At 38.7% G+C, this 126263-nt stretch overlaps 6 protein-coding genes across 11 annotated transcripts; 2 read left to right on the forward strand and 4 right to left on the reverse strand.

Annotated features, from left to right (window-relative positions):
- Positions 1-288: 288 nt before the first annotated feature.
- On the reverse strand, positions 289-45107 carry LOC129727909 (ras-related protein Rap1). 2 transcript variants are annotated; one of them, XM_055686187.1, is made up of 6 exons: positions 44543-45107; positions 38088-38604; positions 9487-9594; positions 9288-9416; positions 9067-9219; positions 289-2859 (listed from the first exon to the last, which is right to left on the reverse strand). In XM_055686187.1, the coding sequence occupies exons 2-6, from the start codon at positions 38160-38162 to the stop codon at positions 2770-2772; spliced, it is 555 nt and encodes a 184-aa protein (XP_055542162.1). In that variant the 5' UTR covers positions 38163-38604; positions 44543-45107; the 3' UTR covers positions 289-2769. The 2 variants fall into 2 exon arrangements, with proteins under 2 accessions (XP_055542162.1, XP_055542161.1); XM_055686186.1 differs by having other exon boundaries at positions 38088-38607.
- A 7185-nt stretch (positions 45108-52292) lies between these two features.
- Positions 52293-86212, reverse strand: LOC129727080 (mucin-2-like). 5 transcript variants are annotated; one of them, XM_055684508.1, is made up of 11 exons: positions 86020-86212; positions 78309-82338; positions 77212-77303; positions 76865-77145; positions 61219-61529; positions 56423-56884; positions 56188-56364; positions 55906-56122; positions 55607-55847; positions 54600-54809; positions 52293-54534 (listed from the first exon to the last, which is right to left on the reverse strand). In XM_055684508.1, the coding sequence occupies exons 2-11, from the start codon at positions 82115-82117 to the stop codon at positions 54035-54037; spliced, it is 6300 nt and encodes a 2099-aa protein (XP_055540483.1). In that variant the 5' UTR covers positions 82118-82338; positions 86020-86212; the 3' UTR covers positions 52293-54034. The 5 variants fall into 5 exon arrangements, with proteins under 5 accessions (XP_055540483.1, XP_055540484.1, XP_055540485.1 ...); XM_055684509.1 differs by having other exon boundaries at positions 85999-86212; XM_055684510.1 differs by lacking the exon at positions 86020-86212 and adding an exon at positions 85561-85966.
- Positions 86213-93146: 6934 nt separating this feature from the next.
- Positions 93147-93560, forward strand: LOC129729110 (uncharacterized). Its single transcript, XM_055687593.1, has one exon. It carries the CDS (start codon positions 93147-93149, stop codon positions 93558-93560), a length of 414 nt encoding a protein of 137 aa, XP_055543568.1.
- A 4580-nt stretch (positions 93561-98140) lies between these two features.
- LOC129727288 (N-alpha-acetyltransferase 20) lies at positions 98141-98948 on the forward strand. The gene is made up of 2 exons (XM_055684966.1): positions 98141-98343; positions 98400-98948. Exons 1-2 carry the CDS (start codon positions 98291-98293, stop codon positions 98866-98868), a joined length of 522 nt encoding a protein of 173 aa, XP_055540941.1. The 5' UTR covers positions 98141-98290; the 3' UTR covers positions 98869-98948.
- LOC129727287 (protein crooked neck) lies at positions 98937-101286 on the reverse strand. Its single transcript, XM_055684965.1, has 2 exons — positions 101135-101286; positions 98937-101071 (listed from the first exon to the last, which is right to left on the reverse strand). The coding sequence occupies exons 1-2, from the start codon at positions 101168-101170 to the stop codon at positions 99008-99010; spliced, it is 2100 nt and encodes a 699-aa protein (XP_055540940.1). The 5' UTR covers positions 101171-101286; the 3' UTR covers positions 98937-99007.
- Positions 101287-115038: 13752 nt separating this feature from the next.
- Positions 115039-116707, reverse strand: LOC129727335 (protein giant). The gene is made up of 2 exons (XM_055685076.1): positions 116513-116707; positions 115039-116417 (listed from the first exon to the last, which is right to left on the reverse strand). Exons 1-2 carry the CDS (start codon positions 116544-116546, stop codon positions 115207-115209), a joined length of 1245 nt encoding a protein of 414 aa, XP_055541051.1. The 5' UTR covers positions 116547-116707; the 3' UTR covers positions 115039-115206.
- Positions 116708-126263: the final 9556 nt, after the last annotated feature.

Raw genomic sequence — 126263 nt, forward strand, 5'->3', positions numbered from 1 at the left:
TGCAGTTTCGCCTACACTTCCAAGAAACAACTGATTTTCGGACAAAAAATGACACACTTTCAATATCTTGTATATATATACTTTTTATTCATTAGAAAATAGATTGTTTTGCATGGTTATATCTTGTTTCATTCATTTCTTCATGTTCCGTATATGAGAGAAGATCGCTTGTATGCGCGTGTAGTTGTTTTGAGAGACTGTATGAGTGTGTGATTGTTTGTTTATGTGTTTCTGTTCCCATGTGAGAGTGTAGATACAACTATCTGGTGGTTTATTCCCCCCTCCTCCTTTTATGTTCTCTCGTTTTTTTTTTGCTTTTTTTGGAGTGGTCACAACTGAATCGCGTAGTTCAGCGATTATGGAAACATTTGGTAATTCCATGGCATTTCAAAGGAGTTTGTTATATTGCGGCTAGGCCGCAGCCAAGAGGAGTTTTTTTTTGTTTTAAGTGACGATAACAATCTAAACTAACTATTGTAACAGCCGTAGGCATCAGCCTACGGCTGTTACAATAAACAGTGTCATCTTTCCGTTCAGTTTTCAAATGCAGTTTTTTTCCATCACCTGATAAGACAGATACACTCAAATTTAGAGCGCAAATCAATTTAAGTTTTCGTGTGGATGTTACTGCGATCACACGCTGTCGAAGGGGACCGGCGTGTGTGTGTGTTCGTGTGTATTGGTGTGTTCGACACATGTCTGCTTTATTTAATTTGAACATCTCCTGTGTGTGCGTGAGTACGTGCGTGGATGTGTAAAGGAAATTTAACGACAATCACATCAGCTTGCAATGTTTTTTTTTTTACGTATTAAACTTTATTTCGTTCTAGGGGGTTTGTTCGTTAAATGTTTACGAGTCACTGTGATTTCATACTGCACCAGTTTTGATTTACCTCTTCATTTTTTCTCTTTTTTCTGCTATAAAGTCGAATGGCTTGTGCTGAATTGGAAGGACTATCTATCTACTATTATTCTAGTTCCCAAGAACAGTTGCAGGATAGCACACAACGGAAAGGAAAGACAGGAGTGAGGATTGGTGCATTAATCTTCTACAACTATTGGATCTATTTTTTCATTTTTCTTTACTTTTTTCTTGTAGTTTGCAGCACATTTTGGGTCATTGACTCAGCTGCTGTAACTTTTCGTTTGTGTAAGGTTTTTTTTTCTTTTGTGTAACGACGACAACTACGACGATGACGATTTCATGTTTGATTACGTTTCATTTTCTCTATATACGGTCTAAAACTCGAACAAAAGGCGAACTGTTATTATTTTTTGCTTTATGAATATAATTTCAATTTGTTAGTTTTATTTACTTCGATTGCGTTTGTTTTTATTTTTATGTTAAAAGTATTTGTTTAGCAAAAGACAATACCGGAAAATGGGATTTTTAATTAGAATCATTTAAAAATCAACGATAGGAAAGTTAATGGTAGGAAGAAGCAATCGAGAAAAGTCTTAGTTTTGCAGGTCCTTTTTTAGTTCTAGACCCTAGAAGTATGTGATTGTATGTGTGATAGAGTAGAAAACACATGTGTGTATGTGGATGTATGTTTAAGTGTCAAAGTGGGAGAGTTAATGCATTGTTTGGCACTTCAAAATTTGATTTTCGGTTTCAAACTTCGGTTTGGTATATTTTTATTAAAGAAGCATCCAACTTTTGCTAATCCTGCCCCTATGATCCCCCTTCCCGTTTCCCCTGTAGGGGTATTCAATCTTCGTTCTTCCTGCGATAGGATCTGTCTAAACCGAGGTCTAAACAGTAGGAAATGTAGTAAACCGCTTTAAAAAACAGTACAAAATCTAGTTGGATTTCTAGTGGGTTTCAAGTGTTCTACATTTTCAATAATACTTCAAGTTGCAAGGTATTACTTTTTTCATGGACTGAACGAACTTTTTTTTCATGTCAATGTGTCTGTATACTGTGAATGTGTGTGTTTGGAAGTGTGTTACAACTGTGTATTCCACCTATTCTAAGAAAGTCTCTTGAAGTTTTTATATTTTTTATTAGCTCAAAGCGTCCGCGCAAAAGTTCTAGTCCTTGATTTCGCTTATATTGTTCTTATTTTTTTTGTTTCATCTATCGTTACCGAAGCAAAAAGCTTCAGGTTTTCAGTATTGTTGTGTTGGTGTGAGTGTAGAATTGGAAGCCAAAAATCACGGTTAGAAAAAGAGTAATCACACACGTGTTTGAAAAGGAAACACATCAATGATAGTCGTGTGTTTCTAGCGTGTATCGGAAAGATGCTACAACGAACGTCCATTTCTATATTTGATTATGTGTGTGCGAGAAATGAGTGAACAAATCACAATTAACAATGATGGCGGTGGCAACGCATGTTTTTCTTTTGTATCTCGTCTATTTTTCACTTAAGATTCATAGTTTAATTTTTGTAGTTCTCTGTGCAGCGTCAGATTTTTCTTTTTTTTTTGACTTGAAATTATCAAGTAAGTAGTGCTTTTATTTCCACTGAAATGATGTCTGGTTTGCTGATACAACTATTACAAACGATCATGCTCTGTCGAATCTTTCCCACATTCGGTTGCACAATTTTTGTCAATTCCCTTGCGGCGCTTGTTACATCTGTATCTTCTTTTCACCGTAACATGGTTTTCCCGTTTTACTTTTAATTAATATTAATATAATGTTCATAACTTTTTTTATCTCTTAACTCTGAACGATTTATGTTTCGTTACTGTTTACCTTTGTTTGTAGGTTTCCCTCCGATTCCTTCATTAGTAGTAATAGTAGTAGTAGTAATAGCGTACTTAGAGCAACACACACAGCGATTTCTTCTTTTTGTTGGGCTTTCTTTCTGGCGATTTCTTGTTAATTTGTTGGACTAAGTCGTAGAAAATCTGCAATGATAGAAAAAAAAAACAAATTCATAAACAACAAGGCAGTGTTTACAGCAAATGAGTTTTTCGTGGAAAGCGATTGGCGAAACAATTGAGCGATTTTCTTGACCATTCTGACAAATGTTTCTTAATAACGTTGTCAATTTGAATGAGCTCGTGAATATTTTTTCAAAGCTGGCACGGGCCGACAAAATTGTTTCTGTCAGTAGCAAAAGCAACACTTTTTGTTTTTGTACTCAGTTTATTGCTTTTTAACTGTCAATCTCGAATGCTACGTCATTTATAAATGTTCCCTTACTTAGCAGCAGCAGCAGCAGTGGCAGCTGAGACAATTGCAGCGAGCATCACCATTGATAGTGGCTGGGCCAGCTGGTGCATCGGTACTTCCTTTAGCAAACAGCTGTTTTTGTGCGATAGCGGGCACCATCAGTAGTAGATATATCAGCCGGTATTTTCTTTAAATAAAAGTTACCTCATTTTGACAACACACTACCGTTCTGGAATCCTGGTATTCAAAATATATGAGCAGTCAAATTTTCAGTGCGGAAACAGCTTTTCCACTGTGTTATCAGAAGGAATGCCATTTTTGCACTGTCAATGATATGGCAAAGATGCGATCAGCATCATACCGATGTTGAATTAAACAACAAACTAACCTTCAGAGGACAAATTAAACACTTATTTGAAGAGTAATATCTTCGGGTACCAATAGCAGTAGTGGTAGAACAGGCTCAGCGGTAGGTGCAGCCGGCACTTCCCTTAGGCCGATGTTATACAGAAAGCGAATGGAAGCGTTAACGTGCCGAAACAGTTTAGGATGTGTTTCGACGCACGTCATAAAAATATCCGATGTAAAATTGAACAACAATTGTCCCTATAAGAACAACAAAAAAATTATTGAAGATTCAATATTTCCTCATTTTGCGTTACAGGTCGGACTTGATTATCCGGAGACTCGATTATCCGGAAACTCGGTTATCCGGCATTTTAGACTCGATTGTCCGGAAGTTTATTTTTTTGGTGTCCGTTTTCAATTTTTATTCCGAAATTTTGCCTTTACCATCTCTTCTGTCATATTTGTTACCATTCAAGTCACTTCCTGCATGTTTGGGACAAGTTCGAATTGAGTGAAAATAATCAATGTCCAATTTATTTTTTTTTTTGCTTCCTAAGATTTTACCCCCTTTCACCTCAGAAGTAACTTCTGGTTACGCCACTGCATCATACAAGTAAAATAAAGAAAACAAATATTTATTTTATGTTCGTTAATCGCAAAATTTCAGTATTTTTTGTGTGATTCGATTATCCGGAAAACTCGATTATACGGAATGAAAAAATTTTTGATGTTCCGGATAATCGAGTCCGACCTGTATAATCAAAAGTTAATTATCTCTATCTGCACAATCTTGTTTGCCCCTAATATTTGTTCCGTTCCTATTCAGTGATGTTGTATGTATATGTGCAAATGAAATTCGGTAGTATTTTAACTCCTCTTTTGCACAAAAGTTTAAACACATCCAACACAAGTAATTTAACAAAACAAACTTGTGTAGTTCTACGTCAACCTTGCGGTCGTGGCTATGCACACAACCCTTGTGATTTTTTGCAGCAGGTTTGGGAATACATTCGATTGTGGTGAAGCGGTTAACTGAAGTTATAATTCTCTTTCAAATCTCTTTTTCATTAATTGATTGGTAACCTTGAAGAGAAGCGTTGATTTTGAATTGCCAAATCCCGATTACACGGAATGATTCTAGTTCTCTTGTTATTCTTCGCTCACACTGCAAGTAAACATAACATAAACATAACGATCATACACGCACGCTACCGGAACAGTCACAGCTATTATGGCCAAATGGCTGAAGGCTAACGTGACGCGACAGATCCGGACGAAATTACTAACATGTTCGTACAACTTCAGCAATGCTGTGCAGTGCTGCGGTTGGACCAACCGGTAGTCCGTCTGCTGTGGAACTCGCCTGCTCAGTCTTGCTAAATTTTTGCATGCTAGCTTTTATACCTAACTACCAAGTCTTAAACTTTTGGTAGGCGTTTCTTTGTGGGTAAGAGTGGCTAAAATAACAACAACAACATATTGGTTATAAAGTCAAACCGTTTGAATACTTCAGTGTCGCGTGTGCTAAGGGAAGAAGACCTTGTTTCAGCTCTCATTGGTCGATGCGTATTTGAATTGTTTATTCTACGGTGCTACAAGCAGAAAAAATGCAAGAGGCTCTGATGGGATCTTGTGATGGTTGTTTCACGTGAAATAAACAGTCAAAATAATTGTGCGATGAAAGTTAAAAATTCTGTTTTTTTTCTCAGAAAAATATAACTCAGCTTCTATTCTATTCGTAATTGAATATAGTTTCAAAGTGCTAGTGTATTTTGGTAGTTTTCTTACAAAAATAACCGGTAAATTTCAAGATAAGTTGAAAGAGAAGTAAAAAAAAAGTTCAGGCTCTGGTTGAAAAATAACTGAGATAAAAATAAACTTTATGCGCCGAAGTCCAAAAAAAGGTAATTTAACCATAACTTCAAATTTTAGCGGAGTTTGGATAATTTCTAGTATAAACGAAAGTTACACTCGACTAAACCTATACTTTCATTACGTCACTTCAGCAGGTCTTGCATTTTTTTTCCATTTCTAGCACCGTACTATCCTTTCGGTAGTTAGACGCTTCGCTGTCATAACACTTTTTAAAGAAAAAAAAAGTTGTTCGAAAGCTCATTATCATTTTCCTGAGGGTTCCAAACGAAAAGTAAAAAACTATATTTTCACATGGTGGAGAGTCCAGCCTTCTGAAAAGTACTCTTTTTTCCAGAGTCCAGCCTTCTGAAAAGTACTCTTTTTTCATGACAGCACATTTTAAACTAATTCGCCTCTCATTGTATTGCTTATTTCTCCTAGTGTCGTACGGCGCTACTTTTCGGAAGCCTGGGGAAGACTGCAGCGATGCTCATTCTTTCAAAATAAAGTAATCCTCCATACACAACGCGCAATTTGAATATTTTCGAAATCAGCATGATGCCTTGACTAACCGTTTTGAAATTAAAGAAGGTCACTTACGGTTTCTGAAAAACAGAGTAAAATGACCTAATACCACCCAATAGGGGTATTTTCGTAGTCGGGATGACACACAGAGGCTGAAAATCGAGTTCAGATGCCATTTAGAAGTCAAAGATGGTGACTTGCGGGTTTCGAAAACCGAATATTACCTAACAGGAGTATTTCTGGAAAAGGGATGATATTCAGAGGCCACAAATCGTCCCGAAATCTTTCCAGGGCCACCACATTATTTCCACAGAGTGTTTTTTTATTGGCTTTAGATAAAAACGATCATACACGCACGCTACCGGAACAGTCACAGCTATTATGGCCAAATGGCTGAAGGCTAACGTGACGCGACAGATCCGGACGAAATTACTAACATGTTCGTACAACTTCAGCAATGCTGTGCAGTGCTGCGGTTGGACCAACCTGTAGTCCGTCTGCTGTGGAACTCGCCTGCTCAGTCTTGCTAAATTTTTGCATGCTAGCTTTTATACCTAACTACCAAGTCTTAAACTTTTGGTAGGCGTTTCTTTGTGGGTAAGAGTGGCTAAAATAACAACAACAACATATTGGTTATAAAGTCAAACCGTTTGAATACTTCAGTGTCGCGTGTGCTAAGGGAAGAAGACCTTGTTTCAGCTCTCATTGGTCGATGCGTATTTGAATTGTTTATTCTACGGTGCTACAAGCAGAAAAAATGCAAGAGGCTCTGATGGGATCTTGTGATGGTTGTTTCACGTGAAATAAACAGTCAAAATAATTGTGCGATGAAAGTTAAAAATTCTGTTTTTTTTCTCAGAAAAATATAACTCAGCTTCTATTCTATTCGTAATTGAATATAGTTTCAAAGTGCTAGTGTATTTTGGTAGTTTTCTTACAAAAATAACCGGTAAATTTCAAGATAAGTTGAAAGAGAAGTAAAAAAAAAGTTCAGGCTCTGGTTGAAAAATAACTGAGATAAAAATAAACTTTATGCGCCGAAGTCCAAAAAAAGGTAATTTAACCATAACTTCAAATTTTAGCGGAGTTTGGATAATTTCTAGTATAAACGAAAGTTACACTCGACTAAACCTATACTTTCATTACGTCACTTCAGCAGGTCTTGCATTTTTTTTCCATTTCTAGCACCGTACTATCCTTTCGGTAGTTAGACGCTTCGCTGTCATAACACTTTTTAAAGAAAAAAAAAGTTGTTCGAAAGCTCATTATCATTTTCCTGAGGGTTCCAAACGAAAAGTAAAAAACTATATTTTCACATGGTGGAGAGTCCAGCCTTCTGAAAAGTACTCTTTTTTCCAGAGTCCAGCCTTCTGAAAAGTACTCTTTTTTCATGACAGCACATTTTAAACTAATTCGCCTCTCATTGTATTGCTTATTTCTCCTAGTGTCGTACGGCGCTACTTTTCGGAAGCCTGGGGAAGACTGCAGCGATGCTCATTCTTTCAAAATAAAGTAATCCTCCATACACAACGCGCAATTTGAATATTTTCGAAATCAACATGATGCCTTGACTAACCGTTTTGAAATTAAAGAAGGTCACTTACGGTTTCTGAAAAACAGAGTAAAATGACCTAATACCACCCAATAGGGGTATTTTCGTAGTCGGGATGACACACAGAGGCTGAAAATCGAGTTCAGATGCCATTTAGAAGTCAAAGATGGTGACTTGCGGGTTTCGAAAACCGAATATTACCTAACAGGAGTATTTCTGGAAAAGGGATGATATTCAGAGGCCACAAATCGTCCCGAAATCTTTCCAGGGCCACCACATTATTTCCACAGAGTGTTTTTTTATTGGCTTTAGATAAAAACATAAACATCATTGTGCCAATGGAAATAGAAATTTTCTAGCTTGGGCCAATGGAATATATGGAAAAAATGGCCCTCTAATTTCGTTTGGCATAAGGGGTCGAAAATCCACAGGAAAAATTTGAGGTTAATCGGTCTTCGGAGTGGTACCTTAGAGCGGCCAAAGTTGCGGATTTGACCGATAGAAAAATTGATGTAGTTATCAAAACCGATTTTTTAATGCCCTAAGTCTTAGAAATGCGGTTAATGTCGAGAATTGGTGTCATCTACAAAAAATTATATAGGATTTCATATAGGAAAATCCACTTGTTCAAATCTTGTTTTTCGGAGATGTTCACTTGGTTCCCAAAAAATATTGATACCTGATATTGTAGGAAATTTTCCTGGGAAAAACTCTTCTTCACTACGATGCCTGTAGAGAAAGTTATTGACCTCAAACTTATTGAATATCAATTGTTATAGGATTCATAAAAAACACGAAAAGTGCATAACAAATAATTAATGAGAATTGGCGCAAATTGCTAGTATAGTTAGGCATCGAGAAACATAAAAACAATTATCGGGATATTTAACAAATCTAAATAATGATAAAAATTACTTAAAATAATTCAGGTGTTTTGGAATTTAACTAGCATTAACTAATTAACCATCCTCCTGTAATTCATCAAATGTTCGAAAACCCGAAAAGGCTTTAATTCAAGGTGCTTGCAGTGATTAGAAGTCCCTCAAATTTAGATAAAAAAATGTGTTATTAATATTTACCATTGCCTTTTCGGGAGATACTGTAAGTGTCAGTAGGATCGTAGCCACACAATTGTCATATACACTGCAGTTCGCCGTAAAGTCTGTGTCTAATAAACAACACAAGGTCAAGCAGCGATAGCGGAATATAGCACTAAGGATTTATTTTTATATTAAAATTTATTAGCTTAAGTTTTATAAGATCCTAATGTATGTAATTAGCATTAAGCATTACATTAAATCTGGTAATCAAATCAATGTGCGGAAATTATTTTTTTAAATCCAGTAATGACCAGTAGTTTAAAGGCAGTATAAAGTAAGATTGTTCATGCTGCTGCTACGATTATTACTATTTTCATGGAAATGCAACAATGGAGTGCAAAACCCGAAACAAGTTATCGTAATGTTAAAATGCAAAATTTTTCGAGCAGGAATCTCAATCAAGTGCAGAATTGCCCCTCTCCATTCTCTGACTGCACGCAAATTCAACAATAAAATACTACAGAATATATATACACGAACGAACTCGAAGAAAGAACAACGTCTCCAAAATAATTCATTTCATGCAAAGCAAACACAGCAGCAGTGTGCCCATTACTCACGTCGTTAACATTAATTTTGGCTTTGGCTGACGTTTCCATAAATGCACAGTTGAACTGATTGGCGAGACTTTTGCCCAGCTCCTTTCCGACTACTCGCTCGTCCTCCAGATCGCACTTATTGCCGACCAACACCATTGGAACATCGTCAGTATCCTAAAATAAGCCAACATTTGAGCTGTATATCAACACCCTACTTCGATTATTGTTCAAGTCTTGTATACCTTCACCCTTAAAATTTGTTCCCGTAGGTCCTGCAGGTCATTGAACGTAGACTGTGCTGTGATTGAATACACTAGCACGAAACCCTGTCCGTTCTTCATGTACAGATCTCGCATCGCAGTGAATTGTTCCTATATATAGAAAGAGAAAAGTTTGTTTTATTAATGAAAATATCTCTTGTAACAACAATGGCATGCTTACCGTCCCGGCAGTGTCCAAAATTTCCAGCATACATTGCTGTCCGTCTACTTCGACCTGCTTCCGGTAACTGTCCTCTATCGTTGGATCGTACTTTTCCACGAATATGCCCTACAAATGAAAAAGCAGAAGAAATATGAAGTTATTTTTTTTAGCATGTGAATAGCAATCAGTGCAGTGCTGATATGGAATGTCATTGATAAATCTGCAAAAAAAACTTGCACAAAATATTGATTTTACCCTCAAGCAGCTATTGCCCAATTAGTCACGTACCTTCCTGCCCTCTCCACTTCCTCTCACTCTCTCTCTCTCTCTCACTCTGTGGAAATGAGAGCTAGTATAATGCGAATTCAATTCTGAAATGTACGGATGTAGATTTGGGTATTGTTCTGGCACTTAATATTTTCGTCCAAACAAAAAAAGTAAATAAAGGAATATCAAAACGCTCATTTCAAGATGGCTTGACAAAGTTTTTTTTTTTAATTCTTTTAGCACCAATATTTAGTGGTTAATTTGTGGTTTCGAAATCCAATTTGTGGTTGAGTAATTTCGGAGAAATTTTCAGAAAACTGAGTCAAGCCATCTCTGAAAATGATTTCGCTAATTTGTGGTTCACGAAAATTTAGTTTTTGTAGGCATAGTTCATATTAAAATAAGTAAAAAACTATTATTTAAATTTTTGAACATTGTTTACCTCTTGTTGTCTACACCGACCGTACGCGGCGTTGGATGAGCATAGTACTGGCACCTGCCGATGTTAGTGCTAGTGGGTTATCTAGAAAATTTCGACAATCGTTCATATACATAAAGGTCGTTTTTTACGCGGGGGATGCGTTCCAAATTTGTATGGGTCCGCGTAAAAAACGACTTTTCTGAGTTGCAAATATAACAAAGAAAACCGTCCTAAAACATTAAAACCACGTTTGAATATGATAGTGGCCAATCTAGAGACCAAAATTCAATATTTTAAATTTTGAGTGTTTACACCAAAAATTGTGATTTTTTTAAAAACTGATATATGATCACTCGTGGCCTAAAACGGAAAACGTGATTGAAATGAGGTCGATATCTTGTACCGTTTTTGAGTAATGGAGGAAAGCAACCCGCGTAAAAAAAACCGCGTAAAAAGCGACCTTACTGTATACGACATACAGTTGTCGCTGCCGTTGAAAGCTTTTTTTTTATAGGGGGAAGTTTGTAATGATTTATTTATGTACTAAAATATCTATTGAGAATTAGTATTGTGTGTTCTGCCACAAATGGTGACATTTCAACACTTTTATATATATTTGTACGCTTTTTAGTATTATTGAATGTTATTAGCTTTCGCAGTTAAGATAATGTAATTGTAGGAAAATTATTAAACCTACTGGTCAAGAAAAAAAAGGAATATAAGGAATAAAACGAAACTTAAAATAAACTTAAAACTATCTTACTGACTATAAAGTGAGCTAATCGTTGCAATTGAGGATTGCAACGATTTTTGTCGGAATTTGTTGATAATTTGGCTTGATATATTTTCTAATGTTTCTACATTAGTGAGCCTATGTAGCTCGTTCGTGCTAAACCAGAAGGACGCTTCAAAATCATTTTCAAAAGTTTATTCTGAATCCTTTGAAGTGTCTTCTTCCTGGTTGCACAACAACTTGTCCAGATGGGAACTGCATATAACATTGTTGGTCTAAATATTTGTTTGTAAATTAACAGTTTATTCTTGAGACAAAGTCTAGAATTCCTTTTGATAAGAGGATATAAACATTTGATATACTTATTGCACTTTGACTGGATATTTTCAATGTGCTCCTTGAAAGTAAGATTCTTATCATAAATTAGCCCTAAGTATTTAACTTGATCAGACCAATTTAAGACCACACCGTTCATCTTAATAACGTTGTTATGGGTGGGTTTGAGAAATGAAACTCTTGGCTTATGAGGAAAAATAATTAACTGTGTTTTTGAAGCATTAGGGGAAATCTTCCATTTTTGTAAGTATGAAGAAAATATATCTAAACTTTTTTGAAGCCGACTGCATATAACACGAAGGCTTTTTCCTTTTGCGGAAATGCTTGTATCGTCACAAAACAGAGATTTCTCACAACCTTATGGTAAATCAGGAAGATCAGAAGTAAAAATGTTTTATAAGATTGGGCCCAAGATACTCCCCTGAGGCACACCAGCTCTAACAGGCAATCTATTAGATTTACCATTTAGATAGTTAACCTGGAGAGTGCGGTCAGTTAAATAACTTTGTATCATTTTTGTTGAATACGAGTAACCTTAGCGGAGATCGGGTAACCAACCCCGGTGGAAACTATGGTCGTTTGCTGAATGGGAAGGGGGTCGTACGCGGCTGTATCCCCATAAGGGCGGCGTACAACAGCGTCTGACCCGGAGCGGGCGGCTGAATTATGGAATGCTGTATCCCGCCAGCTACACCTAAGATGGCAGCCCCATCAGCAGGATGTAGGTATCGCGACCCTGGTAAGGTAGCATACCGAAACCTTTCATCAACCACGAACAACGAATTTAGAAATACGGAACGGATCAATCGGCAAAGACCTAGGCTACGAACACGGAAAAAGATTAAGGTAAACGATTGGAAATTGGGTACTTGGAACGTCCGATCTCTCAATGAACCGGCGCGGGCTGGCTTGCTTGCTCGAGAATTACAGCGGCAGGTAGTCGAAATCGCAGCGATTCAGGAGGTTCGGTGGCCAAATTCCGGAGAAAGGGAGTTCCGTGCAGTAGACCCTATTGCACGCACTTCTTTCAAGTACCACATCTACTACAGTGGCGGCAAAGCAGCGGAACGGGGCGTCGGTTTCGTAGTGCTGGGAAATCAGAAAACAAGAGTCATCCGGTGGAGGCCCGTAGATGACCGTATATGCGTGTTGAGGATTAAGGGCAAATTATTCAACTACAGTTTAATCAACACCTACGCACCGACAAACGACAAATCCGATGAAGTCAAAGATGAGTTCTATGACAAGCTTGAGCGAATCTATGACGAGTGCCCAAAACACAACGTAAAAGTCGTCATCGGAGACGCAAACGCACAGGTTGGGAGGGAGGAATTTTTCCGTCCGGTCATTGGAAGGCATAGCCTCCACTCGTCAACCAATGAAAACGGCCTGAGGCTGATAAACTTTGCCGCGGCCAGAGGAATGGCCATATGTAGCTCCTATTTTCCACGTTTGAATATTCGGAAACACACCTGGAGGCATCCAAATGGAGAAGCCTGCTCCCAGATCGATCACGTACTGATTGACGGTCGGCACTTTTCGGATGTTACTGATGTTAGGTCTTTTCGGGGACCAAACATTGACTCTGACCATTATCTCGTCGTTTGTAAGATCCGCGCACGGTTGTCGAACGTGCTGAAATCTCGTACAGAGAGGACGACGCGTTTCAACATTCAGCGGTTGAAAGCTGATGGCGTGGCAGCAGAATACGCCAGAGAGCTGGATCAACGGATCGCAGAACAGCAGGAGGAAGGAGTAGAAGACATAAATGGGCTGTGGAGCAGTATTCACGGCGCCATCGAAACGACTGCGAGGAGCAGGTGCTCGCCAGCGCAGAGGACAGCTATGCTGAAAACGACGTGCGGAGATTCTATAGAACTGTCAACAGAGTCAGAAGCAGGAATTTCCCTGTGCCGGTCATGTGTAATGACAAGGACGGCAACCTGCTTACTGATAAACCGACGGTTGCAGCCAGGCGGAAGGAGCATTTTCAGGCGCTATTGAACGGTGAGGAGCCGGATGAGCAGAGCAGGAACAGGATGACGATTATGAGTGACGAACAAGCTGTGGAGCCACCGACACAGGAGGAGGTGAAAAAGGCGATTAGTGAGCTGAAAAACGGCAAGGCCGCTGGGAAGGACGGTATCCCGGCCGAACTTCTAAAAGCGGGAAGCGAGCGGCTGTACTATGCGATCCACCAGATAAGACTAAAAATCTGGGCGGCCGAACAAATGCCGAACGACTGGTTGGAAGGCCTCATATGCCCTATCTATAAGAAGGGCCATCGATTGGATTGTGGCAACTATCGAGGGATAACGTTGCTCAACTCCGCATATAAAGTGCTCTCCCGTATCCTGTTCTTCAGATTGAGACCGCTAACGGAATCCTTTGTTGGCGAATACCAGGCTGGTTTTCGACAAGGGCGTTCCACGACGGATCAAATTTTCACCCTGCGACAGATCCTCGATAAGTTCCGGGAGTACAACTTATCGACTCACCATCTGTTTGTGGACTTCAGGGCGGCATACGACTCAGTGAAAAGAAATGAGCTGTGGCAGATCATGCTGGAACACGGTTTCCCTGCGAAACTAATAAAGCTGAGTCGTATGACACTGGAGGGATCAAAATCGTGCGTGCGGATAGCTGGCGAGACATCAGCCTCGTTCGTAACGTTGGATGGACTGAAGCAGGGGGATGCGCTCTCAACCTACTGTTTAACATCGCTCTTGAGGGTGCAGTATGAAGAGCAAACGTCGAAAGAAACGGTACGATCATCACGAAATCTCACATGCTTCTTGGTTTTGCGGAGGACGTCGATATCATCGGTATCAACCGTAAGGCCGTGGAGGAGGCTTTCGTACCTTTTAAGAGAGAAGCAGCGAGATTGGGACTTGTCATTAACTCTGCCAAAACGAAGTACATGGTAGCTGGCAGAGAGCGTGGGAGTCCCCGTGGTGTTGGTGCTGAGGTGGAGATAGATGGGGAACGATTTGAAGGGTTGACGAATTCGTTTATCTTGGTACACTTGTGACATGTGACAACGATATGAGCCGTGAAGTGAAACGACGAGTTGCAGCTGCGAACAGGGCTTTCTACGGACTGCGTAACCAGCTAAGGTCCCGTAGTTTGCAAACTCGCACAAAACTAGCGCTGTATAGGACGCTGATACTCCCGGTGGCCCTTTACGGACATGAAGCATGGACGCTGAAGGAAGCTGATCGACGAGTGCTCGGAGTTTTTGAGCGTAAAGTTCTGCGATCGATACTTGGCGGTAAATTGGAAGGTGGAGTGTAGCGCAGACGCATGAATCACGAGTTGTACCAGGTATACAAACATGCTGATATAGTGAAGGTAATACAGCGGGGCAGGCTTCAGTGGGCTGGACACGTAGCTAGGATGCCTGACGAGAGAGCCGCCAAAACTATCTTCAGTAGAGAACCAGGAAGAGGCCGTCGACTCCGTGGTAGGCCTCGCACGCGGTGGATGTGCGCGGTGGAAGAAGATGCACGATCTGCTGGTGTACGGGGAGACTGGAGAACGGCTGCCCAAGACAGAAGAAGCTGGACATCTCTAATTCGTTCGGCCCTAGACCGGTGAACGGTCCGCTAGCCAAAAAAGTAAAGTAAGTAAGTAATCATTTTTGTGAGGTAAAGCGGAAAACTGAAATTTGACATTTTAGCTATTAAACCTTTATGCCAAACACAGTCGAATGCCTTTTCTATATCTAGAAGAGCAGCTCCAGTCGAATAGCCTTCAGATTTATTAGTTCGAATCATATTTGTTACTTTAAGTAACTGATGAGTAGTGGAATGCCCATGGCGAAAACCAAACTGCTCATTTGCAAAAATTGAGTTCTCATTAATATGTGTTATCATTCTTTTAAGAATTATTCTTTCAAAAAGTTTGCTAATAGAGGAAAGTAAACTAATTGGTCGATAACTTGATGCCTCAGCTGGATTCTTTTCGGGTTTTAAAATTGGAGTGACTTTGGAATTTTTACATTTCGTAGGAAAATGTGCTAGTGCAAAGCATCTGTTAAAAATTTTTACCAAGAAATTTAAAGAGTTTTCGGGAAGTCTTTTGATGAGGATATAGAAAATCCCATCATCTCCTGGTGCTTTCATGTTTTTGAATTTTTTGAGAATGGTTCGCACCTCATTCAAGTTTGTCTCCAATACCTCTTCGGAAAGAAATTCTTTGGTGGTGATCTGAACATACTTTTGGTTTACTTAATTTTCAATAGGACTTACTACGTTCAAATTGGATTTATGAACACTCTCAAACTGCTGAGCAAGTTTTTAAGATTTTTGTTCATTCGTTAGAAAAATGCAATCACCATCTTTAAGGACTGGAATGGGCTTCGAGGGTTTCTTAAGAACCTTCGAAAGCTTCCAGAAAGGTTTTGAATAAGGTTTTAGTTGTTTAACTTCTCTCATGAAATTCTCAATTCGCAAGAGAGTGAATCTATGTTTAATTTCCTTTTGTAATTCTTGAAAAATAATTTTCAAAGCAGGATCACGAGATCTTTGGTATGGACGTCTCCGTATGTTCTTCAAACGTATAAGAAGTTGAAGTTCACTGTCAATAATTGGTGCATTAAATTTTACTCTTGCCTTAGGAACTGATAAATTCCGGGCATTGAGTATTAAGCTGCTAAAATTTTCTAATGCTCTGTCAATGTTAGCACTATTTTGTAAAATAATATCATCATTCAAATTTTCCTCGATCGTAGAACGATATAGTTTCATGGGAAATAGCAAATGTTATGGGAAGATGATCAGAATCAAAGTCAGCATGAGTTAATAAATCACTGCATGAATGGCTTTGATTTGTTAGTACCAAATCAATTGTAGATGGATTCCTAATAGAAGAATAACATGTAGGACCATTTGGAAATAAAACTGAATAAAATCCAGCCGAGCAATCATTAAACAATATTTTTTCCATTGGAATTGCTTTGAGCATTATTCCAAGATCGATGTTTCGCATTAAAATCACCGATGATTAAAAATTTAGATTTATTTCTTGTGAGTTTTTGCAAATCTCCCTTGAAATAATTTTTTCGCTCACCAGTGCATTGAAAAGGCAAATACACTGCGGCTATAAATAAAATGCCAATACTTGTTTCAATTTCAATTCCCAAACTCTCGATAACTTTGGTTTCAAGAAGGGGTAAAACACGATGTTTTATTCGACGGTGGATAACTATTGCAACTCCACCACCGGCAACATCAATTCTATCAAACCTATGAACTATATAATTTGGGTTCTTTTTTAGTTTAATATTTGGCTTTAAAAGCGTTTCAGTCACAACTGCAATATGCACATCGTGGACTGTTAAAAAATTGAAAAATTCATCCTCTTTCGCTTTTAAAGAGCGAGCATTCCAATTTAGAAAATTTACAGCATTATTTAAAATCATTGCTGAATATCAATTTCATAACAATATTAGTTGTAAATTTTATACCTTCTTGAGCAGCCTCGTACATCAAGTTACAGTTCAACAAAACGGACATTAGCTGCAGCATGGATTGTTGTAGGTATTCAATCTTATCGGGAGTTGGATTACCTAAATCAATACTGGCTGACTTTTCAGCACCAAACACGAATGGTTTGTTACTGTTTGAATTTGAAATATTACCTGAAAGGACACTGGCATATGAACAGCCTGGTGTTGCCTGAACAGGATTATTTTTCTGAAATTTGTTATCTGAATTTAAATTATTACCTACAGACACACCTGCTAATGAAAGTGCTGGTGATGCCTGAAAAGTACTGAAAGTCTTTTGATTACCCACATTGACAACAGGTTGTTTAGAATTCCTACGTTGTCTAGAAGCAATAATTTTTGACCTTACAGGACAATTAATGAAATTAGATTTGTGATTTCCCCCACAATTTACACATTTGAAACTATTAGTGATCTCTTTCACGGGGCAGATATCTTTCGTGTGACTAGTGTCACCACAAATCATACATTTTGCAGCCATATGGCAGTTTCGAGTTCCATGACCATAGGCTTGACAATTTCGACATTGCGTAAGATTATGGATTCCTCCATGTCTCTTGAAATTTTCCCACTTTATTCGCACGTTGAATAAAACACGTGCTTTTTCTAAACATTTCAAATTATGTACTTTGGTACGATCAAAATGTACTAAGTAATTTTCCTGGTGTATTCCAGTTTGAAAAATTTTGGCATTTGCCTTTCGTTTCATCAAAATTACTTGGTTGGGGGCAAAACCAAGTGATTCTGACAAACAATCTTTGATTTCATCAATACTTTGATCATTTGAGAGACCTTTCAACACAGCCTTAAACGGTCTCTCGTCTTTGGCATCAAAAGAGTAAAATTTATACATCTTTTCAGTCAAATACTGTAAAAGATGTTTATGGCCATCAAAAGATTCGGCCAAAATACGAATTTCGCCTTGGCAACCAATTTGAAAATTAACTTTCACATTCGATAGAAATGATGAAAGTTCTGATCGAAATGCTTTAAAGTTTGCTACAAATACCACAATAGGTGGAACTTTAACCTTCTTCATAACGGCTTTATGCTCAGTATGAGAAGTTTGGAATTCTAGATCCCCAACAGAAGAAAGAATATCATACCTGTTAGTCGAAATTTCAGTGTCACTTGGAGGAGATGTCTCACGTTTCCTTGATGCCGCATCAAAGCGAGCTTTTTTATTTTTTCCAGGCATAACTGGACAACTTCACTACACTTTCACTTCACTATAGAATTTGAGTAGAAATATCTCAAACCAAATTAATTCACTAAACACTCGTTAACTTAAAAAACAAATTTATTACTTTGCCTTTCAACAGGTAGTCTTTTAAAAAGATTGCCTGTTGAAAGCGAAAAACAAAATTTTAATATCTCTCGGTAGTCTAAGACTTAGCCTCGAGCTGTTGGTAAAATGCGACCGTACTGTAGGACAGTTCAAGTCGATCTGCCGTTGAAAGCTTTTTTGTTTTATTATTCAGAGGGTAGTTGTAGTAGCATATTCCTGAGACGAGAAAATATCGAATTTTAATTCTAGGCAGGACTCACACCTTTGGGCATTTACCATGCGTTTCAACCGTTCCCTACAGTTCTAAGGCCCATTCCCGATCTTCAGGCATCATTCCGGTTTCTAAAATACCCAACAGTCGAATACAGTTGCGTGGTTGGTTACCAAAATATTATTATATTAATCGAAACAAAAAATTGTTTATTATTATTATCAGGCTGTAATTTATTCCAAGAGTTAAAACTTATGTGCTAATAGATTTTAACATATAATAGGTTTTGTATGAGAAAGACCAGATCACACCCCTAGATGTATTAATTTAGGTTTTTTTTTTTTCAAACAATCGGTAAACGGCAAAACTACATTTCCGGAAATGATTCGACCGAAGATCGAGAAAATTACGCTCGCATGTCTACGTAAAACTTCACTTATTTTGAGGAAATTTACGTAAAACACACGAAGGCTTGTCAACTACAAATATCTGCTAATTGATCAACATTTGCATTTCGCAGCAAATCTGCACATATAGTATCCCTGCTGTTTACATCAGGGGGGATTCACCGCTGTCAAATTTCATATATGTGTGCGTTATCGCAGATCAACTCTGGTCCATGAAGTTTGTTGGTCCATGACGTTTGATAAGTTACCAATGTGACGATAAAACATCACCAATTTTCGTTTAAAACTTGTTGCTGTCCCAAAATTTCACTACGGAACGTATTATTAATAAAAGTTTTCCGCGATTTCTTGAGTTTTGTTAAAAGAGAACGTTACATTTTACTTCGATCAAAACGACAAAAACCAACACATACAGACGCCTTGTTGCCAAATGTGTTGGTCACGGTTTCACGATATTTGACAGATAGATTCCCCCTGGTTTACATACTGTTTCACCTAGAAATACTCAGAGGAAGAGATTCGCGGTGAAAAAAATCGCCAATTCGGTAACTGGGTTTCATATGTCAGAGGTGCCAGATCTCTTCTCAAAGCGCAATGTTGACTAACATTCGACTTGTATAATCGGTGGTGACGGTGAAAGTCCTTAAGAATAGTGAAGTGCTTCGCAAAAACTGTTAAGGTGATATATTTTATGCTTATGTTAAATTTTATACACCTTCACTTATTTTGTTACCTATACACAAGGTTTGTTGAACTCCGGGTAAAAATCACTCATTCATTGGCAATAGAACAAAAAATCGAATAGAAATGAACACGTTCTTTTTTGTACCTGATTGCAATACCTCTCAATGTGGTGTTACCTTTCTTGTTCGTTTGGCTCCAATTTTGACGGTTCGTTTGGCTCACCGCATATCTCTCCCTCTGAGTATCTCTAGTTTCACCATACTCATCGCTACACGAAAGCTTTCTGAGAAAAAATCATCTTGATGGTCTACCAGCGCCGCGTACGGTCGGTGTTGACAACAAGAGGTAAACAATGTTCAAAAATTTAAATAATAGTTTTTTAATTATTTTATTATGAAGTATGCCTACAAAAACTACATTTTCGTGAACCACAAATTAAGAGCTTTCGATTGATGTATATATCATCGTTGTCCGATTCATTTGAAGCGAAATCATTTTCAGAGATGGCTTGACTCAGTTTTCTGAAAATTCCTCAGAAATTACTCAACCACAAATTACCACAAATTGGATTTCGAAACCACAAATTAACCACTAAATATTGGTGCTAAAAGAATTAAAAAAAATACTTTGTCAAGACATCTTGAAATGAGCTATCAAAATGATAAAAAAACTCATGCTGGGAAAAGGTTACGGTAGGAAAACTCCGGACATTTATTTGATAGCCATCTATCGCATTGCCTCAATTTTCATTTGCGAGAAAAACCACCTGAACAATCCAATCCAAGTCAATCTACTCTTTCTGCCCGCCCACACAAAGGTGCTGCTACAAGAAGAACCAGCTGTACAATCTCCCGGAGGACGGATGTCTTCATCAATTTCGAGCACAGCATTTGGTGCAGCAACAGGTTCGTCAGTTATGTATGTGTAGAGCTACTATAAAGGAAAGCATCGAACGGGTGGAGAATGTCAGTGATAGGCCTTTTGCATTAGACCCAAACCATCATCGGAAGCAAGGAATGATAAATTACACGAGGCATGACACCAATCGTGGTCGTTCTGGTGAGAGCCTGGCCACGAATGATGTGCTACCGAAAGGGGGGACCTGGAAGATGCTGATGATTTATGGAAGCAGCCTAAGGTTTACTTTGGGTAACGGAAGTGCCAGGAATGGTGTGGTGAATATTAGCATGAACCTGCCCTGCTGGTGCTGACGGAGCTTGTAGAAAACGCAGAAAAGCGATACGAAGAATACATTTACATAGCAGACACCAGGATGAGGCGAAGCTTTGCGTGCGCTCTTCGGGTGTGTTTACAGTGCTTGTGATTAGAGAATTTTCACAACACGGTTCTCGCTTTCCTTTGGCTGCACAAAAACCTGTGGGCTCTGGGAGCAGGATGTGTGTGAACCGCAGCTATTATGACACGTTTTTCTGTTGACGTGAAACAACAGAGAGACACAGAGAGAGAGAAAATAAAGTCAGTGTGAAATTCTAATCAGGACGATTGAATAGATGAGGTGTCAATTTTTGCGGAAAAATAGGAACATAGCAAAATTGTCGTGCCATCGGAAAGTACTGATTTCGAATCCGCTTTTAAAGACCCCGATGCTTCCAATATTCAATTTAAAATGTTGAAGTAATTTACCGTGAACTTACTAGCTCACATTTCAAAATATCACTTTCCTTTGTAGCATGACAACCTAGAGTGATTACGTCAATCGAAACAACCACGATTTCGCCAGTGTCACTGCGATGAAGGTTTGATTTGTTTGAGCAACTAGTTGAAATAGCGCCCTACCAGTGGGAAATTGATTCGGGTTTAAGTTGGCCCTAATTAGTTAGGACGAACCCCTGTCAATCATTGCAGCTTTTCTACTAGCACGCTGCGCTTTTAAGTTGAGAGGAATTTTCCTGGAAAAAATGTTTAGTGTAAAACTTTCAACACATATTAATCAGCTGAAGAAAAAAACAGTTTTTCCGCTCAAACGTTTAGAATGATTCCCTGTTAAAGCATTTAAAACTTGAATTTATAAATCAATGAGTATATGTAGAATGTTGCAAACCACATATATAGAATAGGAGTTCCCCTTGACAGTATTTTGAGATATTTATTCTTCAAACTGTTCGCAAAATATATAAAATTACAGTTTCAGGATATGTAACATCCTACGGTTTGTTAGTTTTTTCATTATATGTAGTAATACTGTAAGCTATAAGGCAACATCCATAAATTACGTAACGCAAAAACCCAATTTTCGGACTCCCATCCCCCCATATGTATCGAAACGTAACGCCAACACTTACTCCCTATAAAAATTACGTAACGCTGCAGAAGGATTTCCTTGATAAAAATGCTCGGTTTTGGAGTCTCTCCAGAGATTTTTCGTTACGTGACGCTGAACTCACCTCCCCCCTCCCCTGTGTAACAAATCGTAACGCTCAAGGATACCCCCTCCCTCCTATGAACGTTACGTAATTTATGGATGCCGCCTAATGTATATTTTGACAGACAGTTTACAGGAAAAATGACTTGAATTTTGCTTTTTGACGTAGAATCACGTCTTACTGCAACATACCGGAAGTATAACTCTCAGTAGTCATGTACAAAAGCCAACATGCAGAAATTTAGTCTTCATTGTCTATCCGATCACTGTTGCATGAGGATTCACAGGGAACTGGGGTGATCTACAGCGCTAGATTTTGGATCTCCCACCTGTGTGGAAAGCATCGTCATGCAGGCATGTCCTTAGCTTTTAACAACTAAAACCAACATGAGACGACCGTATATTTTTAATTCAGGTACTAAAAATGATTTTTCTACATATCACTACTACACTGCCCCTGTTTACATAGTTGACGTAACAACCAACACTATCATTGCGAGAAAAACGCGTTTTTGTCATTTCAACCCAAATCATTATATTGAGATACAATTTCAACAAAATAGTCTGTCAATTTTACGAAGATTGATGTTTGAATATAGGCCCCATTGATTATATGAGTCTGCCCGTGGTAATTGATCCAGAAAAACTGCTACGCCAGTTTATGCGAAAGAACATGAATTTTTCTCGTAGATTGCTCGCATAGCTTGGCGTAAAAGTCGACTACTTCCTAATCGGCCTCGCAGTTTATTCAGTTTTATCAATCGTGTTTCGGTCAAACGTCAGTTATTGTCCATGGGCAGTTTAAATTAGACAAACACGCAAAAACACACATACAAACACATGCATAAAGACTTACATTTACGCAAGGTGGGTAATCGTTGCATGGAAAAATGCAAACTTGACAGCACAGAGCCAGGATAATGTTTTGCATGTTATGCATGTACATGAATTAGTATGAAAATTAGTATAGGAAAACTTTTTCGCATGTTTCTTCCTAGAGAGCTATCGATCAATCCACTTTCGGTAGTGTCAGGATCAGGAAGAACCATAAAAACCTTCTGGTAAATCTATTAAGATTACCCACCGTAATATACATATACGTTTTAATTATTTCGTCTGATGCAAATATCCACTGGTAGGGGGAAAAGTTAAAATATTAATATACAATACAAGAACTCAATCCCCCTTTCCCCTTTTCCCCTTTCCATAGAATATTTGTCGAATTAACCGACTTAACTAAGACAAACAGACAGTAGTTAGACAGTCGCATAAAACGACTTGACATAGATAATTGCACCTTGTATGGAGTGACGCCAGTTTTGCAACCAAATGGCAGTTACGCAAAAACGTTTTTCCAATATTTCTCAAAAGTTTCAGAATAAAATAGTTTTCTTTTCGTTTGTAGTGTATGTATCTTAGGGAATCGACGAAAAAGTGCATTTTGGTCATTTTGGCTCTTATGTCAACTATGTAGACAAGGGCAGTACAGTAATCGTAGGTTTACTATTTAGAAATGAAATGCTACTAATGCTACTAATGTGTGCTACTAATTGTTAGAAACTGAATAGAAATGAAGTTAAAATTTCGCTTTGCTACCTTTTGTATCTTTGGAGAGAAACTCTGAGAGAAGGAAGAGCCTCGTAGACAACAGAATGAAAGAGAAAACGAAACATTTGTTTCGTAAAATCTCAAAAGTTTAATTTTACTTCGAGAAGGAACCGGAGCGAAGTGTTCAGCTTCGGAAAAAATTATATTCGGCAGTTTTTCAGCTTAAAAAAAATCACTCATAAATAGTACAACATAATGTCAAAATAATATGAGAATATGCTATGAAAAATTCTCAACAATTTCGCGGTGGAAGAAGAATCGGGAATATAACCTCAAGATGAATGAAACATTATATACACGGCGCTGGTGAAACCGAAACTCGTCGTATTTTGACCTTGATTTATCTCACGACTCTGACCTTCTAGAATGTTGCGGTTTCAGCAAATTTGTTCAGGAGTTTAGAAGTTACTCTAGTACGGAATTCCGCCGCAACGTGGTGCCAGTGTGCACGCTATTCTTAGTATTTTAACCTTAACTTATCCTGTGATTTTTACCTTGACTACGAAAATTTTCGATTTTGATGGGTTTACCTTTACACGCACTGATCAATCATAGTAACCCATGAGTCAGCAGAATAAAATTGACAGCTCTATGAGTCAAACTCTAACCGTGGTGGCGAAAACAGTGAACAGCTGTTCCGTTCAGAAATATGCGCGTTTGAAGAAGGGGTCGCGTCGAAAACGGACATTGTGCGGAACTTGGTGGACGCCGGATACGCCCGTTTCGACATCTACAATATCTTGGTACTATTGGACAACAATCAGAGCATCGAAAGAAAGCCCGGTTCCGGACGCAGGGCGGCCACTCAAAACTCGAAATTAAATTCCCGGTTTTTTCCCGGTTCGTTCAAATATTTTTCCCGGTTATTTGTACTTCAGAATTCTGCATTTTTTCATACAGTTAAGGATTAAAAAAGCGTGACGGTCGATTTACATCCCATTATCGATTTACATTCTAATATGGTCACTTTTTAAGCATGTTCAGGCTTATTATAATTCAGAGATATTGTTGCAGAAACTCGAAAAATGTGACGGACGTCATCTTTTCCAAGAGGATAATGTTTGCGGTAAAAAAATGATACCCCGCCACGTCAAAAACGGACATCGTGCGGCACTTTGTAGACGCCGGGTATGCCCGTTCGGCATCTACAATATCTTGACACAATTGGACAACGATCAAAGCATCGAAAGAAAGCCCAGTTCCGGACGGCCAACGACTCTGAACGACACGAAGCTTCAAAGGATGCTGAAGAGGAAGACCGAGGGAAAAGTGGCTAAATCGCTGCGTGCACTTGGCCGGGAGGTTGGTGCATGCGGTAAAACAGTGAAAAAGTATCTGGAAAACATGGGCATACATGTCAGGAAGCGGCAGTCCCGTCCACTGGTGCTAGTCTCGCAGCTGCAGACAATGACGCAGCGACAGCGGTTTAAGATGGTCAAGTCGATTTCCCCGGCAAATCGCGATGTGGCAGTGGTGATGGACGACGAGACCTATCTCACCCTAGATGACAACGATTAGCAGGGCATTTCGTATTTTACCTCCCTTACGAAGAAAGTGAGCACCGAGGTGAAGTATATTTCCCCAAGAAGGTGCGGCTGTGGCTGACAATCAGCGTGAAAGGGATGTCAAAGTTGCTCTTCTTTTGCTCCGGGCTGCCCGTGAACGGGAAAACTTACAGTACGAAGTGCCTGCCGGAAGTTGAGTCGTTTATCAAGAAATACCATAAGGGCGAAGACACGGTGTTCTGGTCAAATTTGGCGTCGGCCCATTACTCGGAGCGATCGTTGGAGGAGATGGAGCGGCTAAATATCGATGTGGTACCGAAGTCGGCGAATCCGCCCAACGTCCCCCAGCTGCGTCCCATCGAGAATTTCTAGGCAAACTTGAAGCGCAAGATCTATTCCAACAATTTTGTCGCGAAAACGGAGGAGGAATTAATAAAAAAAACCCAGAAAAAGCTTGAAAACATGCCTGCACGCATGTTTTCGTCCGCCATGGCGAATGTTCCGGTTAACTGCCTGGAGGCCGCTCGCAAGGGCGTAGAATTTTTAGAACTTATAAACAACGCATATAATACTCATTACCGGGGACTCCTAGGCCAAGTTAAGTTTGTAGGAACCGTTTTTACCTCAACCACCTAAGATTCAATATATAAAAGTATTATCGGCTATGGGAAATGCGGGCGTAATGGATTAACGACTTGGTGATATCAATTTCGTCTTCACCACCGGCATCCTGTACTGCATCGTACACCAACCGCTGGATCAAAATCTCCTAAATAAACACGGTCAAGTTAGGATGTTTCTTGCCTAAACCAGCTATCAGATCTCTACAGAAAGTATCAAGGCGTTTCACGCTACGTCGGTAGGAAGTCAGCAATGTATTCGTCGAATGCGTACTCAACAGTTGTGAGTATTCTTGGCGAAATCTCTCAACTACAGTCCCCGCGAGATTATCTTAGTGAACCATTTGCTCTAGGCAAAATTCAAGCCGTTTGACAGCTGGGAGCTTACCGTGGTCAAGTTAGCCTCCAAGAGAAAGATCAATAAAAACAAAACTTATATAAGCACTGTGAGAAATGAGTTGAATATACTGGCAGCCGGGGTGAGATTGTGCCATCCAGCCCGTGACCTGTCAGCCATTTCTTCCGGGTCAGAAGACCAGTCTTTCTTGGTCAAGTTTTCGAGAAAACTTATTCAAGAAATTTTAGTGATTGCCATGAGATAGCTGACAATCTCACCCCGGCTTGTAATATTCAGTGAAATTCCCGTTTTTTTTCCCGGTTCCAAACAATTCCAGGTTTTTTCCCGGTTCTCCCGGTTTTCCCGGTTGGGTGACCACCCTGCGGACGGCAAACGACCCTGAGCGACAAGAAGCTCTCGAGGATGCTGAAAAAGAAGACCGAGAATGGCTACATCGCTGCGTGAGTTTGGTCGGGAGGTCGGTGGCATCGGCCAAACAGTGAAAAAGTACCGGTAGCGGCTGAATGAGATACTCAAGTCGATTTTCCCGGCGAATCACAACGAAGCTGTGGTATTGGACGACGAAATCTAACTCACCCTGGTTGGCAACGACTGGCAGGGCACCTCGTATTTTACTTCCCCTACGAAGGAAATAAGCACCGAGATGAAGTTCATTTCACACACCAAGTTCCTCATGATGGTGTTGCTGTGATTAACACTCAGCGAGAAGGGGATCTCAAAGCCGATCTTCTTTCGCTTCAAACTGGCCGTGAACGAGAAAATTTATAGTATTAGGTGCCTGCCGGAAGTTGCGTCGTTTATCAAGAAATACCATAAGGGCGAAGACGCGGTGCTCAGGGCGGAGGCCCATTACTCGAAGCGATCGTTGGAGGAGATGGAGCGGTTGAATATCGATGTGGTACCCAAGCTTATTCGAGGTCCTGGTGGTGTGGTTCCTGTGGGCTGGTGTGGAGACAACTTGACGAATCTTCTGGATAAAATTGAATGGCCGCCATGAAAATATTGTTTATTTTTAATTGTGATGATTATTTTGTGTGAATTGAGAACGAATTTAACATTTCAAATCGTTGCTTTTAATCTCCATCGATTGAATTGGTTTTTAATGTGTTTCATAAGTTTTCGGATTAGAAATACCTCTCGTTTGCAAATTATTCTAGGGCTTCCTAGCCAGTACAAAGAACAAACCCAGGTATGTTTAATTTTATCTTCGAAACTTTATATAAATTAGTAAATTAAATTAAGTGAAAGTGAGTAACAATCACTCAGTTTTGTTTTCAATTATGCGTATTTACGGAGTTACTCAGTTTATGAGTTGTTCCACTTTTTACGAAAGTGCGTCGAATCTTACTCATTTTAGAGTTATTTTTCCCGAGGGTGTAAAGCTTTCTTCCTACAACCGTTTAAAGTTGCATGGAATTTTTGGTGGGCTTTTTTAATATATATGCCAGAAGAACGATGTTGGGTACTCTTTAAATATATGAGATTTGCCAGCGATAGCATAGTTCTGTAGAAATCAGGCCTTAGATGCGCCTTTGCTGTTGCATTGATTTTGTGTATGTGACGTATATTATGCGATTTTGCTTCCATTAGCATTTTTGGATGACAACAAATATTTACTTAAATACATCTAATCAGCGCAGCTCATACTGTGAATTTTCGAGATATCAAAATATCATTATGAAATTTTTAAATTGTATCCTAATTTATTGAACACGGTGTAATAGGCATTCGGTTCGGAAAATACTCCCAGAGTTAGATTTCCCGTCAACACAACGAACTTCGTGTAGACATAGGGTATCGAACGTCTTCGTCAGTGGTTTTCTTCGGCAGGTTTCTCCATAAGATTGCTGCAGAAAAGCTGCTGAAGAAAACCACTGACGAAGACGTTCGATACCCTATAAGTAAAATTTACTGAATCGAGTGCCTAGTATTTTCTTTAAAAATAAGATTTTGAAAAAAATGAGACGTCACACGGATCAAACAAAGTCCATATGAGCAGAAATAGTTGATTAAAATGGTTGCCCTATGTTGCGTGGAATTGTACATTTATAAATAAAAAACTCGTTGGTTAAGTTGAAAAGAAATTATATGCAATAAATTTTCTCGGTGCACACATCTAACGTTGAAAAAAATGTTAAGGGATAATGCAAGCGTCCATGAAACGGAACCCAAAGTTGCAATCGACATGCATTGCCCCAGTTTTCGGTAAAAATCGCAACATCACTCAATATGATGGTATGTTTGGAATGCACGTTTTGATTGACTTCGGGGGTCGATCGAAGGGCACCGACCACTGAGCACGGTACTTACGTACGCATCGTTGACAAACTGTGTTGAACACATATTTCCGGTAAAAAATGACCGATTTTCCAATGAAAGCACAGGCATCGAGCTGGCCCCACACAGCTTCCCTGGAGCGCCCTTTTCATACAATTGTCAGCCTTTCCTCCAAAGGTCCTTCCACTGGGGCAAAAGAGCATGGGAATACATTTGTTCGGTGAAGCAAACAGAATCGGTACACGTTTAAACGGGTTATAGCTTCAACAGCACACATTCTCTGCGTCATTCTATGGTTCGAGCGAGTATGTAGAGACGTCATGCTATAACTTGCAACATATACTTGATTTACATTTTCCGAAGAACTGTTGTGTTGTGCCTGCCTGGCTGACTGGCGTGCTGACACGATCAGACACGGCATGTCACTATGTATGTACAAACATGCGAACGTATACTGTCTGCCTACAGCAAATAGAGTGTGCAAAACTATGCACAAGCACACACATTCTTCCCTCCGACGAGACTCTTTTAATGAACTCATTTTATGTTGTCTCTAAATCATGACAAATGTTAAAAAGGATTTTATGTATGATTCGGGTATATTTTGTCTGAATCCTATTAAATTAAATTATATCGAAAATGTTGATATCAAGTACCTACACACGAAAAAATAACATTCGCTTAAAATTTTTACACAGTCTGCTTCGCAGAACATTTCAACATTTTATGTTACCCTAATGAAAATCCACTACACGTAATTACTAATCACTTATCGAGTAGAACCAGGCAGCAAGCAGGTTTCATTTATTACTCACATGTGTGTACATTTTTAACCTTCCCGGCATTAGTTGACATAAAACACATCTTTGTGTTAATCGAGGTTGGTGTATGCAGTCTAGACTAATAAGTTTCTGAAGTATTTTATGCTCAAAGTTAATCGAATTTAAGTACCCTTGTAATTCCGTTGAGCTTTCTTTTTCTCTCGAAATTATTACATCCTAATGATGACAGCGATAACAGTTTAGTATAAACAAACAACCCTAACGTGCCTAACATCACACCCACTTTGCAAAGCAAAAGCATAATTAATCACCAAAAGCGTTAAATAAAAAGTAAAAACACAAACGTCTCTAGCGGCAGCACAATGAAAAGGGGGCGGAGTGGGATCTCCCTTAAGAGCCCTGAAGCGCGCACCTTTTCAATTCTTCCAAGCCTTTCAATGTATTCCCATGAAGACGACGGACGGAGCTTCCGACCCGTTCGGTAGGTGCTTCAACAAATCGGGTGCGTTCCAACATGAAAGAAAATAATGGGTGCGCGCTGTGGCACCACCGCATCTCCTGTATCACAATCAAACAGCCAGCAGCAAACGATGTTGGAGGCATGTAAATTCAGTGGTTCTGGTTTCGTAATCCATTAGCATCTGCCGCCGCTTCAAAAACCGATAGTTTAAATACCAATCCGGCAGTTCGGCGTTCCACCATACGTACGTGCAACTTTGGCTATTAATTTTGAAAGCGGAATCGCACCACCAACCTTGACGAGAAAGTGTTGGAAAGATAGAGGCAGAAAAGTCCATATTTGCACAATTTGAGGCCCCGGCGTATGCATCGAATGGTAGCGCCAGCAGCAGGCAGTAGTTTATCGGGTTATTATACGGTTTGATTACATGCAAAGTACACAAATGTGGCACACTCCAGTGATCCGGTGCAAAAGTCGAAGGCCACGTTCACATTAGCTGTACTCTGCTAGGATACATTAATATCGCTACTAGAATGACACTAATCGAATCGTACCGTGCCTTGTGACATTGAAACGGATAAGCTCCAAATATATGTATTACAACTAAAATCTGCGTTCCGAGAGGTGAATTAGAGAAAGGCCTGATCTATAGTCTAACAGTGTAGCCTTTTCCGGTTGCTTTACATATTTATCGATTGACAGTCACGATTTACTAGTAAATAGAATTAATGAAATAATACGAATGCGAATAGTATACAATTTGTCACTCGACGAAAGGCTAGGAATAGTGAAGGCTGTAAGTAAATCCGTCAACTAAAGGTCCATTTTCGTTGTGCTTTATTGATTGCTTTATGACTTGGTTAGTTTTCAACAGATGTCCTTTGTTCCTGCAGATTGATTGGAAAATCAGCAACGCTCCAAGTGTAATCTTAGGGTGTCAGGTATTTGACAATTAAAAAAAGCCTTACCTAACGCAGATTTCGACCAATAAGAACTGAGTGAAAAGACCAATGCTACTCAATATGGATTTCCGAAATCATGATCATACCTAGAGCCTTACGGTTTCTAGAACCTAACATGGGTATTTCTACAACCGTGATAATTACCAGGGGCCATTCTGAATTCCAAGATGCTAATGGACGGCTTCTAGAAACAGTTTTAAATTTTTCGAAACATAATTACACTTGCATAGCTTCGAATTTTCAAAATCTTTTCGTCTGAAAACGTACAGAAAATGCTTTCATACGTAGGTCGTTATATAAACTAGGTGCATTTTCCATTAAATACTTTTTTTAAATGCTCATTTCTAAGTAAAGAAAATAGCAGAACAGCGGACAAAAACATGTTCCTACAAATTTATTACTACTTTGAAACAATTTTTGCGTGTCCGGTCTCGATAAGAAACTTGTTTTGTTTTTGTTTTTACCCTGCTTTCAAAATTTCTGAATTTTTTTTTACAAAAATTTGTTTTTATTACTTTTGGTATATACCTTCTTTTAAAGTTTCCGATCTAAAAAAGTTTTTGCTACAAAAACCATATTTGCTATTTCTGAGCTCAAATAAAATTCTAAATCCTGCTGATTCCCGTTATCGGAACATTCAGTCTCTAGTTTGATGGCAATTATGAGCTGAATTATGAACAATTGTGTGCCTTTCTGTTATCAGTTTTTGCCTTTCTCCTAGGAAGGTATAGCAATCACTGGAAAAACCAAAGGTATAAAAGTGCTCCAAAGAGTCGAATCTCGTATATCAATCGACTTAGTTTGACGAGCTGAGCATTTTCTGATGTGTGTGTGTGTATGTGTGCGTATGTGTGTGTGTATGTAACGCTCTCCTAATCTCACTCGATTTTCTCAGAGATGGCTGGACCGATTTCAATGAAATTAATTGCAAATGAAAGGTCTAGTTGCCCCATAAGACCCTATTGAATTTTATTGTAATCGGATTTTTAGTTTCGAGGTTATGTATAAAAATATGAAAATCACAAATCTTCAGTATCTCAAAAAGTACACAACCGATTTAAACAAAATAAATTTCAAATGAACGGGCTACCAAAAAAACCCTCAACTTTTGAGTTTCATGAAGATTAAACGTGTGGTTCAGAAGTTATTTAAAGAAACGTGTTTTGGAGAGTGTTTAATCTCACTCATGTTTCTCAGAGATGGCTGAACCGATTTCCACAAAATTAGTGTCATTTGGAAGGTCTAATTACCCCTTAAGACCCTATTGATTTTTTTTGCAATCGGACTATTACTTTACCTGTTATGTTTAAAAATGTGAAATCCAGCTTTGAAAAGAAACATATTCCGAAGACTACTTAAACTCACTCACTTTTCTCAGAGATGGCTGAACCGAATTCCACGAAATTAGTGTCAAATGAAAGGTCTAGCTGCCTCATAACACCCATTTGAATTTCAATGTAATCGGTCTGTTACTTTGTCTGTAATGTATCAAAATATGAAAATCACGAAACTTCATTATCTCAGAAAGTACACAACCGATTTGAACAATATTGGTATCAAATGAACGGACAAGTTAAAGGTTAATTGATGAATTTTATAGTGATTAAACACGTGGTTCAAAAATTGTGAAAAGAAACATGTTCCGGTGACTTTTCAAATTTACTCGTTTTCCCAAAAATGGCTGGACTAAATTCAACAATCTTAGTGTCAAATGAAAAGTTTGGCTTTCTTATAGGTTCCCATTTTATTTGACTATAATCGTATTTTTATTCCAACCGTTATGTAATAAATTATAAAAACAACGAAAGTCTATTATCTCAGAGATCACGATGAGCGGGGGCCTAGTGTGGTTGGTAACGTCTCCGCAAACCACGCTCGACGCCTGGGTTCGTATCCCACCGCCGACATAGGTGTCGATGGTTGTGAGGTGGCGTGATCCACTCACAACCAACCCAACTGGTCTAGATTAAATCCTAGCCGACACCGGGAGATTTTCTGAGGCGAAAAATCTCTGGGATCACGCCTTCCATCGCATGAGGAAGTAAAGCCGTTGGCGCCGGTCCGTTAATAAACGGGTCGTGAGTTAGGGTCCTGGGTGTGGAGTCGCCTCCCTGGGCGTCGGTGATTGGCCACAACAGTGGCGGAACTAGACCGACGGAAAATAAGCAAGGAAAAAAAATCTCAAAGATCACAATGTTGTCATTTGCATTTGTCATTTGAACGGGTTGTCTCTCAAACTCACCAGTAAGAAAATTCATAGCAATTTGATATGTGGTTCAAAAGTTATGAAAAGAAACGAAATTCAAAGACTATTTAAAACTGTAACTGCTTTGATCAAAACATATGGCCTAAATAAAATTTGAATTTTGTATTGTGCTATTCGTACGTTCCCGGTATTGCTCGTGATTGAAGTGAACGAAATTCAAAGTCATTTCCTTTATTTCGCTATTTCTTCAGCACGAATATTTTACACCAAATTAATAATTTTTTTAACTTTTTACCTTTCTCCTAGAAAGGTATAGCAAGCACTTGCAAAACCGAAGATATGAAAGTGCTTTAAAGGGCCGAATGACATATATCACTCGACTCAGTTCGACGAGCTGAGCATTTTCTGTATGTATGTGTGTGTGTGTGTATGTGCAGATTTTTATTTTCACTCACTTTTCTCAGAGATGGCAGAACCGATTTCAATGAAATTATATGCAAATGAAAGTTCTAGTTGCCCCATAAGACCCTATTAAATTTCATTCTAATTGGTTTTTATGTTAGAGGTTATGTTTAAAAATGTAAAAATCACGAAACATCAATATCTCAGAAACCACACTGTTTTCAATAAATCTAGTTGAAGGTTTTTAGATTTAACACTCTTTTCCATAAAAATACCCACTGGGACAATAATGCCGAGAAATTTGCCTTCCAATAGGTAATTTCTACACATATCAGTCCCACCACGTGCATTCGATGTTTCTAAATACAAAGTTCGTTCTAGGAATATAAGGCTGTTTAATCTTTCACGAAAATGATCACGCTAATCTTGTTGTCTTTATACAGCAGTGATGATAGTCGAGATGAAAGTTAGGTTAATTGAATAAGTATCAGATGACTTACCATTACAAAGGGGAATTGTTATTTTCAGATTACCCATTCCTATCATATTTGAACGTTGCTGGGCTTTCACCAAAAGACAGTTCTACACACAAAAGACAGTTCTTACAACTTTCAATTAGTATGAATCTAATGTGTTTATCTTCTTATATGCTCGAAAAGGAAAAGCATTCAGGTTACAAACCAGCAAACAAGGTTTAGGTATCCCTAACAAATAAATGAACGTACCGTATTTGAATAATCAAGCAAAATGATTTTCGATACCGAATTTTTGAAACCCGTGATGTAACCAAACGTTGTTAGGAATAGTCTTTAGTGCTCTGTTGCACTTCCCAAGTTGTAAATATGGGAATTAGTGGTTAGTGGGATGAATTAGAATAGAAAAAATCTAGTGGGACAAATATGTGTAGAAAATCATCGATGAGACAAACAGATTTGGTATGGTTTTCCAAGATTTTCGGAACAAACAATGTTATTTTTAAAAGTTTTTCAAAAATATACATGAAAATAGACTCATTGCTGATAAAAAACGAAAATCGACCAAAAGTAGCATGGGACAACTATGCGTAGAACGGCAGTTTAGGTCTTAACCTTTCCTGGGCCTTGCTAGTTTTTGTCAGTGATTTATAACCTAAGCTTCAAATTTTGCTTTTCAAGAATATTTTTACAGCAATTATCAATAATTCGGTAGATAAGTTTGAAATACACAGACAAGAATCCCATCAGACGTAGGAAGTTGTAATTGTTTTGACGTTTGATCGGCACTCACTATTGAAGCGCTGATGAGAGAAGGAAGACAAATCAGACAAAACAAAACATCCAGAGAAGCATAGAAATCATACCGGGTCGAATAAAAAAATTATTCAACATTGCACTTTGAGAAAAGATCTAGAATCTCTGACTTGTGAAATCCAGAACTGACATTATAGAATGACCTCTTTATCAAAAAGGAACTATGTACTGAACAAAGTTTCAGCGAAATCGGTAATAACTGAATTTCGAAGTAGCGTGGACTTACTCTAATGTGAAACCCTTCCAGTAACTCTTCTGAAAAGAATTCTCCAAAATTGATTAAATGCATCGCAGAAATTCAAAGTTCCATTCATGTACTAAATGGTGTAACATGTATTAAAAAAATTATTTTTTGTGAATATTTCTGTAAAATCACATTTTGCGGGTATGTCGGATACAGTTGCTGTTGAAACACATTTTGCGGGTATAAGGGTAGGTACATGAAAAGTTTCATCACCACGCAAAAAAGATTAAATGCAAAATTCCGGACTTCGGGAAAAAAACTATCAAAGGAAAAATAAAGGTTTTCGAAAGAAAAACATAACAATGACAAAAGTTTTAAAAATGTGTGAAACGCAGAAATCTGGTTTATCTTATCCTTTTTTTTTTCCTTTTTATCCTCATAGGACCGCAGTGGTCGCGGTTTGTCTGGAAAACATTCCAGTGATTATGCTGGACGGAGGCAGGTCAGAGGTGAATCGAATAAACACTGGGATGAAATCAGCTGTCAGATCCAAGTATGTTTAGTCTCTTTAAATAGTGTTGTGATTTTAAATATGTATCATAATCACTATTCAACTGATTGCTTATTCGATTGTTCATAAAAATATAATAATGGTTCCACTTGTTCAATGTTATATTTTCTGGGTGCTGAAAAAACCTCTGCAAAACAGAAGCAAACAGGCCTAAAATACCTTCGAGGGGAGATTCATTCGTTTTCTTTGGTTGGGAACATTAATTGATTATTGTAAAACTTGGCCAAATCTGTTTCATGATCTGAAGATAAGTCATGAAAGAGAAACAGATAGTAAACAAATTTATATACTTTCAATGTATTTCACCTTACACATTTCGAGTAATTCATTCAGTTGCACAGGAGGTTGCAGAGGCTGCCTAAAACTGCTTCCTTAGCCTGAAAGAAATTTTTTTTACGATTCTTCAAAAGTTGCTTCAGCACAAGAGCATTGTCTTCACTTTTTATTGTAGTTCCTCGCAGAACGCATTCAGTTGATGGTCGGAGGAGAGCGCCAGAAAAGATCTCGGAAGCTAGGTTAGTGACTATATCATGATCAGGAAATTACATATTATGAAGCTTTTTTTTGTAAATTCGATGTCGAATGTTACAATGTTTATATTTTCAAAATAACAAAAAATAATTATAGGCACATTGTAAAGCAAACGTTAATTAAACTCCGAACAAGTTTCATGCTTCAGATGCGAAATGCGAATATCTGGTCGTAGAACGAGCTTCTGGATGCTGCTACATACCATATATAAGCACAGTTGTGTGGGATAACAAACTTACACGTTCACTCACCTATCGGAAAGGATACTGACAGTGCCGTTGGTAGCAGATACGGGCACCTCTCGTGTCGACGTCGTTCATTTAGCACACATGACAAATTCTGTTGGAATTAACCTGCCGGAAGTGACTGCAGTTGGCATCCGTCGTTGGGATGGTTGCAAGCCTTTCGGGTGGGTGTGGGATGTGTTTAAAATAGACTCATGATATTTCGCAACCAGCCATGTAGTGTTGCCATATGTTGGCACAGAGGGCTTCGGAAAAACACGTCATGACACAATTACGGGCAGGACGAATGCCTTAAATCCGTTTTCGAATCACCTGCGGAAGCTGTTGTTATATACAATTATTTATGGCAAAACCGATTTTATTTTACAGCGCATCCAATTAATTTTCATCCGGAGGATGAAAGAATAAATGTTTTGTTGTTTATAAATGTTTTAAAGAATAAATGTTTTTTAAACTTAATAGATTTAGAAAAATGGTCTAATAAATTAAATATCTGGAAGTAAATTTGCCACTGGGAAGAAGACAAATATATTCGCTGCCAGAGAGCAAACATGCATAAAAATTCGCTGTTTTTTTTAAAAAAGTTTTTTTACTTGAAGGCGAAAATAAAAACGCTTGCCATAGCAGTGCATACCAGCGGAAATTCGCCGACATCACTGACGCCGGAATGAAGTAACTTTCCAAGAGTAGGCAGACGCAGAAATGTCAAATACCCACGTTAGATTAATTTGCTGCCCATTCTGTTCAATCAATGCAAATATTCAAACCGTACGGAATTCAGCTAGACACGATTTAAAACATGCACAAACCGTTCTCCACGGTACTGTGGTTATAAGCATATGCTAAAACTTTACGTGAGAGCATTGCCGTCCGTAGGGGGGTGGAGAGGGAGATCAGAGCGAATTTGTAAGTTCAAAGCCTACTAATGTCTATTTTATCACAATCCCGGTTCTAGTAATGCATCATCCGATTGACTGGGCTAACTTCCATGTGCATAACTCCGGAAATTTTACGACTACGACTACTAATGCATACTGGAAAAAATGAACCTAAATTCCCACTAAATAAACGAGGAAAAAATCCGGATCTGCTGAACACTCATGTGCTATATGTATGTTCAGTTGCTCCAGTTAATCATTTGAACAAACCGAACACCGTACGATCGCCGGATACAAATGAATCTTCTCACGCAATACCAAAAGTAATAAAAATTGGCTCAATGTCACTAGTTCGGTAGACCACCACTCGGTGTATTGTCCCAGTGTTTCCGGTTTGATAGATCACGTGAAAGTCCGGCGAAGCATACTAGATGAACGGTTAATAGTGGGCATCGATGGCGGCCAAGGATCACTCAAATTTATCCTTATGGTTGAGAATAAACAAAAGGATTCTGATCAATCGATGTCAAAGGATTTCGGAGTTAAGCGCTGTTTTATCGTTGTGGTTGTAGATAGTGTTCAGGAGAAATACGAGAATGTTAGCAAGCTTTGGTCGGAGTTAAAATTTGGCAGGGAAGTGGTGATTCTGGGAAAAAGGGGGGTTTAGGGTCTCTTTCATGGGAGTAACGAAACTTTGATTTTGAACATTTGTTCCCCTCCGTCGCTACTTCGCCTGTTGGGCATGGTGCATTCGATATAAAATACGATTGAAGAATATAACCCAGATGTCGCACAACCATGGACAGCGCCTCAAGTGCAACTCGACATGCCCTGTTTAAGTTTACGTCTCTTAAAAATGAATATTCTCGATCCTTGAATCTGCGAAAAAATCAAGGGTACATGAATATTCGATAATGGTCGAAATTTTGACATCGTGCCCTGTAAAGATCCTAAGCAGTTTCCGTATAGATTGCAACACTTTGTCAGACTGCTCCCCTTCATTTCCTTAAAGCGTTACGTATTTTAGGGACGTTCCCTTACGACATTTCTGCTTTAGGTAAGTCATACCCGAAACTGAGTATTAGTATTTTTAATGAAGAAAATCTTGCTAATTCGTTAAATGATTAGGCTCAAGAGGAACCCCTCTCAAATGAAAATCCTACCCACGGCTAAACATCGAATACTGCGGAGCGCAGCAACGGTTAGTTTGTTTTCAATAGTTTACGGTTCGTTTTCATGGTTCAATGCCTCAATACGCACCCATGTTCTTGGGAATCTGAATGATTCAGTTCGGGGTTGCTGTAGGTTCGATGTTGTAAATTGTCTGTAACCTGTAAATGGCTCTACGGCAAACATTCGAATTCCGATTCAATGATATTTATCAAACAAACTTCGAGCGTCGGTAGTAGAGCCAAACCAATCAAACAAAAAGCTGATATCAATGACATTAACCACGTACTAATCGCGAAAATATGTTTAGGCGGTAATCAAACTCCACTTACCTGAACAAACTGCACTGTTAGGGCTGATTTGCCCACACCACCGCTGCCGAGCACGACGATTTTGTACTCACGCATTGTGCACACGACCGACCTGTTGCTATGGTTTCACTACACTTTTTTATTTATTCTTGTTGTTGCAGCGGATCTTGTTGTTATGCGTTGTTTTGTCAAACTCTGGGGGCGTAAGTGTTTTAGCTAACTGCCAACACTTCGGGCGCCAGATCTAGCAGCCCCAAACTTCACCTCCACCGGAGGAGCCTGCACACAAGAGGGTTTCACCGTTTGGAACAAATTACTTTCTGTGTCGGGCACCCACACGTAGCACAGATTCTGAATGCCAGGCTTTGTGCGGGTGGAATCGGAAGTATGCGCACACGTGGGCTTCTTCTACTGGAAGCTGTTGAGCTTCTAACTTTTCGAACAACTTTTCTTCTTATTGCCGTGATTCACTTTTGTTTGAAAGGATTTGCACTAATTACGTACGAACGGTGTATGATATTGCTTCTGCGAATTCTGGCTGCTGAGGTAAAGGGGAGAAAAAAAAAACAAAAATTAATAACACCATAGAGAAGCGGTGAGGTGTTCTGTTGATCACATGTGCCGGGATTGACAAATATAGGTGTGTGGGTTTTTGCGCTCGGAAGCTGTAGGCGGTGGAACGTTGAAACGATGACCAGATGACGAAAGCGAAGAAAGGCAGTAACATATTCGGCGATGATGTCGAGGACGCATACAAGCGTCAACTGACCTTGGCCGCCGCGCTAGCACATGCAATTGTTGACGTGCTCTCGCTCTCTATCATTCTGCGTCACACGTTGATTTGATACTATTTTGAACCACAAATGCACTCGTTTATTATCAACGTGACCGATGAAGGATGTTGTTTCCTCTGCCTATGATTGTACAACGACAAGAGGCTGCTACTACTACTACTACTAATGATAATGATGATGATGATGATGATGATGATGGTGATTCATCGTCCAACTATGATGATAGCGATAAATGTAGAGCACCATATTTGCCAGCATATGGGAACTGTTGAGTTGAGTTTACTGCACAACTAACAAGCACGATTACAGTAATGCGGGTCCGTCAGCATGGATCAATATCAGTAGCAGCTTTCACACGATTGCCGTTGTACGGAACGTAGTCCCAATTGCAGTAAGGTCACATGAACTTCCCTACTTGATTGAGAGATAAAACGAAAATTGGAACGAAATTTACCAATTTTAACCTATTGTTTGTGCACTCTAGCTTTACAAAAGATGGTCAATTACTTTTTTCGAAAAGCAATTACATCACAGAAAAAAGGCAACAGATTCATCCCAATATAAAGTTCATTGCCTATTATTTTATCAGTATTGTACTGATTCAAACTTGAAAAAAGAAACACTTGAAAATGATTCCGAGAGTAAGTCCAAGTTTTCCAGCCCCTCGACACATTGAAGACTTGTACTGACAGTGTTGACTAGTTTGATTCTGCAAAGTTTGCAATTAACAGACTTTGTAGCATAGCTTAAGTCTGTTTTTCTATAGCTGTTGACACTGGCCATTATTAAGTGGCTCTAGAGTGTTGATAGAAATGAATGGCGCTATTGTAACGCTTAAGTGTCTTTCTTAACATCATTTATTCCATTTCTCTTTCATCTGTTTATATACCATTTGCTAGAGAAACATCTATGAAAATTTGGATTCTCATCAAACGCCGTTAACATGGAGAATGATCAAACTGCAGAGTTGCACTCATATAAACATGATTTAGATGTAAGGTAAAATATCCAAGTAAAATTCAATAAATTTGTGTAAGTAATGGCTTATTTTGTTTGACAGGGTATTTGTTCAGGTTTACTTTCAAGTGCTGTATCAAAGCTGCTCAGTAATGCTGCTTAACAACTTTGCCGAAGATACTAAAGAGCTAGGATGTCCCTAAAAAAGCTATAGCTATTACAGTTGTGTATGTCGAATTGAATGCTGAAACTGTTTTTTTTTTTCTGCCAACACTATTAGTGTACCGGCGTAAGCAGGAGTTCCATCAGAAGTAACCTGTTGTATCGAGTTTATACACTCAGCTGGATCAAGCAATCAAATGTAAGTCAATATTATAGGCCTAGGTAAGGTTGCGAGAATTATTTCTGACGGAAATCTGACTGACGCCGGTACACTAATAGTGTTGGCAGAAAAAAACTGATTTTCAGCATTCAATTCGACATGCTCAACTTTGAACATCTACCACATTTTTTGAGGACATCCTAACTGTTTAATGTCTTCGGCAAAGTTGTTGAGCATAAAAATTCCTACCTTTTGAAGTCATGAAACGTATGGTTCAGGCCATTCTAAGCTCTCTAAAAAGGGAAATGTAAAAAAGTTTTTTTTTCTTATAGCGAATTTCTTTATTCCACTGCGTCACGGCAAAACTGCTGAGAAATAAAGTAACGACATCGCGATTTACGACGCAAGTAAGAAAGAGATGCCAGATAATTGTTTACGAACTTAGCACGTGTGGTGGTGGGTTGAAGCTGACAAATATTACAGTGCGCTTCGGGCAGCACGGCAGGTCAGAACTAGGTCAAAACCGGGGGAATAAAGAAAGGTTTTGACAGCAGTTAGGTTGCTTCCAGGTCAAAACAAGGTGAGCTGGCATGCTTGTCGTTCTCCTCAGTATGTGAAAGGAGAGAAGAAAAAATTCACCGCGCACTTCCCCTCCAGTATGTGCCTGCGTGTAGCAAAGTGTCTCAACCAGCTTACAGAGAGACAAACACACTTCCAGCTCACCCCACATCTGATAGAAATAAGAGGGGTGAATCACTCTACAGAGAAAACGCAGAAGTACACAACAGTGTGCACTGGCGAGTAGTCCGGAAGGTGAAAAAAAAGCTACCGGGCAAAAATGTAGTCCTCGTGTAGCTACACTGCGAAAACGAATTCCACCAGAGTAAATTCGACCGGCACGAGCAACGCAGTCTATTTTTTTTCTCCCAATCTCTTTCCCTCTTCTGCCATGCTCAAGAAACCAACTGTGAAACGCACCGCAGATAGCTCTGCAGTGTAATTACTGTGCGTAATGTCCACACGTGTGAGAAAGTACACCATAGTTCACTGTCTCGCAAGAGAGAGATTTCAGATTTCACCGCAATGCGTTCGAGAAGCTCAGCAGATAAAAATCGTTTGTCGCTCTCTTCTAGCATGAGCGTTGATTTGCTCATTAGTGTGATGGCAGTTGTTTTCGCAGTGCAAGATGTTCTCCTGCACTCTAGAGGTTTTCTGAGGAGAAAAGACAAGCATGTGAGCTGGTGGAATAAAGAAATTCGCTAATAAACAAATTTACGATTGTTTGAGGTCCCGAAAAGAACAAAAAAAAATACTTGGCTCTGGCTGTGTGCTATCAATTTTTATTTTTTGTATAACGACACCCCACTCTAATGCATTACTTGATCATGACGATTTTGATCTCTCTGTTACGGTTAACTTTCTTTGCTTCCTTCCTTTCCTTGCCTTCCTTTACGGTAAACATTCCTTTGTAGAGTGTGGGACTACTTCAGTAGGGGATTTTTTCGGTAGATGTTTTGGTTTAGAGTACTGAGGATTTTTTAAAGAGAGATCCCAAATTATTAGTATGAAGGACGTTCTAAAGCTTGCTTATAGTGCTTTATCATTTTTATCATGGTCAAACAAAAATTGAATAGGGCGAAATGATAGAAATCTGTATTATTTTTCGTTGAATACCACTGAAATTCATAATATTTTTAGTAGAATAGCGCACTTAAATAGTTCAATATATTAGCGATTAAACTATTAAAGTGCGTTATTGGTGAGTTTAAGATACATTAAATTAAAAAAAATAGTTTATATTATTTTTCTCCATAGTCTTTTCACGAACTTTCCTCAATGCTATTCAATGTCAATTTGATTCTGTTCTACCCATTTTACAGTATAATTAAGAGAATTTAATGTTTGTTTATGTGAAACTGTGGAACCGCAATATTCACTAGCGTAATTGACATAATTTCAACTGATTTCAATTGGCGCCAGCAGCATCATCATCTGCAAATTCGTTGCTTGATAATTTCACTCCTTACACTATTCTCACGATTTCGCTATCCGTCAATCTCTTATTGCAGAGCCTGTTAAAAAAATTTAGTTTATTTTATCTTCTGGTAAGATTCTAAATTTTGTAATAAGAATGCAACAAAATATACGATATTTTTTCAGTTTTATTTGTCTCTGTTTTTAGCGAGCAACTCAACATAGGATCGATGCGAAGAAAGCTCTAAAGTGATGAATTCTACAAGAATGGAATGTTTCAATTATTATAAACGATGTTCAGTTTCATGACAATTTTCTCCTATCCAGGAAAATGAGCAATTGAATTGAGTTCATAAAACTATACACATGCACTGAGGATACAAGGCACAAGTGAAAATTATGTTTCAAATACACTTTCTACAACTGAAAACAGGAATTAATCGAGTAGTGATAGCATCGAAAGAGCCACTGGTTAGCTTTTGTAATGCAATATTAATCTTCACGCTACACCCTGTAATAAACATAATACATATAAGATTTTTGCCGAAGCAAACATCTTTCTTGAAGCCAACCTGGCAAAACTAGAAAATAAAATGAAAGTCATTCACATGCGAACGTACAAATTTTCTCTATTTTTCGATTTTGATTCCTAACAGCAGCTTACTATTTATAAACCAACAATGAATGAATAACACACCGCTAATAAACCCGACTCACTTTGGTGTTGGTTTGATTGCTTGCTTAAGTTTGGCTGATTTGACGCCAATATAAACGTTGCTGCTCAATTTCTTCACTCTACTCAATGCTCAACTCGACGCTGATCGGAATTTTTAATCGGATAATCTAACGCCTTCTTCTTTTGTTTGCTTTCAAGCGGAATTATGCGTTAAAATTCTGCCCGGCAAAAAAACGTCTTCAAGAAAACGCTATGGCTTATCTAGCTGGCAAAACGTGTGCTGCCTTTGACTGTGCAGCAGACGTGTGAATGAATTGAAGTGTTGTGGGTTAAGGTGAACTACCTACAGGAACTTCCGATGGCTCTTCACACCGGCTTTTAGCATAATTGATAGCTTGTGATATTGCTTCCATCGTCTGCCGCGCGAAAGTTGATTGGTTAATGAAAGGTTCCCAAATTGAATTGGAAAGCGAATGTGTCGGTCTGATGGATCGATCAATTTTGAATGTTGAGCAATAAAATTGTATTATTTTTTTTCAAATTTTAAATGCAATGCGCTCTGGACGTTTTACTTATATTTGCAAATTTATATTGAATATCATTTTACGCTACTGCCTGAATCTCGCCGGACGGGTATTTTTAATTAGGCTTTAAGTTTGCTTTAACATTGCTTGCTTAAAAGGGATTGTTGAAAAATAACACTAAGAAACACAATAGACATTTATTGCAATAATAGCGAGTTTGATTCTGGTCGCTAATTTTTTTTAAATATAAAAACCTATGGTTAAATGAAGCTAATTCATATACTTTTAAATAATTCATTAATAATGAAAACACTCCTGAGTAATGCGTCAATAATGAAGAAATGCGAAAAAAATTTCAATGTCACAATTGTCAATGTATGTTTTTCTTTTAAACATCATTTCTAAACAAATTCAAAGAGCAAATCATAATTGATTTACAACCAAGAGATGAATTACTCTTCAGGTTAAAGGCAGAGATTTAAAATCAAATTAAATCTGAAGGATTTAGAATTATTGCGTTTGTAACAAACTTCTGGGATCGTGGAAGCAAACAATAGTTGACATATTGGGACGATAAAATTCTGTCCATTTTTTTCTGTGACACAGAAATACAGGATATCACAGTATTACCAATGTCGTTTGATTCATTCTATTGAACTGAAATTGAAATTTACGCGCACTGCTCAAAAGACTTGTCAAGTCCAATAATTTTTACAAATTTCAAACGATATGGAATTTAAAACCAAATCACCACTGAAAGTCTGAGAAGGATCAAACATTTAATAATCCTTTTGCATGAACATAAGCAGCAGACATTCTTTTCGAATTACCCCCTTCGCAGGACAGTTAGCAACCTTTCCTGGCAACACTTCGACAATTTGACGTTTACCACTTCGTGGCCTTCTTTTAGGGTTATGACTAATGCATCGATCGCGTCAGAATCAATCCTCCGCTGTGCCAAACCCTTTTGGAAAGTGCTTCCTGTCCATTTCCTCCCGAAAGAAACATCCTGTACTCGTTGATTTCGTCTGCCTTTCATTCGCTTTAGTCATCCTGTGTACTCATCGATCACTTTAATAGTCACTCCATGGCATCTTGTTCTTGTTATGTGTAGCACCAACACAAAGGCAAATTCCTGCACCAAACGGCATATTTTCCAGCGCTTTTTTTGCTGTTCGTACGTTCACACACCATTATTTTCTACGTTTTCTTCCCGAGTTAAAACTTACATGAGAATGAGCACTCCAGCGGCTGCAAAAGAAAAACTTAACGAATATGCTTCTTTATCTTCCTTGAAATTGAACACACAAAAAACGAGGCAGAGATCACAATTTGAAAACAACGGTTTACATTACGAAGAAGCAAAATTTTGCCGAAAAGCACATGAACGAGCGCTGTAACTACGAGTAATTCCTCCAGAGGCGAAAACTTTCCTCTCGTTATCGCCAAAGTATTTTCCCGTTCCACATACACGCACACTGGTCGGCAAAAGCAAAAGGGCAATCCTGCAAGTTTTTGGCTGGCTACTCGCGTTCGAAAGAAAAACGACGCGTCTTCAACGGGACTGTACGCACCGTTCGCGAAACAATAGGCATATAAACTGGAAATCGTTCTTGCGAAACGATGAATACACGAAAACGTTAGCTGAAAAACTATGCCTACCGCGGCGGAATAATGTTTGTTAACTGAGTGATATTCACTCACCACCTCACTCTCGCTCGTTATTCGCACAACTGTGGGCTGCCTGCACTGCCCAAAGATTGACTTTTCGCCGCGGTGTCACATCGCACGCACACAGCCGAACGAATCAAACCAAACGCAACGCACGCAGCCTACGTTCATACAGACCGTTTCCTTGTTCTTCCTTCAGTGCGGAGCGAAGCCGTCTGTTGCTTCTTCGTATGCCTGCAGGGGTATTCGTGTGATGTGAATTTCGCCTACCTTCAAAGTGGAAAAACCTTGCTGCAAACCGACATTTTTTCTTTTGACCAATTGTTTTAGACCAGTTTTGGACGTTTTGCTTAAACAAGGGGTCTTTGTTCAATAAGCAAAAAAGTTTTCGCTCGGAAAGTCGAAAATGGATAAGGGTATCTTATTAGCGAATTTTTTATTCCGCTAGGTCCGGGCAAAACTGCCGAGGAATAATAAAATGACACCGCAATTTACGACGCAAGTGAGAAAGAGATGCCAGATAATTATTTACGAACTTAGCACGTGCGGTGGTGGGTTGAAGCTGACAAATTTTACAGTGCGTTTCGGGCAGCACGGTAGGTCAAAACTGGGTCAAAATCGAGCGAATAAATAAGGGTTATGACAGCAGTTTGTGCACTTCCAGGTCAAAACAAGGTGAGCTGGTGGAATAAAGAAATTCGCTATTACTACTAGCAATACTCAGGCCTCTGCCAGGCTAAACGCGAAAAGCGGCACGAACCGAATCGCCCGGCTGTAGGTCAATGCACAGCTCTACTCACGGCTCGCGCCGCTTTTCGCGTTTAGCCTGACAGAGGCCTCAGACGAGGAGATATGTGAAGAGAATGTTGTGAGCCGAACGAACATGTCAAAATTTGAGCCAAACGAACAAGAAAGGTAACACATTGAAAGGTATTGCAATTAGGTACAGTCGCCGTTCGATAACTGCAAGACTTTTAACTGCAACAACTTGCAGTTATCGGACCGCAATCCGTCAACTCTGATGTCACAGTCATATTTGACATTGAAATGACAGATCTCGCGGGGGATCCTAAATGCATTCGAAAATGGAAATTGTTGAATCTCTAAACATTTCAAAAGGACTCTCATTTCTCTCATTTTTTTTTTCGATTTCGTTCACTTGTTGATTCTTCATTGTATCCAGCATTCCATGAGCGGTTATGGCGGACAGTGCACGCAGCCTATTTGACGTTTTCTGTAGGTCAGGTAATTTTCAATCGCAGTAACGGAGTAAAAAACATAAAATTTTTGCAACGTAGCATAGTAACTTTAATAAACAGTTTTGTTTATTATGATCCGCGCATGCGCACGACGAAATCTAAATAACAAAACGCCCATTGTTTGTTGAAGTTGCTACGCTACGTTACGATGTTGTTATATTTTCTACTCCGTTACTGCGATTGATAATTCCCTGACCTACAGAAAACGTCAAAAAGGGCTGCGTGCACTATCCGCCATTACCGCTCGTGGAAAGCTGGTTGTTACAGAGAATGTACGTAACCAAAAGATGAAAATAAGGTTCATATTTTCTTCTAATTTTGTGTGCAAGCAAAAAAAAAACAAAAAAAAACAATAAATTTGTAATTATGGGAAGAAAAACGTATCCAGCTTTTCACGAGCGGTAATGGCGGACCCATTCCGACGTTTTAGGTCAAGGAATTTTCAACCGTAGAAACGGAGTAGAAAATATAACAACGTCGTAACGTAGCATAGCAACTTCAACAAACAATGGGCGTTTTGTTATTTAAATCTCGTCGGGCGCTACGTCGTTGCTATGCTACGTTGCAAAATTTTTATGTTTTCACTCGGTTACTGCGATTGAAAATTACGTGACCTACAGAAAACGTCAAAAAGGGCTGCATACACTGTCCGCCATTCCCACTCGTAGAAAGCTGGATTTGATTTTCGATCGCAGCCTAGTTGACCTAATTTCGAATGACTTTTTGGAAGAAATTTTATTTAAGCTAAAGCAGTTCTAACGTACGTCATTTATGGATGTCTCTTACTGCGATTGAAAATTACCCGACGAGCGGAAATGGCGGACAATGCACGCAGCTCATTTTGACGTCTTCGGTAGGTCAGGAACTAAGACAAGACGCGACAGCTGGCTTCTTATTTTTCTTTTCGTAACGGCCGGCATCCCCGTCGAAATTTTTTTGAAAGTTCCACACCGTTGATGCCAGAATGATTATTTTTAACAACTTTTGCAGGTCAATGAAAATGAAACAAATTTAAAATGTAATATATATATAGGCGAATAATACTCAATTTTTATTTATTACTAGCTGAACGTTCCCGGCGATACTCGGGATCAAAAGTTTCAAAATTAGAAATCATTTTTTATGATTCATTGCATTATTAGCACAGCTCACTTCAAAAATATTTCACATCTCATACGTCCATCATCTTTTTAAATATTTTAACATTCTGAGAACGCACAGAACGGAAATACGGATTTGGGGATGTTTTACAGAAACTGTAAGTCGCCGTTTCGGGTTTCAAAATGACATATGTAGTTTGGAAGTTTCGGAAGTATTGAACTGGTTGGCCAAATACCACTTTAGATTATTTTCCTGAAACCAGAAGTCATTATTTTGGAAAATGTTGTGTGGAGTTTCACAGTTCCGAATATACCACACTTGGGTGATAACCGGATATTCGTCAATCGTTCACAGTAAAACCTCTTTTTATGTAACTTTCAGAAGAAAGAAATCAAAGTAAGAAGAATTTAGCGTAACCATTCATGCTTAGTTCTCCTCTATAATCATATCTAAAGAGATAACATTTGAATTCTTGTAACGAAAATATTTGTTGGTGTCCAAGGAACACGTCTGAGAAGAAGTTAACGTTTTGATCCACATAACTACGTAGAAATTAAAAAAAAAAGATTAAACCAATGAAATGGGGCCTTTCTTCCAGCCAAATGTCTCAAAATCTAGTTTTAGAAAAAGCAAAAAAGTATTTCGAATCCCGTAATGTGATACTATTCACAAAACTACGAAAACATCAGAAATTGTAATTGTGTAAATTAAAACATAAATTCTTCTGCAAAAAACTATTTGCAGATGTTGAAGGAACGACGAACATTTTATTGAAAAAAAAAATTACAGGCGAACTAAGCTCATGCTAAAAAGTCAAAATTTTGCATGTATTATTTGTATAATATTTATAAATTTCAAAAAGAGTAATTCAATGTGTTTTTCTGTATGCAGAAAATCATCTTCAAACATATGTAGTTTTTAAAGTAATATCTTAACTTTTAGCAATAAGATACCTATTATTTTTCCTCAAATGTCTTTCCTGAACATTAACAAACATTTCAATGAAGAACAATTACATATTATAGCTTTGAATTTCGATTTAGAGGCAAATTGAGTTCAAATATTCATGAATTTGCTCGTTCAACGTAGTGTTGTGAATAATATCTCAATTTTCAGTAATCAAAAATCTGTTATTTTTACTCAAAAGTCTTTCCTCACCAAAAACAAACATTTTAAAGGAACAAAATCATATATCATAGCTTTGAATTTGGATTTAAAGACAAATTGAGCCAAAATATTCATGATATTGCATGTTCTACTTAGTTTTGTGAATAATATCTCTATTTTTGGTTATCAGATAACTATTATTTCTTCTCGAATGTCATTCCTGAATATCAACGAACATTTTATTGAAAAAAATCACATGTCATCACCTTGAATTCTGATTTAGAGACAAATTGAGCCTAAAAAATAATCAGACAAATAATCAGATACCTATTATTTTTCCCAAGAATATGTTTCCTTAACACAATGAACATTTTATTATAGTAAAAATCACAGATTACTGTTTCGATTGATTTAGAGGCAAATTCAGCATAAAAGTCATGATTTTGCATGTTTCACGTAGTTTTGTGAAGTATATCTCGAGTTTGATTACCAGACAGATACCTGTTATTTTTCCTCAAATGTCTTTCTTAAACATCAACGAACACTTTAATGAAAAAATAATCACATATCATCGCATTGAATTTTGATTTGGAGACCAATTAAGTGAAAAAAACATAATTTCGCATGTTTTACGTAGTTTTGTGAATAATATCGCAAGTTTTAGTGATCAGATACTTGTTATTTTTCCTCAAATGGCTCTCCTGAACATTAACAAACATTTAAGTGAAAAAAGAATCATATGTCATCGCTTTGTATTTTGATTTAGAGGCAAATTTAGCACATAAAGTCATAATTTTGCATGTTTTACGTAGTTTCGTGAATAATATCTCAAGTTTTAGTAATTAGAGAACTATTTTTTTCTCGAATGCCTTTCTTAAACATCAATGAACATTTCAATGAAAAGAGAATCACATGTCATCGCTTTGAATTTTGATTTGGAGACGAATTAAGTATAAAAAGTCACAATTTTGCATGTTTTACGTAGTTTCGTGAATAATATCTCAAGTTTTAGTAATTAGATACCTGTTATTTTTTCTCAAATGTCTTTCTTAAACATCAACGAACATTTTAATGGAAGAAGAATCACATGTCATCGCTTCGAATTTTGATTTGGAGACGAATTAAGCATCAGACGAAAAAAGTTATATTTTTGCACGATTTACGTAGTTTTGTGAATAATGTCTCAAGTTTTGATAATCAGATACCAGTTATTTTTCCTCGAATGTCTTCCCTGAACATCAACAAACATTTTAGTGGAAAAAGAATCATATGTCATTGCTTTGAATTTTGGTTTAGAGGCAAATTTAGCACAGAAAGCCATAATTTTGCATGTTTACGTAGTTTTGTGAATAATATCTCAAGTTTTAGTGATTAGATACCTATTATTTTTTCTCAAATGTCTTTCCTGAACATCAGCGAACATTTTCATGTTAAAAAACCTTCATGTCATCGCTTATTATTTTTGATTTAGAACGATTCAAAATGATGATGAGTACTGTACACCTTAGAGACTGAGGGAATAATATCAATAAGATCAAGCGTTACGGAATTCCATTTTTATATAGTAGATTTTATGTTTAATAAAGCATACTTCTACTATCAATTTTTTTCTTCCTAAGTTTCTTGGTACCCAAATTTTTTCTTCCTAAGTTTCTTGGACTTCAACCGAAATAGTAAAGAACGATTAATCAATGCATTTTTAAAGTTATAACAGTGAAATACATGATTCGGTAATATCATGTACCTTGCATTCTTTTGCATCATTATTTATGAACAATTATAACAGCTAAATTATGACTCTCCAGCAACACTGCTTTACAGTGAAAAATAACCTCGTTGTATTTTCTACGTGACGATTGCGTTATCGGATTCAGCCAATCAGCAGCCGGTTCAAATTGGTTGAATGTAACGGTGACCAGCTGTCACGTCTTGTCTTAGGTCAGGAAGTTTTCAATCGCAGTAACGGAGTGAAAAACATAAAAATGTTGCAACGTACACGCTCCTTTAATTTTACTCTAAATTGAGCAACTTTGACTCAGTTTTACATTGTCTATTAAAACGTCAGAAATTGAGTAAGTTTCGTTTTCCGAACTAAGTAACATTTACTCAGATTGTCATAATTTTCTGCTTTTCTCTTTTTTTGAGTGGTATTAAAAACATTTAAAAACGTTTCGCTAAAAATAAGTTGTTGTGTGGAAAAACGTGTTGTATTGTTGTTTGAAAAAAGTGTTTTTTATTTGTGTATTAGAGTTCCTCCAGATATAAGAATGGTTATGGATTTTTTGGCATGCGTACTATTTAAAACCTCAAGTCACAGCTCCCGGGTAACAGTGAACCGTATTGCTGCGGTTTTAAATGAAACTGCTAAGGCAGAAGATACACTAATGCTTTAATAAGGTTTGTTTTTTTTATTACATATATGTATATGCAAAATACAAAGATTTGAAAAAAAAAAATTGTGATTTTGTTATAATTTTATGCAACAATCCTCTGGCAGTTTCATTCATCTAAGGGATCACAAGTCAAAGCGAGCAAACTGAGTCAGTTTCATTTCAAAGCGGTTTTTTAAGAAGATGGTAATTCCTACTCAATTTCTGACACATGGTGACTCTACCCGTAAATGAGTAATATCATAAAAACTCTATTCAGAGTAGGTTCACTTTTAACGAAAGTGAGTGACATCTCACTCAGTTTAGAGTTAAATTTCACGAGCGTGTACAGTATTATATTTATTTTGGGAGGTTCCAATCGTTTTAAAAGGAACTGTGCATTATGCATTAGAATCAATTTCTGGGTCCATGAAGATCTTTTGAGCTTAAAAATGAAAATGTAAGTGTGACATCGCTCATGACGACGTAGTCAAAGGTGAACAATTTCATGATGATTTTGATGCGGTTCGCATACACTTTCTGCAAAGAAAAACAGATGTATCGTCCAGAATAATAACGATTAATTTGGGATTTTTTTAGTAGGTAGTAATGCAGCTGGTGTCCCTTTCCAGCTTTCCACGAGCGGTAATGGCGAACAGTGCACGCAGCCCAATTTGACGTTTTCTGTGGGTCAGGTCGCAGTAGCGCAAAGTATTTTGAAGTTAAAAGGTATGATCGACCGTACAGTATTTCACTAACACCACCCTAGTAACATTATTGGTTTTATCAAAGTTTTATAGGGCTTAGTAAAGCCAAAACAGCGCTATAAAGCTTTCATAAAACCAGTTTTGTTACTTGGGCAATGAAATAGTTTCGCCAAGCCATTCAATTTTCTATGGAAACTATTTTTTGCTCCCTTTAGAATACATACATCATGACCCTGTAATCATACCTTCTAACTTCAAAATACTTTGGCAGTAGCGGAGCATGAACTATAGAGATAAGTGACTTTTCACATACGCACACTAGTGAACGTGTAAACCCGTGTAGAGTTGCTTTTGTTTCCTCAAAACTGTAAATCATCGCATTTCGTTGCTTCGACTTTTTATCACTTTTCACCATTTTTGGTCGGTTATGTTTAGCAGCTTCTTCCGATTCATGATCACGAATGAAAAAATTCATTCAGAAATAAGTTTAAAACATATAATGAGTGTTTAACTGAACCCATTTTTTGTCAGAAATTAGTTAGTATGCAGTAAGCTCACATGGCGGCGCATAAGTGTAACGCTTCAAACAAGGACGAAGATTTTCCTTCGAAGATTAATGTCTGTTTGTCAGGTTATAATGTCACTTCTATCAGCAGATTTAAAAACGTGCGATTGATCAAACCAATGAACTTCTACTCGGTGATCAGTAATCGAAGTCTACGGCCCCTACAATGGTATTTTCCTTCAAAATTAAAGCACCGAGGATAATATTTTATAAAAATGTATTTGTTAAAAGTATAGTCAATTTAATAAATTACAAGCTACTGCTTTATTAATGTTATTCCTTTGTTAAATCTGTCTAGATCGCGTTTGCGCTTGCGCCATTGTTTTATCAAGAGAACATCCGAAAGAAATATGAAATAAAACACTTCTGCCTCCCAGATTGCGCTGCTGCTCCTAAATAGATAAGTAGGCTATGGTTGTCTTGTGTATGTGTGATTTTGTGTTACCGCTTATCCTGTAGATCTTGTATCAGAGTTGGTTATGATTTATAAAATTATAACTCCTAGGATCCCGAGCAAGCGAAAGAGAGAAAAGTTTCCTAAAATAACGACTATTTTTTGCTACAAAAATGCTGCTTTGTTCGCTCGTTCTTCTTACGCCTTCTTTCCTCATTCTCATAGTTTATTGGTTTACACTAAGTAGCGTTCGAAAGTCTGCCTCTCACCGAAAAAAAAAAAGTTTAATACTTGTTAGAAGTAGTATTCTTTCATTTTATGCTTACTAGCTCTTTTGTAGGATATTTTAATTTATAACCTAGCGTATTATTTTTCTTTGCGATAGTATATTTACAATGCGCACATTCTTGTTTATGTTACATTATCATGTCAGTGTTAACAATATATACTTACCGTAGAATAATGTTTTTCTTTGCAATTTTACAGTAATAAAAATATGTATTAGACCGGCTACACGTTCGCCCATTCCTACATGAAATATGAAAAAAAACATACTTTTTCTCTTAAACATGCTACTATTTTCAAACCAGCACATACTCTTCTGAAAAGCGGCATTAACTACAAATTAAAAATTAACTTGTTGCTCGTTACTGTACGACTCTATACATAGGTGGCTGGCAAATCAATTGTTACTTCCGTAAATCGTGGTTTTATCGACACAAAAACAGATTCGATGAGATTTTTTCCCATAGACACTACATTTTTCATAGACAATAAATTTCTCTCCGGCGCTACAACTAAAGTTAAATTCTTATTCTACGGGTAAAGTTCTGTACATCAGTTTCTCCATTCTCTATTCTTAGGAAAATACTCCCGACGTGATCATTGAACTCATCAGTTGGTAGGTGAAAGATGCTCGCCTGTGCTCTGTGTTTAACAAAATTTGGTTGGCAATGATACTATCAAATATATACTACTGTACTCTGGGCAAAATGTTTACCTTTCTAAACTTCAATAACTGGACAAAACGCAGTTTCTAATTAATAAATTAGCAAATCCGATACGATAATAAACAAACATCTGGTTGTGTTGATGTAAATATTTCTTTTGAATGATTAACACAATCCAGAAATCACAACGAAAAACGCTGTCATTTTACATCAAAAAGAAAACACCATCTTTGTAACCATGATATTGGAAATGCCTACAGTATGCCCAAAGCTGCAACGCTCTATGAGTACCTTAGCTTCAGGAGCGCGCTAAATGCACCGTCCGAAGTTGAAATTCCACATTGCAACCAAATAATCGACTGTAGATCAGATAGTGCTTTTGCTGTGCACACGGCAAAGAAAACTATAAACAACGTAACGAATCTGTGTGTCTTACCTATGTTTAATTTTTTGTACAAAATGATTCGGTTTAAAATCTACACTAAACGAATTGTTTCCGAACTTCCCACCACAAGGAAAACTAGAACGAGTCTTCAGATTCTTACCGATTTGAATGATCACTATTAAAATAAAAACTAAAACGAGAACATGATTACTCTCATCCCTTTGCCGCTGTAGAAGGCGTTTTCGCTGGCGCACTAGTTATCCTCACCGGTGCTTTCATCGTCGTCGTCGTTCCTACGACTATATTGTTATTGTTGTTATTGCCACTGCTGATGTTGTTTTTACTGCTACTTGCACTACCGCTACAACCGATAGTTGCATCTTTCCCACTACCAGAGTTACTACTATTGTTGCTAGGGTCACTACTGTCGCTGCTGCCGTTGCTGATTTGGGGCTGCTGTTTCTGCTCCTGAGCTTGCAACCGCTGCCGCTGTTCGTCTTCTTGCTGCTTCCGTAACCGCACGCAAGGCACACATAACGTTACTATGTGCTCACGTATTCGTGTCAGCTCATTAACGGCATACTCATGCGTCCAGTTAGCAACCATTGCCAGATTTTCCCGCTGCTGCAGTGTCAAGTACGGATTAGGGTGTCCCTCCGGACTTCTCGCTCCACAGCGGTTGCATATCATGCACACCGTGCAGTGCCATCGATCTAAAAAAAAAACCGTAATTATTAGTTTCCTGGAAGTGACTGGCAGGTAAATAACAGACACTTACCGTTGGGTACATTGCGCAACCCTAGGCAGGACAGGTGAAAACCTCGATCACACTGATCGCAGAATACCATCTTCCGGTTTCCGTCCGTCGCTGGTGAAGCGTTCTGCCGGCGGTGGCACTTTTGGCAGGATTTACACTCGGAGCACTGCCACGGATACTCGAGAGCACGTTTGAACATCTTGGCCGACATCTCAATGCAGGACGGGTGGGCTGTGAAGGGAAAATGTAAAAATTATGACGCATTAAGTTTTATCGTTTTGCGAAATTTCGTCGAAGGGTCATTCCGCTTTCGGGATAGTTGAAATTTACCAATTTAGTCATCAAACATTGTCCATTGTCTCACAGGTTAGGATTCTTAATACTTGATCCTGATTTTTAGTGTACGAAATTTGAGTAGAATTGTTTAACAAATCGGAAAATACATAATATAATCTTAAACCGTAATGTTGAAAGGTTACTACTAGTGTAATTTGAACCATCGCCGACAGGCACAGCCAATCTATACTTTTTTGCTTCTGCTAACGCTTAAAAACTATTTTCTCATATGAATACTAAATCATATCAGATAGTTTAGATTCAGGATTAGCGGGAGAATTGTTCCTGTTTTCTACAGACCAAAATAATAACTATCATCACCCAATGAATATGTTACAACTCTAGAAAACGAATTAAAATGCTGCTCGAACTATCTGAGCAGACGTCACCTTAAAGAGGTCTAATTAGCAAACAGGTGATGAAGATAAATGATGATTACGCTTTCACGCAGGCCACCCTTCACTGGTAATGGGGGGTGTAAAATAAGTTGCTTACATTTGCTGCACCGTCTATGCCACACAAGTGCATGAGTTTGGTGAAAATTATAACTGTACAATATTTGATCCTTCACTCCGAAGTCTTTCATCAAATGTACTATCGAGAAACTGAGCCTGGTTTTTGTTACGTAGAATTATGTTGAAAAAATGGGTCTTAAATAAGGAATTTACAACTTTTCAAAAGCATTCACTTACCTCTTCGCCGGCAAATCGAACACCGAATAAATCGTTCCGGTTTGTTCAGTTGATTTTTGTTCTGCGGTCCCTGACAGACTGCACAGAGGTACGGATTCAATTGCGGTTTGCACTTGTCCTTCGGTTTGGGCACCGGTGTCGTCGTTGCAGCAACTGGTGCTTTGAGCAGCGAACCTTGCAGCCTACTGCTCACCGGCGGTGGCCTCCTGAGCGGTGTCCGCTTTAATGGAACATCTGAATCCTGAAAAAAAAACAAAAATTGTATCTCTTCCTCTCTGACTGTTGTAACCTGCACAAACCTCGGAAGATTCGGAACCACTGCTGGAATCATCGTCAGAATCGGAGCTTCCGCTGCTGCTATCGCTATCGCTGTCAGAATCATCACTACTGCTGCTACTGCTGCTGTAACTATCACTTTCCGTTGTCATCTCCGCCAGAAGCTGTTTGTACCGATCCGAACGCAGAATTTCTTGCAAATGGGATGGCTCCAAAAGTGCCGTATTGATCGGGTAGCACCTACAACAACAAAATTATTGATTATTTCCAATCACACATTGAAATGATGATAATTGAAAACGTACGCTAATTCTTCCGGTGTGTAAGTCCTATAGTATTCCGAAAATTGTCCCGGAACGAGGGCCACTGGATAGTGGCCGGCCTGCTCAACAGGCCTGTCCAGCTGTAAATTTTGCTGTCCTCGAGGCACCTGCACCACATACGTTTGAAGATCCATACACGATTGTCGCAACTCTTTGCGCCTATAAGAAAGGATAACCATATTTTCAGAGTTACAACACGGACATCCAAGTGACTTACTCTTTGTTCATCATGGTATTCCAGTTGGACGCCGATCGAATCGCTCGTTCCTTCTGGAGTTGGCTCCGATCAACGCCTTCTGCAGCAATGGCAGCCGCCGCAGTTCGCAGGTATTTCTGTCGATCACGATATAATTTTTCTCGCTGATATCGTTTATACTCTTCGTACTTATCCGGATAGTCGTTGCTCATGATATCTAGAATTTCTGAAGCGTATACGGCAGTCAACCCTAAATCACACATCTTTTCCGAAGCCATGCCCTGCTCCATGATGTAGTTGCGTTCCTCCATATCAACCGGCCTTCGCATCAGGTCAGGATATTTTCGCTTGAAGCTCTTTACCCCGAGATACTCAGCAATCTGCTCTTGAATCATGAAGGCATCGCCGTGACAACGGGGATTGGCAGCCGTTGGACGAGGCCATTCGTACTCGGCAATCATTTCCACCGAGAATTCCGTTTGACTGCAAGAAGAAGCGAAATGATTAACCAGCCAATTAGTAACTACAGAGCTGGTAGCGACTGAGTGACTCAAAAATAGGAACTTTAGAGACCAAATGACTGAAAAAAGAGACCAAAAAGGAACCGAAAAGAGACCAAATAGTGACCATAAAGAAAATTTATAAAGATGAAATTCAGACTAAAAAGCAAAAAAAAAAAATCTTTTGATATGTGAAAGAGGTTTTTAAATTTTAGAATATAAAATGATTGCATTAAAAAGGCAATACAAACGTATAACAGGATGACCACTCAAAATCAAGTTTTTATTTCTAGCCTTTTCCTGGTTTTCCCTACAATATTTCTTAAATTTTCCCGTTGTTTTGTTTTTGAAAATAAGGAAAAGACAGTGCTAGAAAACTATGAAAACTATATTCAGCTGTTCGTCGACTCTGACAAGTTTGTACATAAAGTCCAGCACAATTTTCGCATTTTTATCTCCAAATCGTTCGCAAACTTCGCCTTATGGCGCTTTCTTGTTTCTTTCACTTTTTTGTTGTTGTTAACTTGCCGTTGAGCTTCCAATGCTTCTGTTATGGGAAAATTCTGACCCTCGAATTTCAAGTTTCAAAGTATGCAATGTATGTGATTTTTTAGAGGATGCGAATAATGAACACGGACTGAGGATGTGATTTGGACATAGAAAAAATTTCCCTCGTCCAAACGGAACGCGGTAGGACTCATAAGCTTTGTCTTCTCGAAAATAAAATCTCCTTGCAAAATTTGACCTCAATCAGATTTTGGGAAGAAGGCACCGAACAGTGGTCCAATTTTTACCTACTTGTTTAACCGATGAAAAAATAATGTTTTAAAAATGCTGAAATACATGAATTGTCGAGATCTTTTGTTATCTTGAAAATTTTTTTTTTTCGAAAAACTTCGATATCTTGAACATACAAAATTTTCGAGCTGAGGGCAATAGAATGTATTAGCAATTTATTCAAGGTCCTTAAATTTAGTTAAACCGACACTTCAAATAAATGATCAACAAAAAATATTGTTCTAAATAATCCGAGTAAAACACGAAGTCGCTCAAAAACACGGTAAAAATTTCATAAAAAGCAAACGGTTTTTCAAGAATTCGATAAAGATGAGAAGGTTTCGCTCCAACTTGACTGAGGGGTTGGTAGCAGCTTTTCAGAATTCAATGGAATTTTACGGGTGTTTAGGCCTTAGTACCCTAAGTAACTTTACATTTTTTTAAAATTTATATGTATTAACATTTGAAAAGGGCTTCAGTTATTTTAATAAATCGATATATCTGAATAAAAAACCGGGATAGAGGAAAGTTGCGAAGGGATGACTTTCGAAGAAGTTTAAAATATTAAGATACATGAATTTGAGATTCTATACTAAAAAAAACAAGAATTGATATTCATAAAAACCGATTTTCTCAGATGTTATCTAAATAAATTTTTTCAGACAGGCAATTCAGTTGCCCAAAGTTCTTCTGAAGAAATGGGTCCTTTTAAAGGAGAAAAGTTTTTCTAACAAAAAACTTTTTTTTTCTATAAGGACCCCTTCTTTCAGAATCATTTTGCAACAAAATGAAACAAGAGCCACCATTTCGGTCGTTGGTGATGTACTGCTATTATTATTTTTCAATAGTGAATATCAATCAACGTATCTTTCAACTGTCAAAACCAAAACCTTGGAGTTACTATGCACAAGCTGTACTTTTGTTTCATGCCCGCTTTTCTTCAATTCAGAGTAATTTTAGTTTCATAGTTTCATCATTTAGTCATCATTTAGTTTCATCATTAGAGTAATTTGTTTCATAAATTTTTACAGATTGTAAATTGTACATTTTGTGTTGATAAAGTGTAATAATTTTGAAAAAGACACAGTAAGTCTCTATTTCGGCAAGAATTTATATCTTATTAGTTTGATTCTTACATTTTCGCCCCTGGGACAACTTTAAACGAGGATTTGCATCGAATATTTGTACATTGGAATTGGTTATTGTCATATAGAATTCATCATGGACCGAATTTGTGTTAGAACGACTCCTACACGTTCAAAAGAAGCAGGAGGCAACAAATACCCGTACATTCACCAATATTATATGGGTGCATGTGTCGTTATGCAAGAGCAGGGCCTCCCCGATATAAAATTTTGGCCTCAGTTTTGGCACAGACGAGCCATTCGAAGACAATTTCTTTGTCCCGAAAAATAACGATTGTTTTAAAGTTTTGTTTATTAAGTAGTAATGCCACTGATGTTGCTAAAAACAAGCGTACACACTTATTAGCAAAAACAAAAGCCGTTTTTACGAAAATTGGTTGCACGGTTGTGTCTGTGGCTTTAGTATATGATGCACAATTGGGTAAGTCAACTCGAACCAATCGAAAATTTGAAGTAACAGAAGCGTGAACGAACATTTAACGCTTCAAAATTTAGTGCTTAAACCTGTTCCACCTTAAAAGGCAAGTTGAAATGAGTCGTAGTCAAAAAAAATCAAAATGATTGACGGGGGACCTTATTTCGATAACCAAAAAGCTCAGTTAAAGTTTAGACAAATATTATAAAAAGTGCTTAGTCCCCCTAATCCCCGCCGATGCTTATAGCTGTTAAGAAACAGCAAAAGATGCTTATCCGGCTAATTAAATTTCTTTATTCCACCAGCTCACCTCGTTTTGACCTGGAGTCGCTCGAACTGCTGTCAAAACCTTTCTTTATTCGCTTGAATTTGACTCAGAATTGACCTGGAAGCGGCTGCAAAACAGACAGGTTCGCACTGTAATTTTTGTCAGTTTTGCGAGTGGATTCGCCGATACTATTACATCGTATCTGTCAAAACGGTCATAACACGCGGGGGATGCTGAAAACTACCAGTAAAGCACGACATGTACTTAAAAGAACAAGCAAAACATATTTTCCACTTCGTAAAATATTTGAACCCAACGGTTTGCATTTGTGGTCCCCATGGCTCTGTGGTTAGCGATGTCGGTCGGCTAGCTCTCCCACACGGTTGTGATATCGGGTTCGATTCCCGATCGAGTCGAGGATTTTCTCAAGCTGGAAATTTTCCCGACTCAGCACTGGGGCACGGTGTATCGTTGTACTTCCGTTGTACTTTGTATGTATCCTACACATACAAAATGTGCCAAAAAAATATCGATAACGAATTCTCTCAACTAATCTAGTTGATCGAGACCGCCATTAGCCCCAAGGCTAAGCGTGCGATATTGTTATTGGTTTGAATTTTTCATAAACTCTGTTACTGAAGCTTTACCAGAAAAATTTTCAACGAGTTAGACGAAACGGCAAAAAGACGGGACGGTTGAAAATTGTTGAAAAACGATACCATCCCGTTCAAAATGGTGCGTCTGGTCAGCATAGACAAAATGCTTACTCGATTGGTTATAGAGCAGCACGCTCCCTTCACCATGCCATGCGATGCTGCTAAATTCATACAGAACCATATCATATTCCTGGAGATTGATAGTTGATGACCCTTCCATTTGGCAGAACAGAAAATTTTCCAAATACACCAGAATTTCAGAAAAACGAAAAAAAAAATTGTGCCCGAACAAAAGAGCGAAAAAAAGCAAAAACCGATGTGAACAACGCTTATTTTTTATTGTCGATACCAGGGTGCAGAGAAGGCGGGACACAGAGAACAGACGTTCATCTTCTTTTCAAAAGATGTGTAAAACCTTGCAACCGTCATTTACCACTAAGTGGTAATGCTCCCGCTATGTGGCGCATTTGTCACTTACAAACCAAGCACTGATATCGATAAAATATCAATTCAGCAATATTTATGCAGTGTAACTGGGGTACCACGAGACAGATGTCAAAGATTCAAATTTTTACACACGATTTTCAACCGCGCAATTGTATTGTACAATATAACGGTGGGCAGCGAAAGCTGTGTCAAATCAAAACACAAGGTTAAATTTCGAAACGGATGTAGCTGGGATTTGCTTCCGCATCACATAAAAGCAACGTACTTTTAGCACACTGACAACTACTTTTTTGGTCGCTTCGAAAAAGTAGCTTGGGATGAAAAAGCCTTTCTTTTCAGGATATTTTCTTGAAGTCTGTCGGGCGTACTTATTTGTGATGTCATTTCCTGTAGCACAACAGATACTCCTCCCAACCTCGTCTGATAATTTGAACGAAAAATCAAAAAAGAGACTTTTAGGTGAAAAAGAGACCATTTTAGAAGAAAAAAGAGACTTTAGAGACCTTTCGTTGAAAAAATAGACTTTTTAGAGACTAGCTTTAAAATAGAGACCAAGTCTCTAAAAAGAGGCCTGCTACCAGCCCTGTAACTAGAACTAACGAATTTTACCCATTGATATCTACGACTTCCATTTTCGCTTTCGGCTTCCGCACGCTGCTCATGGTAGTAGAAAGAATCGTCTGCAGTGTAGCACTAGTGTTGTCTAGCGTTACGCTAGCACTGCTCAAGAAGGAACTCTGCGACTCCTCGTTCGGTCCACCGCCGGAGCTAATCAGCCGCGTCGGTGTGGTAAAGTTGAAATCTCCGCTCATTCGAGTGTCCTCTTCGAACATTTGCAACACGGTGGATGTGTTGTTGCTGCCACCGGTAGCCACCGCCGGGAAGGCCGCCTGCAGCTGAAGCTTTCGTCGGTGGATGTCCTACAAATGGAGAAAGAATTGAAATGACGTTAATAGATACAGTAACAGTACATCTATAAAACGTTGAACAGAGTTGGGAAAAATGCCGAAGGAAGCCAAGAATAATGTACTGAATAAAAAGGTTCGACGTTAAAATCTCAATACCGTTGAATGCTCAAAAATTATTCCAGAAAATGTTTTGTTTTGGAAAATGAAAGTTACTTCCCTCTTTCAAAATCGTACATCCCCGGAAATGACGGATACTACTCCAGTGATATTTCTACTACAACATCGTATGTAAAATGCGAATTTAAACATAAGTTTGAACGGAAAGTGATGCTGTACATTGCCATTTGTAAGAGCAGTATTCCTAAACCATGATTCAAGTGGTTTGGTTATCAGCCAAGATGTGTACCAGAACAGATGTTCTAAAAAAATTTCGATTTCTTTTCTTCAAAACCATCGTGCGGATGGAAGGTATGTGTTTTGGGCATCATCATACTTACATACTTTTGGGCAGCATCATCTTACTTTACTTTACTTTTATGGCGACAGATCGTTAAGATCCTATGCCGAATCCAGAATACGTCTCCACTGCTCTGGCATCCTCGTCGACAGCACACATCCAGCGCGTGCGAGGTCTGCCTCGAAGTCGTCGGCCTCTCTCCGGTTCTCTGCTAAATATTATCTTTGCCGGTCGCTCATCGGCCATCCGTGCTACATGGCCAGCCCACTGTAACCTGCCGTGTTTCATCAGCTTGACAATATCAGCGTGTTTGTATACTTCGTACAGCTCGTAATTCATGCGCCTGCGCCACACCCCGTTCTCTAGTTTGCCTCCGAGTATTGATCGCCGGATTCTACGCTCGAAGACCCCAAGCGCTCGTCGATCGGCCTCCTTCCACGTCCACGATTCATGTCCGTAGACGCAATCCGTAATAAGCCCTATTCGCCGCCGCCATCCGCCTCTTCACCTCGCGGCTTGCCTTGTTGTCACATGTCACGAGAGTACCAAGATAAACAAATTCGTCGACCACTTCGAAAGTATCCCCATCCATCTCCACCGCAGCACCAACACCCGCAGAACTACCACGCTCTCTGCCAGCCACCATGTACTTCGTTTTGGCAGTGTTTATGGTGAGTCCAATTCTCGCAGCTTCCCTTTTAAGAGCCATAAAGGCCTCCTAAACTGCTCTACGGTTAACACCAATTATATCAATGTCGTCCGCAAAGCCCAGAAGCATGTGAGACTTAGTGATGATGGTGCCGCTCCTCTGCACACCTGCCCTTCGTATTGCACCTTCCAAAGCTATGTTGAACAGCAAGTTCGAGAGCTTGTCACCTTGCTTCAGACCATCTAACGTCACAAACGCGTCCGATAATTCGCCCGCTGTCCTGACGCACGATGTGAAACCGTCGAGCGCCGCACGTATCAGTTTAATCAGTTTAGTTGGGAAACCATGTTCTAGCATTATTTGCCACAGCTCGTTGCGTTTCACTGTATCGTACGCCGCCCGAAAGTCTATAAACAGATGATGTCTGCAGGTTGTGTTCTCGAAACTTGCCGAGGATCTGTCTCAAGGTGAACATCTGGTCCGTTGTAGATCGCCCCACTCGAAACCCGCATTGGTATTCTCCAACAAAGGCTTCCTGCAACGGCCTCAGTCGCTGGAACAGGATACGGGAGAGAATTTTGTAAGCGGAATTGAGGAGGGTTATGCCTCGATAATTACTACACTCGAGTCTATGTCTCTTCTTGTAGATAGGGCATATGAGTCCTTCCAACCAGTCCGTAGGCAGTTGTTCCTCAGACCATACCCTTAGGATAATCTGGTGAATTGCACTACACATAAAGCATCATCACAGTACGCTACATGTTCCTGAACAACCACTCGACCCCATCGAATCTGCCTCAGTGTCGTGCAATCGAAGATTTTTTTTTTGAGATTTTGAGTTCCTTGATGTACAAAAAAAAAAAAAAAAACTGGAGAGCAACGTCGATTGGTAGAATCAAGAGAAGCATTACAAAAGTCGACGTGAGGTCGTACACCGGTCTTGTTCTGACATCATGAATAAATTTCGTAGAAAAATCGATTGTAAACTTTTCTGGAATATACATTTTTTTTTCTTGACAATAAATGTATCTTTGAGAGAAATAAAAGAAATGTTCCCACAGTATATCCACTTTTTTTAGAGCAGTAGATAAAAAATCAAAGTTTTTAGTTGTCACCCGTTAATCCAATTTTCGTCGACCTTTTACAGTAAAACTATTTTTATCGTGACTACAGAATTGATTGAACATGCAGACAAAAATAAAGAACTTAATACGAATTTACTAAAAAAACGAGAAAGTTACAGATAGTTTATCTGATCTTTAAATTGTTGGATCGAGTACAAGCTTTGTTGTATCCGGCGGAAACAAAACGCCCAATTTAATAATTCCAAACTAAAACTGACGTTTTGGAGACTGATTAGATCATCCGTATTCCAGGCCTACATATGTATGTATTGTATTTCACGCCAGAGTCAATTAAAATCAACGTTTGAATGGGCCAAAAAAACTACTGAATCATAGACAACTAAATAGAATTATTTTGGTATAGAATTGATATAGTGGATTTTTTTTACCAGAGTTCGATTGTAAAATTCAAATCTAAACATAATTTAGGGTATCGATCGTCTTAGCCAGTGGTTTTCTTCGGCCCCCTTTTGCATAAGATTACTGCAGAAAAACTGCCGAAGAAAACCACTGACGAAGACGTTCGATACCCTATATTTGAGTTTATTATATTGATCAAACCTGAGATGATAAAAATGATAAAGCATTGGAACCAATAACTAACATGTCTTAACAAAAAAAACTACAACACAGTTGTATAACTGGCTGTCACCGTCTGTCATAACATGGTGCCATGTGTTCAACGAAATAACAAAGAGATAGAATAACCATAAGTGAAGTTGCAACAGACGCCCCGAGTGTCATAGAGCGGTGGATTTTATGTTTCATTTTGTTTGTCAGCTGTATCTACCGCGAAATTTGATATGTTATAGCGGTGAGAGTTAATAAGCGCGATCCGGAAAAAAAATTCGATCGGTAAAACTTACTTCCTTCTGGAGGAAACTTCAGTGCGAGGGACTTCATTTCAGGCTAGGGGATTGCGGCGATTAATAGGGGTTCTGTATGTTTGTCGTAAGCATGTATTTAATTCTCTTTATAGTCTCATTTAGAATCGAATGGAAGACCTAAATGGTCGGTTGTTTTTACATTGTCGTCATCACTCAAACTGGCAACCATCAGTCACACAGTAGATCAAGCAGGCATTTGGCTGTAGTAGGCCCTGGGAGATATGAAACATAAGAGAGTTAAAACAGAGTAGCTCGAAAGTATTTGTACTTTTGCCTTTCAGAGCAGGCTGACTTGAAAATGTTGAATCCATGCTCCCTACAATGTAGCATAAATGGCGTTATGACATGTCGAGAAAAAGCTTATTCTCGGAATGGTATGCTGTACAAGTGTTATGATATTGTTTCGGTTTTTCTTAGTTCATCTTCGTTTGACTGCACTCACATCAGGGAAAAGGAGAACCTGGGGTTCCTAAGAGTGGAACATAGACTTTCAAACGCCTCAGAGATTAAAAAAATCTCTCAGTGATTAATTACAGAAGGAATAATTACATCGAATCACATCCACATCTGGGCAATTATTCTCCCACCTTTAGACATTGGCTTATTACGCCGACTGTGTCCACCTATTCAACCCTCACTGCCCTTTGCAAAATGCACAGCGAAGTACGCAATCAAGCCGGAGCGTGAGAGTGAAGTATGTATTCCACCCAAATGCACACACCCACAGCAAGAGCGCACAGTGCTACTTTGTATCCGTACTCGGAACTCGAACACACTCTCGAGCATATTACGAAGGTTCATCATTGTGTCTGCGGCTTGATTTCTTGAATCTCTTCACACACAACTCAGACTGACACCATACAGGGTGGGGGGAGGGGGGTCTTTGGGGCAACCTCATCGGAAACCATACGTCTATGGTGTTAGTGCTCAGCAAATTATGACGATTTGCACAGAATAATCGTAAAAAAATCATAGAGCGCTGCGATTGATATGTTCCATACCTATCTATAGCACTTGGTGTCTACCATATTATTAGATTTTAAACGATAATTCATGAGACGGATAAATGAAGCTGAATATATCCCAACAGCTTGCGAGAGCGCTTGATTCAACTGCAACAAAGTATGGAAATCGATGGTCGATCAAAACCATAAGTCTGCCACCGGAAGAAAGTCGTGATTCTCGCCACTTTTTCAGAGTATCATCCCTCATGTTCTTATTGAAACAATCGGGTATTCTAGTAGCCCACCGAAATTTACTAACTAGAAGCAAAGTAAATCAACCATACCCACAACTGATTGATTTTGTCCAGAATTAAGCTTCTGAATAAATTTATAGCATATTTGTAGTGAAATGCTATCTTGCTCGCGGCTGCTGAGTGACGGGAGGAGAAAATAAGAAATTCCAACGAGTATTAATTGCCATCATACCGATGCGGTAACAGTTCAAACAGAATCGGGACAAATTTATTGGTTCGCCCTGAGGAGAAGTTGGGTGTCAGGGTTGCCACCTGTACAAATTTATTCCGGAAGAGTATCAATTTTTTGACAGATTCTCTATGATCCTGAACCAACCAAGTCGATGTCCTGAAGGTAGAGCTTATTTGAAAGGTTCGTGGTAATGTCCTTTTTCTCTGTCAGTTTATTGATTTACTGTACGAATTCACTTGAAAATTTTTTCTTGAAGAAAACTGTGTCATATTAAATCTCATTTTACGTTAACGTACTTCTAAAAACCTTTTGCTAGCTCCACTGGTGGCAACACTGTGCGTGTCGCTCGCAATGCCCGGTTAATTCTCCAGATTGCGCTCTCGTTTCGGATTCCTTCTCTCCCGGCGACGTTCGATTCTCGCCTTTGCCGTTCGTTCCCGTTAGTGCCATTTCGGGAAAACCTGTTTGCCCTCTACCATCTGACATACGGCTGCTGCTGTTCAGTAGAGATGGTCGGGTTTGATGTTTTTCAAACCCGTACCCGACCCGAACCCGCATTTTTTTCGGTCAAAACCCGAACCCGAAACTTTTTTATTCGTTCAAACCCGAACCCGAAAATTTTATTTCATTGAAACCCGAACCCGACCCGAACCCGAGATTTCATAGATTTTATAATCGGGTTTCGGGTTTTAATACCCAAACCCGACCTGAACCCGACATTTTCAAACCCGAACCCGAAAATATTTTTTTCACAAAACCCGAACCCGACCCGTACCCGACACTTTTAAAAATTTTCAAACCCGAACCCGACCCGAACCCGTCGGGTTCGGGTTTCGGGTTTGAAAACCCGAAACCCGACCATCTCTACTGTTCAGCTGAGGAAAGCGGAGAAGAGAGAGGGAGGATGGGTGGAGCAGGTGATTTTTCGAGAGCGACGGAATCGATGTTATGTGACTTCTGATGTGAAAGCAGCATAAGTTAGTTCATGTGACATTAAGAACGACCGACGATCAGGGAGGGGGTGGATGTTGTTTTAAATATGCGTTACCATAAAGGGTTCCATAAATTTGTTTAGGAGAAAAATAAGTAGTTTTCAATTATAAACTGTAGGGATAAAAACTATGTTGTCAGGTTACTGTTGCCTGCATGTTTAGCAGCGTATGCTTCTGCGGTTGTGCAGATATTTTTTATACTGTCTCTCTCACTTACATGAATAAGCATTTCTCCAGCCAGTAACGTCTGGAGAAAGGTACATTTGTATATTCATCTTTGCGCTTGGAGTGCTTTTAATTGGGAAAGCCAGAATTAAGGGGTTTGCAATTTTGTATCAATAAGGATAGAAACGAGGTGAACTTTATGACGCGCGGTCTGTGTGCAATAATTTGGCTGTTTTTTTCTCGCCACACTAATGTATGAAAGGGCGTGAGAAATATTTTCAACAGATATCGCAGGATGGATATCTTTGGATTAATTATTTGAGGAACGAATCTCGATTGCGTAGTTGTCGTATGGAAGCATGAAAATTTAATGTTGAGAATACATCAAATGAAAATCAGTGTTGCAAAACGCAGAAATTTGCTTAAAAAAAATCAAATTCTTTTGTTTTAATTACGTGCTTCATATGATGGGAGATGAAAAACTGTTCTTTTGTCAAGGTTGTAAACAATCACACACGCTCATTGTTTTCGCATGCTGATAGCTCATTTAAAAAGCACAGTTCTGTACAACTTTGTATGACAAATTTATAGTACTTAGGTGGTATTACAACTATGCCGAAGAGAGTATTATTTATTGAGCCTAGCGCGAAATATAAGAAAAAGTTTGACCTTCGAGTTTCGCTTGGAAGTAGGGCTCAAAAGCTTCGTCTTCTCGGAAAAAGTACCCATGCAAAATTTCAGGTCAATCGGACTTTGAGAAAACGTGCCTTGAAGCGTTGCTTTTTTGACCGCTTGGAAGCAAGACTGCAACTGTTGCGTGTTGCTGTTTACCGATGTGCGTCTGGGAAAAAATTCTGTTCGTGCTAGCGTTAACTGGTGGCAGACATAAGTATGAAGTTCAGAATTCTGCTGTGACATCGAACTATAATCGTCTTGAGCAATTGCACAAAAAAAAAAAGGGCAACCAATTTAATCGACCATTCTGCATTTGGCTGAAACTTTGCATAGACGTTTCTATAGGCAAAAGATGCCATTTTGTGCAATAGATTTAATTTTTCGGAACACGACTCATTTTTGAGAAGCTATTGAAAAACGTGTTTAGGGCCAAAACGGTCCGTTTGATCGGTGGGACGTCTTCGGCAAAGTTGTGGATAATAATCTCAAACCGTTGTGGCTCTAAAAATATGTATAATCATCAACACTTTCCCAAAATAACATTTTTCAATAGCTTCTCGAGAATGAGTCGTGTTCCAAAATATTAAACCAAATTTTAAAACTGGGACATTTTTTGTCGAACTGCTCTCTTTTTAAACCGTGAAACCGTTTAACATATGAATTTTCTAAAACAGATTCAGCATTGTAGGCAGATCGTTCTGAGCAGGCATGGGGAAAACACAGCACTCCAAAGCACGGGTGGCCCATCTGCCAACAAACACACCACGCAGGGCAATTCGTATTACTCTCCGCCCTGAGCTCAAGACAAAACACGAAGAGCCATTCGTTAACACGCTAGCCAAGGGTTTTTGGCTTAGTCACCGAGGGCTTCATGTTTCGGGAAGCACACAAGCATTAGTCGCCACGATGAGATCCTAATATAATGAGAATTGTATAAGAACACTGGATAGCTTGATGATAGTCATCGCATAACCAGCTGTAATATTTTTTTCATATGTACTTTTGTTGAACTAGATGACGGCCTTCACGTCTATATTTTTAATGCATCTCTTGATTCTACCAATCAACTATTTGCAGTTCGTTGATCCCCAGTTGTTTTTGAACCAAAAGAACTCAAAATACCAAATATGTCTTTGATTGGACCATGATGAGTAGAATATGGTACAACGATTTGACCAAAAAGTAGGCACGGGGTGGGGAAGCGTTTTTTCACTTTGGAGGGTTGGAGACGAAGCATCACTATGCAACAGCGAATAACTTTTTCGTGTTTGTTGATATATCCTTACTAACTAGGCAATTGAATACCGCAAATTCGGGTGTTTTATGTTGGAAATTGTTTCTTAAATTAATAAATATTGGTAGCAAGGTATGTAGCATTGCCATACATACTGTAGTGATTTTTTTGCCAAAATTGTTGCTCATTTCATAGCAAACTGTGCTTGCGGAACGCTCCTTTTTTGGACACAATTTTGAACAAAACTGGGCATGCATAAATAAAACAAAAAATACTGACATAAAGAGGAGAGAGAGAGAGAGCTTTTATATATATACTCTCATTTGTCTTTGAGCGTGTTTGTTGTGGAGGGAGCAGGCATGTTTTAATTGAAAAAGTCAGAAAAAAATGTGAGGTCAAATTGTACCATCTTAAAAATAATCGCATATCAGTCCCACCAAATATTTTTCCTGAGTATAGCCAAATTTTTTCTTCAATTCAATTCAACGAATAGTTGGGGCTATTTTCCAAGCTTTTTCCTATTAAAAAACATCAAATAATCGATGAATGCAAGGTTGTTTTAAATAAATACCACACAAAAGGTAATTTTAAGTAGACACTGAAACTGCATCTTTTTCTGAAAGTTCGTTCCCGAAAGGTTATTGGTTTTGTCAATCAGTGGGACGATAGCCTTCAGCAATGCTGCTTTCTGTAAGCGATCAATTTCCTGTAGATGATCTGCTGACTTCAAATGATCTTTCAAGTTGGAATTGTCAGAACTCAGAAGAAATCATTTTTAGTTGTTTAGCTGAAAACAGCGTTTACCTCTTTTCATCGCCGTCGTCTTCCGTCAAGTCACTCTTGTAATAAAATTGGAAACTTTCCTTTCTCAATACCACTTATCAAAAATGCTAAATGTACGGGCTAATACGGAATATTTTTTTCGGTACGTTTTGCAAAACACTGGAGACGTAAGAAAGAAAATTATTCAGTAGCATATCCAAGACTTTAACCTCATATTTTGCTTTTTCAACGACGACCTGTTGGGGTTGAGTAATAGGTGAATGTCTCCGCCATTCTTTATGCAGCAAGCAATGAAGCTGTCTGCGGCTATAAATGTCTGCCCATATTCAAAATGCTCGAGGAAAATATGACTACTCCTAAACCGAGCGGTTGAAAGTGAGACTGTAATGCGATAATTTTGCTACTCGATGGCCTAAACAATCGCTTATAAGTCTCTTCCTTATTTTTTATTGTAGTTTTCACGAAAAAGGCAATTCTTTAATGAAAAAGTTATGATTAGGGTCTATTTCATTGCATTATATCGAAAAAATGAGAATAACCCACCCCAAACAGATGTAATACCCAAAACAGGAAAAATATCTTCAAGCGCTGTTTTCTCAACTCGATGATTTTCTCGATGGGACTGATATGCGATTATAGGCAGTATAGTGCTGTCAGTCCGAGAATCACATTGATAACGTATTGGCAACAGCGCATCACAAAAGGAAACGAAAAATGTACTCCGTGTTTCGATTCAGCATTATTTGAAGGATATGTTCGGGATTGCGAATGTAGAAAAAAAAGAAGCTGTTTTTTATACAGAGAGGTGACTGCTCAGCACCTTACCGACAGGCTTCGTGCAAAGAAAAGCAAACTCGGCAATAGAGCGGCTGTGCACTGAAGGATGTGTGTATCGCATACCGAATGTTATATACAACCACACATGCTATCGTCGACATGGGAATAAGGTGAACAACAAAGAAAAAAAAAAACTCGTGTATGGGAAACTAGACGGCAACGTTATGCCGTGAGGTGCCCTAATTCTGCGCGGCTCCTAACGCTGCGCACTTAGTATCAAAATGTTGATGCTGTTTAGTAAAAAAGGAAACATAAGCAGAAAGTCAACAGTTATATAGGAAATCACTTCCAAACATCATTTCGAAAATCTGCTTTTAATCGATATGTTTTTAACATTTTAATATGAAGTGCGCAGAATTAAGAACCGCGCATAAATAGTGCGTCTTACGGTCAGTGCTGATAAAAGTCATTTTCCCCAGCAAAATTCTCCGAAAATTACAACCAATCATTTTCAATTTTCACTTCCAATGATCGCAGCATTCTTTCAGATACACTAGATTTTTGTCCTAGTAACGTGCTGTTATACTCAGATGAAATAGATCGTGCGCATCGTTCACGGTTACGGAATCAAATTTAACGACAAATCCAACCAAATGATCTTCACTTCAAAGCGAAAAAAAACAGTCCACTCAAACAAAACGAACCTCACCGAAACACTTTTTCACTGACACTGACCGATGCCTTGACAATCTTCGTTAACTGATAAACTGATTTTGTTGTCTTGCTTCCATCGCATGAAATATAATGAGGTGTTTTGACAGTTCACTTCCATGCAAAAAGCGGGAAGGGAGAACTCTGAAAGGATTGTAAAAAAATAACGTCCATGGATGCTTTTTTTCACTTTCACTCAAGAGTGTCAACAAATATCAACCCTGTACGGTAGTCGCAGTATATTTTATCTGTCGGCTGTCTTTATTTTGCCAATATCAACACTGCCATAGAGGGTCGCTCTCGGATGTCATCAAAAAAGTGTCATCGCTCAGTACATTTTGAAGTAGAATACTTCTCTCAGGAAGTTCGGCTACATAGGGATGTGAAATGAAAATCTAAAATCTTCCCAAAAGAAGATAATTGTAGTTTTATTATTCACACTATTGTACTATTGAAAATAGTCAAGCCTTGTCGAAACGAAAAATTCGACCTCTGATTGGTCGTTATATGATTGCTTCCCAAGCACGGTCGACAGAATCATATACCTTGCAATTTAAAACATACCATTTGGCCTATATAAGAGCCTGTTTCAGCCGAAGCCGCTCATAATAGTTCTAGACAGCGACAACAACAGTCGTCCTCCCTTAGCAGCAGCACTAGCAGTGCAGTGGATACCAGCGATGGTGGAAAGCGGCCACAGTTGTGGCGTAGCAATGGATAGCGCACTAGTTGCAGCGGATTCCAGCAACGATAGCAGCTGGGCCAGCTGATGCAGAAACAGTGGATACCAATGGCAGCGTATAGCGGCCACAACTGTGGCATGGCTATGGATAGCGAACTAGTTGCAGCGGATCCCAGCATCGATAGCGGCTGATGCAGTGAGGCACTTTAGTGAAATGCAGTCTCTGTGCGATAGTGGGCACTAGTAAATGCATTCAATGAAAAGTTGACTCATTTTGACAACACGTTAGCCGTCTAGTTTTGAGTGTTATATCAGTATTTCATTGTTTACTTTATCACAAGGAATATTTTTTTCGCCCTGTCAGTGATAACGCAAAGATGTGATCGGCATCTTATCCGATACTAAATTGAACAACAAAATGTCCTTTTCAGGATGAAATAAAAACTTGATTCAAGAGTTAATATTTTCTAATGAGTTAAATCACATTTTTAATTTGTACAAGTTATAAATTTTACTTCATCTCCGTGTCTCAAAACGTACTGAATTATATTTTCCTTCAGTCATGAGCACGACATCCGAAAAAATTTCATCTCAAAATTTAAAAATTGTCAAGCTTCAACCATGACAAGCAACTTACTATGTTATTGAAAATGGTCAATCCTTGTTGAAGCGCAAAATTCGATTGATCTAATTAGTCAACGTTTATTTACTAAAAAAAAAATGACTGACACGCAAGCAGCCGGGTTATCTTTCTTGTAAAAGTATTCTACTTCAATCTTGCGGTCGTGGCTTTGCACACAACCCTCCTGTTATTTTTCCCCTGGGAGTGAGAGAGCCTCAAAAAAATTCTAAATTTTTAGTTGTCACCCGTTAAGCATTGAAGGGTAATAAAAACACTCTCCGTGACCTAGCTTGAAACACACACGCGGTGGTGTGGCGGGTTGAGACATGCCTGGTGTCGAGCTTTTCTGTTTATAAACGAATTAGTTTCATATATACTGCTAGTTATGCACAGTGTCAAAGAATTGTGGTGAACATCACACTACCGCGCATTTGCAGCAGCTTCTAATCACAGTTGGGGTTTAATAAAAACACATAGAAAAAAGGGGTTTTCAAATATGTGATTTTGCGTAGTTTTTGTCATCATCAACAAAGTTTTGGCGAGTGGTAGAAAAAATTCAACTACATACAAGTAGACTGATAAAAATCTGTAACAACAATGAAAAAAAAATTGGACAATTGTCAAACGCTTTCGATGTTTTCGATTTTTGAAATTGGATCCCTATTTAGGTTACCGCAAGACGTAATTCTACGTCGAAAAATTGGTGTAATGTTTAAAGGTGTTCAACCCTAAAAATAATTAACTTTTCTGAGGATATGTGACAATGTATCAACCGTGGCAATCGACAGTCGGTTGTGTGGACTGGACCTAATGAATGCAAAGGGTTGCATGAAATAAAATTTATCGATTATTTCATAGAACAACAACAATCACCAACTTTTACTACACTTTATTGATGACGCGATTGAAGGATGACAGATGACATCTCAAATTTTGTCAGGTTTGAAAATCATTTTTTTTTAATTTTGAAAATCATTGTTGGGATGTGATTTGTGCATTTACATGTTTGCCTGCTTCTGTACTGCCGCTCCAAGCATAACTGTCCCAGCGTCCAAAAGGTTTGCACAGAATATGGGACAGTTATGCTTGGAGCGGCCATGTAATACTTCGAGTATTTATTTCATTAATACTGTTTTCGATTGTTCATGGGGTTATAAATAAAAATAAAATCCAATAACCTGTATGATATAAGATAGAAGTGTTTTTTAGAAAACAACTTGGTCCGTGCCCTTATTAGCGAACCACTCCCGATCTAGTTGCCTGACATGGAATAATTTAGAAAATGGGAAGCTTAAAGGCTAGTTGTGAAATATGCCTTTTCTACGGTCTACCAGTTTCGAAAATTGTCCTATTTTACGGTTATTCCGTATTTTCCGAAGGGCCATCCACCGGTTGCCGTTTTGGGCCAAAACCTGGTCAGGGAAGCATTTTTCAAGTTGAACATCAAGGAACGATTTAGGAAAAAAAAACCGAGACGCTCTAGAACAAGTTTTTAATATTGTCCTTTTTCGGTGACAGTGATCACTTTAGATCGCGTTAATTTCGGAAATCCGCGTAAAAACCGCGGTAATTCAAAAGTCCATGTAGAAAAAAACTTGTAAAAAAGTCCTCGTAAAAACCTGAGTGTACAACTCTTTGATAACTTTTTTCCAAATTTGCAAAGCGATTTGAACAATAGGTAGGAAGTTACAGCGTTACAAAGTGCACCCCGTTAAAGCAGCATAAACCAAACTCGAAACTTCTGACGTAATTACTTCGAAACGGGTTTTCAAAAAAAATCTTGTCGTGATTGCGAAAAACTACCTGAGCGATTTCCTTCTTTTTTTCTTTTTAATGAACGATTATTTGTTATGCAGGTACATAATTATTTTGCGAGAAAAAAATAATACAGTTGCTAGTGTTCAACAGTTTTTTTTTGGAAAAAACACAATTGTAGTTAAAACTTTTAGGTTACTTTACTTTCTCTGTACATTGACGATTCGTCATAGATCAAAAGTACATTTATGATCGCATCACTTATCAAGGTGAATCCTGATCCAATTTACCCTTCTCAACTAGAAAAACCTTGTGGAGATGCAGAGGTTAACACGGTCTTCGAATAGCAAAGGTTACGCCTGCATCCTTTCCCTCTTCCCACCAGATTGCAAGGACATGGCTGGCGTCGAGTATTGAGTAACTAAAACTTGTACAATGAGAATGGTCGGTCACTCCCAGCCCCAATCAGTTGATTCACTGTGCTATTTTACTGATCCCGATCAATCACCGAGTGCAACCATTGATATGTGCAGTTAGTCAAGCTAAGCTAAGCTAACAATTATGATTTGTCATAGATTTCTTCACTACGGACGGACTCTGCGCTAATATACCTAATATATAGATTTCAAAATTCAACGAAACTTTGTAGATGTTTTAACTCTATCTAATAAAGCAATTTTACTTGAACAAATCCAACAATGCTCGTACTGCTGTGCAGGAATAATTAAATGCTTTGCTGTTGTTTGTGTTACAAAAGAACCAGAGTGTCAGTATGAAATTGACGACAAAGAAAAGTTTTGCCTACTAACCATAAATCATCAACTAGCTATGCAAGTGCGAAAGCTTTTGTGGATTTCTCATCTTGATCAAGGAGTTTAAACAGTAGCAAAGTTAGAAGAGGAGCTCCGAATCATCGAAAAAATCAAAGATTTAATTTCGCAAGATCATCATACTGTTAAAGGCTTTAAGGTAGTCGCCCCGTTCAATTAGGCGAATATAAATAATTTGCTCTAGAATATGATTTCTCAGCACAGCAAATATGTGAAATTCACATACTACTAGCTGATGAGCAACAATTGGACTTCAAAATACTTTTCAAAGAAAATAAAGGGGTGGATGATAGAGTGTGGCAGGTTTTCGAAAGTTGATGTCACGTAACATAGAAGGTACCGAGAAGCGCTGGAAACAAAGCCTTTGATAAATTGTGTTGTCAGTTCAGACCTCCTAAGATAGATGAGGGCATTTGCATGAGTATCATAAGATGGAAACATTTGCATTGGTAGTATAAAATTTGCAAATGCTTTATGTTACCCATGCAAATGTTACCCTTAATCTCTCGACCTGGATTCTATTTGCTTTAGTTGAACTTTTTCTAGTATTAAAAAAACTCTTCTAATCCAAATTCAAAACGCCTCAATCAAGCAAACCAATGTTTTTCTATTTTTAATTAGCTGTTGATTATTTTGAATTTTGCTCACATCGTGCAAAATATCACAAATGAAAATTATTTTTATGTCCACCTTTTCTTACAAGAGATATCATAGCTTAACTGTAACAATACCGTTGATGAAATGTAATAAACAATATAAAATAAATATTCCTAAGCACATGCAACGCATAATCCCACACCCACCGCCCATACTGCTGCATTTGCGCTACTCGTCGATCAACCAGTTTATTTTAGAAGCTCTTTATCACCGGTCCGATAGAATCTTTTGCAAGGACTTTTGCATCCCATCCGTGTGCACTGAGTAGCAACAGCCGCCACCGCTGGAGGATAGAAGATCGAACACCGGCACCGACTAAAAAAAACAGCGAATAGAGAGAGAGGAAACGTGGACGCGCGGAGCGGAATACCCGGAGCAAAACAAAAAGGCAATGACGTATCCTATAGAAAAAAATGCCTTCGCCGGTTTCCTCTCTCCTCCGTACACGGGTTTATAAACTACACGGGCGGACGCTACAGATGCTCGGGAGCAGCTATTGGGCGGCCCAAAAGTGATGCGCTCGACGACGACGACGACCAGAATCCAAGAATCGAGCAGTTTGCGACCAGTTTCAGTTTCTACCCGGTGAATGGCGATTGAGCGAAAGAGCGAACGTACGAGAGCGGTTGGGTGGCTAGGTGGAACAGTTCGTCCGACGTGTATGAAGTAGAATGGAACAGAAGACCGCCCACCAAAGTGTGAAATGGGATCCAACCTCGCGCACTAGCTGCTTGTTACGTTATCCCTACGCAATGAAAACGTTGATTTGCTTACTAGAAAAAATGCAAGTTTAGGCAAATCGTACCTTCTAGTTTAGGAGTTCATTGAACTTTGTGTAAACAAAGAATTACACAATAGAAAGGAGTGGCGTATTTTTGTTTTAACAGGTAGCAAAAATATTTACAATCGTTACTTACCGTGTCGTCCGGTGTCATAAAGGCGTTAAAATCTTGAGGAACAGTTTTGACTGGACTGCAAGCTTTTTGCGGGCTGGCTGACTTAGAACGCCAATTGCCACGTCCACGGCCACGTCCCATACCGCGACCACGTCCCACTCCACGTCCTGCTCCACGTCCCACACCACGACCCCGACCGCGACCACGGCCGCCACCTCGACCACGGCCACCACCACGTCCTCGACGAACGGGTGTTGCCATGGGAGAATCCGTCGGCGGTGGCATAATAGTACCGTCCTCATCTGAGAAGAAAAAAAAACAACAATACATAAGTTTTCAAATACTGAAAAGTCTCAATAGCTACTCACTGATAATAGGTGCTGGTGCTGATTTTGCCCCTCTGGCCAATGCGGAATTTCGCCCCCGGCCACGACCTCGACCACGGCCTCTCCCTCGGGGTCTGTAACGAATTAAACCGGAAAATTAATACCTGCTAATAGTTAACGTTTAAACTAAAAGTGAAGTACGACTGGCAAGTGGCATACGCTACAAAACGTGAGAGGAAATAGGTTGGCGCGAAACTCCGGCCTTCAATAGCGGCGCGGCACCGCTACTACTAAATACAACCAAAGGGTACACAGTCCGTCCTTGCGAGATTCCACTACTACCATTAGTGTCTCTCAATTCACTGCCGATTGTGTTCAAATGCAGAGATACGGAAAAAGGGGGACACTACAATCAGCTGATGGCAGCAGCGGTAATCTGTTGTTTCGTTCTCGATCGTAGTGAACGTAAATTAAAACAGGTGCTGGAACGCTAGAATAAAGAGCAATTTTTTTCTACAACGAGAATTCGCACCGGGGTGAAGCTGGCCATGATGATAAAAACAGAAGGCTACCCCTACGACTATCGCTCACTTTATCAAATTTATATCAACATAGAATAGTCGGTGTATTGAAATTGCCAATACAATGATTTTAAAGGACTGTCCAGATTTTCATTTTCACGGTAACTGTACTCCGCTATAAATCCAAGGTTACAGGTCTATGCCTTAGTTTACATAGTATTTTTTCTAATTAAACGATAGCTAAATCGAAACCTGACTGTTAGAGCGTCTATAAAAACAAAAAGGAATATTTTCCAGTCAGTGAAAGTTATTTACAGTTCTGAAATTGATTAACTATGTACTTAGTTCTTATATCTGATCAGATACTTATATTGTGCCATCAGAATCAATACATTGCGCTTTCTGATAAATTTTGAAAACGGAGTCAGTCTTAAGTCGGTCTAGCCGCTACTGAATAAAAATCTTTCATTCAGTATAAGAAAGTCCTTAAAATTGCCATCTCGAAAAGAAAGATCATATAAATTTGAGATAGTCTTTCTTTTTAGAATTAATGGCACTAAACCAATGAAGGTACCACAGCCAGCTTGTACTCAGGTAAAAAAAATAGTCGTCACTTACTTTGGTGTAACTGGTTCCACAGTAGCGAACAATTCCTCGGGCTTCATCTCCGGTAGACTTAGCGGATCGCGCAACAAGCTTGATGCATCCTCGGTTAAGGGTTTTGTTGCTGGCATTGCTGGAGGTGGTATGTGAGGAGAAACTTCTGTCAGCATGGGAGAGGTTTTGCACTCCAACCGGGACGGGGTGAGTGGTTTCAGCACTATCCGGGGCGAAACCCGAATGTCGTTGGGAAGAGATCCCATGGGTGGTAGTTCAGAGGAGCTCATACCACCATTCGATTCGGGTACTGCCTGAAGCGAAGGAAGTAGTTCTCCCGAATCCTTACGAACTTCTTCCAAGACCTTTCGAATCAGGTTTATTTTCTTTGGTCGTCCACGGGGCCTCTTCGCTGGGGTAGGAGCGTCCTCCGATTCAAGCTTGCCCTCATCCAAGCCGGAGTCTTTGTCCGGAGTTTTCCGCGGGAGCATTTCCTTTGTAGCGTTTGGTTGTATTCCGGCACCACTACGGGTGTTCATGCGAACTTTCGGAGGAAGAATGAGAGGCATTCCGGTTGAACTCGTTGTCAGCAAAGGAATAGGAATTGTTGGGGTAGAAGTAATTGTTGCTGTGGTGACAGTGTAAGGAGTACTGAAACCACTGCTGTTACTGTTACTGGATGTACCGTTTTTTTCAGCCAGTGTTAATGGATCATCGATAATCATGCAGTCGGAACTTGAACCCTCGTCGTTTTCAAGCAGCAAAACGCTAGTAATGTTTGAGGGCACAATCGCTGGTGGCCCAACTACAGGTGGCGGTACTAGAGGTGGCACAACAGTCGGATTTCTGCGCAATAGTACGGATGCTGGAATTGCCTGGAGTGCGGCTGCCCGCCTCGGACGAGATTCGGAATCAAGCAGGGGTGATGCTGTAGCAGGTATTCGCTGACGTTTGGCTTTTGTTAGCATTTCTTTTAACTTGTTACCGGTTTCGAAAACTGGCTGCTGCACCGGTATCATCGCTGCTTTTTGGGTCTCCGGGGGAATTGAGTTTATTCTAGGTATTTGAGTTAGCGGGGGAGGTTTGGGTATGGTTGGTTCTTCAACGCGTTCTGCCGTGTCTTCAACAGTGTCGGATTTACTATCGTCATCTATTACTATCACATCGTTCTCTAAGTAATTTGATAGTTTGGATAGTGCGATGCCCGTGTTAGACTGATGATTGAAAATCATTTTGATTTTTTTATTCTCCGGAGCCTCGCATGATTCTTTTTTGACAGCTTCTGACATTGGTCTTTTTAATTCATTCGAGAGATTATCTTCCATAGATTTTCCAACCACTGGATCCGCAATTGTAGTCGCCTTAGCACACAGACTACCTTTATTAATTTTAAGGATTATCCGGGGCGATTCGGAACCGGAATCCAAGCATTTAGAATTGGTCGTCACTTCCAGTGGTTGTTTAGTAATGTTGCCACCTTCTGAGCTGTTGGACGGGTCGACTTTTGATGTCGTTAACGACGGGGATTCTACTTTCGACAATGATTTATTCAATGTGGCTTTATGCTTTTCTGATTCGGGATACTTTATGCCAGGAACGATTCTGTTGGCTATTTTTGATGCCGTCGTTGACGGGAAATCCACCTTCGATTTCAATGTGGCCTCGTGCGATTCCAAATCGTGGCATTTCATTCCAGGAACAGTTTTATTTGTGATTTTCGAAATAATGATTGGTTCTGGCTCCTCGAAATCGATGTTAACCGTGAATTGCGGCTCTTTCGATGGTTGTACATTTTGCTTGGCTGGTGAAGTTGTTGGTGCTGGTGGAGGTGGTGTCACTTTGAGGGGCATCGGAGGAATAGGCTTGATGTTCAGCTTTGTCACGACAGGAATTGACGGTGTCGTAGTTGATGCAGTCGTTGCGGTGAAAGTGCTGAAGGCGGCGGTAAGCTGAGGCAGGGAAGTAACGACGGAATCCCCTTCTTTTGGAACTTTGATGGTAAGTTTGGGAACTACCGAGGGAGAACTGATGATCGAACTAGGAGCCGACGATGACGATGACGAGATTGGTGAGGATTCTAGTGAGTTAATACTGGTTTCACTTGAACAGCTATCTTCTGAAGCTGCAGCCGGTTTCGGTGGCATTGGTTTGATAGTCAGCTTGGGAATTGGTACTTCAGCAGGATCGCGGGGCACAGAGGGAGGGGGTTTGGGAATAGGTTTGATAGTTAGTTTGGGAATGGTGGACGTAATGTTCGAATGCTGATCGCATGGTGATGCTGGCGGGGGTGATACCAGCTTCGGAGAAAAACTGCTGCTAGTGGATGAAACAACCGCGGCGTCGCTACTGTCCAGAGAACTGGTTTTGATAGTGAGTTTTGGCAATGGTGGTTCAGGAATAGGCTTTATCGTTAACTTAACGCCTTCGGAACTGGTGAGCACAGGGCCGGAACTATTTCCACTGGAGCTCGGTACGGATGCCGGTGGTTCCGGTATTGCTTTGATGTGCAGCTTTAAAGTCGTGGGAGAAGTCGTCGACGATGTTGATTCATCGTCCTTGGCCACCACCCGGTTATTGTGGTGCGAATGATGATGGTGATGATGATGATGACTGCTGTGGTGATGATGATTATCCTTTTTTATTGTTAGCTTAGGAACCATCGGAGGCGATGAACTGGCAGAATTCTGCGTTGTCGAATCGGACATTGTCTCATTGCTGCTGTTGTTTCCAGATGTTCCAGAGGACAGATTGCTATGATTGACGCCGCGAATCGTTAGCTTAGGCACAATGTGTGGCTCAGCTCCGTCTGCACCGGAACTGTCCGAGGGAGGATTCTTGATGTGCAATTTGGGAATGATTTGCATCTGTTCTGAAGATGAAGCTGACGCGTTCGCGTTGCATTCTTCAGGATTCACGATAGGTTTGATAGTTAACTTCGGAATGCTGTTAACAGCTGGTGGTACATCCGAATCCTGTGACTGTGAAGGAGGTGGTTTCAAAGGTTTTATTGTAATCTTCGGCGAACAAGGTTGCAGATCCGATGCAGATCCCAAACTCGGCGGAAGTTTTATGATTGTTCGAATTGGTTCCCGGTTTAAATTTATTTTTAGTGGTTCGACTTTTCGATTCTCCTCTGAAACACCCATCTCTTCCCGTTTAGAAGGATTCGGACTTTTTTCTTTTGGAGATTCCTGTGGCGTCGTCCGTGTTACTATGCAATTCGTCAGAGCGACGTTATTGGCAGTTTTCTTATCCAAATCGTCTGTACGTTTGTGCGCGAATCCAGAACTATCGTTATTATTTACAAATTGTGTGCCAGCCTCGTTACTTATCGTTTCTGGTTCGTTGTCCTGCTTACAATCCGAGTCTAATAAGGGAGGTGATGACGAAAGTTCTATTATCTCAATATCGTCATTAAGTGTGTTGTCGATTGGTTTATCGTTTTGCTTATTATTTTGCTGCTGCGAAAGATCCTTTCTTTGACAGTTAGTAAGGATAGCTGATCCCTGGTCGCAGTTTGACGAACCTCCCATTACAATCACGCTAGAGCCATTCTCATCCGGTTCCTCATCATTCTCCTGATCTTCTTCGGTTTCCGACAAGATATACACTTCGCCTAGTGGATGATCTTTGCGATAGATATCCTCTATAATTTCGACGGGTGACGATGTTTCAGCCTCCAGCACATTTGCACTGTTCATTTTTGTCACTTCCAGCTGCTTTCGATGTTGGTCCTCGTCGCTACTGGTATTGCCGCTGCTGTAGTTGCCGTTAGTGCCACAATAAAGACGGACATTCTCAGCGACAGCCAGCGGACACGAATCGACCATTCTTCTTCACCTGTTTTGAACGCATCTCGTGTTTCTTCCAGTCAATTTTTACTTAGTTTTACACTAGTTGCTTATGCTGTTTATCACGAACTTTTTCTCATTAATTCAAATAACACTTGTTCTTCTTTATTTTTGCACGTTCAAAAACGTATCACTTTTTAACTCAATTTCTTTGCATCACTTTTTAAAAATTTACTTCCACAGCACTGATGGAGGTTTCACTAAAGGAAGAAAATATGGTTGTAAATTTGTAATAATATTGATTCTCCTCTTCGATGCCATGGTACGAACATTATCATCAATCGAGTACGAAGAGATAGCTATATAAACGCACACAATTCTCCACGGGGAAACGGTTTGAAAGAAATCGTACTGGCCACAGAACTTCCCCCGGGGGAGGGGAACTAACTCGAAAGCACAAGTTTTAACCCCATTCTTGGCGCGGTGCTGCACCAAGTGATTCGCACGTAACACAACAGCTCGAATCGAATCACTTGCTGGAAATCACTTGCAATCACTAGCAGCCAGCACGCAATCGGGCCTCACGGAACAAAACCGATTCAGACAGTCCGCAAACGGCACTCCGCAGCAGAGCCAAGCAGATCAGAGCAAGCAATTCGACGAATATGGCATTGTATGGATTCACTAACACACAATCACGCTAGCAGCAGGCTGGGGGCTGTGTAGTTGTGTACACGGTTACGCGGATTTCAGTAATCATCGCTCGTTCGTTGGCCGTGGTTCACTGGTTTCGCACTGTGGGATTATGGGCGAAAAATTGGTTAAACTAAAATTGGCTAGCTATGTGAAAGAACCGTGTTGTCACCACATGGTGAAAGAATAATGAGAGCACGACATATAATTCCTGAACCCATTTTAAGAGTGAATTGTCTCAAATATCAACTGAATCTGAATTGTTGTAGTTTTTACCACAAAATAAATCAAAATTTGGCATGAATTTATTCACCAAACAAATAACTTGCTATTGAAACTCCTTGTAAATGCTATTTCGCCTTAGGCTAATGACATACTGAGGCGTCAAATGAAGCGAAGCAAGAAGCGTCGCAAAGGCGTCCGAGCTACTTCTTCGAACGTCTATATGAAACGCTCAAACCGGTCATACTCGAGCGGCAACGACGCGTCGGTAGAGGTGGCGAAACAGAACGAGTAGTGTTTTGACGCGCGTAGACGTACGCGGTAATACCTTGTTCAGACTAAATCTTTCACCCAGGTGCTTTATATTTGTTTTATTTTGGTTCGGTAATTGAAAAAAAAGCAAATAGAATACATTTTCGTTTAGAAAATGTTAAAATGTTTATAAAATGTTAGTGCAGTAATACCATGTCAGACTAAACCTGATATCGCCAGGTGCTTTGTATTTCGCTTTATTTTGGTCTTAAATCTTAAAAAAAGAAAAAGAGGTCATTTTTCGGATAGAAAATATTATCGGGAAAAAGTGATTTACCGTGCTTGAAGAGGCAAACAAATCTTCATTGGACGAATTCATATTTCCTCTAAACAAAACCGGTGCTGGAATCTAGGAATATGACAACACAACGCATCTGCGACGCTCACTCCAGTATGTCATAGGAAGCTTCACCCAACGCTTCTGTTTATTCCGCTTGTTATACGCTCAACGCTTCGCTTCATTTGACGCCTCAGTATGTCAGTAGCCTTATACACAAATGTTTTTCAACTGTTTTTGGTTGACACTCAATAAAGTGTGATTTACACACTGATTTTAAAATCTTCAACTATTTATATGACTTAAGAAAATTTATACAAACGTATATAGTAAGAGATAGTAAGTTATTTAACTTGGATCCAAAACAACATTAGGAAAAAAAGTGAATCGAATCACGATTCTTTTAAGGTTGTAATATTTTTCAAACCATTGTAAGGTCCGCTTTGCTAATTATAAATATACCATTATAGGATATTTTATCATACAAGCATTTGATAACCCTTTTTTGGAAAGTCCTTTGTACAGTTTAGAAGTTAGATTCTGGGTTCTTGATTCAACTGCACATTTATATTGTAAATAAACACATAAAAAAGATGGAAAACAATGGTCAAAATCTGCTGATTCGCAAAAATGAGCTAAAAAGTTACACAAAATCCTCGTTTTTTTGTAGTGTTTTTATATTCAGATTAGGTACATGAAATAAGAAACCCGGTGAAAAAAGAAATGTTTCGAATCCGCTGATTTGCAAAAAAGAGCTAAAAATTTGCATAAAATCTTCGGAAAAATTTCTTGGTGTACTAAAAAATGTTTCCTATCAATTAAGTATTAAATTTTACAAAACATAGGCATTGGAAAAGTGTGAAAATGAAAGCTAAATTTTTTAAAGACCTGAGTTTTCTAAATAATTATTGTGTAACAATGTATACACAATATTTTATGTCTGACCAAAATGTTCTTTTTAAATGAATATTCATTGTCAATTCTAAAGCACCATATTGATTTTTGATTATTATATAAACTATACAATATTTAATTAATAGGATTATAAAAAGAAAAATTTAATATAATTATTTATAGTTAAAATAGTAATATCGTAGCATATAAATAGCTAACTTCCATGAATAACTAAAGGTAAGATCATATGGCGAGAAATGTACTGACACTATAATTCAAGATGTGAACTGTGTTTTTGTCATTGTAATAGCTTGAATTATTTTTTTGTCATTTTAATATTGGCACTACTTTATTTTAAGCTAACCAAATTATGTGTTCATAATTCAAAACCATTCATTCAAAATTAAATCATGTTACCAAATAAAACATCTAAAATCTTTTCATAAATCCTCAAGAGATTTCAATTTAATTTTACACAAAATAAAATTTGCTTCATATTTAAAACCACAATTTTGGCTCATTTCAAAACAATCCCACAGTGCGAAATCCACACTTTCCGTCAAAGGAAGCATCTCGGTGTTCGTGTAATCGTTTACCACATTCGCAGAACTTCTGGTCGAAAATGGCCCGCTTTTTCTTTGGCATCACACTCACACTACAGCAATCATGATCGCTTTGCTGCTTGATTGTACACTTTTCATGGTTCTCGTTTTTTTATTTGCTTTTGCTTCTGCTGCTGTAGTTTTTTTTTATTCATGATGCGACCGACTTCGACGAACGTTTTTCTTCGAGCTGTTCGCTACGAGCTCGACACATTCTGCTCGATTGGGGGCAATGAAATATTTTTCTGCAGCCACAGCACACTTCACGTTTCTCTCGATTGCCCGCTTTTGCTCTGTTGGCTCTCTCTTCGTTTGCTCACTTTGTTCTTTTATCCATCACTTACGTTCTGTGCTTTCGACTGCTTTCCTTTCGGACCCGTTTGATAATGGGAAAATGCCAAAATGCTGTTGCGGTTAATAATCAAAACAATTCGCGTGCGGAGACAACAAAACTCAAAAGCAAATTTTGATTTTAACCATACCACAAAACACGTTTCAACTTCTTTTTACTACCGAAAGTTCACTGTCTCACATACGATTCTGCTTCCATTTTATGCAACCAGCACAAGCGAGAGGAACAGAAACACCTAACCTTAACCCGGATATATATATTTTTTTAATTATGTTGCACAAACACACGATGCTCCTTCACTCAAAATTAGATTACTGAATGATCAGGATTGAAAATTTTGTCCGACACAAAAAAAAATTAACACAAAAATCACTTTGGCGAACAGATCATCAGCCTGAAGCCAACAGCGGCACTTTGCTTCTGCTTTTTCTTAACGCCAGCCTTTTTGGACATTTTGGACTAGCCATCTCTTTCTGGTCTATGCGAAAAACCAACCAGCACAAAGCGCTCGCGCTCTTTCTCGCTCTGTCCCGATGAGAAATTGATCAGGAAAATGGAAATCGCCTACTTTTTCAAACACTTTTCTCACCTTCCGGAGTTCACTTATCGTACGCGGAAATAGCCTCAAAGTGGACCAGGACGTCCGCACTAACTTTTGCACACGTTTTAACGCCACGAATACACCAAAGTGGGCAAACAATTTGCAGAAACTTGAGCCAAGCTGCTCCACACACGATTGTTGGCTTTAGTCTAGCTCTAGCGCACACACAAAACACACTGCTCTAGTAACTGGCCTCTAGTACCGCCCTACTCGAATAAGTCAACCGCACGATGGACGCCATTTTTCGCGCAGTTATGACATGAAAGCTGACATTGATGACAGCTCGAAGCTTGAATATACACGCTACGTGTTTACTGAACAAAAATAGATAAAACTTAATGAACGCAACATTTCGACGATTTCGAACAACCCGGTGGTATCACTGACGTTTACGTTCAACATGAGTGAAGCCAGCATTAGCTGGATCAGTTTTACATGTAATTTGACAGCTGATTCATTGAAACACGAAACAAAGCAGTGTTAATACGTGCATACCACGACACGTGGTCAACAGTGGACGCGAAAAGGAGTTGTCTCATGTGCTATAGTTTTCGAGTACAAATACCGTGTAAAAAGCGAAAAATTGACTCGTAATACAGAAAAAGAAGAGCTTGTGTTTGAGTTAAGCGAAAAGACTGAGAAGAGGAATAAATACCGCGTATTGACTGGACCAACAGGCACTACTCGGAAGTGAGGTTATGGAAGGAGAAAAAAAACCACCGGATCCCGGTGGAAAATCGATAATAAATAAGGAGCGAGAAGTGTTCGAGTATACGATAAAGGACAGTGCTCCATACCGTGTGATGTTTGTCCCACGAGAAAGCAACCGGGAAGTGAGAATAAATAGATACTCGCTCGGATCAAAGCTACGCGCGATGGAAGCATTCAAGAGACACATAGTAGATATGAAAATGTCCATCAGAAACAAAATTCTAGTGTTCCTGAACAGCTATCTGCGAGCTAGTAGAAACGATCAATAAAGAAGGAGGAGTATATACAGCATTTATTCCGAAGCACTTGGTCTGCATAACCGGGGTGATCGCTGGTATCCCAGTAGATATCCCGATCGAACAAATCAAAAACGATCTAGAAAGTGACGGGCCTATCGTGGGAGTTTATCGTCTCGATCTTATGAACGCCATGTTGCAGGCAAAATCAATGTTTGAAGCCATTCAAATAGACACAAATTTTACTATTAAAATTTTTTCTAATTTAAAATTTAGCAATGATTTTAAATAAAACAATTAAAATATTAAATTGGAATGCTCGCTCATTGAAGGCCAATGAGAATGAGCTTTTTAATTTTTTAACAGTAAATAATGTGCATATTGATATTATTACTGAAACATTTTTAAAACCTAACATTAAATTAAAATATGATGCCAATTACGTGGTTCATAGATATGATAGGATTCAGGGTTCCGGCGGTGGAGTTGCAATTGTTATTCATCGCCGAATCAAACATCGTGCTCTTCCCCATCTTGAGACGAAAGTTATTGAAACTTTGGGAATTGAAGCTCAAACTGAACTTGGGATTTTATTTATTGCCGCAGCATATTTACCATTTCAATGCACACGCGAGTACAAAAATTATTTTAAAGGTGATTTACAAAAACTCCCCAGAAATCGTTCGAAATTTTTTATAATCGGCGATTTTAACGCTAAACATCGTTCATGGTATAATTCTCAAAGTAATTCCAATGGCAAAATTTTATTCAATGATTGTTCTTCAGGATACTATTCTATTTTGTCTCCGAATAGTCCCACATGCTGTAAGAAACCCTTCAACAATTGATTTGGTGCTTACAGATCAAAGTCATGTATGCAGTGATTTAATCACACATGCTGACTTTGATTCTGACCATCTTCCAATAACTTTTTCTTTATCACATGAATCAGTTTTAAACCCTATGAGCTCTGTTTTTAATTATAACAAGGCTAATTGGGAAAGATACAAAACTCATATTGAGAGAAATTTCAATAACGAGCTTGATTTGCAAAGCGAAGTGAATATCGATTCCGCTTTGGAAGCATTAAAATGTGCAATTGTTGATGCCAGGAATTATTCTGTTCCAAAGGCTCAAATGAAATTTGATTCACCAATAATTGACGAAAATCTTCAACTTCTAATTCGTTTGAAAAATGTCCGCAGACGTCAATATCAACGTTCTCGTGACCCTGTTTTTAAAACTATTTATAAAGATTCACAGAAAGAGATTAAACATAGATTTACTCTTCTGAGAAATCAAAATTTTGAGACTAAAGTTGAAAAATTGAAACCATATTCAAAACCTTTTTGGAAGCTGTCGAAGATTCTTAAGAAACCTTCAAAGCCTATTCCAGTTTTAAAAGATGGTGAACGTTTTCTTGTATCAAATGAACAAAAGGCTCAAAGACTTGCTCAGCAGTTTGAGAGTGTTCATAACTCAAATTTGAATTTTGTGAGTCCAATTGAAAATGAAGTCACACGTCAATTTGATTTTATTTCTTCCCAGAATTTTTTACCTGTAGAAATAATTGAAACTAACTTGAATGAGATAAAATCAATATTAAAAATTTCAAAAATATGAAAGCACCTGGTGACGATGGAATCTTTAATATACTAATCAAACATCTCCCTGAGAGCACAATGGAATTTTTAGTGAAAATTTTCAATTGCTGCTTCAAAATTGCATATTTTCCCAAATTATGGAAAAATGCAAAAATTACTCCAATTTTAAAACCGGAAAAGAACCCAGCTGAAGTTTCCAGTTATCGACCAATCAGTTTGCTTTCTTCAATAAGTAAACTGTTTGAGAGAATTATTCTTAACAGAATGATGTCACACATCAACGAAAATTCAATTTTTGCAAATGAACAGTTTGGATTTCGCCATGGGCATTCCACAACTCATCAATTGCTCAGAGTGACTAATATGATACGAGCTAACAAATCTGAAGGTTATTCCACTGGAGCTGCTCTTTCAGACATAGAAAAAGCATTCGACAGTGTTTGGCATAAAGGTTTGATTGCGAAATTGCAAACTTTTAATTCTTCAATTTTCCTAATCAAAATTTAAAAAAAAATATCTTACTGATCGAACTCTGCAGGTTGTCTATCAGAATTCAAAATCTGATAGATTTCCTGTCAGAGCAGGTGTACCTCAAGGTTCAGTCTTGGGTCCAGTCCTGTACAACATATTCACTTCAGATCTTCCTGATTTGCCTCCAGGATGCACAAAGTCATAGTTCTGCGATGACACAAGCATTTCCGTAAAAGGAAAAAGCCTTCGTGTCATATGCAGTCGATTGCAGAAAAGTTTAGACATTTATTCTTCCTACTTGCAAAAGTGGAAAATCTCTCTCAATGCTTCTAAAACTCAAATGATAATTTTTCCGCATAAGCCTAGGGCTTCTTTCCTCAAGCCAAACAATAATCACGTTGTCAAGATGAATGGGGTTATTTTAAGTTGGTCCGACAAGGTTAAGTACTTGGGACTAATTTATGATAAAAAACTTATTTTCAAAGAGCACATTGAGAGTATACAAGCCAAGTGCATCAAATATACGAGATGTTTATATCCTCTCATTAACAGGAATTCTAAACTTTGTTTAAAGAACAAACTTTTGATTTACAAACAAATTTTTAGACCAGCAATGCTTTATGCTGTACCGATCTGGTCAAGTTGCTGTTCAACAAGGAAGAAAACGAAATGGATTCAAAATAAAATTCTGAAAATGATTTTGAAGCGTCCTCCTTGGTTTGGTACACTCGAATTACATAGACTTACTGGTGTTGAACCATTAGAAGCTATGTCAAATAAAATTATTAACAATTTTCGACAAAAATCGTTGCAATCCTCAATTGCTACGATAAGCTCTCTTTATAGCCAATAAGTTAGCAATTAAGTTAGTTGTAAGTTTACTTCCCCTTTTCTGACAAGTAGGTTTAAATCCCTACGAATGATAAGTCCTAATTGCGAAAGCAAACAAATCCTAACAATTAAAATTACAAATTTCTAACAGTGTTGAGAAGTCACCATTTGTGATTGGACACACATACTCATTATTTACTAATATTTATCATAAATACTTAAGCTACTAACAAATCCCCCTCTTATTAAAAAAAAATAAAAAAAATAAAAAAAAGAATGATGGTTCAAACACTTTCATCCCAATTCAGCTAGATAAAAGAGCCACTGCAATAGATATATCTATGTGCTCCCCGGAACTCTACGGGGAAGTTGGATGGCATGTTCTGGACTTCGGAGTTGGCAGTCACCACTTGGGAATCCAGATCACTTTGGATAGAACTACTGGTAAAAACGAACAACGATGGATCTACAACAAAAACCAAATAAAGGAACATCTTGGCAAACTGGACGCGTCAAAAGTGGAAAATGTTAAAAAACTACGCGAACAAGTTGGGAAAGCATGTAAAGCTAGCAGAAAAAGAAATATGTATACACCAAAATATTGGTGGAGTCCCACTTTAGAAGAAGCTTGGTTAAAAAAACGTGAAGCGAGAAAGATATTCAATAGGACGTCTAGGTATAAGGTTTAAAAAAGAGGCTGCTATTTTCCAACGTCGAAAAAAAGAAGAAAAACAACGCAAATGGGAGGAGTTTGTAGACCAAATCAATCCCTACGCCAGCTCAAAAGAGCTGTGGACATTGGTAGAAAAAGTAACTGGTAAAAGATACCATCGAAAAGAAAACAATTTGCTACTAGACGATATAGAAATGGCGGAGAGATTTCTGGATATACATTTCGGCCCGAATAACGAAATAGACGAAGCCATACCAAGAGGGACATTTGCAAATAGCAATATTTTGGACAGGGCGAAATGGTCAGAAATAATAGCTTCCAAAAAAACTATGTCAGCCCCAGGAGAGGATAGAATAAGCTATGAAATGCTTCGGCAGCTGAGTCCAGCTGTTGTGGACAACATTCTGTCAGATCTGAACGAGCAATGGCGCAGAGGCTATCCTGATGAGCAATTGAAACTAATAAAAGTTATAGCGATTCCGAAAACAGGGAAAGATCAATCCAAGATTGAAGGAAAACGACCAATTTCATTGGTCTACTGCGGTACTAGAGCAACTAAAAATTCATCTAGAACACAAAAATATTATCCCGGAAAAGTCGTTTGGATTTCGAACCGGACTGTCCACTAACACGTGTGTATCCTACGTTGTGAACAAGATTAAATCAAACAAACGTAATGGAAAAATAACAGCAGCCATTTTCGTTGACTTAAGCAATGCCTTTTGCAATGTCAATGTGACGAAGTTGGAAGAAATCAGGGAGAATAAAAGTATACCCGCAGAGATCATAACATGGGTAGGAGCTTTCCTCAAAAACCGCAAAATCATTTTCCAAATGAACGATAGGACCTTAAGCAGAACGATAAGCGTAGGGATACCACAAGGGGACGTCATGTCTCCCACCCTCTTTCAATATTTTCACGATCGGGTTACATGAAATACAATTAGAAAGAGTGGAACTCGTCCAATTTGCAGACGATTTCGGTATTTTGGTAACAGGTGACAATATACAGGAACTTAGCGAGAAAGGTCAAAATTATCTTGACGAATTCGCTAACATGGCGCAAGAGCTGGGACTAAAAATAAATCCGACAAAAACAAAGGCACTGCTTTTCCAGCTAGGAAACAAAACCTTACCGTATACAATCGAGGGAACTACTATCGAAACAGTAACATCACATAAATATCTGGGAGTAGTACTAGATAGAAACCTATCATTTGGAGGACATATTAGAGAACTCAGGTGTAAACTAAATGACAGACTCAACATGATTAAAGTCATAAGTGGAATGAAAAAAGGAGGACACCCACAAACAATGCTTAACATCCATAAAGCACTATTTCGAAGTACCATGGAATACGGGTCAACAATTCATAGCAATGCGGCGAAAACGAATAGAAAAATACTGGAAGTGATTAACAACCAAAGTTTACGGAAGGCTACAGGGTGCACCAAAACTACACCCCTCAACACTTTGTTGGCGATTGCAGGGATGGAACCATTAGACATGAACACTTAACCCAAAAAAAGTCGTTCGGTATTTTTTTTTTCAATAATCCATCGGTAAAGTGTAATAATACCAGTATTCCTGCAAAAAATCAAATCAAATTAACGAATGTTCTGTGAGATCTGTAAGTTTTACCATAATTCTGTTAACTGTTACCGAAATATTTGCTTAATTTTACATTTACCGAAATTTGTATAACTTTTTACCGAACTACCTGTAAAAATGCCAAATTGTGAATGTGGTGGCCATTTTTCTCATACGTGCAATCGTGCAAGACGCGAATATTTTCTACTGGTGCTGCTGATTTGTTTTAATTGTTGTGTGTAAACATAGGATATTTATAATTTGGAAAGTGTTAATGGATGTACGAGTCGCTAGCATTTTTCGTAAGTAATCTGGTTAATTTAGTTGGATTTTAGACGGTACCGGCAGGCTCATTTATAACCGACTTTTTCTGCCACCGTTATTGTTTACAGGTGCGTTCGGTATTTTTGTTAATTTTTCAAGTTTCTTTCGGTAAATTTTACTGGCTGCTCGGTTTGGAACATTACTAAAAACCTGCGAAAATTACAAACTGTTCGGTAATTTTCGAAAACACCGAAGATTTCACCGAACGTTCAGCTCTTGAGATTCCGGTAAAATTTTACCGAATTCGGTGTTTTATTTTAAGTGTGTGCGTCAAGATTTCACAACAGGAAAGGAAATAGCACGGAATATTGCGCAACAAACAGTCGTAGGTAGACAGTTGATAGAATCCAACTTTTAAAAATCACACGGAAGAATGCGAATACTCCTACATGGGAATGCCAGTCACACACATAACATAACACAGACACAACATAATGCCAGTCATGAAAAACTGTAACACTAAGCTCGATGTCCAAATCAGATGCTCATTAGATGGCCTAATTACAAGCAAGGCAAATCTTCCGAACATTCAAATGAAGCAGCTAATCCTGTTTGCGGTAAACAACACATATAAAGATAGAGGACTTATATACACTGATGCATCAAAGAAAGGCGAAAGCTCTGGGATAGGAATTTTTGTTGCTAGCGCCAGAAAAATATTATTCTTTCACCTCATGAATGAGGTAAGCGTAACAGGAGCTGAACTAATAGCGATAAAAGTAGCGTTGGAAGTAGTCAATGATGAAAGTTTAGAACAGTACGTTATTTTCACGGACTCCAAGTCAGCATGCGAAATCCTAGACAATGCGAAACAACAATCGAAACGAGAAGAGATAATCAACGATATCCTGGTGCTGGCATCCCGCTGGAAGGTGTCCATACAGTGGATTCCTAGCCATGTCGGTGATAAAGGCAATGATTTGGCAGACGACCTTGCCAAGCAAGGAGCAGAGGGAAAACACTGCGAAACATTGGATAATTCCATATCATATAGCGATGTGTACTTGATCCTGAAAAAACGAAAACAATTTCAAGCTAACGATTGGTACAAAGAATATGGAAAGGAAAAAGGAAAAAAACCTTCATAGGTATACAAAATGAAATCAATGATAAGCCATGGTTCACCAATCAAGATCTGAACGGAACTCAGGTTCGTCTATTAAATCGTCTCATGGCAGGCCACGATTGGTCGCAGTTCTGGCTCGTCAAAATGAAATCGGCGGACAACTCAAATTGCGAGAGGTGCGGCGTTCCGGAAACCGCTGAGCATTTAATTTTGCACTGTGCAAAATACGTGAATAACAGGATAAAATACTCCTTTGCTGGAAAATATTCTAACCTAGTGGAACTATTCAAATCAAAAAAACTAAAACGAATTAAAGAAATATGCCACTTTGTGAAAGACACAAAACTCGACTTGTGATATCTGTACAACCCTGCACGTGACACAGGGCATATAGTCGCTGCAACTGGCCCTGCTACGCTCGAACTGACAGCGAAGGCTTCAGTACGAAAACAGAAAGAAGAAGAAGAAGATGAATACGTGCATACAGTGTCGGTGTTCAGTGGTAGTGTGTTTTTGTGTTGTTTTCGGGTGATGTACAGGCCCTGTTCGATTTTGGCACGTTTCGTTTTTGGCACGGTTCAATTTTGGCAACATTAAAACTTTGGACGTGTTGCCACCAGCAACCATCTAAGCGTTGAATTTAATTTTCCCTTAAGTCCGGTAGGCATCGGACAACACTATTCAGATTGGCTATATAATGGGCTATTGAATTTTCTCTTTAATCCGGTAGGCATAATAAAAAATTTCAATTTTGACGTATTGCCAAAATCGAACAGGGCCTGTATTTATTGCACAAAACGTCGAGTGCGTTACTTGATGAAACAGAAAAATAAATGCGTTGCATTATTTTAGAATGTATACAACGTTTATTCTAGCCGATTGCGAACGGCGGTGTTTCTTGCAGGCAGCTGACATCGCGCGATGATTTCAGGAATAACATCTCAACGTACGTGTAAATGAGATAGCATATCAGCGCCACTTTTAAACATTTACAAAGCTAAGCTTAGCTTTTTTTTTAAATAATTAAATTGATTCAAGTGCATAACTCTGTGCAACATATATTATGCTTCGCTCGTCGCGCTCACACTGCTGTGTGAACAAACCTTCAAAAACAAATGAGACTAGCGGCACTGTGTTTCACGGAAGCTTCAGGAAACAAGGCCGATGCCACCGGGTTGATTTCGACACGCTTACGTTGAAGCCCTCCCGAAAAAAATACGATGTATTTTGCGTTGAGAACAATAAATGGACAATGTTTTTTATTGTTACCATAAAAAACAAGGTATTTTTGACTGTAAGCTTGCAAACGTTTTTTGTCATTGCCAGGTTTTAACAACGATTTTTTGTTTTTGAACCTACCACCGACAAAAATTTTACTTCTAAATGTATGGAGAAAATTCCTAAAAAATGTTAAGACCATAGGCGCCAACTTCAGGGGGGCAAGGCACTTTTTGACCACCCCCCACCCACAATATTTTTCCCGAGGGGCAACGTATCATTTTGCCCCCTCAATAATTTCAAAATATTGGCGTCTCTTTTTTCGTTTTCCTGACAGTTTTATTTGTTATTTTTAAAATTCCCAAACCTCACACCATTTTGCATAATTGTGGTCTATGATAGTGACTATCAAAACTGCCATTCCAATCACGCAAAAATTTTGTGCAATATATTTTTAGAATCAGATAAATCAGATTTTTTCGAGGCTCTTTGGCCCCCCAATAATTGAATGAAGTCGGCGCCCATGATTAAGACACATAACAATCCCTCTTTTTCGTGGTGAAAATGGCAAACACAATGTTTTTTGTTGTTCTGGACAGTGATATTCATTGTAAAATTGATATCATTACAATGAAAAACTCTAGGAAAAACTCTTATTTCTACAACACCTTCACTGGAAATATCCAGCAACGCCATCCTCCATTTTTAGTCAAGAAGCAGAGTGATGTGCTAGCGCTTCATCACTTTGTTTCTCGTTAGAAGGTCCACTTCTAATATGAAAAAAGTATTGACAAAATACATACATTAATTATTTACTACAGCAGCAAGACAGAAGAGCAAAGTTTATTTTCTTTGACATCAAGGTGCTCCCACAGACCGTTATTATAAAAAATCTTAAAATCAGTTTTTTGTCTATAATTTCGTCTTTAATGGTCAAAATAATGCAAAATGTTCTAAGAATTTATGCATTCAACAAAGCTTTCCTCAAGACTTTGTAAAATTTATTGTTTTGATATTCACAGAAAAAAATATAGAGAAAAAACTGATTTTAAGGAGGGGTGTTCCACAAGAAACTCTATTTTGTCGTGTTCAACGTACAGATAGGACATCGCAGTATTCAGCAATTATTTTTCTTTTAAAATTTTCCACAACTTTACTGAAGGAAGCAATCCGGTATATTGAAAATTAGAAAAAATATTTTTCCCGTCTAACTATTAGGTGGATTGATCGAAAAACTAAAAACGCCAGAAGTAAGGCCTTGTTCTATGAAACAATTTTGCTGATGACATTGAGTACATAAAATCAGTTTTTCACAGTCAAATCTAGAACGATCGAACGATTTTTCGAGTTTAGATCACTGTGCACTGTGGGATTTTTAAATAAATCTTTCCACCAATTGTTAATGTCTTGAAATATAATACTTGGAATGTGTAGAAACTATTTTGGAAGTTGTTTCATAGAATGCTGGCTGAAAAACGTGCTTTACATTGAGTATTTCGTCGTTTTTATATCACTTTTTTGTACTTTACGACCTTCGAAAGGGCATTACTCAAAAATGTACCGTACGATTTTGAAATTTTGACCAGAGATTCTGGACGTCATAACGAATCGAATGGTGTACTCAGATTCTCTGGTGCATTTTTTTTATAATAACGGTCTGTGGGAGCACCGTGACATATTTTTGCCGCTATGAAATTGGAAAATCTCTTAAAGCAGCAAAAAAAACAAACAATCGGCACTTCACTGTTAAAAAATTGCCCAGCTGTCAGTTCCCCCAACTAATATCATTTTCGTTTTTTCGGTGTAGCTACCCCGCGGACTACACTTGGTTCTGAAACTGTTTTTTTTTTTTTTTCATTTTCCGGACTATCCCGAACTACCCTTTTTCTGTCCCGGACAGTCCACGAAAGAAACAGAGTGCAGTTTTGAAGACACCAATAAATTCACACGAATATGTCAAAATCAAAAAAAAAAGTGTCAAAATCGGTTTGCTTTGATCGCTTTGAATATCGTTCTTCACGTGTCAAACATCAGGTTGGATTTTATTTTGTCAAAACATTTGCGAAATGGAGGAAATTTTTAAGCTCTTGGAATCATCATCGTTCGAATCCGTACAGTAGCACAAACGCGACAAAAAGACAATGGCGATAATGACCAAAACAAAACAAAGTGACAGCTACCTCTGGTATTACGCACACCACCGAGTGTTTTTTTTAGCTGCAAAGTGTAGTCCGGGACGGTATAGTCCTGCCGCAAAAACGAATTCGACATAACGAACATGATTCGCTAGTTGTGTGCAGGGCTGCCAATGTTCCAGTTTAAACTGGATTCCTCCAGTTTATTTCAAGTGATCTAGTCAAACAGTTTATTCCCAAAATCGTCCAGTTTTTTTTCAGATATTTGCCAGTTTTATCCAGTTTTTCATTCACTCAAGCTCCGATTGGTTTTCGGAAATATTTTTAAAACGTAAATTTTGTAGATTGATAAATTATTATGACAATTCTTAACAGAATTTTCAATATACTATCTTCTCGCACGAAACACGGTCGAATAAAAGACTGCATGACATTGTTGAGACAAAACCAAATAAATAGATTTTAATAGACCATAAAAAAAATCTGTTTATTTTCTGTTGCGTAGTAGTTACAAAAATGTTGGAGGAATTAGATACCAAAAGATAACGAAGTCAGAAATAATTGAAATTCAAACTTCACTGATGTAACGGAAGGAAATGTTGAAATGTTAATATTTTTGTTAAAGATAAAAGTAGATGAAAAAGCTCTATTTTCTTAATTTAGATAGATTGATTGCGTAATTTTAAATTTTGCCGCTGTTAGAGGAAATTTTTTAGTCCGTAATTTTAACAAAATGTAAGCCCAAAACAAAACAGTTCTGATTAAAATGAGTAATTTTTTGCGAAGAGTTATCTCTTTAGATGCTGTACCCAAAACTGACACTGGATTCAATCCCCATAACAGAATAGCTCCCTCACAATCATTTTTTTTCCCTTTTTAAAATTTATTCGGGTTCCAGTTTTCCCCAGTTTTTTCCTCAGCCTTTTTCCAGTTAAATCGAAAATTTTATTGGCTACTCTGGCAGTCGTGTTCCAACCAGCGAATTTCGACTGTACTAAAGCCTGTAGTACACTCTTTGTCTAATGGTCAAATATTTGACCTTCTGACATGATGGTCAAACTTATTTGACATCATGGTTGTTGTTTGCCCGTGTTTGCATCATGTTAAAATTGGAGAGTGACAAACAATTATCTTTGACCAAATTTTCATCTGTCATAAAGTGACAAATATTCGACGCTTGGTCAAAGAGTGTACTACAGGCTTGACAATCCCATTTGTGTAGTAGTTTTTTTTATCGCTTTCTGTTCTTTTTTATCGTTGCCGATTTTCACTTTGGCACCCCTAAGTACACCATGTTTGTTGTGGTCTTGCGGCAGTAAAGTTTTTAGCAAGAATTTATATTTTCTTCTCACGTTTGCCGACTTCCACATTATTTTTCTACCAAACTAAACGCCACAAAATGACGACCCTCCGGCCTTTCACCTGTAACGATATGTTTAAATTCAACAAAGTGTAAGTGGGTGGATTCGATTCGATGGTCAAATAAATTTCTATTTTCCTTTCCACAGAAATCTGGACCCGCTGACGGAAACTTACTGTCTGTCATTCTACATGCAGTACTTGGCCCACTGGCCGGAGTATTTTCAGGTAGCAGAATCACCGAGTGGTGAAATAATGGGTTACATTATGGGTAAAGCGGCCGGTCAGGGAGAGAACTGGCACGGCCATGTGACGGCACTAACCGTATCACCTGACTATCGCCGTTTAGGGCTAGCTGCAACACTCATGAACTTTCTGGAGGATGTGTCGGAGAAAAAACGCTGCTACTTTGTCGATTTGTTCGTGCGAGTAAGCAATAAAGTTGCCATCGACATGTACACCAAGCTGGGTTACATAGTGTACCGGACGGTACTCGAGTATTATGTTGGCGATCCCGACGAGGATGCGTACGATATGAGGAAAGCATGCTCGCGGGACGTACAACGCAAATCGGTAATCCCGTTGACGCATCCGGTACGCCCGGATGAGGTAGACTGATAGAAAGCAACTACTATGTAACTGTATCTAAAGCAAACGAAAATTCTGGACAGTAAGAAAAAACCTCGTTGATCAAGAAATCGAGCAGTTTATTTTGTAACCTAAATTTTAGCTACTCGTTAATGTTTCCAAATTTACCTTAACTCTCTTCTGGTTGTTTGGCTGTGTCTTTGTCGGGGCTTGAAGTTACAGGGTTAATTTCAGCAGTAGAACTTAGAGGGGTTGGAACGGCTGATGGGACATCTTTTTGCTTTTTCCAATTCTTAGCTGCCGCAAGCAGTTTAAGATTTGGTCGTGCCATTTCGTCCTCGGGAAAGATGAAATCAAACACCTCTTCCCAGCCTTCTTCCACTCCGCTTTCGGACACAATCTTCTGTCGTTTTTTGACCTTGCGTGGCATTTTCAACATCACCTTTCGCAAACTGTCTGCGTCACCATGTTCTTTTTCAAAATCTCGCCAAGCCTCTAATACTAGCACACGGGATTCCTTCTCGGCGACATTTTTCAAGCTGTCATTTGCACGTTCATAGACCCGACGAGACAGTTGAACATTGATGTTGTCCTCAATTTCGGCAGCCATTTCGAACTTGGCGTAAGAAATCCAAACCTTCACGTGGGTTGTTCGTTCCAGTAACCGCTCGTAGAGTTGCCGACCTAGTTCAAACTCACTTTGCTGCACCTCGAAGTCAATATAACTTTTCCACAGTAGTTCTGGCATGTCAAGACGAGGCTGCTGGATAGCCAACTCATAAATGGCTCGTGCTCTATCGATATCTCCGAGCAGAGATTCCAATTCTGCAAACTTCATCCACGTGATGCAGTTTTCCGGAGCGAATTCAAGGAACTTTTCATACAGAATTCGACACCGATCAAATTCTCGTAGTTGAATCTCCAAATCGATATAACCACGGAAAAGTTTATCCCGCGGACACATACCAATGGCCATGCCTAGCGTTTTTCGTGCCACCTGCAGGTTTTTACATCGAATTTCGAATTGAGCATAGAGTAACCATATTTTGCTGAAGGTGAAAACTTTGTGAGGAATCAACTCAAGACATGTTTTGTATATTTGACGCGTTCGTTCCAAATCCTCTGTTTCCAGTTCTTCATACAAGGCATAGTTAATCCACAAATAAATATATCTACGCCAAAGGTTCTTATCCTTCGCAGGAGGAACATTTGCGATAGCTCTTTCGTACGTCTCTCGTATCAATTCCACATTAGCTTCGTTTTCAACCAATCTCAAATAATCGAACCAAGCATCGTAGTTTGTTGGATTTTCGGCGACTTCCTGCTCGTATTGGAATTTTCTTTTCGAAACAATCACATCTTCAATTCCCGACCGATCTCCGTACTTCTTCTCATGAATTGTATACGCCTTGTACAGCTCTCCGGTTCGATCCTTCGGCAAGTGTTCCAGCGCGTATTTGTAAATAACTCTCACTCGGTCGTGTTCTTTTTGACCTTCCTCGAACCGTGCAAATGCAATAAACAACCGTTCATCGGTGTTATCATCGCCAAAAAACTCGATGGCACGCTCGTAAACCGACCGAGCACCATGAATAAAGCCATGCGCCTCTTCGAAACGCGCAAACTTGATCCAATTCTTGATTTCTGGATGTACCATCACGAAGCGTTCATAAATCTGTCTCGCTCGGTCGATCTCCTTGTAGCGTAGTTCAAAATTAATGTAAGTCTGCCAGGCTTGCTCCTCCGGTTGCCATTCCATCCACCGTTCAAATACTTGCCTCGCACCAGCAACATTTTCCAGCATTTCCTCCATGTAGGTGTACTTGTACCAGAACTGATTAACCCGGGGCAGTACCGTAACGGCACGATCCCATAAATTGCGCGCATGATTCACCTGGCGATTTTTCATCTCCATCTCGGCATATTTCAGCCAAATGGTAATGTTACGGTGATCATTGTCGATCGCCCGCTCCCAGATGGAACGCGCTCGTTGGATTTCCTTCTGCGACTCTTCCCACTGGGCGTACTTGATCCAGTTGCTCACGACCATTCGATTTTTGCGTAAATTGTCCTCGAACGTTTTGCGCTTTCTCTGTTGATAATCGGCCAATTCGGCGGCATCGGAGATTTTTTGTTTGGGAGGCGGTGGCAGGATTTCCAAATCGCGCTCTTTAGCCTCTCGCAGCAGCTGTTCAGCGGTGATCTGAATCTCCGCCGGAGCTTTGTTTTTTACCTGCATGAAAAATACATCGAAAATTTTAGTAAATGTTGCTATAATTTCACCGAGCTCTCTTACCTTCGCCACCTTGGGCATTTTCTGTGGTTTTTCCATTTCGAGTGTGAGTAGAATTCAATTGCAAAATGCAAATCAAACGATAAACGATTTTACAACAAGCAAAACTAAATGGCAATATAAACACGCAGATTTATGAATCGAATGACAAAAGTCGCAAATTGTTTTGAGAAGTGTCAAAGTTCCTTGTTGCTTCTCAGTTGCTAGTGATTTCCGCTAGAGGCTCTTCGGTTGCATAATAGAAAGTGTTGTATATTACACTGAAAGAAAAGTATCCAGCATTCCACGAGCGGTAATGGTGGACAGTGCACGCAGCTCATTTTGACGTTTTCTGTAGGACACGGCATTTTCAATCGCAGTAACGGGGTAGAACATATAACAACGTAGTAATGCAGCATAACAACTTCAACAAACAACGGACGTTTTGTTATTTTAGTTCCGTCGTGCGCATGTGCGGATCAACATGAACAAAACTGTTCATTAAAGTTGCTATTCTACGTTGCAATTTTTTTATGTTTTTCACTCCGTTACTGCGATTGAAAATTACCCGACCTACAGAAAACGTCAAAATGGGCTGCGTGCACTGTCCGCCATTACCGCTCGTGGAAAGCGGTATTCAAAAACTTTTCGTTCGTAACGGATATTGCATAATTTTTGAGGTTGAGTTCAATCACATACATAGGACATACATAACACGCTCAAAAAACAGTAGACTACCATCACAGAACAGATATGCAACTCCGAACAAAAAACTCTGCAGCAAATCGGTGCCCAAGCTTTCGCATTCATTTTTTGCTGTTCCACCCTACATTGATTTTACAGTGCATAGTTCAAACAGTTCGCTCCAATAGTTTGAACATGCTCCAAAAAACTATTTTTTGTTGCTTTAATGACCAGGCAAAAAGGTGATCTTGAATAGTTGAATCTATCAAAATCAAGTTAAGACAGGACCGCATTCAAGAGATCTTTAAAGTGGAAATTCAGTAACAACTCACAATCAACGTCAATAGAACAAATTAAACTAAAAATCTTTCAACATTCAAACATTGTCTAACAAATTTTCTTGGATCGTAAACCTAACGACTGTTGAAACTATTTTACCCTGTTAGTTGATTTACTTGAATATTTTCGTTGGAAACCGAATTTCTCGATCAACGACAATATTTTTTTCTCGTACCGTTTTTTATACCTAACATTGCTAGAAATGCATATCAGACGCGCTGTACCAGCACTGCTTACGACATTAGGTACAATGTAAAAAAATGATTGTCGTTAGTCAAGATATTCAGTTTTCAACTTGGGCAACAATGAAATTCATTAAAAATATATCTACATAAAAACCGTTGCACGTATGCGGGTGGTACTGTACGATTATCATAAAAAGGCACCCTCGCTCTACCAGTACCGGGGAGAACAAAGGATTCTCTCGGCGAAAAAGCAGCGAGAGCTAATACAGTCCTTTTATTGAATGAATGGAATATAAGCGTAATAAAATTTCGAGTGTAAAATGCGTCCTCTCCACCGCTAGATGTCGATACTTAAAATAAAGAGATTTTGTCTCGTTTTTGGTTCTTCAGTTGAACAGATGTGCTACCATGGACCCAGTGCGTGGATGTCACGTTGTGACGCAGGTGAAATCCTGAGAGATTTTTCACCAGGAAACAAACAACAACAACAACAACATCATAGCAAGAAGTCCCTCGAGAACTGGTATATCTGAATTAATCCAATACGAATGACAGGTGTGAAATCAAACAGCGCACTCTATCTATTAAAGGCAGTGGTGGGCACCATTCCGCTTATTCGCTAATTCGCTAATTAGCGACGCTAAAATTCAGTTAGCGATTTAGCGATTTCGCTAATTTTTGAGCTGGTTAGCGAAACTGTTAGCGTCGCTAAAATTTTGGCCTTCGAAACGCTAATCACTAATTCGCTAAATTTTGTAGAGAAGCGACAATAGAAATATTTAGAAAAACTGTGAATTGCTGATGGCGTACGTAAATTGCTTCGAAAGATGAACAAACGAAAGTTACTTTTGTCAGTTTTTTTTACCTTAGAATGGAGTTCCAGTTATCGTACAAGTCACAGGAGCATTTTGAAGAACAAGCACAAGGTCTAGATTGAATTTTCGGCACACCAAGAACTTTGGTAAATTGCAAAGCGCTTGAAATTATGACAACTTTGGTTCTTTTTCGATTCAGATAATAATTGAATTTTTATGAAAACATTCCTAAGAGTATCTATTTTCAATGCAAGCTAAATAACTTTTGTTATTCTTGTTTTTACAAAATCAAATATGAATACCGTTTCGTGAACCTCTTACTGTAAATAGCTTTAAAAAGTAATTGTTTTCGTTTGTTTAACCAAAACAGATCAAAGTAGTCCAAATCTTACAAAACACGAGCAATGAATATAGCGATATGACAATTTACATATTAAAAAGTTAGCGATTAGCGATTAGCGAAAGTTCCGCTAATGTTGGTTTAGCGTTTAGCGTTCAGCGATTATCGAGCTAAATTTTCCGGTTAGCGACTTAGCGATTAGCGTCGCTAAATTTTCGGTTAGCGGTGCCCACCACTGATTAAAGGTGGAAGCTTGTTATGAAAATGGTGCTAATTACAACGCTACGAAGACATTCTGTGACGATTCTGTCTGTGCGTTTGGATTGCGTTCGCATCGCCAGCACACACTCAGTTCCACCGGTAATCTAAAAGACTGCGCTGCCGAAACTGTCGCTCGCTTTCTGGCAGAGTTCCCAGTCATCTTGATAAGATGGTTTTGATATTGCGCTGTTTTGATATTGGCCGTGCGTCATGTGTTGAACTGTTTGAACCTCGATTTTCGAAAGGTGTTTTGAATGGCAAGGCAAACTTGTTGCTTTTATTTTCACAGCTTTCCAATGATTTTTTTTCAAATAGGGGAGATGTTTTGTGATGAATTATTTATTTACTAATATTTATTCAGAATTTTTATTGTGTGTTCTGCCACAAACGGTGACATATCAACACTATTACATATACTTTTTAAAATTTTATTTCATTAAAAGATAGTAATTGCTACCGCAGTTAAGTGAATATAATTGTAGGAAAATTGTAAACCTACTTGTCAAGAAAAAAATAAATGAATTTAAAATTAAACCTTAATCTTATCTTACACCTATCTTACTGACTATAAAGTGAGCTAATCGTTGTTATTGAGGATTGCAACGATTTTTGTCGGAATTTATTGATAATATTGTTTGATATATAGTGGTCCCCGTGGTTCTGTGGTTAGCGATGTCGGTCGGCAAGCTCTCCCACACGGTTGTGATATCGGGTTCGATTCCCTATCGAGTCGAGGATCTTTTCGAGCTGGAAACTTTCTCGACTCAGCACTGGGGCACGGTGTTCGTTGTACTTATCCTACACATACAAAATGTGCCAAAAACAATATCGATAACGAATTCTCTCAACTAATCTAGTTGATCGAGACCGCTATTCGCCCCAAGGCTAAGCGCTGTGTAGTAGGGTGTCTCAAAAAAAAATCGATGCTGAAAAAGTCAAGGTGCTCAGCCCTAAATTGAAAGACAATGTTATGTATAGCATTTTTGTAGAACATTTCGACTTTCTAAAAAATCGTTTTCAGGTTGTCAAAACGTGATTCATGAAAAAATTACTTTTTCAAGCTACAAAACCACCCTTTTGCACTTTTTTCAAATCTGTTCGATTCCTGCATTTTTTCCATATATTTTTTTAGGGTTGTTTTTGAATATTTTGCATAATTTGGTTCAGCACCGCATTCAATTATTATTTGACTCACAGAGCCCATTGAACATCACAAAAAAGTGATACAAATATTTTATATATTTACAGGGCCGGATTTAGACGGTGGGGGGCCCGGGGCAAATTTGTTTGTGAGGCCCTCTTTTCTCAAAACATTTAGAGGTAATGTTCTGGGAGGTGACGAGCAAAAAAAAAAAGGTCGGCCTCGCACTCGGGGGCCCCTTGAATCGGGAGGCCCGGGGCATCTACCCCCCCTCAAATCCGGGCCTGTATATTTATTGCACTTTGTTTGGATATTCTCAATGTACTCCTTGAAAGTAAGATTTTTATTGTAAACTAGCCTATAACTTTTAGTATTTAACTTGATCAGACCAATTTGAGATTGCACCGTTCATCTCAACAACAAGATTATTAGTGGGTTTGAGAAAAGAAACTCTTTTTTTTTCTTCACAAGAAAAGAAACTCTTGGTTTATGAGGAAAAATAGTTAATAATTCCATTTCTGCAAATATGAAGAAAATTTATTTAGACTTTTTTGCAGCCTATTGCATATGACACGAAGGCTTTTGCCTTTTACGGAAATGCTTGTATCGTCACAAAACAGAGATAGTTCACATCCTGGTGGTAAATCAGGAAGTTCAGAAGTAAAAATATTATATAAGACTGGGCCCAAGATACTTTCTTGAGGTACACCAGTTCTAACAGGCAATCTATCAGATTTACCATTTAAGTAGTTAACCTGAAGAGTGCGGTCAGTCAAGTAACTTTGAGTCATTTTCGTGATTTAAAGAGGAAAACAGAAATTGGACATAATAGCTATCAAACCTTTATGCCAAACACTATCGAAATCTTTTTCTATGTATAGAAAAGCAGGTCCAGTGGAATAAGCTTCAGATTTATTAGTACGAATCATATTAGTTACTCTAAGTAACTGATGAGTGTTCGAATGTCCATGGCGAAATCCAAACTGCTCATTTGCAAAAATTGAATTTTCATTGATAGGTGTCATCATTCTATTAAGAATCATTTTTTTCAAATAGTTTGCTCAAAGAAGAGAGCAAACTAATTGGACGATAACTTGATGCTTTAGCTGGATTTTTGTCAGGTTTTGAAATTGGAGTGACTTTGGCATTTTTCCATTTTAAAGGTCAATTTAAAGCATCTGTTAAAAATTCTCACCAACAAATTTAAAGAGCTTTCGGGAAGTATTTTGAGGAGGATATAAATAATCCCATCATCTTTTGCTTTCATGTTTTTGAAGTTCTTGATAATAGTTCGTATTTCATTCAAGTTTGTTTCCAGTACCTTTTTAGGAAGAAATTACGGAGTGGTGATCTGATCATACTATTGTGATACTTCATTTTCAATAGGACAAAATTGAACAAATTCAAATTGAAATTATGAACACTCTCGAACTGCTGAGCAAGTTTTTGAGCTTTTTGTTCATTCGTAAGAAATATGTGGTCACTATCTTTGAGGACTGGAATGGGCTTTGAAGGTTTCTTAAGAACCTTCGAAAGCTTCCAGAAAGGTTTGGAATATGGTTTTAGTTGTTCAACTTCTCTCATGTAATTTTAATTTCGCAAGAAAGCGAATCTATGATTGATTTCCGTTTGTAAATGTGCCTTATTAAATTCCCCGAACGTTGAACGATCGTTTTTTGATACACGAAGTTTACCTTGGCCGAAAAAAAAAAATTAATACAATTTTCAGCGCTCAAAACATGTTTCTTTTTTCGGTAAAAACGTTCCCGTGTTTTGACCACTACTGGCCGAGTTCAGGGAATCGATTTCGGGAATGGTTACGGAAACTAGCTTGCGGTATATCAAAGAACTCGGATAGGAACGGCCATTAGTCGTCCAAGTGGCCAAATACCGATCGGTTCAAAATTCTACAGATCTTGCGGAACGGCAGGTAGAATTTTTTTTAATTTTTCCGGCACTGGAGGGGCGAGGTACGCAAGTGTTAACCATCGTTTGCAGGTGTAAACGGTATCCAGTAACAAAGCTTCAAAAATTTTTGCGTTTAAGATAAGAATTGTAGTCGATTGTGTTATCTAAATCTACGCTAACTTCAAATAAATTCATAGTTTGATCTATCGCTACTGTTACAACAGAGAGCTGAAACGAATTTTTTCCGTTTCCCAAACAGCATAGGTTTTATTGAAAGCTGAGCTACACACCCAGAAATCTTCGGTTGTATCTTTGATCCTGAACATTCTATCGAATGTTTTTGGAAAAAATTCAAATTTCAACAAAAATAGATTTTGAAAGAAATTCATAATTTTTTTGAATTAATTAAGAAATAATTTTAATTTTTTACTTTTTAAACTTGAATTCAAAATAACTCAAGAACAGATGCATTTAGGAAGTTATTTATTTTGAGCTTTGAAATTGGAAATGCCTATTAAAATCTTTTAAAATTATTGAAGAGACAAATATGATAAAATATAGTGAAATTGTTTTTCTAAAACTTAACCTTTTATGAAAAATCCTTTTCCATTTTTTCATTCTGGATTTTCCACCAAAAATTTCGTTGTCACCTCAGAGCAATTCAACAAAAATATCCCAATCTTGTAAGTTTTTTTTTAATTGTCATTTCTTGGCTGAAACTTTGCAGAGATGTTTCTATGGGCAAAAGAGGTTATTTTGTGTTATTGATTTTCTTCAATCACCACACGTTTTTGTGGAGCTATGTAAAAATGCTATTTAGAAAAATTATTGATGATTAGAAATATTTTTATTGTCAAAACGGTTTGTTTGGTAAAGTTGCAGATAATAATTTTGTCTTTATTTTCGTATAATTCATAACTAGAAGAAATCTAATGTATCGAAACATTCAGATTGCTTAGTGAAATTATGCTCACCACAACTAACTAAACATTTTTTGCACAACAGATTTTTTGCTCAAAGTGTTTTTCATTGCATGGCGTTTGGGAACCGTAATTAACCTCTAAATCTTTGAAAAGTGGTGCTCCGGATCATCACGCAATCACAATCCTAGGGCCTAAACGGGAATGGCGCCAGTAGGAAAAAATCTACTGGTAACTTCAACTTTCCCCGAGGTTTTTCCCTTGGACACTCTAGGAACAAGGTACAATATGCGACAGAGCCGTCCCAAGACGGAGACGACTTCGAGTGGACAGATCCTGTTTGCATAACGGGTGCATTGTGTCGTTTTGCTTCAAAACTACCTGAACGAACCGAAAATATCAACAAGGCGGGTCAGTATTGAAGTATGAAGCTTGGCCACACAGGAACGACAAAACCAATAGTTCATCAACGGTGCGGAGACAAGATCGATGAGAAATTAAACTCCTGGATAAATATTTTTCCAAACTCAGGGTTGCACCTTTCTCTTCTGTTTTACTCAATTCTTTTTAGGCTGGAAGGAGGAATGCATAATCAATGCATGCGACCTACAGCTTCTTTCCTTGACCTCGGAGTGTTTCTTTGATTCGGTGTGCGAAATTCGGAGCAGATTAAACTGTACTTTTTGCCTGGTTTTTATGGGTAATCGTGCAATTTGGCAATAAGCAGAAACTGTAGTAATGCTTATACGCAATACGGAAAGGTTGCAATAAAATGCCGGCTCGCAGCAGGCCACACGCTGGGCAGTAAAATAACAAAGAACGGTTGGAAAATGGCAAAAGTGAAGTTAATGATTAATGAAAAAGGGTTTTTCGGAGCTCATGGTTGGCAAAAAGAGTTAAGTCCAATATGCAAATATTGCCACCGATGTGCTATTACTATTTGCTTCGTCCAGTGGGCTTTCAGGTCGGACAGTCCATGGAGGCTAATAGGAGACAATGGTTCATGGATGACAATGCTGTGTTTATTGACCGTAACGAATCCTTTATGTAAGGAGATTGTCCGATTTTTGAAGATATTTTGCGACACACTGATAAGGGTGTCGATGCAAAAAAGGTTGGATTATCGAATAGAGCAGAGGTGTCTCGTGCAAAGAGAAAGTTTAACATCTTTTCTTTTAACTCTAGGAAGAGAATTCGTGCAAATATTTTATAATAGGGTGATGTATCATGATAGGACCATTTTTTCACGTAAAAATGAATTTCCTTTTATATTTCAATATGAGTATCATAACAACTTCTGCTAACTACGTTCAGAAAGTCAATTGCTACATATGATATTGAAAATTAAAATGCAATATATAAAGATTCGAGCTTCTCATGATGCACATGGACAAAACACCTCACGTCGAATTTAATTATTAGCCTTCTGACAATTCTTCTGCTAACCTTCGTCATAAAAATGCCTACTGCCTGCCAAAAATCCTTTCGCTTGACCCTCCCTCAGGAGATGGCCAGAGTGTGATGTAATTTGGCTCAGCCTAATTCTTGCTGCTTTCCGTTTCTGCGAGCACACTAAAGATACCATCAAAGTTTACGGTTAATTACCCTCCAGGCAAGCGAAATTCAATATCGGTCCATACCTACATTACGAAGTGACCCAAAAGTTAATTGTACATAATAAAAGCCATTTAATTAATCAATTCACCATGCAGCTCCACCAAAATTTCACGTGCTTGGAATTGAACAGTCAATCTCTTCTAATCTTTCTCTCTCTCTCTCGTTCTCTGCATCACCACCACCGGTTCGGCAGATGCAACAAAAGTGTGCCGTTATACAGCAGAAGTAAAATGATGAAAAGTTCCGCATTTCTGTGCAAATGTGGCGAATTCAGGCACGTCATTCAGCGGAACCCTTCGGCAGAGTAGATTCCCCTTTTTCTTTTATGCAGGAAACTCAATTGCGGCTGCAGAAAATTTGTCCTATGTGGGAGGATTATAGGATGCTGCTGCTGGTGCAAGGAAGAAGCAAAGAAAAGTGTGAAAGGGTTTGTCTATCACCTTCCTTTCGTCCCGTATATCGCATAGGATCCCGTCCACCAATAAGTGATGGCGTGCCTTTCGGATCAAAATAAAGGCATCTACGAATGGACGGATGGGGTCTGTCATGTCTAAATTAAGCAAACTGTTTCACCAAACTGATGATGTATGTTTGAATGCTGGAGGGAAGGATAGGAAATTGAACGCACATGCGGACGTTGAGATAACACTTCCGCATGTTGGAAAGTTTTTGCGTTTTACGTTCGGAATTTACTCTACTACTGTGCTGGATCGAAACCCGTACAGTATCGAAATCCGTACACCTTGATGTTTTTCTTCAGTTTTAAGCATTATAAAAGTGAAAATTCATATGATAGTTACATGTACATATCCGTTGAGTTGTTGGCCTTCTGTTAAATTAAACTATGCGCCAGTAGGCCATGAAATAAAAATATTAAAAAAGAAAAATCAATCGTGTATCGGTTTCAGTTGTCATTTCGTTGTATCGTTAGAGAATTTACTAAGGAAACGTTCTTCAGATAAAAACGATTTTCAAGTGGGATATAAGTGTTTTACTCTGTGAATCTTTTTGAAATTGATGGAAAAGGTAAGTCTTTGCCATTTTCGAGCTGTATATTGTCTGGTAAATAGTGTGAATTGTATTTATTCAACAAAAACTGTGCCGTACGGATTTTGATTCTTGTTAATTGCTTGAATCGAAATCCGTACAGCGTGTGTATCATGCATATATTGTTGAACTTTCTTCTTGTTTTCAGCATATAATGGAAGAAAACAAGTATAAATATACGGCAAACAATTTCGTAGGAGCTGTGACTGAGGTGCGCAAGGGAAAGTCGTACCGGGAAGCTTCGAGAGGTTCCGGCGTTCCGGTTACTACGAAACGCTACGAAAATTGCACTATTTCTGCTGATATCAAAAATTAGAAAACCGTGTGAAACTTGAGGAGCCAGTTGATCCTCAAAATATACTTATTCGGTAATTTAGAGATAAATTATAAATAAAAGATGTTCATTTTTGTACTTCTTCATCTATACGGAGTTTGATTTATTGTTGTATGGACTTTGATCCAGTCTATATCGCGTGTGTGCGGATTTCGATTCAAAAGTGTACGGGTTTTGATTCAGACAAAAAACTGAGTACGGATTTCGATTCAAACATGTATAGAAACATGTATAAACATGATTTTTCGAGTTTCAGAGTGATTTTAATCATTTTGCTGGAAAATAGTGATAAAATAGAAGTAGACCTATAACTAAACATGTCAGTTTAAAGCAATATGTGATTTCTTGATTTTGTATTGACCGTCGAATATTATCATGTGCTTAGGTGTACGGATTTCGATCCAGCACGGTACTGCTTCTGCTAACTATTGCTGCGAGATTGCTCGTTGAAACGTAATTAAATCTAACACTGATGGAGTAGAAAGTTAGCTCTCAAAAAGCTAGGGGAGGGATTGAAAGGTTTGTGGCTGTGTTGGATCCGGAAATCGATTTCTGTGTTTTCTTTAACGTTGAAAGTTTCAATCATGTAGATAGTGAATGGTTTTATTTATGTTGGAAATGGGCAATATGAATCACTTCGCGAGAAAAGTTGGACTAAAACATCAGACAGACTACTTTGACCACACTACTTTTGAAGAAAAATATGTTTTTCTAAATGAAACAGAATGAATAACAAACAGAATTAACTGACGGGACTTTATATTTGTGAAGGACTGCACTTTACTTATCTGCCCATAATTCAAAAATAGGCATCAAATCGAGTGAAACGCATTTTAAAGTTTTTTGTCGGCATCCTTACGACGTGACCGGCCCACAGCAACCTATTGAATTTCGCAAGGTGTGCAATGGGGTTCTCTCCATGTAGCGGACCAAGGACAACCGGTACCAGTCAGGGTTTTGTACTGTGTCAACTTCGTACGCGCCTTCGCACTCGGCACTTTGATGTCTTCCGAAGTGAAAAGTAGTATATTTCCGGCCTGGTTGCGTCTCTGGATCTCTTTGCTGGTGTTATTGTCGGCGGTCACCTATGACCCCAAATATACGAATTCTTTGACCACCTCAAGCTCATCGCCATCTCAGAGACTCGCTCGCATGTACACTAAGGTCGCTTCAAGGGCGATGTTAAACAACAAACAAGAAGGTCCATCATCTTATCTTAACCCCCTGCGCGTTTCAAAGGAGCTCGAGAGTATCCCAGTCGAGTCAGTTTATCCGGAAATCCGTTGTGCATGATCTGCCATAGCTGTTGTATCATAGGCCGCCGTGAAATCGATAAGAAGTGATGTGTGGGCACGTTGTACTCGCGACATTTCTGTAAAGCCTGTATCAGACTAACCGTTGTAGCGGTTGACCGCTACCGTTCCGTTCTTTTTCGACCAATCAGAGCACAGCGGTCGACCGTCGCTTGTTGTTGTTGCAAAAAATAGAATCTTTTCAATTTTTGCCGCCGACCGTTCCCAACGGTTGCCGGCTGCTGTCATTGACATGGAAAAGGCAAATGAATCTCTTCACACCTACACAAGATCACATACAGAGACATGACAAATGAAAATGTGTGCTTCTCTTTTTGGCACACACGACAGCCAGTCAAAACATTGATAGCACCGGCAACGCTGGTTGGCGATGCCAATTTTCGACCAACGCACACTGGCAAAAATGAATCCAAATTTTCACTAATTAAAAGCCGCTGGGCTGGATACCTTCAATATAGCATTTCTTATGTAAAATTGGCCAATAAATCGATAGGTGATATTTTCATTCTGTGCAGGGCACGGGAAAGGGTCTATATTTTCAAAAATACGCAAAAATAGGGTGAAAAGAGGCGACAAAGACCATTTCCCGTGTCCTGTCCAAAATGAAACCATCGCCAATCAATTTGTTGACCAATTTTACATAAGAAATGCTATATTGAAGGTATCCAGCCCAGCGGCTTTTAATTAGTGGAAATTTCGATTCATTTTTGCCAGTGTGCGTTGGTCGAAAATTGACATCGCCAACCAGCGTTGCCGGTGCTATCAATGTTTTGACTGACTGTCGTGTGTGCCAAAAAGAGAAGCACACATTTTCATTTGTCATGTCTCTGTATGTGATCTTGTGTAGGTGTGAAGAGATTCATTTGCCTTCGCCATGTCAATGACAGCAGCCGGCAACCGTTGAGAACGGTCGGCGGCAAAAATAGAAAAGATTCTATTTTTTGCAACAACAACAAGCGACATCGACCGCTGTGCTCTGATTGGTCGAAGAAGAACGGAACGGTAGCGGTCAACCGCTACAACGGTTAGTCTGATACAGGCTTAAGATCTGTCGGATCGAGTAGATCTGGTCCGTGGTGGCACGGGCCTCGTTGGAGCCTCCCATGAAACCCGCTTGGTACTCGCCCACAAACTTCTTGGTTAGAGGTGATAGACGACGGAACAGAATCTGTGAAAGTATTTTGCAGGCGGGCATTGATTAGCGAGATACCGCGTTAGTTGCGGCACTCCAGCTTGTCGCCCTTCGTTCCGTGCCCGTTTATAATTGACCTTGTTCTCTCTCGTTGACCTGCCCAGCTATATCGCCTAGTGCTTCCACTCCTAGTATCACCGTTGCGGTCTTTCGGATAGTTGGGCGAATGCTGCACCAGCCGTCTTCGAGAGGATATGCGTCAAGCCCCTCCGCCGTTCATGTCACCGATGACGATCTTGATGTCTCTACGCGAGCAGCTATTGCAGGTTTTCTCCAACGTAGCGTAGAACGCTTTTTTCTCTACCAATCCTCGTCCTTATTTCATCGCCTAGATCGTTGCATATTGTTGTGGTCCGTATTCAATTCTTGATTGTCATAGTATTTTAATTTCGGTTTAATTTCATCATGCTGCCTTACTAGAGCTGCGGATTTCAAGTATCCCGAAGGGACTGCCGTCTTGGGTGTATTTCGTAATTCAGCCGTCCGCTCACTTTCAGACGCTGTTTGAGCTGCTCCTAATATGGAGAACAGACGCTCAGCCAAGCTGTCCTCCTCGTACTACCATCTCTCGGAAGTAGTCTTTGATCGTCAGATTAATACATCAAGACCGTACCAAATCATCAAAGTGCAAAAAGAATTGTTGCCATCGATAGCGAACTGGACAAGCATAAGAAGTACCATTGAATCCAAATTGGTGTTCCGACGCGCGTCATTCTATTGAAAAAGCAGTAGAGTTCTGTTTGCTTAATCTCATTTTTGGAGAGCCTGAGGATATTTTTCAGCTGGTGTCCCTAAGCTAATTCAAAGACAATCAGGTAGTTCAGGTGGACTGACCACCAAAAACTTCTGGTCTCAACCCGTCTTCGAAACTAAGATCATTTTAAAGAAAATCCGTGGGATATGTGAATTATTTCCACAAAGCATTATAAACCATCTGATCAAATATATGCCTCAAAGATGCAAAACTTTAATTGGTAATAGAAGATTCGCTACGAAATGTTGAATACCATCAAGCGTTATTATTGTTTTGCAAGAAAAGTTCAAAAGTCGCTACTCTTCAATCTTCACATCATGTGAAAAAGTGAGAGTTCCCACAATCATTTCAAAGTGTTCATGATTAGAAAACAGAAGAGAATGATCAAAGTGAAATATTTTAAGAACACAAACTCAAATCAAAATTTAACAATGCGGGCAGCTGCAATCGATTTTTCGGCCTTTTTCAACATGAAACAATAATATAATTGAATTTCTAGATTAGGTTCAAATATTTTTTGACTAAAAATGGAAAGAAAAAAATTAACTACTTTATTTTTTGATTCGAAGTGACTTCAACAGAAATTCCTATAAGCGGGCGGAATTTTTGACATTTCTTGCATTTTTGCTATAATAAATTTTAACAAAACTGTCGGAAATTTTTATTAAATTTTAAAAGCTGTATGTGAAAAAAAAATCATGATGCTGGTTTTGCAATGCAACGTAGACAAAGAAAATAAAATATAAATTATCGCTTTTCTAGAAGTTTTTAGATTTTGGCAAATGTCCTCAATCTTTCGTTCTTCAAACTCTTGCTTTTCAAGAGTTCGAAATGCATTAATAGTGTAATTCTAATCTTGAAAGTATATTACGGGTTCCAATTGCCCAAAATTGTTCCGTTATTCTAGCTCTGGAATCGTCTTTTATAGTTGATAATCGACCTTTACCTAGTCTAGTTAGAAAAGGATTAAAACTGAGGTATTTCTTTTGAAGTTTCATACGACACAGGTAGATTTCGAATAGAAAATACAGTATATACATATATTTTAAAATATTTACAAAACTAAGTCTATCCTAAAACTTATTCAGTCTTCCCAACATCAGTCTGCAGATAATTCGACATCAAAAGAATTACAAATTTACGCATCTTATATCACAAAACATTTTCGGTTAAATACTGCCAGCAGGAAACAATGGCACGATCGAAGGAACTGTGCACCTATCTATCATTGATATTCACGCTCGAATCAGGGCGACACCGTGGTGACCCCGTACAATGCCAGTTGCTTCCGGGCGGCGGCCAGTTCATAGCGTAGCTGCATGTTTTCATTCTCCAGGAAGGTGGCCCGAATGGCGATTTCATCCTCTTTGATGCGGCGTCGATCACGCGATTTCTTCGCCGCTGCATTGTTCTTCTTGCGTCGCTCGTAGTAGGCGGAGTCTTTCTGTCCTGCGCCGCCGTTGACTGTGACGCCATTGTTATTCCTGTTGCTTGTCGTTTCGACGCTATGTTTGTTACCGTTGCTGTCAGTCGTGCTGGATGGAGGTGTGGCTTGCTGCGATGGCGCTTCGCTCGAGTTCGTTGGTTCCGGCATCTTGTCCGACAGGCTCTCGGTTTCCGATGCATCGCTGAGAGACTTGTTCAAACGGCGCATTTTGGGGTTACAAACCGTCGCTTGACCGCCGTTGGCGGCACGAATTTGCTCGAGCATTCGCTTGCGAAATACGTTGTACTTTTCCGCTGACATTGTGTCCAGGATAGAATCGCTAGCCATGAAGGCAGCGGTTAGGCTGAGTGGATCCCGTGGGTAGGCTTTGAAAGGACGGGCCAATTTTCCATCACGACCGATAACCATCGGATATGGGTTGTTGGTGGGTTGATTGGTCGGCAATTGATCGGAGCTCTGTGTCTGTTTCAGTAAAGGCATTTTGAGGTTTGGTGGAAGGATGTGACCTTCCGAACCGGACTCCGACAGCGAGTCAGATTCGCGATGTTGTTGAATTGGGCTGTGCAGATATTGTTGCTGCTGTTGTTGTTGTTGTTGCATAGCTCCTGCCTGGAGAAGATAAGGCATGATTTCGGCACGATGTGGAAGACTTTCTTGTTTCGGAATAATTGGGTGTCCGATCGGAAATCCTTGAAATCTCGCTGCTAATTGGTGGCTTTGCTCTGGAAGGTTTGGTGAGTCATAAGGACGTTGCGTTTTAGGTGAAAGCTCTCGATGCTGGAGGGCGCGATAATTTAGCAGCAATTGATTAGTCGAATTGATCGGTGAACTCTGCATTGGCGGCGATCCTTCCTCACTAAAACTGTTGTACGGGGAGGGGGTTTTGCGAGTTTCCACCGAATCGCGCCGTTTTGACAGATCCAACACGCCCGAGTCGGTTGAGTTTGGACGGTAAATTTCCTGCATTTTTGGAGACACTGGTGGATACAATGACGGGCTGGTACGATGTTCTGTTGATTGTGAAACGAAATTTGTTAGAATTGTTGTAATTGCTCACACTATTTTTTTCATAATTCAGATTTATTAGAAGCAAATTGATAATTACCTGCTTTTAAATCCATCATAAATTGGGCCATCATGTCGACTTGTTATAGCACTGGATTTTAATTATATTTCACAATAAACCAAAAATGTTGTTTCACTTAAATTAAACCAAATCTCACGAAAAAAATTACTCACTGAAAATTTCTATTGTAACTGTTTAAAATAGCACAACTCGAAACGACGACCGTGTAGTCGAAAATTCTTTTTGTCAATGACCGCAAACTGACCAACGCTAGGGCTTTTATACCTGCCACGAACCCTTTTTCACCCACGCAAGCCGGCCGGCCGGTTCGAGAATATGCAAAAATTTTGGCAAAATTTGGAAAAGCAAAACTCTTTCACTCTCGCTATCCCGCTTGCCCACGGATCACATGGAAACATGCCGAACTGCTCTGATAGACACGGAGAAAGTGTGAAACAAAACGAAGGTTAAAGGATCGACGAGGGAGAGAGCAAACGAATGCAGCTTGAAAAGGGTCACGCACTTGCCTACTTGGATTTAGCGGGCCTCTTCCTTGTGAAGCTCTCCCTTTCTCGCATTTGTTGACTATTGTCGCTGCTGCCGTTAGCCCAAAGGACACACTTGCCTGTGACTTTTTGCGGTCCCTTCCTAAGTTCTACCGTTCTCGTGCGGATGAAAATGGAAAAGCAGGAAAACGATGTGGAAGAAAATTGGAGATTCTCTGACCCGAGTTTTTCGGATGCTGCAAATTCTAAATTCAATCCACTAACAATGTGTACTGAGTCAATTTTTGTTTGGTTTAGAATATCGATTTTTTGTCGGGACACTATTCTAGGGTCAGCGCTCTTATAGTTGCTCTCAGTATTTTTGATTTAAGAAATCGTACCCAGACTAGTCGACAATAGATGCGTTCCCTCCGACGCCTGTCTCATAATAATTCGAACGGGACGAAGGAATCCCGTTCGTTCGATCGGGTGAAAGGGAAACACCCGACCGAACTAGGAAGAGCAAACACAGAAAGAACCCTTTCTAATGAAGTGGGGGTGGATCCGGTCCGGAGCTAGAGACCACAGAGCAGCGTATTGTGTACAGTCAGTGAACGAGTGAAAAAGGGTCACACGCCAGATCCGTGAGAATTTGTTTGCATTGAATTGAGTTCTAAATATGCATGCATCATCAAAGGACGATGCGGACCAGCTCTTGGGTCGGAAAGGTTTTATTGATTTGTTTTTCTCGCTCTGCCAAAGCGTGTGCGTTTCCCATACGACCGAAAGACCGCGTTGATTAGAGCGACATTTGCGAATAACGTCTAAGAAAGGGGTTTATCGCAGGTCATGTATGTTTCGGCTCAGGCGCTGCTACCTTTAACGGTCAGCTCTTCGCCCGACCAGGAACAAATAAAATCGGATTTCTTTGTTTGGTTCCGTAATTTGGAAGAGACAGCTTTAGTTTACAAAACTGACAGGTAATTTACGACGGGCCGTGTGAAATTTGTTTTTTTTTTTGAAATTCTACGTGGATGACTGGATGGGAGAATACGTGTGAGACGTCCTGTAGTAAACCACAGTGACTAGGAAACTTCGGTTTTTGGTGGAAGCAAGCTTCTGTTGAATATAACTAAGACTGTGTGAGAACCAAACTGATTACTCATGGGAATGTAATCATTGCGGCGATAGTTGATGGATATAGTTATAGTGTCTTAGTTGGAACTGCAACAACAATATTTCGTAGAAAGTTGTTTTTTGTTTCAAAATATTCTCACAGGTTTTGCTAGAATATAAATGAAAAAACATGTCGACCAGTCAAATGTTAGATAATGATCCTTCGGACATTGAATACATGAATAGCGTTTCAACGCATTGTTACGGGAACACTGGATTGGTCTCAATAAACTTTCTAACAGTTCTTCAAAACAACAATGACGTGTGATCGAATGAAGGATTTTTTTTATTTATAATAACAACTAATTTCACAACAGCCGAAAGGGGTTGATTGCAATCAAATATTTCTGCAATTTTCGCCGCCAGGCTTGCACGTGCCAATTTGATATTATAGTCGGACATCTGCACTCTATAACTTATTTAATTCAATTACCTACCTCAGAAAACAAAATTCGCGCATTGTTTTATACGGTTACAACGGGACTCGTTCAGCAGGCAACCAAAGTTTTTTTTATCACTAGCGGACCACTTTTTATTTAAATCACTAAACAAAATCACTCACTACACTTAGAATACTTTAATCTTTGAAATGTTCATCTCAAATTTCCTAAAACAAGCTTGAATTAGCAGAAATATATGAGATGAATTTCTACAATTCCTAAGTTTCAACTGTATGTATTTTCACCTGTTTTAACTGCGTTGAAGAAAATCAAAAGTTGACAAATCATACTGCAAATGTTGGATTATTTGACATAAATTTACAGCACTGTAGTGGTTACCTAGGTTACCAGTTTTGCACGTAAACAACTGCAGCGGATATCTACGTAACCTACTACGACGGGCTGCGGCTACGTTCATTCATGATAACGTGATTCATTCATGATTAACAGTGTGTTAATATGGGGGCGTCGCACAGAGGAGTAACTCGAGTGGAAACCTGGCCAAAATTATTTTCGCGGCTATTTAGCAATATTTTGGGAAATATTCAAGTGAGAAGTGGAAGTGACTGGTTCGAGTACTGTATCAAGGAATAACTCTAAATGTCACACACACAACTTAATGTTTACATTTATATAGCCTATGTGTCTTTATTAATGTTAGTGAGCAGATGAAGTAATACGCTCGTATGATTTGTTGTCGCAAAACGGGCAGCGAAACAAATCGAAGAATTTACCAGAAAAATGATGTAGCAAAATATCTTCATTTAGAATTATCAATTTGATGCTCACAGATTATATGATGCCTCGTGGAACCTACGTAGGTTGGAAAAAGCTTTTTGTACGAAGTGTTATGTACCCGGATTATTGATTATGTGCATCAAGTTATTTTTAAGTAGCCTTAAATTAGTTGAAATTCATTCACCAAACTAATCTCATTTCATCTTTGTTTAGCTGAAACACTATTTTAAGCGTGAGGCAGGTACCCATCAGGTTTTGTTTTAATTTCCCGTGTACGCGTGAACACTTAACGTCAAAATTCGTCATAAACAACATTTTTTAAACGGTTCGCAAATGTCAATCCGGACGTTACCGGATGAGATATTTGCAAGGATATGTTCGTGATGTTATGAACTTCCATTCACCCGATGATTATATGATCGGATTCCGCGAGATTTGATAACTTTTTTAATATTGAAAACGCTCGCAAATACGTAAAAATCACTAATTTAGAAAACTTCTTAAGAGTAGCTATGATTTTTAATTGCGGATTTTCTATCAACCGGTTTATTAGCATTGAACATAAAGAACTCATTTGCTGCAAAATATTGATCAATTGTCATTTTTTATGCCTGGCACAACTTGTTACTATAAATGATTCGATTCCCAAAAAAATGCTTGAAAATTTGTCAACGTTTACAGCGCTCCCAGCTCATGATAATACCGTTTAACATTCATCAAGTGATGGCATTTTGTGAAGCTTTTATTTAAGCAGCAGAAAAAAATATAGCGGCTCCAGAAAGCGAAAAATAAATTTCTTCTTATTTTGGCCAGCTATTTGTTCTAGGTACTCCTCTGTGCGTCGTGGGATGAATTATTGAGCAGTGAATCAAGTTTTGAGATGGATATGAAAGCGTTGTGAAAAATGGTTTGTTTCACAAAATTCAGGATAAATCTAGCTAATTTTACTAAATATACGATGCTAAACGATTTCATAAGAGCACGTAAGCATGTTTAGTTTATTTGTTCAACGATTTCGTGAAAATTTGGTGTTTAATCCGTGCATTCTTCGTGAATATCGGCTTAATGAGATGAATAATGGAGCAGTTCCCCTACATAAGGTTGTTTGTTATATTGAATGCATTTTTGCATTCCAGAGTAATCGCAAGTCATTAGTTCGAAACAAACTTCTCATCTTCAATAATTCTTTAGGTTATAGATGCAAATGTTACGATAGACTATGTTGTGTTGATATGTTTATGTGAATATTTTTCAACTAGCACTAATAAAACAAAATGGCCCTAAAAGATTCAAAATAGTGTCTAGGATCGAGGTCAAGGGTTGTTTTCTAGAAATCAAAAGTCCTATGTTGGATTTCAATTTTTTCAAATGATTTTCGACCTCTTGGTATCATGGTTTCGAAAATAATCATGGGGGCCGTTTTGGGCAGTTTTCCAAAAATCAGAAATTGCCACCGTGGTTTCAAAAAAATTGTATCTGGGGTCAATTTTTGTCTTTTGTGCATCATTCCGATCATTTTCAAATGGTTCCAGGAAGAAACGGTTGTTTTACGGATTTTTCTCGGGGACAAAAAAGTTCATATTTTTTCACAATTTAAAGATTCTAAACGTATAAACAAACAAATTTTTTTCTTCAGTATTTGTCATCATTTTATGGAAATAATTTCCAACTATTTTTGGCAATTTTCTTTTGTCGTTTAAATGTCTTCCAGACAATATATTTCTTTCATATTGCTGAGGATATTTCACAACAAATTTATGAGTTAACATTAATTTTATGATTTAGGGCATCCTTAACAGTGCGGTACTATTTAAGCTGTTATGGCGTCTGTGTACAGCGCGGCTATTTTGCTCACCCACCCGTTTTCACACCAGTCGTTGCTATCGTCTCTGTTTGACGTTTCATCCAGCATAAACCTTTAGCAGCGCTGTCATCGGGCTGCCAAATTTAAGAGCGCGATGCTTCCCGGAGGCCCGGCTACTATTTCTCTAGCGCGTTTAGCAGCGACCGGTACGGTATGAAGTCATGATAGAGCGTTGCCAAACGGATATAGAAGCGCACCGTTAAGGATGCCCTTATAGTTAATGAGGTAAAAACTTGTGAAGTAGGCGATGCCTGAGTAAATAAAGAAAAAAAAAACATTGTATAGAGGGGCACAATGTCGCAAAAGATCATTGGAAAGGGGGAGAGTAACCCTGAAAAAGGGAAATCATGATTTTTTGTACATTATCAGCGCTTTTTGAATTTTAATTCGATGAATTTCGAGCCCTTAGTCATGTAAGGACGCCAGAATTTGATTTCCCCGATACATGCTATCTGACACTATTTCCAAATCTAGGATGGTGACTTCCGGCTTGAAAAGTAGTACAAAACTGTGAAAAACATTCATAAATCCCCCATTTAGTGGTATTTTCGGAACCACATTGACACTTAGATACCGTGGAATGGGGTGAAATTGATCAGTGGGGTGAAGTTGATCACCTGAAAATTCGTGATAAAAAATACTAATCAAAAAATATTGCTCTTACAACACTAGGCAATGTTAAAGTGTCCTTAAACGCAACTTATGCATGATTAACGTACCTGTCAAAGTTAACCCTTGCATGCCCGGAGCAATTTTTCATATTTTCGAAAAATTCTTCTAACTCAGTCGAAACTCAATCAAATTTGATCAAACAAGTTTCCAAATAACAAAAAAAAGTATTGAATTTACTTAAAGTAATCTTAGTTGAGGGTTAATTACGTTAAATGTGGAGAAGTGAGTGAAGTTTGATAAAAGCTCAAAAAATGTAATTTTCAACAATGATCATTCCATATCATTAAAGATACACTGATGAATTCGTAGGAAACCACAAATTTCTTAATTTCAGAGCTAGTTTTTGAGCTTTTGCAACAAACCGAATTTAAATCGGTCTAACGACGATCAAATAAGAGCAAATTCAGCAATAAACAGCTCGTAAACAAAAATAAACAAATTTTAACCTGAAATATCGTTATTTTCGTTTCCAATCTAGCTGTAAATGATAGTTTTTAGTACAGAAACCATCATTTATCTTTAGCATATCGAAAACAATGCACATTGCCAAAAGAATGTATGGATTGGTTGATCAATTTCACCCCAATTTACCTCATAGTACCTTATAGAATTATCTAAGTTATCTCATGAAGTAGACGATAGAAATTTCACCAATAGGCTATTGGTTTACTGAAGCACATACCAGTACTTGTTTTAAAAATATACTGTTTCGGGAAAAATGTACATGAAGCTAGTTAATTGGAAATTGTTATAAAAAATGATCAATTTACCCCGTTCCATGGTACCGAAGATCAGTGTCCGACGACCTTTTTAAATTTAAGATGGAACTTTCGGTTTCTGGAAATCTATGAAAATGGATTATTTACTGCAATATGCTTATTTTTGGAATCAAGATAACGTTCATAGACCAAACATCGATTTTCGACGCTACTTTTATTTCCAAGATGAAGATAATGCTCAAATACTCCTATATGGATATTTTGACGCCGAGAAATAGGAAATTGATATCTTACATCATTTTTCAATTCGCGACTTCCGGTTTGTGCAAGGCTGTGTAAAACAATACTGAACCGGGACTACCCCCAAAAACTTGAAACGGATATCTGGTGCCATTTTCAAATCCAAGATGGCGTCTACCGGTATCTAAGAAGCTGTTAAGGTGAAACTCTGTTGAAGCCACAAATAGCCGACTTCGAGCAACCACTTTGAATTTTTAAAAGCACAGAACTCGGAAATTATTAATGCATTCCCTTTTAAACGCTAATTTATATTCGCTTCACCATGACAAATGCCTTGAAGCGAAAACTGGTGCCCGACGCAATTTGCTGTTCGTCCGATCGAACAAAATTTGATCAAGAACATCGATTGAACAAGACGACGCGGCATCCATAAATTACTTAACACTCGTAGGGAAAATAAGGGGTACATTTGAGTGTAAGGATTTCAGCAAAAGTTGCACATACCTGTGTGAAACATTGATCGATTGTTTGTACTGCTGACGCATACATTGAGTAACAATTCGAGCAGTTTTTTGTTAGGTGGAAGCTGAGATTTTTACGCTCAAAATTGTATAGAAAAAAGCCACCGTTCTGTTTCACCTTAATTGGTCGCCAGCTGTAGATATCGAAGACAGCTTGATTTTGGTTTGAAACATCCTTATTCTTTTCCATAGCTTTCTAGGATTAAATCTCACTTTTCTAAAAAAAAAATGGCAATGCTTTTGAGTTTATAGCGGAAAACTTAGAAAAGTGTTAAAAAAAGCCCCACATGACGGTATTGAATATTTTTGTTTTGAGCCCGAAAACAATGCGAACTAGCTTGTCTAGTTTTGGAGATCCAGATTGGACTCAATTATCCGAAATTTTAGATTTTATTATGCGGAGTATTTTTTTACTGTTTTTTTTTTAAATATGTATTTGGATAACGCTTGCACAGTAGTGTGTGTAGTTAGGGATGAGCAATAGCATAAGTCGGCAGCGGAATGTGATACGATATAGGTTGTGGAACAGTACCACCGTCCCCCGTAGTTTAATCGGTCAAAACACCATGCCGGAGACAGGGAGATTGCGGGTTCAAGTCCCGTCGGGATGCGGTATATTCTTCCAAATCTGTATCATATTTCCAGTTCGCTTATTTTTCGTTCTCTCTACTTCACATACTGTCTGCTTAATGAACATGTATTTGGAAATTCAACTTTATTATCTCTTTCGGCATATTTGTTATTATTTCTGTCCCTTCCGGCATGTTTGGGACATGTCCGAGCTAGGTGAAATTAAGTGTCTGATCAATTTTTTTTTGCCTCTCAAGACTTTATCCCTTTTGCTCACAGAAATAATTTCTGCATCGTTCAACAAATAATATAACGAAGAAAAATAATGATTTTACGTTTTTGTGAATTTCGACCAATCTAACATTTTATATTGAACTTGCCCCTAAATATTCAAAAAACTATAGCATTTAGAAGGCAAAAATGTTCAGCATATATTTGTATATCATCGAAACACACAACTTTGTAGAGGACACAAAAAGATAGCTTCTACAAGGACCCAGTTATTGCCTAAAAAATTGAAAAATGATCATTTTTGTGCACCCTAAGATCACAATTAGGCAAAACTAACAGACGAAACCGGCATAGCATGATATATTATTACAATCACTCTGCTAAATTGTTTAGAATGTTTGTTCCTTCTAGTCTTCATTGCATGATATGCAATTCAAAAAGACCTATTTTTACATTTGGCAACAGCTCGGCCTTTGCAGAAACTATCGTTTCAGTGTCTTCTACAAAGTTATGTGTTTCGATGATACACAAATATAAGCTAAACATTGTTACCTTCGAAACAGTTTTTTAGATATTTAAAAAAACTAATTTTAAAAACTACACAGTACCAAAAAATGAAATTTACAACTAATACAAATGAAAGCACATAACGATTTCTAGCACATAAAGTGAAAAACATATACAATTTCACACCGTAAATAATGTAGAATACAGAATCGTTTTAAGACATGTTAATTTGTACGTTAATTGATATAAACTTAAAGCTTCGAATATAAATATGCATGCAAATTCACAATATATTCATTTACTTTGCATGTGAATATAATGCCACACGAAATATTACGTGGTTTCCAATGCTCCATTTATGTGCATTTAAAGTAATGTAAATTTTCTTTACTGTGTAGACTAATATAAATCGTTACATCTTCAAAACAAGAAGAGTTAGAAGAAAAGTGTCCGCGGCAAAACCTTTTGCTACTACATCATCTACAACTTTGCTGAGGACACCATTTCTCTAAAGTGCAGGACTAAGAGTTATTATCTGCAGTGCCACTAGGGATGGAGTTCCGAACTGAAACTTATTGTAATTTTTTGAGGTTTTTTTGTGTACTTCATTTTTCATTACGAAAGCTCTTGTGACACTGTGGACTGCGCTTTGATGAAGATATTGGAAGCCCCATTACAATTTGTCAAAAGTTCATTGTTATTAACTAGTTACAGTTACCTCGCTCAAACTGTAGGTACAGTTTATTGTAACCGCTTTTCCAAGATTTTGTCAACGTATTCCGAAAATTAACGGTTAAGTTCTATCACAATTGAAGGTTCTACCATCTGCGTATTACCTACTTTACAAAAAAATCCAAGACGAAATGAATTGAATTGAATTGACAAGTAAATAAATCTGTTGCAATACGGGGACATCGCAGTGACAAAGTTGGACATTTTCTCTCACAACTGAAGAGTAACAAGAAAATAACAAACAATAAACGCCCACAGTAATCTGCCTCAACTTCCTCTTTCATAGGGCGAACAAATGATTTTTTTTGTTCATTTCGATCTCCTTCTGAACTCAAAAACCTCCTTTTTTCTTATTCATTTTCCAAGGACCAGGACATTGTTTCTTCGAGCTCTAAGGCATGATGCATTCAAGTGGAAAATATGTTATCAACCACTTTTCGCTTGAGTAAGTATCACAACAATGGCGTGATGCCTTGCCAAGCTGGTCCGGGAAGTCCGGTTCTGGTTTTCTGCTTTTGAGATGCAAAGACCTCGACAGACCAAAGCAGCCCGTGATCGATGGTGAGTGGTCGTTGCGCGTGAGCCTCTAATTGAGATTAATCCTATTTTGGGCGGCCGGTTTGAACGGAAATTCGTTCCGTCGCACTTCTGGCCGGAAAATAATGCATCAATCCGTGCAAGACCTGGCGAAAGGATTATATACCCATTATGCCGAGTCGGAAGAAACAAAACTAAATCTCGTACATTTTGGAAATGCTATTATATTGGTGCTGCCATATGGTGAAGCGTGAAAAAGGATTAGGAGATAATTTCATAATTGTTGGGGTAGGTAGAAATGGAAAATTGCACCGCTTCCGTTCGCAAAGAGATCGCTAACGTTTTGATAACATATGGA

Source organism: Wyeomyia smithii, chromosome 3, assembly GCF_029784165.1.
Source record: "Wyeomyia smithii strain HCP4-BCI-WySm-NY-G18 chromosome 3, ASM2978416v1, whole genome shotgun sequence".
Lineage (NCBI taxonomy): Eukaryota > Metazoa > Arthropoda > Insecta > Diptera > Culicidae > Wyeomyia > Wyeomyia smithii.

What these genes read in the sequence shown, in the direction of transcription:
- LOC129727335 (XM_055685076.1), bottom strand. Translation starts at nt 116,546, where the DNA reads ATGATGGCCCAATTTATGATGGATTTAAAAGCAG. An exon ending in TATGATGGATTTAAAAGCAG is followed by an intron (nt 116,418 to 116,512) that starts GTAATTATCAAT and finishes CACAATCAACAG; the next exon opens with AACATCGTACCAGCCCGTCA.
- LOC129727080 (XM_055684508.1), bottom strand. Translation starts at nt 82,117, where the DNA reads ATGGTCGATTCGTGTCCGCTGGCTGTCGCTGAGAATGTCCGTCTTTAT. An exon ending in GTGGAACCAGTTACACCAAA is followed by an intron (nt 77,304 to 78,308) that starts GTAAGTGACGAC and finishes AATTCGTTACAG; the next exon opens with ACCCCGAGGGAGAGGCCGTG. An exon ending in AGCACCAGCACCTATTATCA is followed by an intron (nt 77,146 to 77,211) that starts GTGAGTAGCTAT and finishes TTTTCTTCTCAG; the next exon opens with ATGAGGACGGTACTATTATG.
- LOC129727287 (XM_055684965.1), bottom strand. Translation starts at nt 101,170, where the DNA reads ATGGAAAAACCACAGAAAATGCCCAAGGTGGCGAAG. An exon ending in AAATGCCCAAGGTGGCGAAG is followed by an intron (nt 101,072 to 101,134) that starts GTAAGAGAGCTC and finishes TTTTTCATGCAG; the next exon opens with GTAAAAAACAAAGCTCCGGC.
- LOC129727909 (XM_055686187.1), bottom strand. Translation starts at nt 38,162, where the DNA reads ATGCGTGAGTACAAAATCGTCGTGCTCGGCAGCGGTGGTGTGGGCAAA. An exon ending in TTTTGGACACTGCCGGGACG is followed by an intron (nt 9,417 to 9,486) that starts GTAAGCATGCCA and finishes TTCTATATATAG; the next exon opens with GAACAATTCACTGCGATGCG. An exon ending in CCAAAATTAATGTTAACGAC is followed by an intron (nt 2,860 to 9,066) that starts GTGAGTAATGGG and finishes CTATCATTGCAG; the next exon opens with ATTTTCTACGACTTAGTCCA.
- LOC129727288 (XM_055684966.1), top strand. Translation starts at nt 98,291, where the DNA reads ATGACGACCCTCCGGCCTTTCACCTGTAACGATATGTTTAAATTCAAC. An exon ending in ATGTTTAAATTCAACAAAGT is followed by an intron (nt 98,344 to 98,399) that starts GTAAGTGGGTGG and finishes TCCTTTCCACAG; the next exon opens with AAATCTGGACCCGCTGACGG.
- LOC129729110 (XM_055687593.1), top strand. Translation starts at nt 93,147, where the DNA reads ATGAATGAGGTAAGCGTAACAGGAGCTGAACTAATAGCGATAAAAGTA.